We start from the raw sequence: 132383 nt of genomic DNA on the forward strand, positions 1-132383 counted from the left end.
TTTTCTATCCATGTTATTATAGTTAGATTTGTGTCATTTACACTGTAGAATCTAAAAGTAAAAAAAAAACTAAATTTCGGCAAAAAAGGACTTATATCCCTTTTAAAAAAACGCTCTTCAGTTACTAAAGGAAATTAGGAAAAATCTTTTACTGAAACAGTAAAGCTGAAGATAGGCTGACGGGATTTTTACTTTAATAGATTTCCGTATTATCTTGGTTAATATAATATAATATTTTTTTCATAATAATATAAATAAATATAAAATAAATTAATATATTATAATATTTGGTTAATATAATAAACGTAGGTTGCTGTTTTTTAAAATTGGAAGGATTATTCGCAGCAATTTATATTTTTTCAAACAGGTCAACTTTCCTCAAACTTTATAACTTCCTTCTATTTAAAGTTTTATTTAGGTGAAATATCAAGGCTTTTATAAATAATAACAATAAAAAATTAAAAAAAAAAAAAAAAAGAAAAGAAAAGAAAAGGACAATCATAAAGCTCTCTGTACACGATAATTTACCAAATACATTTTTTTTTAAGTTTCGCACGTGTTAAGAAAGTTTCGTTTGACCAAAAAGTGTATTTATTATTTTTTGATAGGAATGGAAAAGTAGTATATGTTACTTTACAGTTAAGTTTACCGGAATGAAGGAATATCTAGATGACTGCTTTTAAAAGGTTATGCGTTTCAAGAAAAGATGCTTCTGTTGTCTGAGACGAAAAAAACTTGGATGTAGTTATAGATTAATGCTTATTGCCATTCTTATCTTGTTATCATGCCTTTTACATATCTTCATAATGTACATCAATGAAGTTGATGTTCTTGTCAATAGTGACAAAATGTTATCACATATTTTCTCTAATGAAGTAAAAAAGGAAATTTTAAGCTTGAAAAAAAGCCATGATATTGAATTTATGGGTAAGTCTTATAAGTTTTTAGTTTTTATACCAGTTATAATTGTGATTGTGTGTGGAATATGCGTACGTTTATATTTAGTATAAATCCACACTTTAAGTTATAAGCATTAAAATAATAAGTATACATTACAAGTATAGTTATTATTGCCTTCATTAGATTTGTTTTTTGGAAGCTTTCTTTATTAGTACAAGCCAAGTTAAACAAAATCATCAATTTATTTGGTATCAGTCTAAATATACAATTAAAAATAAGAAAAACCAGACAACTAAAGAAGAAATTCTATTTTATTGCATGAAAATCATTCTATAAATTTTACTTTGGACTTTGTTGTTATCTTAAATCCTCTAGGTATTTTTGAGTGCATTTCTTGAAAAATTGTATTAATACCCATACTGATAAGCATTTTCTAATAAAATACAGATTCAATTGAAAAATGGTTTATAAAAATTTGAAATGTATAATATGCGGTTTAAAAGGTATATACAAGTTCCCTGATTAATGAAAATTTTATTTCTAAATACTGTTTACAGAACTGAAATGAATGTGATTTATACCTTATCCCGTTTGTAAAGAGCCTATAAGTTTTCATTTAAGTATCCTTACTTGCATATATTTGACCAAACTGCACTAAGTTATTGAATGTTTTAATATTTGTATGTACCTAAAATCTCTGATGTTTTCTAATCTTAGTTATTTCCAAGATCTCTGAGACTTGCTGAGATGTTTTAATGGTGGGTATCTTAAGGACAAACTAATAAAATATTTATCCACTTATCAGTTTTATGGTTACAATCATAGCAGCCGAAAGAAATTCCGGGCCCCGGGGAAGTTTTCTTAAGGGGCCTTCATTATGATCAATTATATACCCAGGACCAAAAGAAGTGTGCTCTGGTCATTGAAAATTAAAAATAAAAGTTAATTAAATCTTTTAAAAGTCAAAACTATTTGAATCTTTTAAAAATTGCTTTAAAAAATTATTTGTACCTACACAGAGCCCCAGGAATCTTCCTCGTCTACCCCCTCTCAACGGCCATCGTTACAATGTAGTCTCTGCCGTTACAAGTGAAAATAGACTCAAAGATTTAGCTTTATGTGAGTTCAGTCCAGAAAATCATTCCAGATGGTTGACAACTGCTAATAGAGTTTTTGCAGAAATTTTTATCTAAAAGCACTAGTTCAAAAGCAAGGATTTAGAAAACCTTAAGTTAATTATTAAGTTTATAGTTGGAGTCTATCTAGTTATGTGGTTTAAAATTAAAGCAGAACACAGGTTTACTGAAGGTCCACACATTCTTTATCAACTTAGACTTTTCAATCACTAGTCAAATGAAGTAGTAAATATTGTTACACCAACAGTTTCACATTCAGAAGGGTATGCTTTTTCTGAGTCCATGTTACTCTGCTCAAAGAATAAAGAGAAAGAATAGACAGTATAGATTTAACTGTGAAAGTTAGTGGCCTTGTCAACAAAAAGCTTCAATTTGGTGACAAATGAGAGAGCTAGAAAAACTCCAAAAATTAACCTTGGTGCATCAGCGCTTAAGCAGCTCAATGGCCGGACAAACTCCCATGACCCTGTTCTTATGTGTGCTGTGACAACCGAAGAAACAAAACTTTAGATTATACTTCAGCCTGTGAGTGTTCCAAATAGGCCTTCTAATGGGCAGTCCATTGAAGGAAAAGTTAAACAGTAGGGTGGTCCTTAATTTTCAAAGTTTGATTTTTGTACAGGGCACCCTTGAATTTTGTTTATATGCATGCATAAAAAATTCACAAAAAAAATCAGCTAAATCTGAAAACATTACCACATATATAATAGTTAAGTATCATGTGGGGTCCCGTGGCTGCATGTCACTAGTTGTTATGCTGGTGAACTCTTTCACTGCAGACTATACCGCCTGCATAATTTATCAATATGATGTTACTTATTTATTGTTAAATTATCCAGAATGCATTTCACCAGCTGTCAGTCATTTGTAATCAGACACTGACAGACACTCAATATAACAATAATATTTGATGAATCTGAATTAGTGACTACTGACTCTCTCAGGGAAACTTCCGTAACAACTGACCTAGTGGATACTGGATCAAAAGTGAGTGTTTTCTTTGTTTATTTTTGCTTAAATATTAATTTGCCAAATTATATTGATTTAACAATGAATTATTATAAAACAGACAGAATGACTGATCCGCTGTGCTAAATCCATTTTAAATTGTTAATTAATATCAATTGCCTGAGTGCCATAGTATCGAACTTGACTTTTCATTTATGCACATAATTGTGTATTTTATTTATTGGTTTAAGACCTTGTCAGAGTTTTCATATGTCATTGTTGTTTATTTATATTGCATAACATAAATTTTGTCAGTTAGTTTTCTGAGCTCTATAAGTTTTTGTTAGAAATTACATATAATTTGAATAATTAAATTGGATGGTAACAAATAAAATTTATTATTTTAAGGGAGATGGCCAATGCTTGCTGTAGGACTTCGAAACCAACTACAAGACGAGAAACTGAGTTGTGGCTGATAGGCCAAATGTCTGAAATTCTCAGCTCTACAAAGTTACCGTCAAAGAAGGAAGTCATGGCACTTTTCTTCTATTACAAAGAGGCCACCAAACAGACCGTTCATGAAGCATCACATTCAATAACTAATGACGTTCTTGAAGTGTGGGCTAAAGCCCGCATCCCGACACGGTTGAAGAAACAAGTTGTTGAAAAAGTTGAATGTCTGTTCCATGAATATGACAAACTGAAGAAAAATAAGGAAAATAAAGCAAAGTGCTCTGAAAGTCTACTGAAGAAGGAAGAAGAATGGAAGGATGGCTTAGAGAGTCTTTTTGACATTGCTCATGCGGACGCCATGAAGATGATTAGCATGCAGGAGGACAGGGAGTTCCTGTTAGCTCGGCGTGAGGCGGGATGACGTGGTAAGATGGGAAGTGTTGACAAAGCCATGGCCAAAAGAGAAAGAGGTGTTCACAGTAGAGAAGAAAGCTTCAAGAGAAGAAAAGAGAGAGAAGAACAGGACAGAGTGGCCTGAGAGGAGAAAGCTATTCTTCAGAATTCCGAAAGCAAACAGGAGTCTGGTAATGATAATGAAGCATTTGGTGAGCCATCATCAACCACAACTTCAAAGAGAACTAAACGTAAACGTGGCACACACAAAATACTGAATGACAAGTTAGCAGTATGTCTGGATATGGCAAAGGTCAGTGATAGAAATGCTGCACTAGTCTTGACTCCAGCACTGCAGCACCTCGGTCATGACCCAGCAGAGTTTAATATCAATCGATCGTCCATTCGAAGAGAAAGGATGAAATGTAGGCAGAGAATGGCAGAGAACTTGAAAGCAGAATTCAAGCCAACAGTTCCACTAACAATACACTGGGATGGGAAATTGCTGGAAGATATCAGTAGCAAAAAAATTGTGGACCGGCTCCTAATCCTCGTGTCTGGACTAGGAGTTGACCAACTTCTTTGTGTACCGAAGCTGCCATCTGGAACTGGAGAAGCTGCAGCAACAGCTGTTTATGATGTAACTGTAACGTGGGGCATAGCTGATAAAGTCAAGTGCATGTGCTTCAACACTACTTCCGTCAAAAGTGGTCCAAGAAATGGTGCTTGCATCCTACTGGAGCAGAAGTTTGACAAAGATTTGCTCTGGTTTGCTTGCCGTCATCACATTTTAGAAATAGTCTTAGAGGCAACGGTTAATCTTTCTCTTGGCCCTTCAAAGGGTCCAGACATTATGATTTTTAAAAGGTTTCAAAGCAGTTGGGAAATCATTGACCGGTCAAACTTTCAGGCATCTAGTTCGAATGACATCGTGCACAGTGCCGTTTCCAGTGTTGCAAATGAAATTATTGCATTTGCTGAAAACCAACTGCAACAGTTTCAGCCTCGTGATGATTATCGCGAACTGCTAGAGCTGACAATAATGTTTCTGGGAGGCGTTCCATCTCAAGGATGCTCATTCAAAGCTCCGGCAGGACTGCATCGAGCCAGATGGATGGCCAAGGCTATTTATTCATTGAAAATATGGATGCTGAGAAGCCAGTTCAAGATGACAAAGAAAGAAGAGAAGGGAATAGCAGACGTGTGTCTTTTCACAGTGACTCTGTATGTCAAGGCCTGGTTTAGAGCGCCGTCAGCGCCATCTTTGCCTCGTGTTGATCTTGAGCTTATCAAGGAGATCGACAAATACAAGGCACAGAATCAAGCAGTCTCTCAGATCGCAATGAAGAAAATTTTAGGACATTTGTGGTACTTGTCAGAAGAACTGATTGCATTGGCTTTCTTTGATGACGAAGTCTCCGATGACACTAAACGTCTGATGGTCAGTGCCCTGCAAGCAACGGGTGCAGAATATCCTTTGAAGAGGATAACTGTTGATCCTACGCTGGTGAGCTCCAAGAACTTGGAAGACTTTGTCACCGAGAGCAGTCGTAGATTCTTCACCATCACTGGTCTACCGTCAACTTTCCTCAACAAAGATGTGAAGCTCTGGTCTGCAGATGCTGACTATCAGTTGGCGAAGAACACTGTCAGTAGTATGAGAGTTGTGAATGACATAGCAGAACGTGGAGTTGCCTTAATGGACGAATACAACAAGCTGCACACAAACGATGAGGAGCAGAAACAGTGCCTTCTCTTAATTGTAAAGAAGTACCGCCAGCGATTTCCTGATCGAGCGAAGAATACCCTGGCAATGGACTAACTAGACGGTTTTTGTCACTTTGACAGTCTCAACACAGAAGGACAATAATAATTACAATATGTAACACTGTAACAGTTGTTTAAATGTGCTTCAATAAAGCAATGTTGTGCTCTGTGATCATATTTGTCCTAATCATTCATATTGTAGAATACTGAGCATATGAGCCTTCTGTGGGCACTTTTATAGATATAAACTCTGCGGTAGAGACCCCTAAAATGTATTTTTTTCAAATAAAATTTTCAGTACAATTATTTTTTCATAAACGTCAACCATTGAAGGGGGTGCCCTGTCAGAAAACTGAAGAAAGTTTTTTTTGTAATGAATAAGGACCACCCTATTAAACAGGTTACAGAAGTAGCAAGCAAAGTTTCTTTTCCACAAAAAAACAGTTTTATAACTTATCAAAATAGGTAATGTCCACAAACTGGTTGTCTATTTGCAAGTTTTTTAAAATAATTTCTTGAAAAAGTAATAGATCTTTGAAATTAAAGTTCCATATGTTTCAGTTGTTTTTCCAGTTAGATTTTTTGTGCCTAGTAAGTTTATAAGCAGTTGAAAATATTAACAGCAAAAAAAAAAAAAAAATTTGACAGGGATGTTTTGAGATATTGGGCCCCAAAGTTGGTTTATAGAAACTAGTTGTTTTATTAACTTTTAAGCATGTTCCTTTTATATTTGAGCATTTTAAGTACTTTTATTGAATTCAGTATCAAAAAAACATATATGTTTATTTTCATATTTTTGCCATTTTTCTTTCTTATTTTTTTAAGAAAAATGTTTTTTCAGAATGTTATAAAAACCGGGTCATTTTGGGCAACCAGGTCAATATTAAAATTGCAGTATCTTGTCAACATTTTTAGCTGAAATTTTATGTGTTAACTTTTCTTTTTAAGATGCAACAGCCAAAGAAGTTTTTAAAAAATTTGAGGAACCATGGTTCAAAATTTTCTAAATTTTGGGTGATTTGATGCGGATTTACCCAAAAACAAAACTTTTTTTTTCAATTTAGCTCATTAAATTTATTTACTCATAAAATATTAACTCATAAAATATTTATTCATAAAATATCATAAGTTAATAAAAATTTCATAGTGTTGGTGTTGTTAAATGCACAATAAAAAATATAAAAAAACAATAAACATAATAACTTTATATATTCTAATAGATTATGTATTTTTTAGTAAAACTTGAGAATTATTTTAAAAACTTTTAGAAGTTTTTTAATATGCAAACAAACATTACTTCACTTTAAGAAAAATAAGAAAGAAAAAAAAGCACGCTATTGAAGAAAGCAATCGTTATGTTTAAGCATGATTGCCCAAATCAGTTGGGCAATAGTAATTTGGTTTTATTTCTTGTCATATCCTGCATTCTATTCTAATTTTCTTAAATATTTTCTACTGAATAGACACAGTTGTTAACACTACCATGTTTCATGGTTCCAATAGTTTACACTTGTTTTAGTTATTTCCCAACTGTTCTTCTCACTTGTTGTTTACCATCTGAACCTTACAAGTTAAACTTAAACTCATCTGACTATAATAGTTATCTGCACTGTTCTACCATCCATTCTCTGTGAAACTTTGCAAACTCTGTACTTTTTAAGCTCTTTGCTGATATGAATGGACTTTTTGCTGCATGATAGATGTACTTACCTACTTCATCCGAACTTTGCTGTACGTGATTTTCTGAAAAATTAAGTTTTAATTTGTGAATTATATTTTTGACATTAGTAATTAGTTTGAGGAGTACTTTTCTCCGGTTCTCCACCCAAATACTCAGTTTCAACAGTTCCAAAACCTAGAAATGAAATGAACAATATATGATTAAATTGCAGTGCTGTTCATCAGTTTAACTTAAGCAAAAGTTCTTTTTGTTTTGAAATGTGACTGTTTTTTTATAGTCTTACATTTATACAAAAAGACAAAACAAAAAAAAAAAACAATAGAGAAATAATCATAAATTGAAAAGAAAACAAAAACAAACTCCACATTTACAAGCAAATAGTAATAAATGTCATCTAATAAATCTTTTTAAGTTAAAGTTGTTCTACAATTATTTTGAATATTTTTGTTTCCTGAAAAGGAATTTTATTTTCGAGTTCCCTTAGTTTTGAAGAATAGTGTATATTCTTGCTCATTCAATTTGCTTTGAAAATAAGATTTTGTTAGCTCAAAAAAGCATCAGTTTTATTTAGTCTGTAACAAGAATAAAAACACACAGAATAACAAACTAAAGAATGTGCATGTCACAACAACCTCCATGGTAATTATTATAGAATCCTCTACTTAAGATAGTTGTAGACAACCAACAATTTAAAAATTTTAATATTGTTTGTTGCTTTTAAACTGATTTTTTTAAATTGTGGGAATTTGTTTCTATTTCTTAGCAAGATATGTATAGCTAAAGCTATAAGATCACCTTTGTTGAGTTTCCAGTTTTCAAAGAAGGATAAAGTACTTAGCAGAAATGTTTTGCTTTTGAAAAAGCAATTTATGTATTCTTCAACTCACACATTGAGTTACAAAATAAGCAGTGCTATTTTGAGCAGCTGATTGCTTTCCAACCTTTAGATATCACTATAGCTATCTTCACATCTAAATTTTTTTATTCAAGCAGTTTATGCAGCAAAACCATTCCAACTATCTTATTAACAATTTAACTGTTGGGGATTTTATTGAAAACAAATTAATTACTATTTTTTGCTCAACTAGCTCTTAATAGCTAGAGCATTTTTAATAAATTGAATTATATAACCAGAAACAATGGACCTAATAAATTTTTGTTTTAGTTTTGTTTTAAAAGCTGAAACTTAATCAAATAAGTGTAGAAGATTTTTTTTTTTCAAAAATATTTTGCTGGAAACCTAAAAAGCTGGAAAGCTTCAGGGATCTGTCAATCTCTACAATTTTATGGTCACTAATAAAATTAGGAAATTTAAAAAAGCAAAATAAACACAGAAATTGCTGATAGATAAGAATACTGAAGCTAAAGTATTCTTATTGGAAAATGAATTAACTTTTTAATGAATCCTTTTTCAATAGGATTCTTTGATGATTAATCAATTTTTAAGAAAACAAAAACATCTTATCTAAAATTATATTTTTATTTTTTCATATTGCAAAGTAGTTTTAAATTTTTATGTAATACCTTACTGCCTTTTGAAAATATATTATTTAAATAGCCTCTATACCTTTGTTTTTTATTCTTTTACTAAATTTTTTTTAGAAAATGAGATAATGAGTTCATATCAATTTGCAGATTGGATTGGTGTATTTCTAGAAAGTGACAATTTGGTTACAGAAAATTTAGAAAATTTCCGGAGAAATAAAGATCCTACAATCATATTATCTACTAACAGATTGAATAGCTCTAAAATGACCACCTCACGTTACTTATTTCTATTAGGTCATTATGAACAACTAGGTAAAACAACTATAAATTTCCTTCAAGCTGGTTTACTTGCAACTCTTTTAAATAGAAATCTTGTAGAACCATTTGTAAGAAATTCTCGTTTTTGTGGTCTAGGAGGTGGTTGGACTGGAGTAAAACGCAAAAAAAGTCGAGAATTTCTGCCAATGGAGAATTATTTTAACATGGACTCTATTGATAATATATTTTCTGGCTTATCTCTGAATGGGATTGTCAATTTAGAACATTATTTATCGCAGTGCTCTGCCACCACAATGCTTTATTTTTTTTATGCTGGTGGAAAAGAAGAAATAAAAAGATATTTAAATTTTTCAGAGGAAGAATATGTTGAAGTTGAAACAAAGTTAAAAGAAAATGGTGGTTTGACAAACTGTTCTTTTGTAGAGGAAAAAATATCAACAAGTGCACGGATTAATGGTTTATTTGTTAGTAATGGTATTTGTGTAGATGCTGAGCTTATCAAAACTGTTGCACAATTGAAGCAAATAACATATAAGGAAAAATGTATTTCTATATTTCTGTGGCGTGGAGTAGGTTATCAAAGAGCTCACTTTAATATTTCTCTTCCACAACCACATGAGTATTACTTATCCCAGATTAAGTTCAGTAAACTTGTTATGTATGAGATAAACAGGTTTATTAATGAAAAATTCCAACATAATTCTTATATTGGTATTCACATTCGTTCTGAGAGACAATTATTGTGGTATAGTGTTGATAAATTCAAAGAGTGTTTAGATACACTTGAAAAAGTGGTAAATATTCTTGTTATCAAAAAAGGAATCAAGCACATATTTCTTTCAAGTGATATTGGATCACATGGCTCTGATCAAATATTAACATTAAACTCAACAGTTGTTGAAAAAGCTCGTTATTATTTTAATGAAAAAGTAGAGGCACTTAATGCAGTTTTATTTACATCCAACCGTTCACGTGGTTTAATATATAATGATGCTGGATTTGTAGCATTAACTGAACTGGGTATTTTGTCTCAATCACACCATTTAGTCACTTTAGGTGCTGGTACATACCAAGGTTGGGTAGTAATGGCACATAAAAATCAAAAGCAAAGCTTAAGTAGATCATGGAGCTTGACAAGAGTTTGTTCAACAGAGCTGAAAAATGTAAAAGATCGAAAAAATTTTTAGCTCTTTTGAAGCGCAATTTAAAAACAATTTTAGTTATTTATTAATTGTTAGTAAGTTATAGCATTAATATCAAGTCTCAATTAAATTAGAGCATGAACATTTTTCAATCTCTCCTTAATTTATTATAATTTAACATGGTAGTAATGATGCCTTTTTATTTATACTTGTGATATTTGAATTGGTTTAGCAAAACACGCATTATTATATTTGAAAGTAATTTATTTAATTATATTTAGAGTATAGAGTTATGAAATATGTGTACAAACTATATTTGTTTTGAAACTTTTTACATAATTTCTGAAATTTATAAATAATTTTGTAGTTCCCATTTTTAACAGTAAGAAACTTGTTATTAAAATAACTGTTAAAAGAAAAAGTTTAGGTTAATATCCTAATTTGAGTTATATTAACAAATTGAACTAAAAACTTTATATGATATAGCTTATAGAAGTTTTCTTTGCTCTTCTTCTCAATTTTGATCATTCCTGTTAGTTAACTATATGTAAATTTAAATGTTTTGAAATCAATTTAACTTATCAGTTCTTTTTTTAAGTTTTAATGCAACATTTTTTATATAAATTCCAATATTATAGTTTTATTTATTATTATTATTATTATTATTATTATTATTATTATTATTATTATTATTATTATTATTATTATTATTATTATTATTATTATTATTATTATTATTATTATTATTATTATTATTATTACTACTATTACTATTATTATTATTACTACTATTACTATTATTATTATTATTATTATTGTTACTATTATTATTACTATTATTATTATTACTATTATTAGTATTGTTATTATTACTATTATTACTATTATTATTATTATTATTATTAATATTACTATTATTATTGTTATTGTTACTATTATTACTATTATTATTATTATTATTATTATTATTATTATTATTATTATTATTATTATTATTATTATTATTATTATTATTATTATTATTATTATTATTATTATTATTATTATTATTATTAATATTACTATTATAATTGTTATTACCATTATTATTATTATTATGATTATTATTATTGTTATTATTATTATTATTATTGTTATTTTTATTATTATTATTTATATTTAAATGGAAAAAGATTATAAAATGTTCAGATTTTATTAAAAAGATGAAGTTCAGGCCTACTAAAAAGAATTTTGCTGGAAATAGCAACAAGATGGTGAAGTCTGATAAAGGAAGAACTAAAAATTCTGATTTCAAGAAATCATCAAGTAGAGAAAAGTCAAAAATATTTAAAGGAAGAAAAAAAATATTTTTAAAAAAGAAAAAGTTTGATAAAAAACCTGAAGTCAAGTCTGACTGTGAGAAAGTTCTATGTAAGTTACACATATTGTAGATTGTGAATTTGTTTTGGAGTTAAATGTATAAAATATATATTATAAATTGTTAAATTAAAGTGAATATAGTTACCTTCAATTATTGAGTATATATCTTGTAAGAAATAAAAATCTTTTAAGATTATAACTGTTCCATTTTGGTGGTATATGTAACACAGTTTTATTACTTTTAAAGTAAAAACAAGTGAAAAACGAAAGTTAGAGAAAACTGATGACGAAGTAAAGAAAAAGAAAAAAAGAATCCAGTCAGACTTTGTCTCCAATCTAATGTCTATTTATGAACAACTTAGAAGGTTATTTCTTAAAGTTATTTTTATTTTTGTGCATCTATATGTATGCATTTTCAAAGATTGGATATTGACACTCAAAATGTAAAATGTATAAATAAAACAAATTTCTAATTTTTTCAAAGTTAAAAAGTTGTTTTACAATTTGAAAGATTTTAATGGACTTATTTAATTAAAATTGATTTGCTAAATGTTTTTAAAATATTTAAAAAAATCTTTTTTTGATAACTATCTTAAAAACTATTCATTGTGGTAATAATTGGGAAGTATTTTTTAAGTGTTTTTTAATTTTTTTTATTGATAAATCAGAATCTTTTTTGATATAATGCACAGTAGAGTCCAAAAAACTGTAATAGTGAGGTGCAGCATTTTTCCCTATTCTACTATCACCCTTGATGAAAAATTTTACTTCAAACACAAAGTTTTGATTTTAAGCAAAATGAGCTTTTTTTTGCAAATTTAATCAATAATCACTTTGCTTTTTCCAAATAAGTAGATTAAAAACGTAAATAATTATTTGAGCATTTATTTATCTATAGGATGTTTTATTAGATACTTGATTTATGTTACACATATTTTCATTAGAATACTTATTCAACAGATGAAATACTGTAAAAAGTTGTTCCACTGTATCATACGTGCAATAAAGTTTCAGACAAAATAAAAAAGCAAATTATTTTTACAAAAATAAACTTTAGTTAATGAAAATTTGGGTAATAAAAAAAATAAATTTTGAATTAAAAAAAAATTATAAAAAAGTTATTTAATACCATATCTTCTCATGGCATAAATTCTTTTGATGGTGAATCTTGAAAGCTCTATGTTCTTCTTGTAGGTTTTTTTATGCATAGTAAAATATTTTTTTAAAACTGGTTGATGTTTTTGGCACTCCAGCCAATTTCATATACATTTCTTTTTAGCATTGACCAAAAATCTTCAATGGGCATGCTTCTGGTAAGTTAGCAGGATTGCCTTTTTTTGATCAAATGGTATTTTTGTTCTTTCTAAAGCCAATATTGGATTTAAGCATATCTTATTGTTGATCTTGAACATCCTAGCTTTTTGGACAATTTTGAAAGTGCCATCTTCCCTTTGATTGAATGGTTGGAATACTTTTTGTCTATTGATTGAAGTGTTGAAGTTTATAACCACTTCATTTCTTTTGCTAAATTGGTTTTTCTTGTTTAGCACCATTGGTTTATTTGCAAACAGTTGATCTATTTCATCCTTCTGCCTGAAAATATTTCCAAATAAAGCTTTTCTTTTGATCTCTATGCAATTAATAAAATTCATACACACTTTTTCAACTCAAGTTGGTTTGGCATTTTAAAAATCAATAAAAATAAGAAAAGATAAAGGAGTATATATATATTCATTTTAAAGAGGAAAGAATAAAGTTTAATAATTGATAAAGAATGTTCTTAAACTTTAAAAATAAAAAAATTATGATAATTTTAGTTTTGTCTGACATTTTATTACACATATGTTATAAATAGTGTTCAAAAATAGTTAACTGAACTTTGACTGTGCAGATCAACATAAGGAGAGCTCTTTATCTTCTTAAATATCCAGTGGTTCTTTCAAGTGGTTCTTTCAAACACACTTCTAGCAACTAAGAATCTAAGATACTATCAGTACCTGTAATCTGAGATACTATCAGTATCTGAAATCCTTACTCAATATGAAATTTAGTTTGCACAAGGATATCTACCCAGCCAGCCAACACATAAGGGTACCATAAGGGACCCACACGGGCTTTGATACAGGACCCATATGGGCAACCCGTTGCTAGCCCAGCGGGAGATGCAAATGGGTTCCACACGGGTCCCATACGGGCTTCCCGCTGGGAAAACCATACGGTTCCCGTATGCAGCCCATTTAATTAGTCCATATGGTTACGACTAGGAAAATTTGTATACAGCCCGAAAGGAGCCTGCAAATATCTGAAGTCTCATAAGCGTGATACTTTTTCATTTAACCTCTGCCTTAAAGTCAATCAGGAAGAAGTCATAAAGAACAAGAAACGTAGAAATAAACAACAAAATATAATTTAAACTAATTATTTCTTTAAAAAAAAGTCACTAATAATATTAAACAAAATTGTCCAAATTTTCTGAAGGTGTTACATAAACAGCATCGAGTTCAGTCGAGTTAACGTTAATAGCAAATTTAGCAGATCTACGACTGTTACTCCCACGATCCCGTGAGTTGGCAAACCATGTTGAAAGTTCACCTTCGATTTCCTTTTGTGTGCAATTTTTTGTGCTAGGATTTAATTTAACGGCACCTATTTTTGAAACAGAAAAGTATTATTAAAATACACACAGAATTATATATATATATATATATATATATATATATATATATATATATATATATATATATATATATATATATATATATATATAATTATTAGAAATCACTTATTAATGCTCTACAAATATAATTATATAAACTAAATTTATACTCACTACAAAGAACTAAATGAAGTGCATTTGTTTTAAAAGCCTGTTTTCCTTTTTGCCCTGTCAAATTGAAGCTGCGAGCAAGAAGGCTGTCTAGCAGCATGGGCATTGACCTCATTATAAAATTCCTTAGATTTTCTCCACCAATATCAGCAATATGTTTAGCCTAAAAAAAGTTTGATGCAAGTTATGGTGCAGAGGTATAAAAAAATAAAAAAATAAAAACATGAAAATTTGTTAAGAACTGCAATTAAATGTATCCTCTTGGGCAGAAATTACCAGTGGTGTGCCACAAGGGTCAGTAATCGGACCACTTTTGTTTGTACTATTTGTAAACGATTTGCCTGAAACTCTAAGAAAACTAACAAAGCTATATGCTGATAACACCAAAATTATAAATGAAATGCTTTCCAGTACATCAACTCTTTCTTTGCAATCAGATCTCGATTCAGCTTTTAAGTGGACTCAAGACTGGCTTGTGAAATTTAATATTTCAAAATGTACGGTCATGCGCTTTGGCCGAAATAACAAAAAATCACCCTTTTATATCGATGAACAAAAGTTAAACATAACAGAATCTGAAAGTGATCTTAGAGTAATATTCTCAAGCAATCTGAAATGGAAAAATCATGTAATAAAATGCGTAGGCAAAGCCAACCAAATGTTGGGTTGAATTAGAAAATGCTTTGTTTGCTTAGATATTAGACTGCTAAGAATACTTTATGTTTCTTTTGTGCGACCACTGTTAAAGTTTGCAGTGCAACTTTGATCACCTCTTCGAAAGGGAGAAATTGAGTTATTAGAGAGAATCCAACATCGTGCAACTCGATTAATACCATCACTTAAAAAAATCAACCATGAGTATCGTCTAAAAGCTCTCAACTTGACTACCTTGACAAAAAGGAGAGAACAAGGAGATATGATTCAATTTTATAAATTCTTCAACGGTTTTAATGATTTGGAAACAATAAAAAAAATTAGTATTCAAAAAAACTCAAACAAGAGGTCACAGCTTTAAATATGTCAAAGAAATCACTAAGCATGTCATGAAAACTTTTTATTTAATAGATCGGCCAATTTATGGAATAGCTTCCCAAGAGAATTGGTTAAAGCACAATCAGTTAACAGTTTTAAAGCAGGTCTTGATTGCTGGATGAGCAGCAATTAAGCTAATCGGCTGTCATAGTGTGTTGATACCACACTCACCGGCTCACACCAGTTACAGCATTTACTAATACAAATACTAATTATTAAAATAAACTGTATTTAAATAAAAAATTAAAAAAGAAATTTTAAAAGTAATAATTTTTACAACTATTTTCTTTACTCCTGGATTTTCCAGCTTCTGTGTTAAAATTTCTATTTCTTCCATTGACTTAGCTGGCAGTGGAATACCTTCTGGAAGATCTGGAGAGATATGATCATTCAAATCAAGTTTGCGACGGATAGATTGAATTTGTGCTGTATGCATTGCCTGAGTCTTTTTCATATCTTCCTGATTGCTAATTACAGTTGCTAATAAATTAGCAATCATCTGTAGACTTACAGACTCACCTAAATAGCAAAAGTTTGTATTAAACATAAAAACATTTAAAAAGAAAACTTCAGATTTAAAATACTGGTAATAAAATTTAAGACTATTATCAAATTATTAAAAACTACATCATATACTTTTTATTTTGTTTAATTTTACATAATCATTGTTTTACATATATATTCATATACATTTACTGCTGCCGATTATAGTAAGCAAAACGTGATAAAAAATGTTACATTTCTTTAAGTGTGTTTTAATAGAAAAAGAAAAGGGAAAAGGAAAAAAAATTTAAATAAATTGATCCCTGCCCTAACCCAACCCCTTTTCCCTAATCAGTTGATATATGTAGTGAAGCCCTCGCCTATTCCTAAATCAGTGTGACGCCATAGCGCTAACCAAAGTACGCAGTACAACTTATATATAATATATATAATATATATATATTTATATATATATATATATAAATAATAAATTTATATGTATGTATATATATATATATATATATATATATATATATATATATATATATATATATATATATATATATATATATATATATATATATATATATAGTCAAATATGGAGTCATTTATTTAAGTTAACAATTATATTATATAAATTGCCTAATACCTGCTAATAACTTATTATTATTTGTTGGACAGGTGGTGATTTGTTGAAAAGGTGATGATTTGTTTTGAACAGGGGCAGAGTCTATCAATATGCTTTTCGATTGGGAACATTTTGATGCTAAATTGTTACATCTACAAGAAAAAATTTTGAGCTCAATACCAAACCAATGGTATAACTTAAAACAAGTTAACAATAAATAAAAACATACATATTAATATGTACTAAATATATTATAACTGGTTTAACACTGGCATATGTACTGGTAATAAACTGAAAATAACAGATTTTATAACTGGATATTTTTTATTTTTAAAAATTATTTTCTATTCATTATTAGCAAATATTCCAGTTTATAACAGTTTTTTTGCAGATTTTTGAAAACCAGATTTTGAATACTGTTTGTAGTAGACTTGCTTGTTTTTGCTTTATAAACTCTTATACTTAAAGAACTTGAGAAAAAAAACAACTGAATATCTGGCATATCTGGCAAAAATATATGGTACACCTCATTACATTGAATACAGTCAATTATTAGATAATTGTATCACTACTTCTCTATTTTGAAGTCTAGTCTTGCTGCTGGTAAACCATCAGAATCAAAATTGCTCAACTCAATATCACTTCCATAACTGTAAAAGAAGTATAATAACGTTGAAGTATAATGGGGTTATATATATACATGATTTGATATTGGTTAGTAGAAATAAATAGTAAATGAAAAGAAAAAAAAGAATATTATATACTACCATAGACATATTTAACACAAGAATAAGTAAAACCTCTTACAAAACCAGTAGACTAAAATAAAATCCCAAAAAAAGTTATTACTCAGTGATAAAAACAGGATGTTACTTACAGATTCAGTAAATTCTGAGGTTCTTTGTGAATGAAAGGCGGAGCAGGTTTGTCTACTTGAGTAACACATATTGCATCATTTTTTCTTTTTTTGTGCCAAGTTTTCTTTTTGCTTTATAAAATCAACAAAATATTAGAATAGTTAACACTGCCATTTTTATGCCTTATTAAGAATAGAGTAATAATAATAGATAGAAACTAAGTAAATAACCAATTCTTTATAAAATTAGATAACACCTTGGTAAAATCTGATCATAATCTTCTTCTTCATTCTCAGAGGAACTAATCATTTTACATCTAAACAGTTTTATAAATTATAAATATATACATGCATACATGGATATTTCAAAATTTATTAAATCATTAAATTACATAATTAAAGTTACCTTCTAACACGTTTCAATGCATTTTCTTCTGACGTATCAAGGTTGGAGGTGTCCTCTGCTCTTTTTGCTTTTGAACGTGCTTCAGTAAGACTGTCTATAAATAAATTAAAAAGGAATACATAAAAAACATTATTGTTTTAAACAGAGGTATTTTTTGCACTGAAACATAAATAGAATATGATTATAAAAGAATAACATTGATTTTACCTGCAATTCCAAGTATTCTAGCATTAAATAAAGGCCAATGCACATCTGGATCCATTAAATTATTTTTAGCTTTTGCAATACCTGTCGGATTTAAATTTTTCCCATTTGGCCAATAGACTTTAACAGATATTTTATTTTTAATACTGGATGAAAGTGAATTGATTTCAACTCCACTTATCCAAGTCAGCGGCACATAATCTGTTGTATTAGTTTCATTGAATAAAACTATTGCATACATATTTACACTGTAATTGTGATACAAATACTGTATCACAAAAATAAAATTATATATATATATATATATATATATATACACATACATATATATATATATATATATATATATATATATATATATATATATATATATATATATATATATATATATATATGCATATATATATATGCAGCCTTTGATATTCAGGTCGGCATTTGGCAGTGCTGATGCAAAAGCCGACCTATCTTTGTTTTATGACCGCATACAACAGACCTGAATCCCTTAAAGTGTCTGCATGGAAAAATAAATATACATAAAAAATATATAATATTAGTTCAATAATATTATACTATAATGATGTAATAAAAAATATATAATATTAGTTTGTAATTAATTAATTGTAATTCATAGATTTTAAGCAAATTTATTATTAGCAAATTCACAAATTTGCTATATACTTACATAAAGTTTAGTTGCTACATTCTTAAAAATTTTATTGTCATAATAAATATTGTCAATAAATTTTTGTAATCAAATAACCATTACCCCTTTTGCAATAAGAAAAAAATCCAAATAAATTTTTTATTAAAGATCCTTTCTTATATGCAGCTGTATGCTTTCGGGTAACCCTTCACCACTGTGAATTGCCTCTTACAATGTTTTATCTGAGTTGAGTATTATTTTCATTACACAAAATAAGTACTTATTCAATATGGATATGAGTATATTATGCTTCTCATAAACTATTTATAATAAATCATCATAAACTATTTATAATCAATCACAAAGTATCAATTAACATAATAATTGTAAAATCAATTAATTGCAAAATTAATAATGAAAAAGTTATAACTTTAAAAGGTAAATATTTTATAATACATTATACAAAATAGTAAAGTAATTGTATTTTTTGCAGCAAGCTATTTAATATACTAGGAAAAATGTATTTGTGGAATAACTATAAAGCCGTTTTTAAATGGTAGTTTAAAATACTTAACATTTAGTTCTTTTATAAAAAATGTTGTTGTATTAAATGACACATTATCCACATAATATATGGACAAGCTTGTTGAATCAAGAGGATCAGTAAAAAATGCTTGCTTACGCTGAAACTCTTGGCAGACCACAAAAGTATTAGTCTCTGAGCAGATTACATCAGTTAATATGTTTTTGACTAAAATAACTTTATCATTAACACCAAAGCAATTGTCAGCAGTTGCAAGAGAAACTAGAAACTGTGGTCCAAAATATTGCTTGTATTGAATGTAGTGATGTAATGGCAATGGTAGTGGACCTAGCAAGTGTTTTTGTCGAAATTTAGACGGTATACTGTTGCACAATTTTGATTGTTGCAAATGACCTTCCAAAATTCGTCGCACAATTTGTGAGCAAGGTGATTTAGGTTGACGAACTAACTTTTTTAGCCTTCCCAAATAGCTTTCAAAAGGAAAACAACAAACATTTTGTAACACGCCAAATTGCCTAGCATCATCTGGTAAGTGTATCAACGAATGAATATTGTAAACACACTGATCTTTTCCAAACAATAAGCAAAAATTGTATAAAAAATACTTTAATAACTTTTCTACATAAACAAAGTAGTGGTTGTTACACAATGATGGAGTCATAAGAATGCGAATAGCTACAGAGAGACACAAAAAATTGGAATATACAGAATCAGAAAGAATACCTTTAAAAACAACAGGGCCAGTATATAACAAAAACTGTCTTAATTCTGTAGCTTTCCATTGCTTGAACTCTAAAAGAGATCGAGGCCTTCGTGAAAACTCTCTAGAAATGTAAGCTCCTAGAATAGCAAGTTTTTCAGATATAGCATCAATTGTTGATCTTGATAACTTATGTTCAGATCTTCCATAGACTAATTGATTAATATACCTACGAACTGTTCCTAAAAATACTGAGTGCATGCTGTCAATTGGAAAGCCACTAACTAAACCAATATTTATTTCTTCAATAGGTGATATATGTGTACCATCATGATGATTTTTATCTGTTTTGTTTTTAAAACTGATGTCTGATCTCAGAGGTGCGGCTGAATTGGGCATAACAACTTTGCCATACCATTCACCTGTTTGAAAGCAGCGTTCACAAGAATTATATGCATTATGCAGTTTAATGCACTTTACAAATGCTCTTGCAGGTGCATCACAAATAAAAGCCTCTAACTTTAACAAATAGTGCTTCCCAGTTGCCACACAAACAAAACCTGTTCGTTCTAATATTTTCATTTCAGCAACAAAGTCTTTTAAATAATCCTGTAATGAGTTAGGCTTGGTTTTACCAAAATATAGTGCAAGTGGAAAAGGATACCAATCTGCATCTCGAACAGAGCAAAGAATAGGCCACAAACTGGCAGTTGAGCTATTAAATATTGGCACTCCATCTATATTTATATGCAGATGTAATATATTAATTTCAGATTTAATAGGATACCTTTCCATTAAAACAGAAAGCCAGTGTTTAACCCCAAAATAGAAATATTCTCCACCTGCAATATTTTTTATTCTGATGTTTCTTTCAGTTTGCAACAAACTTCTAGCATCCTTAGGCAAATTAGGATGTGATGGGCTTAATAATGAAAGCAAATCTGAACATGCATTATGTGAAATATTAAATTTTAAAGCCCAAGTTCGCAAGTGATCTTGAAGGCAATCAGTATTGACATCGCAATCTACAACATCATCTTCATCATGACTTACTAAGCTAGGTGTTCTATTTTGGTAATTACCAAATTCACCTTTATGACTAAAATCAATAAATTTACTATCTGCATCATATAAGAATATTTCAGTTTGTGCTGAAATATCATTGCAGCTTATAAGCTTATTGTCAAGAGGCATAACTTTATTATTATTTGGATAACTGTGTTCATTTTTATGAATATCATTATCACTCCAGCTACAAATTTCAGAATAATCATCAACTTTATCACCAATTTCATTAGTACACACAGAACTGTTCAGAGAACTAGCATCAAAAAATATTTTATTAACAACAGCATTTATTTTTCGCCTTTTTGTAGAATATGAATATAAATTATTACTCATTCTGAAAATAAAGAAAAGCAGAACTATAATTATAGTTTTGTTTATTAATTTAAATTATTTTAGTTTATTAATAAACTAAAATAATTTAAATTAATAAACAAAATTTAAATCTAAAGTAATTTAGTAATACAATACTGTAATAGCACCATAATTTAAACTGTAAATTACCAATGTAAATATAATATAAAATTAGTAATATAATACTGTAACAGTTATGTAGACTATATAAAAGACTATAAATTGTAATGCGGTAGTGCTGTAGTGATAGAGCGCTTGCCTTATAAGTGTGAGGTTTGGAATTCGACTCTCACAACATCCCAGGAAGTACCGCACTCAACTAAATTTCTATGCGCAGCTGCCTTGTTTGTCTAGGTTTTTGTTTCAGATTTAAGATGGAATACACCACAATTATTAAAAAAAAAAGTAACCTTCTCAATTGCAGTGGGCCTTCGACAGGTGAATAATAGAAAAAATATAGTTAATAAAAATTTAATAAAAAAAAAAAAAATTACCAATAATTACTAAGAGCCTATAGTTCTTATATTATATTAAGTTCTTATTTATTTTGAGGGTCGAGAACCAACCTTTAATCTGCCCAAAATATAACTGTTTTAAACAGTTGTATTTTTGGCACTCTAAAAATATAACTGTTTTAAACAGCTGTATTTTTGGCACTTTAAAAATATAACTAGTTTAAACAGGTGTATTTTTCGCAGATTAAAGGTTGCTTCTTAACCCTCCTTAACCCCTTAAACTTTAGGAGAGCTTGTGTTTAATGTGTTAAAAGTGTTTAACATTTGAAACTAAAATTAAACCCAAAGCAAATACAAATTTATTGGGTGAAAAATGCAAATTGTTAGGTGATATGCTAAAAATGTAATGCATCACTTAAGGTAACAAGGTGAGTTTTCAGCTTGGGGCCTATCACAATAATCATCTTTGTCAGCAACTGTTTAAATAGGTAGTTAAAAGTGCTGTGATATATATATATATATATATATATATATATATATATATATATATATATATATATATATATATATATATTCTTTTAGAGCAAATGCAATCAAAAGTTAGAAAAAAAAATTAAAACTAACATTTGGCTAAACCAAACATTGGTTTTAAACGGTTTAATTTATAATCTGTATAAATCCTTTATACATCCAACATTAAATAAGACAATTATTATAAGCATGAATAATTTCACGAATAACTTATATCATATTAATTAAAATCAATCATTTTAATCAAAACAACGATAAAGTAAATCGCACATTACTATTCGATTAACCATTTTTATTTAGAATATAACCTTTTTAAATTCCGCCTCGATATCGTTAATTATTACTCCGTTTTTATTGCTTTCCCATATGGGTCCCAGACTGTGCCCATACAAAAAGCCCTCGTGTATCCCAGACCAGATACCCGGACGACTCCCATACGGTACCCATATGTGTTGGTTGACTGGGTAGCCCTTTAAAAGACAATAGTAAAAATCTAAATAATCAAGAGACTTAATTGGGATTCTGTTGTAGAGTCGATACAAAGTCAGCAAGGAAATTAGATTTTTTTAGATTAACTTTCCAGATGGAATCTCTGATGTTTACTCAGAATAAGGAAGCCTAAAACTGCCAGCATGTTTGTAGAAATTTTGCAATTGTCAGTGATTCTTGAAATGCTATCTTGGGTTAAAATCAACTGTATGGTGGCTTTTGGAACCAGTTTAGCTCTCCAAGATAATTATACCAAGTTTTGCACTGAGTACCAGCATGCAGCTAGTAGCCAGTACTTGTCCAAACTTTGTAATGGCATCATGCTTTGGCAATTACAGACAGAATCTAATACTTGCCAAAAATCATAGAAAGAAGCTAAATAAAAGATAGTAACAAAACAGATTTGATAAAAGTCTTAAGAGGAAAATGAAATTTTTTTCATATTAGAAATCTACAAGTATTTGAATTTTAAAAATTAAGTTAATTGTGTGATTAGTAGAAATGAATTGTTGAGTTTAAGATTTAATTATTTCAGATTATATGAAAAAAATGTTAAAGTTTTATCTTAGAAATACAAGTTCATAGAACTTTGATGTTTTACACAATGCTTTTTCCATTGTCCAAGACCAAAACAAAAGGTGTATTTATCACCAGTGAAACATGGGAGAATGGGAAAAATGCTACACTCTATCATTTTAAAATTTTGTTTTTTGGGACTCTAAATGAATTAAATATTTTTTTCTCTGAAGTGTTGTTAAATAAGTGTTGTTAAATTACTAATAATTTTTCCTCTGAATTCTTCTACCAGTAGTTTTTAATCAGTGTTTTATAAGTTGTATTTTTTAATTTTTCAATAAGTTTTGATCAATATCAACTAAAGCTACTTTTGCTCCAATAAAATTTGGGAAATCAGTGCAAATTCAGCTCATATTGATTAACTTAAAAAGAATCTTAAAAAAATAATTGATATCTAATGCCCTTTGGAGTTAATATTTGGTCATGAAAGAACCAAATAACAAACTTGCTATATGCAATAAATATGAAAAAGAGGTTTCATGGTTCCAAAAAGGTTATGAGATCTAAAGATTAGTTGAGAAAACAAAAAGATGTCAATAGGCTAAGCAAAGAAACTATCAAACAAGAGAACTAACATTATCACAGTGTTTTGTTTATTTTTAGTAAGGCCAATTAAAATCATTCAATCTGGTTACAAAATGGAAATTAAGTGCCATGATGATGCTGGAATTGATAATCATACTTAGGGAGCTGCTTTAAAGTTTGAGAGATGCTAGAAATAAACATTTCTGAGGTATTGTCCCAGCAGACATGATTTGTAAGAAATTAGTCATCTACTGTTGATTCTGAAAACTATATAAAAGTATTCTGAGTTATGGTCCTCAGATAGAATTTACTTGTGAAAACTATAATATAAGGTGTTTTATAGTGAAAATAGTGCTTTACAGTAACTTAGCACAATTTCTCAGCCATTACTTGAATTTGTCCAAGTATCAAGAATCAAGGTGCAACTAGTGAATGCTACAATAAAGTATATTTTGACACCCATTATACAAAGGAGCACTGATTAAGAAACTTAAGCTATTTGTTGAAATCTTCGAACAATTAGTGAAAGTGTTCCATCCATTAATGAATTTCAAAAGCCTAAGAAATCAGCCCCTGCTAAATTAATCAATCTTAATGATAGTGAGGATGATAACTTTGCTTTGAGTTATTTTTATCAAACGCAATAAATCAATATCTCAAGTCCAAAACCAGCAATTGAAAGAGACCCTATGACTTTTTTATTTTATTTTTTTATTTATACTTTATGAATTTTTTGACATTTCCCAGTCCAGCAATAAACCAAGATCTAGATGTTATCTTTTGGTGGAAAGGCCACTAAGACTAATTTGCATTTCTCATGAATTCAGCAAGGGGAATCTATAGAATTTCAGTGATTTTTGCTGCTTCAGAAAGTCTGTTTAGTAGTTCTGGTAAAATTATCACTGACAGATAATTAGAACCCTAAAAATGACACTGAAACACCACTTATTAATAAGTGACCATAAATGAAAAAGAAGAAGAATTGTATGTTCTGGCTTAGAGCTCAAAGTCAGAACCAGAACACTCCAATGCTGATATCATCTAGAAATCAGAATCAGAAAAGAAAATCAAGTTTAGACTTAGCTTGACTATCATCAGAGAAGAGAATTCCTGAATCATCAACTAGATCATCAAGTTCATCCAGCTCATTAAACATTTAACATATATTCTTAAAAGAGAATCTGTTAAAAACATTTTTAAAAGTGGCTGAATAATATTATAAATTATTTAAAATTCCTATTATAATTCTTAATTTTATTCATTTTCTTGTTTTTCTTAAGTTCATTAAATATCAACTAATTTGAAATAAAATAAAAGTAATGATATTTTTTTGAAATTTTCTCCTAAAACTCAGAGGAATAAAAATTCTGAAATATTTTAATAAATCTTTAAATTTTGACTTCAATGTTAATGAAGTCTGTCCTGTAAAAAACCTGTTAAATAAGTATTCCATACTTTGCTTTTTCTTTTTAAGTAGCTTTATAAAAGAAGTAGTTTTGTTGATATTTAATAAAACCACTTCTTTTATAAAACTATTTGATTTTTAAATATTGCATAAAAATCCATTGTTAGGAGCTACTAATTTTTTTCAGACTATGTATTTATATATATATTATTTATATTTATTTGTTTAGCTAATTAGAAAAATAAGTTTATATATATAAAGTGGTGTTAAAAAATATGATAATTAACTTTTTTTGTTATGATGCTTATTCAAAGAATTATTAACAAGAATCAATGACAATATTGTGCATAAATATGAACTGTTGAATTTTTTTCATTTTTAAAAGGTCACAAGTTCATATCAAAGTAAATAATTACAAAAGCTATTATCAAACAAAGTATGAAAAGAAAGCAATAGTAAGTTACAATGAACCAAAATAATTAGAACAACGAAAAACAGTAAAATTAGTAGTTAATGTAGCTCCATATCCTTTTTTTGAAAGGTACTTTTGAGTTGTTTTTCTGGATAATTACAAGCATAAGTGGGATCTCTTTTCCATATGTCTTTAAGTGCTTGTTTCATTTTCTATGTTAAAGTTACTTGGACCTTGATTACTTTTTACATCCAAACCTAAATCAGTTTCATTAGGTTATAATCTGGTAATGAGTTGAGGATGTCATTAACTCTATTTCATTTCCTTCCATCTATTCTTTGATTATGCAATCTATGTTGATAGGAACCTGGTTTTAAACAATTCAAATTCAATCAATCAACATATTTACTGATGTTAAGTTGTTTTTTTTTAATTTACTTTTGTTAAGTTTTTCCTGAATTCCACTTAACTTTATGCAGGAAAAATTTATCACAAGATGAGCGAAAGAAACTAATTGATGAAGTTTTAAGTATAGTTCAAGGAAAAGAAGGAGAGGTAATTTTTTTTCTGTTCTATCTAGTTTTGTTAATTAATTAAAGCCATATATTTCTTTGAGGAACTGTTTAACTGGAACCCTGAGTCATTGAGTCTGGAGTCTGGATGCCAGTAGAAATTCCCAAGTCAAAGATAATATTTACTTTTTCATTTTTACTTCATGAAATTTAAAGTTTCGTGGTAATTTTTTAAAAAATAATCAGGCTTTTTTAAAATTAAAGAAATTTAGTTTTAAAATTACACATTTTTTAGGTAGTCTATAAACATGATACAGTAAGAGTCTTAGAAATGTGTATTAAGTTTGGTGATGAAGTTCAAAAACAAAAGCTTTTTCAACTTTTCCAAGGTAATAATCTCTTTGTTCAAAAACTTCATTAGATAACTTTTGACTTTTGTTTATTGCAGACATTCTTTTTCTAAAAATGTAAACAAATGCAATTTTTTATTTTAGATATTTTTAAGTTTCTAGACAGTTTTCCTAACAGAAAGGCACATGAATTGTGAATTGTGATTCTTTTTTAAAGCATAGAAACTTTAATGAACCCAAATTTAGATAATACTGTTCTACTTGTCACTTCAAAGTATTCAAAATTTCTGGTGGAAAAGTTTATTGAGCATGGGTAAATTGATTTTTTAATTTTTTGATATTTTTTAACACTTAAAAGACCACGTGCCCACCAGCGGATCACTCTGCAACAACATTAATGTCCGACGTGCTCATGGGTGGGCACTAGGGATATGACTTTTTAATTTTTTTTCAAATAAAATGTTTCCTGTATCATAAATCGATGAACTTTTACTTAAAATCATGAAAAAAGGCCCAAATAGCTTTCTGCAACAAAAAAAAGGTCACCCCCAAAATAAAAATTTGATTTACCATTTTTATACATTCATTTTTGACCGATGTTTTAATCTTAAGCTTAATTCTCAGCTTAATTCTCAGTGTTGCTAATGTGAGCTCAGTGTTGATAATGTGAATAGTTCTATGAAGTAGCATTATCGTTAGGATACGGACTGGATTATCGAACTGTTATCAACATTGACTGGATTATCAAACTATAATTGGATTACTATACAGTTAAAGTATTTTATTAAACGACTTTATTAAACGGATATTTACGCTCAGCTATCCGTAAAGTCGTAACAATATTATATGATGTCTCACAAGAAAAGTCATACCACAGTAACAAAGAACAAGAAGACTTGGACTAAAAATTTGGTGAGATTTCAAGAGTCACACAGAAGAAGAGGAAGCGTGGCTGTAGAAGAACATTCACTCGATGAAAAATCCAGAATACCACTTCAATTGCAGATCGTAGGAAGATACCAGTTTCTCGGAGCATATGTTAAAGGAAGAAAAGAACGAATAGACCAAATTTCTAAGGAAATTACAAAATTGTGGGACAATAAACTGAATTTTCCACATGTGTCTGATCAAGTGATAAGAGCAAAGCTTATGAAGGTGCTGAAGGTCTATGATGAATGTGTCAAGCGTGGAAAATATGATGTTCTCAATGCATTATTTGACATCACGAAAGTGAATGGCCAGTGGTTATCCTCGGAAGATAAACGTCTATACCACCTACAAAAAGAAAGTAAAGGACAGGTGGGGTACTCAACAGGACAAGTGGCAAGTAAAGAAACCATTCACCCTTCCAAGAGAAGGAAAGTCCAGTCTGGAACAGCAATACCTTCCACATCACAAGTCCTGTCTACCACAGACAGTGGTACTGAATCTGAAAACTGCAAAAGTAAGAGTGAAGATGATGAAGACGACGACGGTGATAAAGACGATGATGAGGACACTCAGAAAAAAACTAGAAAGCACTACAAAAGTAAATTTGCTGTAAGTATGGTTACATCAAGTGGAGTTTCCACAAAGAAAGCTGCTAAAATATGCAATGTATTATCACAACAAGGTATTGATATTCCAACTCCAAGTCAATCAGCAATTTACAAGTCCACATTCAAAGAGGCAGGTAAATTAAAAAAAGAAATGATACAACAACTTAAATGCACTGCGTTTAAAAGATGGCAAAGCTGAAACTGTTGCTGAAAAAATTGCCACTTATTGATGAATACAATTTGTGGAATTCAATTAAGATGATCATTACTGATACAACAAACGTCAATACTGGGAAGAGAAATGGAGTTGTTGTGAAGTTGCAACGTATGTTTAAATTAAAGGGTGTCACAATACCACAATTTATCGGTTGTCAGCATCACGTACTAGACAGGATTCTCCGTCTGGTGATGGACGAAGAACTTGGGGGTGATACCAAATCTCCAAACATTGAATACCCATTTGTGTCTGAACTGTTGAATAAGTATGATGAACTGAAGGATAAGTTTGTGAATGGAACTGTAGAAATTCTTGATAAATCAGGGTGGAGAGACGATATGAAGTTTTTGTACCATTTAACAAGAGTGTTTAGGTTCTATGAAGAACAAAGAAACTTCCCTCTGATTCACTTTCCTAATATGAGCAATGCCAGATGGAACTCAAGAGCCATTCTCGCCATTCTGGCGTTCATTCTTATGCCTGAAGCGAGAAAGAATTTGGAGAAGGTTTGCAGGTTCATTTCATATGAGTGGGCAGAACATTGGTTTAGTAGTCAAAAGTACAATGACAATGACTTCAAGAATTTATCTAATGTATTGAAGCCTTACAAAAAGGCATTGCAGTCATTCAAAAATCACTGGAAGAAAGAGCCATCCGTCATCGACATACCACGAAGTAATCAGATAGCTGAACGTGCAATCAAGGTGATGCAAGACCTGTATGCTTCCTGCAGAAAGAAAGACAAACTGCAACTTCGATTCATTCTAAGTAATAAGCGCTAGACTCTTTATGAGACGTGAGCATCATGTGACCCCTGTACTAAACACAGTAGGCCTATAGACACAGACAGTTATGTATATTGTTGTACTAGACGCTTTGATACTGTTAATTTTGTAATACATGTATAATTATATATCACATAATGTTTTTTGTTATATCACAGTACATGTTGCATAAATAAATAAAATAACAACAGGAGTATGACTCTTACAACATCTTCAGCCTTTAATATTCATTTACTGTACAAAAGTGTACCTATTGAAAATTCGATTTTTTGGTTTTGGGGTGACCTTTTTTCAAAATATGTCAAAATGAAACATCTATTCGTTCTTTTTACATAAAAGTTCATTGAATTACGATACAGGCCTAGTAGGTTGCAAAAAAGTCATATCCCTAGTGGGCACTAATATACATAATTAACAATTAAAAAAATGCCGGTCGATATGTGAGAAATAAAATTTTGCAATGTGCTCTTCAATGTTTTAAGTCTTTTGAATTACTTAGTGCTTTTAAAATTTTTACAGTGATTGTTATAAAATAAGTACATGTTAGAAATGATATTTTGGTCAGTTGAGTTAAAATACTTAATAATATTTCTTTAATATTGTTCCTTTTTCAGATAAAGTTGTTTTTTTTAGTAGCTAAAAATATCAATGAATTAAAATACGTATATTTTTTAAAGATAGCACTCTTCCATTAATTTTAAAAGAACTTTTTTCAAAGTTGCTTTTTGGTTAATATACTGGTATAACTATAAAATAACTTAACTTCTAAAGGAATTGGGGAAAATAACAAGGGAACAAAATCTTTCTAAACCAAATATTAATCATTTTGATTAAATATCTACATGTCATGAAATTTTTTATTTACTTTTTACTCAAACTTCTGATCTAAACTTAGCATCTCTCACAAATTTAACTGTAAATGGCAGCTAAAGATCTAAAAAAAAAAAAAAAAAAAAAAACTCAAAATTTATGGTATGTAATCCTTTTTACTAATTATAAGACTTTATACTCTATACTCTAGAAGTCACCTGATCATTTTTTTTGTGCTATATCAGAATAAATTGGAGATTCATTTTCCAAAAAAGTAACCTTAGGAAGAGGGAATGGAGAAATTGATGGACCAGCATTTACTGGTCACTATTGTGCATTGTTTAGATCTTATAACTGCTGAAATCTGTTCTCATTTTTTGGCAATAACACATTCTGGATATGGAATATTATTACTCCTGTTTATTCTAAATTCTGTATTTGCAGCATTTCCATGGATGGATTTAGACAAACTTTCCTTAAATGTGGCAATCCTTTTCCTAGCCATACGCCAATTTCAAATGCTAAACTGTGAAGTTAAATACTTCATAATTTAGCATTATAGAGCCCTCTTGTGTAGAAAAACTATTAAATGAAGAGCTTTTAGGCATGATTACATATATCAAGAAATTTCAAGGTTTCTACTTGGTAAACATAGAGTAAAATGTGTATTTATGGACCATTTTTCTGTTTACTGTCTATGTAAAGCTAAATAATATGCAATATCTAAAACTATTTTTCTCTATAAATGGTTTATGTCGATAAAATTTCTATTTCTCTTTAATTCATTTTTTCAGTTAAAAGTAAAAGTATACCAAAAATGGCTAATTCTATGAAATTTTATTAAAACAATTCATGCTCCCACACACTCTTAAGACAAATTTAAGTTGAAAAAGATATATTTATGTTCCATTCTACATGGTAACATTTAAAAAGTCTTACACCCATTCCTGTTTCAAAAATTTATTGATCATTTGTCAGATACATAGGTCAGGCTATGCCTTTTTTTTTGACTTAAGGTGTAAGTTTGAAATATTTCTAATCAATTTAGCAACTTGTGCTTCCAGGTAGCTTTCTAAAATTTTATTGATAAACTTCAAAACAAAATTGGTTTATTAGTTACTAGAACTGCAACTAAAGCAAGTATATGTGACTTTTGAATGTTGCTGACACACTGGATTTGAGCATTTTAAATAGAAAAATCATTATTTGAGTTAGCAATATATTTCTGGGAGGTTGGATGAGTTTACCAAAAAATGATTTAAAAGCCAAGTGAGAAAGTAAGTTTTTGATAACATGATTATTATTCATTCGATGTTCAATGTTTGAAAGTGTCAATGCTTTTGATAGCTTAGATAGAAATATGTGTCTTGCATTATGTTTGTTAAGTCTATCATTTTCTTTGCAAATGTAAATTGCCACTAAAGCCATAACATCTTACATATTGCAAAAAAATGCATAAGTACATCATTTTGGTTGATGGTTTTGTTGAATAATAAGTGACTATTTGGTTCATACAATCAATTTTTATTTTTACTGTAATTTTATTGTAAAGTCCAATTTTATTTTTATTGTAATGTAAAATTGCTAGTGGTTTCATTTCATCACCTTTGCATTGCTTTGTAAAATGGGTAGTAAATTCACGGCTTTTTTCTTTTTTTGGCACATAACTACAAAGCAAAGCCAAGTTCTCATGAAAGCCAAAAAGAGAAACAGTACAGGAGGGGAAGGACTCTTTTTCTTTTCTTGTGGTAAAAATCTTTTGTTTGCTCGAAAGTTGCCAACATTTGAAAAAACAAGATTGATGGCATTTTTGCCTTAATTCACATTGTGCACTTCATTTGCACTTTTACACTTCAATGGATACTTTGTTTTGGCATCACACACCCACCATATTTTTATGCCATCTCGTTCTGCTGTGAAATGGGAACAGTTGTTCATCAACAGCTATATTTTCATGTGGGTTGAAGTTTTTGGCAAGATTCTTGTTTAACAAATTCCACACATTGCAGTTGAGCACAGCTTTATCAGTGCTCAACTGCAATGTGTATCAGAGTATGACTTTTTTTAAAAAATTCTTGAATACCTCAAATAAAAAAAAAACACATGATATTGTGTTTTTACACATGAACAGCTGCATTTAGTTCAATTTTATTCCATTTTCTGCCACTTTGTTCTTGTTGAGTATCCACATTCTCTTCTTCCTCATCACTGTCAGATAATTCATTTGGTTTTATTTGACGTGTTTTTCTTTATTTCTGATGAGTTGTCATTATCAGGTGTATAATCTTCATCGTCATCACTACTATATGGATCAGTTTTTTTATTTTAATCAGTATGTCTACGTTGAATATCAATCTTGAAAGTTTGTGCTAATTGTTCATGAAAATCAGTACTCATACTTCTTGTTTGCATTTGCTTATTTTAAACAAACTCTTTTTCATTAGCTATTACATATAAAAATCAACTCATAAAATAAAAAAATATTGTACCTAAACTAATACAAGCAATAAGTAAGAATATTTTTTTAACTAAATTCTCTCATGGCACCTGTCAGGCGCTAGTAAAATTATAATTCAAGTACAAAACAGATGTAAGTGTATTTTACATAAAACTATATTTACTCTCCTGTCTTCACTTCCTCTGTTGCATTTGTTATATTTTCAATATCATAAAAAGTAACTTGTTGAATTTTGCGTTAACATACATTGAGGTTGTTCAGAAATAACACATGTACGACTGTATTATATGAAGTGAAGAGAGAAGGGCTTATATGTATAATATTTTTATGTCTTGTTGCACTTCACCCCTGCACCTCTTAAATGACATGCATGTAGTTAAGGGTTAACATAAAAATTTATAAAAGATTAATTTAATTATAATTTATAAACTGTTGTGTTAATTTTTATCTTTAGTGAGTTAGGGCCAGCACCATGTGTCTATAGGGGCCAGCACCATGTGTCCAGACTAAGGTTTAAAAAAATGTGTCCAACAGAGGGTTAAACATGACCCACTCTTGTTTATATTTTACAGTGATAGTGTTTAGCTTAAATTTAAATCATAATGTCCTGCAGCTTTTACATTTTCCACATAATAGTTTATGATCTAATTTATGTACTCCAGTTTAAAGTAATTATTTTTTTCAATAAAAAGTTAAGAATCACTGGTGCTTGCTACTCAAGTACTACTACTCAACTGCTGCTTGCTACTCTTGATGAGAAACTTGTTTTTTTTTTGTTTTTTTGACATTTTATATCTTTCTTTACATGACACTATATCAAAACCATATTTATCATAGCATTAAAGCGATTTGTAGCTAAAAAAATACTGTTGATGTTTGGATTTTTATAGACCATAATTTATGTTTTTTAAGGTGATACTTGTTTTATGTCATTATTTTAAAATTTTTTGAAAGTTTTATTAAAAATGCCCAAATAACAATTTTTAGTGATTTTATAAACAGTGTTTAATGACTATATTTTGCTTTTATCTTCATGGTAGTAATAAATGCTTGTAATGCATAATCTTCAGATTTCAATCTTTAACAAGAATTTTAAATTCCATCAGTTAAGTTTTTAATCTTTTATCAAGTCAGTTAGCCTATTTAACAAATCATGATGTAATTTAGAGCAAGACATCATTAGAACAAGATGCCATTAGAACACATTATAATTAAATCATCTTTAAACTTTTTATGCATGTATTGTACCTACCGTGGTGTGACCTAACAAAGTCCTATGCTGTAAGAAAGTCCTAATGTAACAAATGATAAATTTTGTATATTATAAAATGATTATTTTGAGAAAATACTTTTTGTTATTTTAACTAAATGTTTTTGAAGAAACTTTCCATAAAAAAATTGACTGGATTGATGGAGAATTTGGCCAATCAGAGTATTTGTTCTACTGAGATGTAAATATTCAATATGAGTTAATGCCATTTTGAACATTGCTTCAAAATTGTATGGTGAAGATTTAGGTTTTTTTATTGTAAAAATTTTGTTGTTAAAAAACTCTTTTGATCAATAATGGCTCATGAACGTGGTAAGTTTGGAATTTGCATGTAAAAACGATCGATTTACAGGTAAAAACTAATATTTTTACGAAAAAGTTGATGTGACTTTCTTTTTTCCTCTTTTTTATCGTATACAAAAGAAAGTCCTAGCCTTACAAAAATAATTTAACTTTTTGTTTTAGGCCCAAAAAGATCTTATAAACCATATTCACAACAGGATATGGATGAAGCATTGGATAAAATAAAAAAGAAGACTATGACAATATATGCAGCATCTAAATTTTATAAATTACCTAAGATTACCCTTGTTCAACGAACACAAGGTCGAGCAAAGAGTCAAATAGGGCGTCCAACAATTTTTTGATGAAAATGTAGAGGTTAAAATTAAAAATTGGCTAATTGATATGGCCAATGTTGGTATGCCAGTCACAAAGAAACTTCTTCTTAAGGGTGTATTTATTTTAGCACATAAAGTGAATCTTGACCAAAAAGTAATTGGTACTTGTTGGGCACACAATTTTTTCAAGAGACATTCAATACTTTCAATGCGAAAAGCTCAGACACTTCCAAAACACAGAACACTTGTTTCCAAACGAGATATTAAAATGTGGTTTCAAAAAATAACAGAGTATATGGATAAAAATGATTTATTGTCTGTGTTTGAGGATCCTAATCGAATTTGGAACCTTGATGAGTCATCTTCTGATCTGTGTCCATCTATTAAAAATGCAATTGGACAAAAAAATAAATGATTGTATAACATGACTGAAAATAGTGATAAAGAAAGTTTCTCAGTTATGATAACAGTAAATGCAAGTAATTTATTTGCACCGCCTTTGGTTTTGTATCCATATGAACGGTGAATTCCACCAGAAATTGCAGTTGACTTTCCTAAAGATTGGGTTATGGGTAAATCATCCAAAGGTTACCAGAGGTCCCAAACATTTTACGATTATATATCTGGACCTTTCATTGAATTTTTAAGGAAAAATAGTGTCCTATTGCCAATAATTCTTTTTTTAGATGGCCACAAATCACATTTGACCTTAGATTTGGGACAATTTTGCAGAGAAAATGGTATTGTAATCATTTGTTTGCCACCTAATTGCACCCATTTTACACAATCATTGGACCGAGTTTACTTTCATGCTGCAAAAGATATTTCGACCGACATAGTCACAGAATGGAGAATGCAAAACCTTGGAGTTGCTCTACCAAAAAGGACATTTGCACCCTTGCTCCAGACTGCAATTGCAAAAACACAGGAAAATCCAACTTTAATACCAAATGGATTTAAATGCTGCAGTTTGTGTCCTTTTTTACTAGAAAATTTGGATCTTACAAAAGTCCCATTAAGTGTACAAGAAAATGAAATTCAAAGGGATCCTAAAGAATCCGCTAAAACTCCGGTTATAGCTGAACTGTTAAGTCCAATTGATAAGGCCAAAAATGATTTAGAAACTGATATGACACAAGAAAATTAAAATCTTTTAGAGCCAATCGTAATCTGTACTGGACAGGTGCAATAGAACAAGAAGCCTTATTTTATTACTGGCAGAAGAAAATGGACAAAATAGAGGGCGTTGATCCCACAACTTGAGAAAAGAACATGGTTCTAGAAACCCCATTAGAAGAAATTCCAGTAAGTAATGAGAACTTAACACAACCAGAATCAACAATTGAAGTTAATGAGACAGCTTTAGCGCCAGTTCAAGGACCTTAACAAGCAAATGACAATGTTTTCGAGTCAATATTTGTTAGTCCAGAAGAATTTCAGAGTAAAAAAGTACCAAAACAAGCAACAAAAGTTTCATCAGTCATTACATCTGACGAATATATTGCTAGTTTAAAGGAGAAAAAGAGAGCTAAAGAAGAATTAGAAAGACAGAGAATTGAGAAAAAGCAAGAAAGAAAGAGAAAAAAAAAAGCTGAAAAGGAGTTTGAGAAACAGGAAAGAAAGCGAATTCGGCTAGAAAATTTGAAAGAAAAACAAGAAAAAGCAGCTAAAAAGTCTAAAACTAAGTAAAATTATATGTAGAATAATGGAAAGGAGTTTTTAATTTTATATTCTTGTGTAGAATTAACAAATCTCTCTCAGAAAAATGTCTAGTGTATTAGTCATTTTAACATTCAAGAAATATGTAATAATAAACATTAGGACTTTCTTTTATTCCGAACAAAATTGTTGTACTTTCTTTATGTCATCACCTTGAACTATATTACAGTTTAAATTAAGACTTTTTTCAATGTATTCACGCCTAAAATAGGGTAAAACTGAAAATTTATTTATTATTCTATAATATTATCAAAAAGCAAGAATTTGAATTCATTATTTTTTAGTATTAATTTGCTCTTATAAATTAAGATATCAAAAACTTTCTTACGTCACACCACGGTATGTACTTATAAAATAAACAAGATTAAATAACTTAAAGTCACCATTTAAGAAAAAGTATTTTAGTTAAAAAATACAAAAAGTAAAAACAAAATGTCAAACCAATGTGATCATAACAAACATAAAAATAGGATTTATTCTTTTATTAAGTTGTTGAAGTGTTTAAAATATCATAAAAGAAAAGTTTAATTTTTAATTTTTAGATCAAAAGAACAAAAAAACAAAATCATTGAGTCATTTTATGGCAAAATCAATAAACTTATAAGGAATAAAGTGAGTATTTCTTTTTTCTTTATTTAAATAAAATTTGCATTCTTTTGAAAAGATTTTTCTTACAGCATGCAAGTGAAATTTTGGACAAGGTTTATGACAAGTATGCAAGTAATTCACAGAAGTCTAAAATGGTGGAAGAGTTCTATGGTCATGAATACACAATGCAAAAGGTAAAAATCTAATAGAGGTTTTCAATTATTTTTTTGTTTTGTTTAAACAGGATCAGCCTATTCCTATTATGAAGAGAACATTAGAACTCTGTTTATCTACACTTAACTGCAAAATTAACACACCACTTTTACATTCCGACTTATTTTGAAAATTGTTATGTATTTCTCGGATTTATCAATTACAAAAATGATAATGTTTATTGTTATGCCTTTTGTAGGTTTTATTCTGTTTCCCTTATTTAATTTTGAAATTATAGTTTTTATATTAAATTATAGTTTTTATATTAAATTATAGCTTTTCATAAGTAGCATGTTTTGCTGTAATGAAACATCACTTCTAAAAGGAATGTATGTATTGGTTTTAAATTGTTTTAACAGTAAAGATAACTGTCATTTGAGCAACACATCTGTTTGCAATCAGTGTTCTAGACGAAGTTTAAGTTGTGATAAATGTGTTGCAATTGTTACTTTGTCCAATGTAGGATTAACAAATCACCAACTTGGTTGAAGATTTGGAGTGTCTCGTGCAACAGTCAGTAGGGTTCTACAAAGGTTTGTAGAGACCAATGATCACTCTAGATGACTTGGCCAAGGTAGATCACAAGTTACCAATACCATGGAGGACTGATTTTTAATTGTTCGAACACTGAGAGAACTGTTCACTATTGCACGAAGTCTCCAAATATAGCTTACTGAGGTTCATGGATCTGCTGTTAGTCAAAATGCCATAAGAAGAAGACTTCATGCTTTAAATTTATAACCTCAGGCTGTAGCTACTGGTCCTAGATTGTCTGTAGACCATTGAAGAAACAGACTGGCTTTTGCAAAGGGGCATATGTATTGGGAAATACATGATTGGGGACAGGTCTTATTTACAGATGAGTGAAGGTTTTGCTTTGTAAGTTCTGATCACCGCCCAAGAGTGTACAGAAGACCTAATGAAAGATATTTTGCTTGTGACATTCAAGAAACCACTTTATATGGAGGCAGCTCATTGATGATATGGGGTGGAATATCTTTAACAGGTTGCACAGAGCTTTTTATTGTTGATGTTGGACATCTGACTTCTCAACAATACATAGCAGACGTTTTAGACTCTTGTGTACTGCAAAAGAGTTTTTGCACTGTACATTGGAGATGGATTCCTTCTAATACAGGATAATGCTAGACCACATTTGGCACATACTGTTACTGAATACTTAAATAATGTTAGTATTCAAGTTTTGGAGTGGCCAGAATGCAGTACAGATATGAAGCCAATAGAGCATCTTTGGAAGATAATGGGACACTGTGTTAGAAAACAACATCCGCCATCTAACAGCCTAGACAAGCTGTGACAAAGTCTTATCTGCAAATGGGACGATGTAAATCAAGAAACAATTAAATCTCTAATTGAAAGTATCCCATGGTGCTGTCAGGCTGTAATAACATCGCCAAACATTTTTCACTTATCAATAACTAGTGTTACCACGTCAGGTGGTAACACTAGTTATTGATAATTGAAAAATGTTTCAATTTAAGCTGTATTAGTGTATTAAATGAACCATATTTTTGGTTTTAGTTCTTTTTTTCACCATCCTCAAAGTCAATTTTATTATTATCATTGAAATAGTTGTGTATCATTGAAATAGTTGAGTTCATGTGCTCTATTCTGTTAATGTGTTCTATTCTATGTGAAAATATATGATGATATTGATGACAATTAAAATAAATCGAAATGTATAAGTGGTGCATTAATTTTGCACTTAAGTGTATTTTCCCTCCAGAGTGTTTATTTTCTGTCCATGATTAAACATAAAGTTTAAATAAAAGTGTATTTTAAAGAATATTTGAATTGCTTTTAAAGGAGTTAGCCAATCATCAGGTATGATATCTAATTTTCTTGATAAATCTGTATAGTATGAACGTTATTCACTGCACATTTAACATTAATTTTAACTACAACCTTTTAGTCACAAAGTTTATTGTTTTTTGAAATTTTTTCATGTTTTTATTCTGCAATATCTTTTCACACTTAATAAGAACTTCATTTTAGCATCTAAGAGATTTCAGAAATGTCCTAAGGAACTCATCTCAATGCTTCAGAATACATTGAGAGACAATTTTTCTTTGTTGGGATTGACAAATCTCTGTATTGTAAGATATGAAGAAAATCTCAGGAAAAAATTGCATCACCAGATGTTTAACAAAGTTGTTTGAGTATGTATTAAAAAGTTTAGGAAAATGTTCAACTCCATCTTGATAACAGTTTATTTTTTCCTTACATTTTCCAAGTATCTCTGCTCAAACCTTCTAGTTGGCTAAAACCATGTCACAATAACATTTCATGTAGCTATGTTTCCTTTTTGTTACAGCTGCATGAATTGTGATCATGACATGGTCTTAATTTCTGCATAATCAGAATATTTACATGTAGTTGGTATTTTAGGAAACAAATAAGTGTTAGATTCTTGTTATAGAGATTTTGATTGATTGCAAGGTAGGTTGTTATGAACAGCCTAGTATTTATGTACATGCTTATAATCCAGATATTTTTTTTCAGGTTGTTTCAGGGCAAAACATTACTGAAATTTTATCTGCAGATGATGATGAAAAAAAGAAAACTGCAATTTTGAAACATATGAAGGAATTGCTAACTAATCTTTGCCAAAAGTATTACTTACATTAAAATTTTGTGCATTGTTTATTTAGTAATCCAAAAAAGCTCATAGTTAAGTTGCACAGGTTAATTAAAATCACAATTAAAACCACATTAGTTTATGTTTTAATTGTTTTATGTGTAACTTTGCTTAAGAATATCTTTAAGTTAATTGAATTTTGATTGTCTCTTGACTTTTACTTTAATTGTTTAACACAACCGCAATTTTTTAACGTTTGTAGATGAAGTGATGTAGAATATTTGTTTCATCTTTTAAAAGATAATTTCATCGTTTTAAGATGACGATGTTTTCAAAATAATTTCAGACAATCCTTACGTTAATTAATCTCCTTTGGTTTAGTATTTACCTTCTTATTTTAGAGATGTAGTCACACACAGTATTGTACATAGAGCTCTCTTTCAATTCTTTAGTTATGCTAACCTTCAACAAAAAATTGTAAGACTATTTTTATATACTATATCTAATGTTGAAAAATTCAATTATGCTCCTTTTAATGAAATGCTTTTATAATTTGTTGATTCAATCTTTCAATCATTTAGGATTTAGTAGAAATTTTAAAAGAAAGTATTGTACATGTATTGCATACTAAAGATGGAGCTCGAGTTGCAATGAATTGCTTTTGGTTTGCCTCAGTCAAGGTTTATAATTTGTTTACAGTTTTGGTTTGCTTAAAATTTCTAAGTTTACTATTATCTGTTTATAAAGCATTTTAAGGTTGTTTATTTGACAGGACGGAAAATATATTTAAAAGTCTGTTTTTTTTTTTTGTTTTTTTTTTACAGGACAGAAAATATATTTTAAAGTCTTTCAAGACCTATGTTTTAAAAATTTGCAAGGTAAGACAAATTTTTATCATCTCCTAAACATAATATTCTGGTGCAATTATTGTAGTATAATTGTTAATGCAGGTTAGGTTCCTACCTACAACCTTTTGTTTTTTGAAATATTCTTATTTGCAATTTTAAGACTTTACTTTAAACATGTGTACATTGAATCCATGCACACAGAAAGCATTTATATCATGTAACTTTATCACAAGAAGTTACAAACACTGCAGACCAGAGATTAATCATGACAATAATTGAGCTGAGTGTTAATCTCAATTGGTTTAAAAGAGAAGAAAAGGGGATCACAAAGAGGTTGTGTAAATTGAATGTGCTCAATAGTGTTGAGCACGATGGACTTAACTTGGCTTACCAAATTTGCATATGCGACATTTTGTATTTATTTTACAAAAAGTTATAAAATATCTGAGCCATATAGATTAATACAGCATGATGGCCTAAATAAAAATATTAATACTACGTGACGGTTGTTAAAAATTTTGGTTGTAAAACGAAAAAGTCTTCTGTTGACCGTCACTCATTTACTTTTGGTTCAAATTTTGTGATTAGCATTTGTTGATTATAAAATCAATAGTAAAAATATTAGGCAATTTTGTTATTTGGATTGATTTGATCTCACCAATGATTTGAAATAGGAATTCCAATTCCTATATCAAATCATCGGTGAGGTTAAAGAACTTTCCAATTTACAAATTTTTTTTGTGATATAGTAATTTATTATATTTTAACATTTAGGAAGAATATGGTCACTTGGTTATACTTACGCTATTTGATACAGTGGACGATACCGTTCTTGTGAAAAAAGCTATTTTTCCAGTTAGTAAAGCTTGACAAATTCAAAAAAATGGAGGATTTTTAAAGAAAGTTTATTTTAATTTTGAAAATAAGTTTTTAATTCAGCGTAGTTTTTGCCTTATTTGTGACCAAATAAGTTTTTTTTATCCGAAACAAGTTCGTTTTTTTTTCTTCCAACATTAATTTTAACGATGTTCTTTTTTGACAAAGTGCTGCTTTTAATACTTCAACTGATAATCCTGCACATAACAGGTGCTATAGAACATTATCATTTTCAGGAAATTGTTGCCAGCCTTCAAGAATTAATAGAAGACTCATGGGGTCGAAAAGTGATTTTATATTTACTTAAACCACGTTCCAAGTCGTACTTTTCACCTGATATTTTAAAAATCCTTCAAGAAGGTGACAATAATCCATATAGGTATCTAAATAATTCCAGTTTACGATGATAGATAGAAATTCTAATTTATGATGTATTAAAATCATTATGTGGCTTAAAATCAGACACTTTAGTACGCATTTATGGATTTACATTTGCAGGTTTTAGTTTATTCAAAAAAATTTAACATTTCTAGATAATTAAAATTTAATTTTTTTAGTAAAAAAGAAGCCAAAATAAAGCAAGAAGAGTTAAGGCAAGGAATTATACCACATGTATTAGAGGTTATGTCTACTCATATTCAAAAAATCGTTACAAATAAAAGTGCTGCCATTGTTCTCCTTGCCACCCTTGAAGTTGCTACAGGTGAGATTGATTTTTGTGTCGAATTTTTTGCCGTTTTTTCAAGCTATTTTATAACTTAATTTAATAACATTTATTTTTTGATTAATCTTAACAATTTGATAACATTCATTCATAAATCTTAATTTCAACACAGATCTTCATCAAAATGAAAAGCTTTTAAATGATATTGCCGTCATGTTTGGATCCACATCTAAAAAGGACAAGGTTGCTTTTATGTTACTTTTGTATATTACTTTACATTTTTTAGAATTATTTTAAAGTTATTTTTTGTTTTTAACGAGTTTAAGGGTTGCTTTTTAAAAGGATGACGATGAACAACTGGTGTCCAATGAATGTGCGCATTTTGTACTTAAAACCATTATTAAGCAGGATCAACAAAGAATAGAAAGAGGTAACAAAAAGTAAAACAGGGTTGAGAAGAAAATGCATTAATTTAATTGTTACTGATTTTTTCAAACTTACGTTTACGTTGAGCGATTGTATACCTCTTTTAGTATTGTTATTATTATTTAGGTAGTAAAACATTGTTCTCGAACCTTCTTTGTAAAGCAGTACCTCAAGGGTACTTCGCAGATTGGGCGATTCATAACAGAGGTGCTTTCGTTCTCGTGAGGTGAATTTTTCGTCCTTTTTTAAATCAACTTCTTTAAAATTGTATAAAATATTTATGTTAAAAATGAATATCCGTTTATTGTTTTTTAAAAAAAGTACTTAATTTTCCGCCATTAGTTTGCTCGAATCTGGTATCAAATCGGTTATAACACGTGTAAAAGAGGACATGCGATTTTTAAAGCAAAATAATCAACCCCTTTCAAAAGGTTGCGAAATCTTACAAAAGTTATTGACCAAATAAACACCTGCAAAGTTTAAAAATGTCTTGTTAATAGCATGAACATCTATTGTATCTTCTCTTACATTAGAAAACTTTGAAAGCATAGCGGTATAAAGGAAAATTTTTGCTGAATAAACCAGGCCAAACGTTTAACACTAGTTTTGTTTGCTTTAAACAAGATGGGGGGAAGGGGGGGGCTTGCTGCCCTTTTGACTTCTGAGAAACTCTTAACAATATCTTGTAAATCATAGTGACACAAACGAAGATTTTTGCTCCACAAACGTTTGACACAAGTTTTGTTTAAATTAAACAAAGTGGGGGGCCAACTTCATTCAAGTATTTTAAGTGATGATAAGTTAAATTTTAACAAAGTGAAAAATTAGCATATGTAAGCCTTCCATTTTAGACCCTCACTTTCGTTAAAACGTCACTTAATTGCTAGAAGTCCGTAAAAAGAAGTTATTTCCTGCAATGTTCATTTTTAAAATGGTGTAACCTCATTATTAAAGCTGAAAGTGCAAGTACTCCAGTTTGTTACCACAAAACTTGCCTGTGTTTCAACAAAACATATACAAACAATTGCTGCAAAGACATCAAATAAATTTATTGTTTATTTTTCTTTTGACAACTTGAACAACAAATGAAATGTCTATACATTTAATAACCACACTTATGTTTTAAAAAGACATGAATAATTGATCTATTATCATACTTCATATGAAAATAAGTTCATAACAAGTCAAAATAAATTCTTGTTGATAAAACAAATTAAATAGGGTTCTTGATGATAATCAGGTTCTTTCTTTGACTGAATTAAAAACAATCGCCTTATTCTTAGAAAGTTGTGACCCAAAAATATAGAAGATAGTGGAATAAGATATTGACTATCATGAAGCTTCAAAAGAATCACAATACATACTTTCCTTAACATTAGTGTTCCTTCAATTTTTCTTATTTCCACAAATGCTGACTTAGTTGAATTTTTAATTCTAGAAAAAATATAGAGATATAAGTCCGGATCTGAATTTATCATCTAAAAACAAAAAGTATCCATTGACTTATTTTTTGACCGATTATTTGCCAGTTGATTATCAGAAGTTGCTTTCTAAATGAGTTTTCAGTTAAAATGAAAGTATTACTTAATACATGCAAAGTAGAAAAAACCTGGACTAAAACGTTTGAGCCTCTTGTTGAATTTAAGAGTTTCTATATTTGTTTTACAGATAAAAGTATTTTGGTAAAAATAAAAAGTAGTCTTAACTTGGATAAGAAATTAGAGACAATGACTAGAACTAATTCTGAAAATAAATTAATGGAAATCACTAATAACGATTTACAGGAAAAAAACTATATATAAGAAGTAGATGAAGTATTTTTTGAGATCAAATAAAGCTACATTTTGTTTCAGACTTTGTTTACTAAAATATCGTTTAAAGACAATAAAGAAGGATTAAGTTTTTTTCTAAACTAGGTTCTATATCATTTTAGAATCAGCAAAAATCTAATTCTTTTTTTTATACACCAGATGTATAAGCAATAGTCCACCAATCACAAAAAAGTTCCATAAAAGTTTGGAGGTTAATCAATGCAAAACAGAAAACATGAGTTGTTAAGAGATTTTTTTTAGAAAAACATACGACAAATGGAGATAAACAGAAAATTGTGAAGTTCCTGTTGAAAATAAGGGGACCATTTTGATACATTATACATATCGCAGTAGAGTCTGGACTGATCAAAAAGACATAAAGGATACTTAACAAAAAAAAAAAAAACTTTCTGAAAATAGATTGCTTTGAAGTAAATAGCTTGCTATTGATTAGATTGTTTTAAACCTTTAAAAGTGTTATTTTTTGGATATAACTTTTTATCTTATTTAGGTGTTTACCATTTATATCTTTAGTTTTGCATAAAAAGCATTATATATGTAATAGAGGGCCAATGAAATATGTACGCATTAGAGTGCCATTTGAAAGCTATCGTTTTCCAACTAAAAAAACGTTTTGTTTCCATTGGCACCCTAGCATATATGAATAATATTATTTTTTAAATTGAATTCTTATATAAATATAAAAACAAGTAATATTATTTTAACAAAAACAACATAAAACACCAATAGGAAACTTTTTATATTGTATGCTTGAAAGTTCTATTTTAGGAAGACGTGTACAATTTTATTTAAAAGCAAAGATATTGTTTTTTAAGAATTACGTATAAGAAATTTAAAAAACCTATGTGATGTCAAGCAATAAACCCTACTTTGAGGAATTTTTTTAAATTTATCTGTTTCCCACGTATTTTAGTGTCCACAATTAAGGTATATTAAAAAAACTCAAAAAAATAAATATTTCTTTTAGTTTTTTTGGTTCATCCTCCCAATTAGTTATTAGACTTTTTAACAGTGCTTTGTTCAATTTTTACTTTTGAATTGGTTCTTATATGCCTACCTATGCTATTTAGCCTACATTGGTCTACACATACTTTAGACCTAGATTGCAACTGTGCTGGTCTTCAAAAAAATTGTGTTTTAGCTATGCAATCAGGTGGGTTTGATAATTATCTCCGAAGGCTATTGATGTCACCCCTACTGTTTTTAAGCGTTGATTTAAATATTTTTTTAGTTGATTTTTTAAAGAAAAAAAAGTAAGTAATTTTATTTTGTTAATTTTTTAAGTAAAAAAAAAAGAATATACATTTAATTTATTAAATATCTTAAAATTAAAAACAAGTTTGCACATAATTTAAGTAGGATGTTAATGCCAGTGAGCAATAGAAAAAATTTTACACCAACTAACTGCCGATCGGATTGATAATTAATGGAATGCATGCCAGTTGTAATTTATCGTGAATAGTTCTAGCAATTATTTCTAGCTCATCTCTTTCTAGTTCTTCAAGTAAAATTAAAGATGCTTTTACTAACCGATTTTCAATAATTTTACCTCCATGGTAAGGATCTGGATCAATTGTTCGTTTTGGTGGTCCGAGAGGTAACTCCTGCTCTTTTTTATTATTCATCATATTAAACTTCTGGAGAATAGGCAACGGATCAGGTTTTATAGGTTCAGTTAGAAGGTCTTTTGATGAAGCATTGTCACTAAAGTTAGATGCTTCTTTGCTCAAAGAAGAGTTTACATGTTTTATATCCGACGTATTATCTTTTTTAATAGCACTATCAATAATATTACTTGTTGAATCAATAGTTGTGCCGTTATTTTCTTCTGCATACTTCGTCATTATACCTATCTTTTCTTGAATACTTAGATCTTTTTCATCGTTTTGAGCAATTGTTAGTGTTGTATTTTCATTTAATTTTAATTCCTCTGGAGCCATTTTTCTCTCATCCTCAGCTCTTTTGTAAGACTTTTTGTAATAATGTAAATAACGTTCCCCTTCTCGAAAAAAATCGTTTCTCATTTTTTCAATGAGAACTTGATTTAAGTTATGAGCTGATAAAAAGTTTGATCCACTCCTCCAGCCTCTCAATTCATTTACACCATCACCTATTATGTTAATCCACATTTTTGCTGACCATAGCACGCCTTTTGTTACAAGAGTTATTCCGCTTAATACTTTAGGCTCCATTTCACCAAGCCAACCGGTATATGGAGAGATTTCATGATTGTAATAGAAAATGGCATTTCCTTGTTTAGGCTTTATTACCAAGTTATTTAAACTTTTTGATGGGACTTTCTCACATTTTTTTATTAAGTCTTCTTTTAAATCCTGTAAAAACGAAAAGCTCACATTAGTATGGTGATATGTTAATATAGCAATCTTTATTTATTGTTATTAAAGCTCTTCTTTTATTTTAACAATAACCAATTTTTGTTTATATTGAATATCCTAAAATTTGAAATAAGTTTCATACATTCCAAGAGAAAGTATTGTTATCAGCCAATGGAAAGACAACTTCTCCACCGGATTCCGTATCCTTCAAGAATATTCTCATTGTCATATATCTAAATACGTAAATTAATATGCAGACATTCTATTAATTTATGCACTTTTGAGTTAACAAAAGAAGTTGTTCTAATAATAACATGAATCTTTTGTTTTTGAATTCGGAAAATAAAAAGATGAAATCTTGAGAATCACCTGCACATTCGACAATTCTTCTTTCCGTAAACACAACACGGCTGGTTATCCATATTGTTAGACGAATCGTACTGGCAATGTGAAAATGAGCCGACCTCGTTTGCTGTTATCTAGTTCATATACAGTATGGGTATGTTTAACTGTTTCCTATAGTTTTAAGCCAAATATTGTAGAAATATTTCTTCCTTACCTGCAATGGCTCACTCTCTGATATGATTTCTGTTGGAATTCCCGTCAAATGTGCAATTCTGCATTAAATGGAATTTACATCGATGATTTATAAAAGATAACTTAACAACGCATTTTCTTCTAGAAACTTAATATATTTTTTCTTTTTGATACTTTTGATTTTATTTAACTATATACCTGTCATGGAAATCTTCTAACAAGTTTTCATAAGCTAATAGCTCATCTTCATCATGCCATAACCATGTTTGACGAGTGTTATTGACCCGGCGTTGTTGCTTCTCAAATTCCCATTTAACAAAACTATGCTTAAGCTTCTGTAAACCACCATTTGAAAGTTCCCCGTAACTGATGTAATCTAAAGAAGTTTATAAGTTTGGAGTTTTTAAGTTTTTTATCTATTTTTTTAATCTTAGTTAACAAACTTTTGTTTTTCCGTCGAAAACAACGAGTTTAGTGAAACTTACCGTCCTTATCTTTATCTAATGCAGCATCTTTTATACTAGAGGAAGAAAATTAGCAAACATTTTATTTATACCTCAACTTTAAAAACATTTTATTATTGGAAATTAAATTCTTATATTTAAATCTCACCAATCTGTGACGTCATCAAAAGATAAGTGAAGGGCGTTCAGTTCAGGAATAGAGTACACCTAAATATATTTTTTAAAAGTTTTTCAGTATGCTATTGTCCCAAATGTCAATACTGAAACAATACCGCTTTCAAACAAAATTATCTAATAAATATAAGTTTATCAATTACTTCATTTGATAAAATGCTTTTCTGATCAATACCGAAAAGATCGCAAATTTTTTATCTGCTAACAAGTATTTCTCACCTTTTTTAGTTTATTGAGAAATAAATCGTTATCAAGTATAAATTCTCCTTATCGTATTCAACTAAGCAACAATATTATTGCGAATTTATTTTAGACTCACAATAACTATTAAGATGTTACCTCTTCTAATGATAGATGTCCATTAAAGTCAATATCCCATCTGTCAAAGACCACTTGAGTGATTTGGTCCGGTAAATATACATAGGCAGGGCGGGGTTCAGGCGTTTTTAACCCTTTTTCTAGAGCTAGGTCAACAATAAGTTCTGTTTCGTTCTCACTGAGAAAATTTGAAACCTCTAAAATGATTTCAACAACAAAAAACGCTTAAAGGGTTTTTATAAATTTATGTTTCTGGCATAATATTTTAACATTATCCCGAGATAAAAAAGATTTTTTTAAAAGTATTAAAAAATCCTGTTTCTTTATATGCTTTTTTTTTTGTCTTAAAGGTAATTTCTTAACAATAATACATTTCATTAACATAGTGCCCGATCCTAACGTTCGCGAGGCCCCTCCAAAATTTCTGACACCATTTTTTGCCATTACTTTTTAAGTAATTAATATTTGTAAAGCGACTGTATATAGATATTGGTTTTAAGAAATAAAAAAAGTAGAGAAGAATTTATCTTTTTTACAATTGCAATCAAAAAGCTACTGTTAACTCTTAATGATTTGTTTATCATCGATGATTTATTTAAAATTCAATTGTAGTCTTTATTGTGACGTTAAAGATCACGGAAATGGTTTTATGTTTTTTAGCTTAGAGAAGCTTCGGTCTTTGGTTGTAATAAACTACGAAAATCAAAGCTTTTGGTAATAAAGTGTCAATTGTGCAAAAGTTTTTTTATTTTGATATACTTAAATGTGCGAACATTTTTTATATTAAACGTTTTTATATATGTTAAAGTTTCTAGTTTATTTTTTTAACATTATCAAATTGCGGAATTTTTTCATCCCAGAGGCTTTTTTGAGATATAGAATTGTCAAACCCTCTCCTCCTCAATTGGGAGACAAGAAATTTTTGTTTAAGGTAAAATTAAAGTTAAAAAGCATACAAGCAGTTTAATTCTTACCAAAAACAAAGGGCTTTAAGCTTAAAATCCTAATTGACATTTTCTTGCCATTAACACTCGTTTCTTCAGAATAACCAACCTGTTAGATTTAATGTAAATTAGAAAGTAAATATTCGACTTAAAAATCTGTAAAAGTCTGTGAAACTGGAGAAAACATTTCACCTCCTTTAGTTCTCTTCTAGCTAGTGCTAAATGCACTTTCTGAAACCTTGGTCCGAAAATTTTGGCTGGCTTTTCTTTACTACTTAAATCACCAAGACTTTCTTTCTTACATGCTTCAAAATCTCCTTTAATCTTGCATTGGTATTTGTTTGATTGAGCAAACAAAGTGCTCAAAGGCAGATGATCAGAAACATGCTCGTCGGATTTCAAGGCGCTTGTATTTGTTTGATCAAATTTCAGGATCTTGCATTTAGTAAAGTCTGCCAACAGAACAAAGGCAGTTGCATAAAAGAAAAATTGACACATTAAGAAAGGCGATCGGTATAAACTCCTGTGCTTCTTTTCTCAATTTCTTTAAGTAAATATCCTTCATTAACTCATTTTCCGTTAAAAACAATCCAAATAAACAAATACATTATGAAATATTCAACACTGCAAAATGCGAGTAACTTAGTAAATTCTTTAAACATTTTACATCAATTTTGATTTTGTAACCACTTTTACTCAATCTTTTTTTAAGAATAAAGAAATTAGCGCTATAATTCTTCAAAAAAACTGGTTACGAGTGAGCTTTTATACAGAAAAACCAATGCTGAAGAATCAGTTTCTAAGGTACTCATGAGATCATTATATGAAGTAAATAAATATGATTAATGGCGTCTTTATTAAGTTTTAGGTTTTAAATATATAATATGTCAGTAAATATGTAATAGTTTGCGAATTTAATTTTAATAAAAATTTTAACGAATTAATTATTTACACTTTGATTAGCACATTTTCTACTAATGTTTGTTAGATGAAATTTTTACGAATCATTAAATAAAATAAAATATTGGTCATCAACCTATCAAATTGATGATTGAGAATCACAAAAAAACTGCAATCAAAACTTTCACGTAGAATTAATTGCTTTTCAAATTAAATCATCCCGAAATATATGCGCATACTCAAAGAGATTTTGATAAACATGAGTTACGTGCGGCTTTTAGAGTTTTGCATTGTGATCAGCAAGTATTTGTGCGATTTTCCGATGTTGCCTACGCATTTAATTGCAAAATTGAAATGAAAAGATATCTTTATATCTTAATTTTAAGTTTTACAGCTATTGAAACATATTGCAAAGATGAGATAAGTTTAAATCATAGAAGACAAATAATCGAAAAATATTTGTCTGAGAATGAAGATGTTACACCGAAGAAAAATTCAGAAAACCTTAATACAGAAAAAGTAGACGAGCAGCTAAAAAATGAAAAAAAAGAATCAGAAGAATTAAACAAAGACATTTTAAAATTTAAAAGAATAAAGTTACCAGATGTGAAGGCAAAAGTTGGAAAAGAAAGAATTGTGGAATTGCCAGGGAATGTAGAGGCTACAATGAGAGTAATAAGCAATAGTCCCTTAATTATTGGTATGTGTCTATAATGTTAATTGTTCAACAAGTTATACAAATCCTTTAATTAAATTAACAAGGCATTTTGAATCAGTTTTTTAAAAAATTCTCTTTTTTGTTATCAGTTTAAAAATTCCATCTGTAATTAGCACCTATTCTTATTACTCAGGCCAGCTATAAAAAAATATTTTTCAGGATTTTGCCTCATACTTATGTTTCTGATTGTGCTTAATCTGAAAATAGGAATAAAAAAGCCATATGACTGCTTTTTCATTTTTAATAATTTTTATAAAAGAACTTTAGGAAAGTAATTAAGCTTTCATTTACCAGCCATTTAAATCTAAAAAAACAGCCTTAAATAAACTTCTTTTCGCAATATTGTCGAATAACTTTAAAATTTCATTTAGTTTTTTGATGTCAGATCATAACTTCTGTTTCCAATTTTCAGAAGTCGAAGTCTGCGTTTTTACATTTTCCGATTTAGACGAAACGTCAAACATTTAATTAACAAAATCCGTGTTTAAATCCAGTAAAAAGCGTGTTAAAATCAAGTTTAGTTTTGCAGGACAGTTCTGCAGCTTTAAGTTTGTCACCAAGACTTTTACTCCCAATAAATTCACTACTTTCTTTTAAGCATAGACCTATATGAGATTGACGTGCAACCTATTGTTTTACATCAAAGAGGCCGCAGAAATCAGCGAGCCATGCGAGTTTTTGACAAATTCTAAATTTTCACGCGTCAACAAAAAAATCTATTAAAATGGCTGCCAACAGTTTTAAAATAGAAACTCTAATCACGTGGTATTAGTTTAAACTTTTATAGCATTTGTTTAATAAGACTGTTCAGGATAAAGTAACTACTTCACGCGTTGACAAATTACTAAACAAATTACACCAAAGTAAAGGAAATTAGTTGTCGGCACGAACAGATTTTCATCATTTTTCCAAGATAAACATCTGTAAATATGGGAACTTTCATCGTGTAAACAAAGTTCTTTCAATAATAAAATAGATCTGTAAGGATAACTTTAAAATGACTAAAAAAAAATATAGCGAAATATAAAAAAGCTTAAATAAAATTTTTTGTCAAGGTCTGGTTCCATTCAACTCCTTGGTCCTTCATTCACCAGGCTTTTTTTGAGTATTTTTTCCGATATGACGCCATTTTTTACCTCGACTACTCTATAAGTTCCATAATATATATTCCATTATGCATTATTTTTTTAGTAAGTGTATTTTCTAATGGGCTTTTTTATAATTCATTTGATAAAGCAAAACCTTTTAAAAAGTTATTCAAATTTACAATTATCTTGCAAAATGCGGCCAGATATCTCATTTTTTCGTTTTTCATATTTCATATATTAATTCATCTGTCATAAAAGGGACATAATAATTATTTTTTTCTTTTATTGTATTTACATTCATTTTATAAGTTATCTACCCTTAACTGTTTATATTTCTGTTGTTAAACATAAAAATAGAAAATTCTATAATATTCATAAACTAGAAGTGTAATGCAATATAGTTGATGGAGTAGTTCCCTGGACATGAAACCAATATGCTCACGGTAGCTACAAAACTAGTTGATATTTTGTATTATTTATTATATCTCTAGTTATACGTGTACTAAAGTAGTTAAGTAAATGATCTCAATTTCTATATTATCATCACCGTTATTTCTTAAAATATTAAGAATATCTAGTAAGGGTCTGCGTCTCGTTATTTTTTTTATCGAGACAAGACGAGACGATCCTAAAAGCTTTGTCCCGATTAGCGATAAAAATCGAGACAATTTTCAATTTTCACTCGAAATCCGGGACGATACCGAGACGAGACGAGATGTCCCGGACAAAATAGGAGCTTCACAATTTCCCGGAATTTACATCTTTTTAACAAGACATAACAAGACATAATGAGACATATTAGTTAATCCTTAATGTGAAATTTAAATAACGAATTTCTGGCGCAATCACCATTATTTATTTCAGCTGCTATTATTGATATTGTTATACCATCTACATAAACACAGCTTTATAAAAGTTAATGGTAGCTACTGAAATCAGGGGGAAAAAAATATTTTTGGGATAGTATTTAAATCTTTCCACTAAAATATATTGGAAGAAGGAGATAAATGTGTCCAAGGGCTAAGTTTCTGATCATTTAATATTGTTTACCGCTGAGGTCAGTATTCACTTCTAATGCAAGAGTTTGTTTTACACTTATATTTAAGGGAAAGGTTATCCAAAGTGTCTAACTTTTTTGATCTATAAAACATTTGACTTTTTTTAAAAAGTGTAATTCTTGCAGAGACTAACAATAGAGCATGATGTTCAATACCTAGTTCGTTTATTTCTCTTTTTCTTTGCTCTCCAAGGACCACCCATTGTTTATGGGGTTTTCCAGAACCAAAATGGCTATTTTTATTGGTCATAAGATTTTCTTGAAGCCATTGGTATTCTTTTTCTATAAAAGAATCATAATTTCTACCACAATGTTTTAGTTTTTTTCTTCACTTTTAAAATAAATCTATCTAAAGTAGCATTAATTTATGTTCTATTTGCTAATTTCTTCAGTTTCATTTGATTTCGTTTAGTAAATCCTTCCAAATTCGTAATTTATCCACTCCTAATTCACGTATATTCGGGATAAGATCTAATCTTTTTGTTGTTATTGTTTTTAAAATCATTAACATATATCAGAAACATTTTTGAGTACTTCATGTCATTTTTCACTTCACACTATTTAACATTTTATGTTATAACTTCTTTGACAATTATCACATTACGTTCGCTGTAATGTTTAAGTAAATAATGTTACTTGTATATTACAGGAAATACTGAAGCTGTTAAGTAATGCTATTTCAAATAACTAGCACTTCTTGAATAGTAAATCATTATTCAAATTAAAACTTTTTAACAAATTTCTAAGTAGCATATGATGACAAAAGTATGTTTCTTGAAACTATATTTGATATGTTGAAACAAGTTACACAAGTAAAAAACTTAAATTCAAGAAATACAATGTCAATGAGTCCATAAAAACCTTATTTTCCGCCATTTTCATTTATTTTGATATTATAAACCCATTGTTAAAAAAAGGGTGATAGACAAGGTTTTTATGGGTTCATTGACATTTTTATTTCTTCAAAAAATATATAAACTTATAAGATTATCTTTAAAGTAAATATAGACTTTAATTTAGTAAAAGTTCTCCATTTTTACTAAATAAAAGTTTCTCATTTTTTTAAATTTCTTTGAAAATAATATAAAAATTTTTAACTTCTTTTAACCAAAAAATGTAAAATTTATTTAATTTATTTAAAATCTTTTTTTACTTTTTAAATAAATGATCATTCTGATTTAATATTATTTAAAAAAGGGCACTGTATTTACCAAAAAATTGTGAGGGGTTTGGTGCCATTTTTGTTGTTGTTTTGAGTCACTGTGCGTCATTTCTGGCTGGCAAAACAAACTTGGTTGGCAAAAAATTTTCTTCACTTCGAAAGCGCGATTTAGATATCTAGTTAATATAATTGATCTGTCTCATAGCGTTTCGTAATTATCCGGGACACAGTTTTTATATTCCGAGAAAAAATTTATGTCCCGATTTCTAACTTTATTCCGCGATAATCATTTCCTTTGTCTCGTTATTTTTTTCCAGGAAATTTCTCGTCTCGTTACGCTTTTCCCGGTTCATTTTGAGAAAACGATTCCGAGACGTAGACCCTTAATATCTAGCTATGTAAAATTAAGCTTAAAACCTGATTCTATTGCTGCTATCTTGAATAACTAAAAGAAAGTTGATGTGACTGGTTAGACGATACCTTAAATTTTCGACGAATCCGACAGACTTTGATATAATTTAATTTCTATTGTTCAAAACAAAAGATTTGTAGCAATGCGCAACGAGCATGGTTCGCAAAAAAAAAAACAAAAGGTTGCAAGTCTATCTCTTATAGGTCCATGTTTAAAGCAATGATATATTATATATACTAGATGTCTAACTTCGATCCGAAATGTGAGGCCGTGGGAGCCATTTCTAATTCGGGCAAAAACGTGTATTTTTAACTTTTATTTCGCACGTCGGATATAGTTTTTGCCCTTATTACAAATGGCGGATTCAATTTGAAAACAAAAAAAGCGGCTTCACTTTTTGTCCAATAAAATCCCGCAAGTTAGACATCTAGTATATATAATATATCATTGGTTTAAAGTAACAGCGTTAATCCATTACGCTTTTTTTTAGCCTATGTAGTTCAATTCGAACATTCATAAACAACAGTCTATGAATGTTTACATTGAACTACATAGGCTCTATCTCTTGCAGGCGGCATAAAATATAATTTAAAGCAAAATTTTAACTGTTTGCTAATTAAACAAATAAAACTGAAACAAGCTATAAAAAATAAGGGTTTGTGTCTCAAAACAAACACTATCGCTTTACTATTTTTCAACGAAACAAGACCATAAGAAACAAGACCATACGAGAAAAGGCATAGTCTCGTAAGGTGTCGTAAACGAGTCTAAGATAATAAAACTATGCTTTAATTGAGAATTTAACGAGACAAGTCTCGTAATGTTTTAGTTTGAGAGTCTTTTTTGTTAAAGGAACAAATATATATATATATATATATATATATATATATATATATATATATATATATATATATATATATAATAATAATAATTTAAACTTGTTCTATTTTTCACACCAGTTGTAAATTATTCCAAAATCCTTTTTAATAAAATCAATATAATTGATAGTAGTTCGGTGGAAATGATATTTAACGTTTGATGTGATAACATCTTCCATAGCCGGTGAAACTTTTTAAACTTTTTTAATCTTAATTTTGTTTATTTTAATCTTCTTCATTTATTTGTTTTAATCTTTCTAGTTTTATTTTAAAGTGAAACTACGCACTCGTCAGATAAAGTTTGACTCCATTTGACTAATTTTTACTTTGTTAAAAAATTGAAAATGTAAACTAATTTACCATTAATTTAATAACTTCTCCAATGTAAGCCTCTTTTGTCCCCAAAAATGTAATGATGATGTATAATTTAGTTACATTAAACCTGAAAAAAAGTTTTATTTAGTTTTATCCTAAAAGTCATGAAATAGAGTTAGTAAATTATCGCCTAATCTCGTTTTTAAATTAGGAGGAAAATTATCTGTAAATTTTTTTTTCTCGTATCGTATCGTCTTTTAAAAAAATATTTTTTAGCTCGTTATGTCTTGGTTTAAACGAGATCAAAAAATAACCGTTTTAAGTATATTGAAGACGTAGATGCTTATTACAAATAGATTTCAGCCAAAAACCTGATTTCTTTTTAAAACAGCAAAAATTTTTGTGATAAAAAATTAAGCAACATCGCTCTTCAAAAGGCAACGCTAATTAAGGTCTTTTACGTCACATCATTATTTCATTTTCTTTTTTGCGTAGAGATTGAAAACTTTATTGACGAAGACGATTGTGAATTGCTGATTGATTTAGCAAAAACCAAGTCTTTGAAAGAAGTTAATCAGAAGTTCAATAGTATCGAATTAAAGAATGCAGAGGAAACATTTAAAGAGTGGGATTATAATCAGGATGGTTTTATTGAACCTGATGAGGTGAGACAAAAATGTTTGTACAAGTGTATATGTGTGTGTATGTGTGCGCGCGCGTGCGTGTAAGGATTTCTCTCTGTATCTTTGTCTAATAATATCTATGAGCTTTACATAAAAAAGATATTAGAAAGGATATTTTGATTATAGGATTTAATCAAAATTAAGCAATTTATTGAAATACAGACTCTAAAAAGTTCATACAAAAAAATGTAAAAGTTGAAAATTGTTTTTATTTGGCAAAGTAAATGCATTATCTTAAATTAGTACACAATAACTTTTGATAGCTATACAACTCTTGCCATCTGTTAAATTTATCTTGTTTAAGTATCTTTTTTAAAAAAAATGTTAAAAAAATCTTTCTTTTTTTAAGTTATTTATTTTAATAAAAATAAAGTTAGCAAACTTTTATTTCTTTAATTTTTGTCATGTTATCCAAACCTTGTTTTCACCAGTTTGTGGACATTACCTATTTTGATAAGTTATAAAACTGTTTTTTTGTGGAAAAGAAACTTTGCTTGCTACTTCTGTAACCTGTTTAACTTTTCCTTCAATGGACTGCCCATTAGAAGGCCTATTTGGAACACTCACAGGCTGAAGTATAATCTAAAGTTTTGTTTCTTCGGTTGTCACAGCACACATAAGAACAGGGTCATGGGAGTTTGTCCGGCCATTGAGCTGCTTAAGCGCTGATGCACCAAGGTTAATTTTTGGAGTTTTTCTAGCTCTCTCATTTGTCACCAAATTGAAGCTTTTTGTTGACAAGGCCACTAACTTTCACAGTTAAATCTATACTGTCTATTCTTTCTCTTTATTCTTTGAGCAGAGTAAGATGGACTCAGAAAAAGCATACCCTTCTGAATGTGAAACTGTTGGTGTAACAATATTTACTACTTCATTTGACTAGTGATTGAAAAGTCTAAGTTGATAAAGAATGTGTGGACCTTCAGTAAACCTGTGTTCTTTATCTCCAGCCAATACATTTCACTATGTTGTTTTAACATTAGTATAATTGCTGCCTATCCTTTTAGAGTTTTATTAATGCTTTTCTTTTTTTGAATTCAAATAAATTCTGAGCAAATATTTCAGCATGCTTCATATGTTTTTGAATTTTTTCTGGTGTGAAGTGGAAAAGTTACCTATTATTTTGTTCTTAACATACTGTATAGTATTCCTCTTTTATTGAAGCAGGGCATTTTTTGGAACCTTTAGATATTAACAAAACTTTTGTATTTTTAACTCTGCCATTAAAAAAAAAAAAAAAGAAATTTTCCTGCATTAATCTCATTGAACTCTTTCAAAAAAGAAAACAAAATTTTTTCTTGAGCTCTCTAAACTTTATTGTGGTCAGTAACTAAATAGCATCTTATATAAATATCCCTGTATCAATCCATGCTGCAGTTACAATTGCAGCTGTTTCCCACAATCCTGTACCATACTGCATGCCTCCTAAGGCTATATTAGTAACACCTTCATAAATCCTTTATCCTTTTATCTGATCCTGAAATTCATTTTGTTGACAGGTTAGATTATGTTTGATTTCAGCATTTAATGTTAATTTTTTTACTACTTATAACTGATTCTTTTACTCTGGAATTGAATTAATTAATAATAGTAGAATTGAAATAGTTTTGTGACATCATAATTGTAATCTGAAAAGTAATTTCTCTCTTGACAAGTAAAAATTTGGCAATTATTAGAATATCAAACAATTTGTCAAACAACAAATCTGTCTTTATCTTTTAAGCATAATTTTACCCTGAAAATCAAAAAGGAGAACATTCCATTTGCCCAATGATGTTGTAATAATATGATGCTCTATATGTGTTGTGAGATGCACAAACAAAAAATTGGTATTATTCCACTTATCAACTTTGAGAACATATTATCCATTAAGTATTTTATTGGATAGTATCTTTTGTTTCAGGTATTTGTTTCTTGTAAAAACAGACCATATTTGAGAAGATCTCTTGGTACAGGTAACTCTGACACATTAAGATCTTTTCCAGAGAATATATAATCAGAAGGCTTTGATCCTCTTTTCTTTCTTGTTCTTAATGATATTAAAACTGCCATGATTAAATAGGAAGTTTTATAATATGAAAACATTTATGTCATTTTTGCTTTATTGAAGAAATATTTTTTTACAATTATGCGTAATACTGCGACTCAGTTGAGTTTTTCCTAGTTCAAGATTATCAAATTCAAAGAGTGGGCGTAAATAAAAGTATGCAGTTACAAATTGCATGCGTGCAACAGGATTTGGTGCATGGTTGAAGCTAATTAAGAAACACTAAGCATAAATATGCAACTTTTTAACTCACTTCCCTATAGTTTAACATACACTTTTTTTTTCTTTTCACTTTTAAGTTAGAAATATATTTATAGTTTGCATATAGTTTTTTTTTTTTTTTTTTAATCATTTAGTATGACATTCCCTCGTAATCACTCCCCTAATGTTTTGGCTTGCCTTTCTAACCTTTGTCAACATTTTCTTTTGTTAAAATAGTTTAGTTAATTGCACTAACGGGTGACAACTAAAAAGCGAGACTGGATTTAAAGACACATATCTCTTTAAAGAAGTAGGATAAAACAAAAAGGAAAAATGTTCTAGAAAATATTTTTATTCTAGTTTTTATATATATAATCAGTTGTTCTCAATTAAACCATTTCTTCTGACTTTATCAACTAGGCCTGGTATAGACTGAGGTAGGCTCCATATGAGCTCAATATCAATTTTATTAAGGCAGTAATTGATTCTAGAACGTAATTTTTTAAGATTTTCTGCATGCCAATTATTCTTGTAGACAAGGCCTTTCAAAATACTCCAAAAATTTTCGATAGGACGACATTCTGGCAAGTCTGCAGGGTTATCCGCTTTCTCAACATAATGCACGTTTTCCTTGTTTAGGTACATGATTACTGTTTTTGCATAGTGAGATGATGCTAAATCTGGCCAGAATACATATGCACCATCTGAATGATACTTATTGATGAATGGAATAAGTCTCTTCTTAATACATTTGTTTAAATAGATTTTTTGATTTACAGCCAGTCCACTTGGTACAAAATAAGGCCGAGAAATTCCATTTTCAGAATAAGCAATCCATAGAAGTAATTTTTTTTGAAACTTTTGTTTTGTTTGGTATTTAACTGTAGATGGAGTAGATTTTACATCACTAGTATAAAATATATCATTTCCATTGATACTGGAGTGATTTAACGTGAAATAAGACTCATCATCAATGATTGGTTTACGATTTTTGAATTTCTGACATAATCGACTGCACTTAGTTCTAGCTGCTGCTTTTTGCTGGTCAGAGCGTTTAGGAATCATCATTTTTTTTCTTGACTTAATATTTGTTCTTTTTTTTAATGTTTTACTAATGTGTTGCTGAGTACAGTTGAACTTTTTAGCTGCCTGTCGTTGAGAAACTCCGTCTTTATGGTCAAACATGAGTTTGAGCCTTTCAATGTTTGTCCTGGTCATTTTTTTAGCTTTTACTCCACTTCCTTGAACTCTTTGGTACCCAGATTCACTTTCAGCACGTTTAATTACCTTGTAGATAGTACTTTTAGGTATATTCTCAACTTTAAAGTGGTCATAAGTGAACTTTTTACCAGCATTTTTGTAATTTGAATAAAATTCATACACACGTTTTCTAATCTCTTCTTGTTTTGAATTTATTTTTTTATTCATTTTTCTATAAAAACTAAAAATACATAAAATATTTAAAAACTAGAATAAAAATACCTTCTAAAACAGTTTTCCTATTTTTAAAATCTTATTCCTTTGAGAAGATATGTGTCTTTAAATCCAGTCTCGTTTTTTAGTTGTCACCCGTTACTAGACATTTTTTTACTTTTTACTTTATAAAAACGAAAATAATGTTCTTTGAATGGCCCTGAAGACCAAATGAAAAGCCAAATTTGTTAGGGTCGAACCATTTTTTGGTAAACTAGAGGTACTGGTTTTCCCATTTTTGTAATAAAACTAAGCGATGTTGTTAAGGTATATGAGTGTGTAATTGACAAAAAACAAACTAAAAAGGATTATAAGTCAGCCAGCAGAAGTCAGCTGTAATTCTCTCATTTGCGCGCCCATGGTAGCAATGCTCAATAGTTGAAATTGTTTGGTGGAAATGTTCTCCATTCTTGTCTGTTATGTTTCTCTCAAAATGCTTGGGGAAAAAGTCCAAATGGCTATGCAAAAAGTGAATCTTTGGGGACATGTGCACATTCATTTCTTTGAAGGCTGATAACAGTTCTGATATGATGTCTTTATAGCTGTCTGACCGGTGCTTGTCTGAATAAATGAGTGCAAAGAAGAAACTTTCAGATACTTACCCAGAAAGTTCTCCACACAGTCTTTCAAAGCCTTTCATGCTCTGAGCTCAATTGGGGACAAGGAATCAGTAAACTGTTGGCTTTTCAAAAGTTTTCGAGTGTCTGGTCCAACGAATACTCCTTCCTTAACTTTTGCAAGTGACAGTTTTGGAAAGGTCTCCTTTATGATTTTCATTGGTTCGCTGTCAGAGTGTAATGCCTTAACAAAGTTCTTAAACAGGCCAAGCTTTATTTACAATGGAGGTGTAAAAACTTTGTCAGACTGAACAAGTGGCTCATTGCGAAAATTGTGAACACCAAGGGTCGCATTGCCTCGTGCTGGCCACTCATTCTTGATGTAATGCTCAAGGTTAGCGTGGCTATCCCACAAACAAATAAAGCATGTGTATTTAACGTAACCTCCTTCCATACCTGTCAGCAGACCTACAACTTTCAGATCCGATCAAACTCTCCACTGAAATGTGTTATAACGAACAAGCTGGAAAGTAGATTTCATAGTTTCATAAGATTCTTTTGCTGTAATTGAGTAAGCAATCAGGATGGCTGGATACGAGTTCTCATTATGCAAAAGGACCGCCTTTACACTTCTTGTGCTGCCATTGATGAACAACCACCAGTCATTCTCCACTTGTGTATAGATACCCATCTTCATCAACAAACCAGGAATATCACAGCAAAATTCAAAGTTATTATCTTCACTTCTCTTAAAAAATGGCACGTAAGCTACGTCTCTTGTCTTATAAACAGACGTTCTTGTTTCCTTTGCAAGGACACCGAATTCTCTTAGCATTGAACCAGCAAAACACGGATTCTGTTTGGACAGGCCAAGTCTCCTAACAAACAAGTCCAGCTCTCTCTGGCTGATAGACTTCGGCTCGTCGTTAGGCAGCCAATCATCATCATCTTCATCACAAGTAATAATAATGTTAAGTGATAATACATGATAATTTTTTTAATATCAAGTCAAATAAATGTATTTGTCCTATGCATTCATTTAGAATAATAGCATCATAGAAATTATAACCATCGACTACTCTTAGTATAAAGTATATTAAAAAATGGAGAAATAAAAATTTCCATTTTACAAAAAAATTTTTCGACCTAGACTATCAAAACTATACTTTTTCTTTCATCATTTATTAAGAACTAAATGTTTTTGTTACAGTTTGTCTTGTATAAAAATTCATGTCTGGTAGTGTTATTAATGATACACATATTAAATATAAAGTGTATAGTAAACAGTTTATCATTCCTCAATTCAAAAACTAATGTCTTTTTATTTAAAGCAAGCAAAAGTAGGTCTATATTAGGAAATTATCTATTTGACCTATTTATCAATAGGTTAAATAAATCTTAGGTAAAGTTAAATGTTTTTTTCAACCAAACACTTTTTAGAAACATGCAGTTATCAGCAAAACCCAAGGTGATAATGCTCTAGAACAAATACTCACTCTGGCTTATTAGTTTAAACAGAAAATAAAAAACGTAATTCTTATATTTAGGTTACATTACTTCCAGGATTTGCCGATATAACCTTTACAGCTCAGGATGCTGATGATATGTTCTTTGTTTTAAAGATGGACCCAAATGGAGATGGTAAATATATATATATGTGTGTGTGTGTATATATATATATATATATATATATATATATATATATATATATATATATATATATATACACACATATATTTGACTTTTTTATGACCTCATATTCTTAGATCATAGATCATTTAACACTTGTTCAAAACTCATGAAAAAGACATTAATTTAATTTCCTTGTTGAAGAATTTCACACACAAACCAAAATTGAGTTTTTAATTCTAATTTTTGTAAATGAAGACTGCTTGTGTAGTTTTTAAGCATTTAACAATTTATTGTTACAGTGTAACCCACTAAATTACAAATAGCTATAAGATTATATGCTTAAATATCAATTCTATAAGAACAAAAAACTACTGCATAATACAAAAAAGAAAGTATTTAGTCCATTTAAAGCATAGTATACAGTTCCTATGTTTTGTTAGACAAAAATCTAAACTGAAGGTTCTTTTTAACAAACATTGAAATGTTCTTGAAGACACTTGATTGCCCTTCTGTGCACTGATTTGTTTTGGGTATTTCCAGTCTTGATGGTTCCTGACTCCAAAATTTTTTCACAGAGTTTAACAATTTCTTGTGAGCCTGCAAACTGCTACATATCTTCTGATGATCATCTGAATTGTGCATTTGGTCAGTAAACCAATAGTCTGACCATGCATAAGCAGGGCGCGACAAATTGACGAACGTGCGAATGTCTGCTAAAAAAAAGACTGAAAAACGAACGTCACGTTCTTTTACTTTTCCTTACACAAACATCGGCGTTCGCTTAAATTTTTCAAAACGAACGCATTACTAATTAAGCGATTGATAATTAAGCAATTGAATATATAAAGTTATTATGTTTATTATAATTTTAATTTTTTTATTGTGCATTTAGCAACACCAATAATATGATATTTTTATTAACTTATAATTAAATACTTAAAGTACTATTATTTTTAAAGTTTTAAAAAAAATATCAAAACAATTAAGCGTCTTTTCGATGTTAAAGAAAGATGGTACAGAGAAGCATAGCATTAAACACAAAGGAGAAGAAAAGAGAGAAACTAAGCATACAAAAAAAAATGCAATGACTTGGATTGTGCTATGACTTTGGGAAAATTTGATATATGGCCAAAAGTATCCAAATTTGTTGGGTTTGCCAAAAGTATCCAAATATTAGCAATGAAACCAATTCAGTAACAACGGGATGTATAATCAAGAAGAAATGAACAGATTTTTTCGGATATCGTATTTTGTTGTTAAAGAGGATCCTTGCATTTAAAAAATTTCCTCAGCTGTGCGAGCTACAAAAGCTAAATGAAATTAAGTTGGGCAAGAACTACTTAAGTAACAAAGCTTGCAAAAACTTCGTTTTGTCAATTTTGTCTGACTTAAAATGCACCTTAAGTTTAGATGTATCAAATGCTCGTTTTATTGCAATTTTCTGATAAGAGTATTAGTGAACAAGAAACAGTTTTTTAAGGTTTAATAAAAAGCAATAATTTGCGCGCACTTGCGTGAAAAATTGTTTTGAAAATATGACACTTGATTAAACTCAATAACCATCTTTGATATATCCAAAAACTTATTAACTAGAATAAAAATTTATTTGAATATAAAAACTCACTTATTTGACATGTATCTCTTAAATTAGTGAAATGTGGTTCTTCTTGGTTCTTTTGAAAAAAAAAATCAAAATTTTAATAGAGGACCTAAGTATGCCAGATTGTTAAGGTGTGTAAACATCAAACCCATCTTGAGATAACTGTTGACAATTGTTACTGCTTTTCTGGCTGACAACTTTGAAGATGTTTCTAATTTGATTGCAGTTTTGGTTTTGTTGTACTTTTTGATTTATTTATGAACTGTTCTTCAGAATCTTGAGACTGTTGATATTCTTTCTCTGATTTAGAAGTTGATGTCGCTGCTGTTGCTCCAAGGACATTTTTCTTTTTTTTGATGGATGGATAGTTTTTGAACTCTCATCCTTCCCATTTGTATACCCAACCTGTCTTTTGCTTATCTGAAAATTATACAACCTTTTGTCATTGCTACAGAGCCCTTCTCCATCTTTTTTGTAATGTCAAAAACTTCAATGAATTATATTTTCCTTGTTTTACACATTTATCATAGGTCTTCAGATCTTGAGTTTTGTGTGTATGATCTGAGTTGATAAATTTAATTTCTTTTACCATAAGCTTGCTACTTCTTTCTCAATTTGCTTTATGCATTTGCATCTACCTTTGTTGGATTCTCCCAGAAACAGATAGCGACCAAAAACTTAGACTTGAGTGTTGAGAGTGGTATCCTGCTGTTATTTTCCAATGATACTTCTTCAAGTAGAAAAGCTCTTCTTTTTCTAGGTAACTCATTAAATCGTATGAAGTTCTTCAGCAAAATCATCTTATTTCTTTTAGTAGCGAAAGCACTTTTCTTATATGACATTATCAATTAAAATGATACTTAGATATATTTCTGAAATACATTGATTATTATTAGTGTTGCTCTATCAGACAGCTTATATACTATAGATCTTGCTAATTTCCATAAAAAGACTCCAGAAAGTTCTAGAAAGTTCCAGAGATTTCTAAAGGCATCCAGAGCATTCCAGAAAGTTTCCTAAAGTTCCAGGAGGTTCAAGAAAGTTCTAGAGGATGCAGAAGGCCATACTTATACTGCTTGCAAATATTATTTACATACTTTTTTAGAAATCTAGTGTTGCGTGTGACCTTTTCAAACACAAAAGCAAAATGATACATATGTACATATATGTATGTGTATATATATATATATATATATATATATATATATATATATATATATATATATATATATATATATATATATATACACATATTAGAGGTGTGCAAAACTCAAAGTTTCGAGTTTGAGTTCAAATTTATTCAATAATCAAATCAAATCGAATGTGCTTAGTTAATTGAATATAATTCGAATTTCGAACCTAAAGTTCGATAATTAAAAAATTGCTGTAAAATGGTATTAAAACGCTTCAAAAAATCGCTGTAAAATTATGTTAAAACGCTTCAAAATGGAGGGCGAGAGTAAGGAGTGTTATTTTGAATTATTTTGATAGACATAAAATTAACGATACTATTTTTGGTTTTTGTAAAATTGGAAAATCCAGTCAAAAAATATCTTGTCTTACTTCATCTACAACTGGCTCATTTACTCACCTGAGAAGTTATCATAAGAAGGAATCAGCAGAGTGTGATAAAAAGGCACAAGAAGCAAAACGAATGAAAAAAAGAAGAAAATAAAGCTGGCAAACAACTGTCAGTGTCATATATCTGTGGGCTAAGAAAAAAGCATGGACTTCTGATCACAAAAAAGCTAAAGAAATAACTTGAGCTAAAGAAATAACTCGAGCTAAAGAAATAACACGAGCCAAAACTTTATGGACTTACCTTGCTTTGCTCATACGCTTCAATTATCAATTAATGATGCAGTATCCGAAATTGAAGGCATGATTAGTATGATAGCGAAATGTAAAAAAATTGTCTCTCACTACCATCACAGTATTCAATTATCTCAATTGCTGTATGCACAACAAAGGCAATTAAAAAGAGATGAACGTGGGCTCATAATGAGTGTATCAACATGTTGGAATTCCGACTATTACATGGTTCAACGCCTTATGGAAGAGAAAGCGCCTTTATCAGTCGAAATCACATTAACTGGCAAGGTGGAGAATCTCACTACAAACGAATGGAAACTCGCCAAGGGTTATGTAAAGATTTTAAATCCTTTTGAACAGGCTAGCAGAGAATTGTATGGTGAAAGATACCCAACGTTATCAATGAAAATACCAGCTCTGCATGGATTACACCAGAAATTGCAAGATTTCATCAGTTATATTGCAAATAGAGGCTCTGGAATTTTACTGGCGCGGAGACTTGTGGCATCTTTAGAAAGAAGGTTTTCTTCTTTTGACGAGGTAACATAAATAATTATTTGTATACTGAGACTCATTATATAAGTATTTATTTCAGTGTTTTATCAATCTTTTTTCGACATTCACTGTCAATATCAATCACACACTAATTTTTAATTACCTATTTCCACATAAAGCTTTCTTTAACTTCAATTGCATTAAGAACCATGGTCATGCTTATCTAATATGTTAATATCTAATTATCTATACTCATTAAGTTATTTGATTATATTGATATATTATTAAGTTATTATACAGTTTTTGTAATATTTTATTAGGTTCAGCCAGATGCAGTTATCACACTGGTAGATCCCAGGTACAAGTCACTGCAAGCAACCTGAGAAGCTGTCAGCCAACTTATCAAAGCTTCGTGAATTACTCAATGAACTTCCAGCAGTAACAGGTTCAGGACCAAAACCAGTTCAGTCTCAGCACTCAATAACGGAGTCTACACTAGAAACACAATCAATAGGCTTGTGGGAATCCCTCGATAACATGATGGCAGCAACTGCAACCAACAACAATGTTGCTGATACTGATGTGTCAAGTATGAGTGCGCTTGATGATGATGTGAAGACATACTTGAAAGATATGGCAATTGGGCTCAATGGTTGTCCACTGACATGGTGGAGGCAAAATTAAAGTCGATTTTCTTGTCTTGCTAAGCTTGCTCAATCACTTCTTGCAATCTCAGCGACCAGTGTCAATTCAGAGTGTCTGAAACATCGTTTCCATTAAACAATGAAACATCTGGGCACATTGTTTCCATTAAACACTGCAGTCTTCTATCAGAGCATGTAGAAGAACTTTCCTTTCTTCATAAAAATTTGTAGACCTTTAGCATTAAGATAAGTAAGGCTTGTTGATGATGACATTTTAAAATAATATGAATGTACACTTTCACTAGTTTGTTTAATAATCTCGAACTCAACCTAATTTTTTGTAATCTCGATTGAAGATAAAAAACCTAATCTCGCTCAGCTCTAATACATGTATATATACATATATTTATGTATTTACGTATATATATATATACATACACAATTAACCGCAAAGTTAACACACCACTTTTAAATTCTGACTTATTTTGAAAAATACTATGTACTTAACTGACTTCTCAACAATACATAGCAGACGTTTTTAGACTCTTGTGTACTGCAAAAGAGTTTTTGCACAGTACATTGGAGATGGATTCCTTCTAATGCAGGATAATGCTAGACCACATTCAGCACATATTGTTACTGAATACTTAAATAATGCTAATATTCAAGTTCTGGAGTGGCCAGAATGCAGTACAGATATGAAGCCAATAGAGCATCTTTGGAACATAATGGGACACTGTGTTAGAAGCCAATATCCGCCATCTAACAGCCTAGACAAGCTGTGACAAAGTCTTATCTGCAAATGGGACGATGTAAATCAAGAAACAATTAAATCTCTAGTTGAAAGTATCCCATGGTGCTGTCAGGCTCTAACAATATCAAGAGTTGGTAACACTAGTTATTGATAAGTGAAAAATATTTCAGTTTAAGCTGTATTAGTGTGCATCACAATAACAATCATTTTACTTTATTTTGTTAAAGGAACCATATTTTTGGTTTTAGTTCTTTTTTTCACCATCATCAAACTCAATTTTATTATTATAATTGAAATAGTTGTGTTCATGTGTTCTATTCTTAATATGTTTGTCAAAATATATGATGATATTGATAACAATTAAAACAAATGGAAATGCATAAGTGGTGAATTAATTTTGCAGTTAAGTCTATATATATATATATATATATATATATATTTATATATATATATATATATATATATATATATATATATATATTTACACGCACACATATGCACATATGCACACACATAAATAATTTTGTTATGTTATTTTATTATGTTTTCTTCTTGATAACTAGGTTTTCTAGCTTTTACTCAAAACATGGCTGCCTCTCTGATAACTAATTTGTGATGTTTTCAGAGGGGGGCTATGTTTTGGCCATACATACTTACATACACACACTTGTCAATTAACTGGGAGATTTTATTTTATATTGTATATTATTTAGTATTTTTGTACATCATATAGCATTTTAGTAGATAGTAATTTATTTCATTATTTAGTTATTTATTATATTTTGTAGTACTTTAAAAGTATAAATATTATTTGTTGTTAAAATAGGTTGTTTTTATAATCACATGCAAAATTTCTTTTATAGTTTTTTTCCATTTCATATAGTTATGGGTTTAACTTACAGATTAATAATTTTTTGTAATAATAATGATTGTTGTCTAAAAGTGTGCTACAAATAATTTTTTTGTTTTTGCTATAAAAACTATTTTTGACATTTTTATGGCAAAAATGAATATATTTTTTAAATATTAGCCTAATCCAATATTTTACACCCAGATATACTTCAATCCATTTTGTACATAACTGATACTAATTATAGCTGGTTAAGTCAAGATTATGAAAATTAAAGTCTTAAATTTTGAATGCAGTTTAAATAACTGTATCTTCTTTTTTTGTTAAATTAGTTATAGATAATAGGGTTATAGATGTTAGTATGTATGATGCTCTTTTCTTTATTTGTAAACAGGAAGAGTTGATCTAAATGAAATGAAAAAAACTGATCTTACAAATGCAAAGAATTACTTTGATAGCATTAAAAATGAAAAATACCGACAACGTAATGTGACTACTAGAAGTTCATGGATTTGGCATGACCAGGATGAACTTCTTAAGCATTCAAATGAAGGATATTTTGAAAAATACCATGAAAGGTTATTTGATTCGGAATGGATTTTCTTTTTCTTTTTTTTTTTTTTTCTATTCTTTTTTTGTTTTTATTTTTATATGAAAATTTTTGCAATAACTTTTATATGTAGTATGTGATAAAGTAAAGCCAATAAAAACATGGTTACAAAAGAAATAGTTATTAGTTTTAGTTAATAGCTTACATATCCTTTTCATTTAATCTAAAATACTTTTTGTCTAAGTTGTTTTGCTTAATATAAGTTGATATTTAACAAAGTCCATGTTTATAAGTTAAATTACTACTTGTCAAAGTACCAGTTTGACTCTTTGAGCAAGTAATCAGTTATCGTAATCAGGGTTTTTTACTCATTAGAAGCCAAGATATATATCCAGTAACAAATCTTTGCCAAAAAATTATAGTATGAACTCAGGTTCTCAATATTATTATAATAATGAAAAAGAAATAATCGTAACAGGAATCTTAATTAGTAATCAGCATCATTTTAAATTCCTTTAAATTTCAAATAGTTATCAATAAATAATTTAGTTAAATATTTTTTTTACTGAAAAGTCTGTAAAAATTTATATTATTAATTAGCTGATACAGTATCTTTGGAACAATAAATTTTGAATTATATATTTGTTAAAAAAAAAAGAAATACTTTTTAATACAATACTAATTTTCCTCTATAGAATTTCAATGGTAACTGGGCTTCCTTCAATTATTATTGAAGAAAGTGAACCAATTCAAGTTAGATTCTTTGGTGAAGGTCAATTTTACACATTACGTCATGATAGTGAACCAGTTTCAAAAGATATTCCTTGTTGTTTATATGGAGATATCAATAAACTTTGTCGCTTATGCAGGTAAAAATATTTTTCTTTTTGTATATAAATTTCTGGCTATTTTTCATTTTTTTAAATAGACTTAAAACAAATTGTCAGAAATTTAATGCTGTACATTTTAGAAATTGAACTTTGTAAAAATTTGGTTAAATTTTTACAAAGTTTTTAGAAATTGAACTTTGTAAAAATTTGGTCCAGCATTAATATATACTGTGATAATAGTCAACCTGTTGTATAAGTTTTTTAATGTTGTATAAGTTTTGTAATGAACACCTGTTGTATAAGTTTTTTAATGTTTTATAACTGATTTATATTTAACACCTATTTTTGTAAAGTATACAACTTTACAAAAATAGGTGTTAAATATAATATGTTAGATATAATATGTTAGATATAAATGAAAAAAAATTATTCAAACACTAGTATTCTCAAACAATACTGAAAAGAATAGCAAGAAGCTGTTTCTCCACCAAAATGTAGATGATCATAGAGATTTTCCATATAGCTGATTTTATTTTGAATGATCAATCTTCATATTAAACAACTCTCTGCAGTTGCTAGAAATGAAAAAAATATTTTTTTACTTTTTATTCCAATTTAATCTATATTCCAATTTTGAAAAAATAAACATTTCAGTTGATGAGAAAGATTTCTTATAAATGTTTTGTTTATATATTATCTTTACTATCAAATCCTTTTAGATTATCCTTAAGAATACTTTTGTAATCAAAAAAGATCTCCATTTATTTATAAGGTACTTAATTGTCATAAGTAATATAAAAGTTCCTTCCCAAATGACATTATCCTCTGTGCCATCAAGTAAGTTAGATTTGGACCATGTTTTATTATAATAATTTTATAATTTTTTTAAAAATAGTTTTCAAATGTTATGAAAACTGGGTCAATACTAATAGATGATTGCAAGCTGATAAGCAGTTGTACTAGGTCTTACCAAGATTGTTGAATTGCTCAATGTTTGCTTAAATAAACCATTCATAGACAAGCTGCAACAAAAATGGACATCCTTTTCAATAACAATTTCTTTATTAGGAAAAAGAAGTATGGGATATTTCATATATGAATATTTCTTTTTTCCAATAATTTTTTTTTTCCAAAAATAACCTCCCATATCTTTTTTCCTCAAAGTAGAAGATTCTGTTAAAATGTTTCACAACTCAAGTGATTTTCATTAAGCTATGTCTGAAAAAAAAAAAAAAAAAAAAATTATGTAAGAATTTGATGAACCAACTATAAAAAACAACAACTACTTTTAAAGACTTTAAAAACTTTATGTGTTGTACAAAGAAAGCTATTCAGATATTCAAATAAGCCATTCAAAATTTGCTTCATTTAGACCAAAGTATTACTTTTTACCAGGGGCTAGTAGTACACATTCTAATTGTGTTTGTCTTTATCACCTAAATGTAAAATTACTACTCATGTAGTTTAAGGCCAGTCTCCGTAAATTTCAGGTTTGTTTCGTTTATCTGAAGGTGATGTAAATTTGTGCCGTTCAGATCCTGCGAGATTTTTCTAAACGTTTATAATAAAGCGGTGACTAAAAAAAAGTCCGACAAGAAAGTTTTCTAATTTTTTAAGTATATATTATGAGTTCATAACATGTTATGAATTAGTATATAATACAATGATTTATAACAAACCACATTATCTATTATTCAAATCTTGAATAATTTTTATTTGCAATAGATTTTTTAAATTGGATGTAAATTGTGTTAGTGTATTTTACAAAATTAGTGTTCAATGTTCAGAACAGAACATAGAAAATAGAAAGTGCTCAATGTTCTTAAAGAACAAGAAAATATAAAGACTTCTTGACGATTCTGAAAAAAGAGAAACTGGCAGCGTGTATACATATATATATATATATATATATATATATATATATATATATATATATATATATATATATATATATATATATATATATATATATATATATATATATATATATAATATTTAAACAATACCTAGATAATCTAGATAATATCTAAACAAACAAAAATCAATAAGTCAATTAACTGGATGATTATTGTTAAAACAAAATGAGTAAAAAGTTATGATAAATTAAATAATAATAATCAATACAAATCAAATCCTATTTAGCAAAAATTAATTACTAGAATTTAAACTATTACTCCAATAATATCACAAAGGATGTTTTCAAAACCAATCGCAAAGGTTTTTCCAATTCATTTTGATGTATATAAACATTCGACAATTGCCATAATCTTTAAACTTATTTACCTGCTTTTAATAAAAATTACTTGTTAATTCAACTAATGTCCATGCTTGTATATATATATATATATATATATATATATATATATATATATATATATATATATATATATATATGTATTTATATGTATATATAATGACCACACGCTCTATTTTGTTTATTACGATTAACTTCCACCGACAGAAACCATTCTGTTTATGCGGTCATCAAAAAGCCTTTAAAAAAAAATTGCTAAGTATTACCGAATTCTCAACACTTTATTGTACATTGTTGAAAGAAATAATTAAACGTCGGATTTTCTACCCTACCTTCTGAATCAAAGTATGAAAAAACAATAATTCAATATCGATGTCTTTTAGCTTGTAGATAACTAGAAAAGTTGTGCTAAACAACTTAAACCCTTATTTTTTGAAACATTCATCTTTAAGTTTAAGGACAATATGCGTCATCCACCATATTTTTGTCAATAATATTTTTTTCAACTTAGCCCAACTTTTGCTAAGTATTATTCAGCTTAGACAACACATTTTCAAAAACAGTTTTTTAAAAAAAGAAGTTATAGAAGGTAGGACGAACTACCATAAAAATTTGGACTGGCCTTAAATCACCTGAGTAGTGGATGCATTAAATATTAGTGAAACTTAGGATTTACTTTTTAAGGATTTACTTTCAAAAACTGTTTTCTCAATAGAAATTAAAGAATACATGTATGTAGTATGATGATTATCCCAGTAAAGAACATGTCACAATGTATTTGTATGAGATTTTTTTGAGAATATGAACATGACTTTGAGATAAACTACAAGTGATGGCAAACTATAAATTGTGCAACACTATTTAATTTGACAGCAGATGTTCTGATTTTCATGGAACTTTTAATATCTTGTTTTTTTCTATTGTCCACTCCCAATCGACTAAAACAAGATTTAGATCCATCTTTATCGTTATTAGCGACTTTCCTGAAAATCATGCTTTCATAGTCAAAGACTAAATATAGAGCTATCTTTGGAACACCCGACAATGTTCTTTTCATGCATTAGTGATATACTATAAAGATATGGAAGGTACCCATGTTAAAGCTGAAGTTTTCCTATCTGCGTAAAATATATTTATCTACAGATCATTATGCTTTACAGTCTATGTCAGCTAGATAACAAATTTGGTCTTAAAGCTAAATGTAACTTTTTTGCCATGCCACAGAGTTATTATGTAATAGGATTAGTAGTACTGTAAAAAGGTTGACAGTGCAAAGAAGTTTTAAATGACCATATTGAATCCAAATACTTAAAGTCATGTTTGAATTTTGTATTGAAAATCAAAGGTGTTAACTTTATTTACATAAAAGGATTGGACTAACAATTGCAATGTGAAGAACAATAAAAAAAGTATAATGGTTTAACAACTACCTGTTACTTGTAGCTTTTATCAGTTTATAGATCTTGAGGATAACAGGGTTGGAGCAAAGAGGTGTAATACAGACTTTTTAATTTGTGGATTAGATGCTGACTGCATATAATTCACAAATTAAAAAGCACAAAGATGTACTTCAATTTGATACTGTCACTTAAAAGTTATATAGAAAAACCATTAAGGATAATTAATGGACAAGCATCATAACTGAAATCAACCAGGAAATTTCACCACCCAAAGGGTCCATCTGTGTAATTTAACTGGCTTAAAATAGATGACTACTCTTTTATTGCTAATACAAACATATTGAAACAATTATCCACAAGCTCTCTTTAGGTCCAATAGAAACTATATGTTTGAAAAAGCTGAAATTAAAGAAGTTCAAGCAAAAGGAAAACAACATTGTGAACTATTACAACTACAGTCAAATTAACTTTTATCTCCAAAGCCTTTAAAAATCTTGTATGTTCATTAACCAACATACTGCATATTTTTCACTAACTTCTTGTATTAAAACTGGTTTGTTTTTGTTGCATTTTATTGATTTCTTGAAAAAGGTAAATACATTTGACACTATAGTTCAAAATATATATCTTTTCTGTCATCATTTTTTTTTTTTGACAAGTTTAAAAACCTAAAAATTTTAAAAAACAAAAATATTTTGATAGGGATATTTTAAGATATCAGGAAGTTTGGTTAAATAAAGTAGTTGTTTAATTAATTTTTAAACATTTTCCTTTAACATTTCAGCATTCTATGTGTGATTTTTAAATTCTGCATCAAAAAAAATTTTTTGAATACATAATTTTATATTTTTTCCATTGTTATTTCTCAAATTGTTAAAGAAAAATTTTTTAGAAAATATCATCAAAACCTGGTCATTTTGGAAAGTGTCATGGGAACTGCTAAACATTTTCTCATATATAAAAATCAAGTGTAAAAATATGAAACAAAAATGAAGATACATGGTTCAATAGACTGGGTGATTTGATGTGGAATTACTCCCTTCTAATTTTGTTATGATTTTTGTTGAAATTTAAACATTTTTTCTTCCTTTTTTTTTTTTTTTTTGTTGGAACATTCTAATGTTTTTTTGTTTTGCTTTAAAGTACTAAGCTGTTACGTTTTATAAATCTTGATTACCAAAAACCAGTAAAATGTTTAATGTCTTTTCTTTTTCTTTTAATCAAATAGTGTATTTTCCTAAGTTCTTCATTCAAGTCTTTAATTTTTTTTCAAGTAATGGCCACTCCCATGGTTTTTCATGTATTAAGTTGTTTTGGTTTCAGTATTAGTTCAAGTTTCTCCCTTTGTTTTCTCCAATCACAAACTAGCTTTTCATTCCCTTCCACCTGCTAAATTATTATATTCCTCTGGATACTTAACTGTAATGTGTTTAAATTTATTACTAAGGATGATTTCATTTTTGAGAACATTTAATTAAAATGATGATAAAGTTCTAATAAAATGAACAATTAGAAATGTGTATGAATGTATTATCAATTTCTAGCTTGCAATTTTGTGATTTATTTTCTATGAACTTAAAAAGAAAAAGTCAAAGAATGCTCATTTGAAAAGACATTTATACTGTATATATCTTTTTATTAGTTATGAGTGATTTTAGGATAAAATCAGTCTCATCCTCAGGTCTACTCTTGCCACCAAAGAGGTGCTTTTTGAAGAAAATCAAATGGAAACCAGTAATAAATTATGATTCTTGTAAAGAAAAGATTGCTTTATAAAAATTATTTTGGTACCAACTTTATTTGAAGCTCTCTTGAATATGGCAAATTAATTATTTTACTAATGAAATATCAGTGTACTTAAACTATGTAAGGAATTTAACCACGAGTATTAGACATAGGTATTCACTTTTAATTCTGATTTCAGTATGTTAAATTTAAATATAAAACTGAATATATAAGTGAACTTGAAGTGTAAGTTGACTTGGTGTATAAATGAAGTCGCTTTTTTTCTTACCGTATATATGGCAAAAGGTTCATAATGATAAAACTTATGTTAGAATAGAAAAAGTGAAAAAATTCAATAACTTAGGGTTGTGCATATGCCAGCTCTAATTACATACATTAAAACTTAAAGTATTAAGTTTTAATGCATGTAATGATAGCTGTTTATTTGTAATTATCATAAATTTAAGTTTTTAATCTTCAAGTAATTGAATTAGATCCAAATGTCTTTAAGTTTAAAATAGGATTTTCTAGTGTTTATCAAGTAGAGCCAAAGTATTTTTAACACTTAAATTTTAATGATGTAGAGTTTTGCTTGGTACTAGGGTATTGTTAATCTTTTTTGCTAGGTACTATGATATTACTATTATTTTTAATGCTGCATAATGTTGCTAGTTACTATGGTATTATTAATCTTTCTTAATTCTCAAATTAATAAACTTATTTATAATATTTTAGGAATTCTTAATACCTCCATCAGTGAATTGTATTTTTAGATACATTTCATTTACTATCTTCTTAAACGATGTTTTTGAGGGAGGAGAACTAGTCTTTCCATTGGCTAACCATAAATATCAGGTATATTTATGAAAGTTACGATCCTGTAATCCTGCAGTTTATCTCTGCTTATGTTGCTCTCTCTTTTTCATACACGTTTATGTATGTATGTGTTTGTGTGTGTATATGTATATATTTTGTAGAAATTATGATTATATTTTCAGTATGAGTGCTCAACACAATGTATTACAAATAGAGCAAATATATCCACATTATAGTACCATTTAAGTAATTAGTTTATTTAACATAGTTTAATGTTTTACACAATAATTTTCTTTTTATGATATCATTAGCAGAGTGAGAAATACAACTACACAGTTTTAAGAGATGAATTGTGCAAGTTAGTAGACCTCTTCATATTATACACTATTGCCATAGAGTAGGAGCTTAATACCACAGGATTATGATGCTAAAAACGATTTCTATCTGCATTAGTAATATATATTCAAGCAAAGAAAATTTTGATAGAGCTGCACTATTTTATAGTAATGCTCTCAATTCTTGCGAGTTTAAAGACAATGTTGCTTTCATTCAAAATATTCCAAAAATGTAATGTTAGGTCTCAAAAATGAAACGTCTCATTTAACCCTCTTTACTCACTCAATGTTTAAACAAATGTAGCAAACATATTTTTGAGTTTAATTGCTAAATGCTTCCCTAAACTTCATAAATTTCATAAACTTTTTAACCAGAACGACTTAAAGGTTAGTTATAGCTGTCTTCCGAGCATCAAAAACTTATTACTGCTCATAATAAAAGTATACTATCTAATACTACTGACTTTAATAATCACTTATACAATTGCCGACAAACCACTTTATGCCCACTAAATGGAAAGTGCCTTAGAAAAAAAACCTTATAAACATAAAAACTCATCAACAAGAAAAGGGACATTATTACATTAGACTTACTGAGATAACTTTCAAAGATAGATAGTGCAAGCATAAAAATTCTTCTCTGTATGAAAGTAAGGCTAACTCCACTGAATTTTTGAAGTTCTTATGAGATTGCAAAAATAAGGGTTTAGCACATTTCCTCACGCGGAATATTCTTGATCAACCAGAACCATGTAAACCTGTTGGTAAATCTTGTAGTTTGTGCTTGACAGAAAAATACATTATTATGTCACTGCATAATAATGTATTTTTTTGTCTCATGGTTCTGGTTGATCAAGAATATTCCTCACGCGGAATATTCTTGATCAACCAGAACCATGTAAACCTGTTGGTAAATCTTGTAGTTTGTGCTTGACAGAAAGATACATTATTATGTCATTGCATATATTAGCATGTTGCTTATTAGCAGGTTAAAAAAGGAGTTTTTTGACCTGCTAATAAGCAACATGCTAATATATGCAGCCTCATCACAGCTCTCAGCTTTTATGTAAAATGCATTTGCAATGTATATATAATTTAAATTTACCCTAATGCTATTACATATCTTTAAGGTTGCCTTAAGAACATTTGTACTAGATTGTCCTTAAGATGACCCCTTTATGTCAGGAACATTGCTCTTATGTAAATTTATCACAAAAGTAATCTGAAATTTTCTGTAAAACCAAAGTTGGTCCAAAACTTCAAATAGTTTTTTAACTTGTTACTTCTGATTTCTTAAAACTACATCAATGTGCAATAAATAGTAAGTAATAATAAGTAATCTCTTCATATACTTTTTAATGTTAAATTCTAACTATTCTAAATCTTTTTCTTATGACCAACTTGCAAATCTATTTCTAACTACCAATCTGCAATATAGATCTGCCAATCTACATATCTATTTAAGTTGCTTCTGGAATTTCTGCAGGTTCAACTCTTGAACAGCTCAATAGTTGATTACACTAGTAAAAAAATTCAATAGCATCAATGCATCAAATAGTTTTAAAGCATCCAATAGTTGATTACACTAGTAAAAAATTTTTATTTTTGTTTTTTTCTTTTGTTAAAGTATGCTTTTCTACCCTGTTTTGCCAAAATCAAATAGAAAATAGGTGTTGTTTCACAAAAACTTAGCTTCTATGACTAGGACAAGGATATTTTGAAATTTGTGTATTTTCAAGAAAGTTCTAATTCGTAATGAAGAAAGTTCTAATTCTTCTAGAATACTACTGTACTGCTAGAATTGTCCAAATGATCCAAGAATTTTCCAGAACATTCTAGAACTTTCAAAAAACCTTTAAAACATTCAATATATGTATGTATGTATGTATGTATGTATGTATGTATGTATGTATGTATGTATGTATGTATGTATGTATGTATGTATGTATGTATGTATGTATGTATGTGTGTATGTATGTGTATGTGTGTATGTTTGTGTGTGTGTATGTGTGTATGTTTGTGTGTGTGTGTGTGTGTACTATATATATATATATATATATATATATATATATATATATATATATATATATATATATATATATATATATATATATATATATATATATTAGGGGTGTTCAAAAAAAAAAAATTTCAAAAACGCGAATACACAACAAGCTAAATTTGGGGCAAATGTAAAAAAAATACGATTACAAAAAAAAAAAGTCAAAAATATTGAGATTTACCTTGTGCTCAAGCGTCAAAACCCCCCTAAAAATGCCCCAAATAGTACCCTCGTAGCAAGGCTTTGAGCACAAGGTAAATCTTAATATTTTTAATTTTTTTTTTTTTTAATGTGCTCATAATAATCTATACTTTTTTTTAAAATTGATGTGTATCCGTGATTTTTCTTAAAAGTTCTTTAAATTTAAAACGATTTTATGCAAAAAAAACGAAAATATGCGCATTTAACAAAAAAGAATGCGCAATAATTCGTACTTATTTTATTTGTTTATATTCACATTGTTTGGTTTTTTAATCATTAATGTTTCTTTTGTTATTTGATTTGTGTACTTTGTTTGCATTTTTCTTTTGTTCTCACTTAATAAACAATTATATTACCTGTCTAAAACTTGTAAAAAGAAAAAACTGACAATTGTAAATTAACGTTAATGTATATTGCGAAATTCTGCAGTAAACATTATAGTTTCATCTCATATTTTGAAATTAGTGAACGTCATTTCTTTTAAAATAGTTTTAAAAATTATAATGGACAATTTAATAGAAAACAAAGGAGAGTCACAAAAAATGAAAGTTTCAAGTGCAAATAAAAGTAAGAAACTATTAAAAAGTGGCAATGAAAAGCGAAATATAAAAATGAAAAGAAACAAACATTTTATTATTGAGAAAGTGAAACCAGCAATACCAAGTAACGAATTTGTTTTGAGCTTTTTTTAATTTTAAATATCTAGTTTAGGATATAAGACTATAGTTAATAATGTGAAATCTTATGACTATAAGATTTCACGTTGTACAAGAGCAAACTCAACCTGAATATTTTTGTTATTAACTTTAGTTGATCAACTGCCAACTGGATTAGATATTTTACAACACATAGCTTTTAATAAGTCGACGCTTTCTAAAACCTCAAAAAAGTCAATGATAATTGCATGCTCGGTAAAAAAAGACAGAAAATACGAGAGATGTGTTGAACTGCATTGTAGGTGTATTCTAAGCAAAATCAAGGGTCCCTGGCTTAAAGCTGGATTCCCTCTTCAATCAGATAATAACTTGATACAAAAGCTGAATAAGTTGAACAAAAAATATTTGAATTTGAAAAAAAACATGCACAGGAGGTCGCCTTTAGAATTAAAAAAGCAACAAGACTTTAGAAAAGAGCTGGGAAAAATCTTTTGGGCAGGAATAGCTGACTTACAAAACTGGATAAAGAAGGACAAGAATAGATCAGACCTAGATAGGAAAGAGGACCTAGATTTTTTATACGATCAAGAACACAACAGAAAGTTATTTCTAGGGCCTGAAGACAAAAAATATAGCGAGAAGGTATTATATATTATAATATAAATCCATATTATAAACCTTTTTTCTGAATTTAAAAACTCTTCTATCATTGCTCACTCTTCTCCAATTTTTCATTGGTTTTTATTTTGGGTACATTAATTTTTATTTTATAATGTATGCTGTTTAGATTTCGGAGAATACAAGAAAGAGAAATCCATCTATAAAAAATGCTGCTAAATCAGTAGAAGTAAGTTCAGAGTTAGAATTTGGTACGGACACCAGCGAAGATTCATCTTTTGATTCCGATTTTGAACCAGGATATCGGCGTTCTATAGAGTCAAGTAGTCTTATAAAAGCTGAGATCCCAAAAGATATTATTTCTGGTAATGTTGCTCTTATTGCCACAATTACTGATATTTCTCCAAACGTTTTGACAAAAGTTACTGCTGCAATCCTTGATAGTTCTGGGGTTGATCTTACAAATGTAAATTGCAGCAGGTCAACAGCATCTAGAAAGATGAAACAAACAGCTCATGAAATGGCAGTTATTGCTAAAGAAGATGTCGAACTTAGCATCCGAGCTTCTCCCTACCCATGCATTATACATTTTGACGGAAAGACACTTTTTGAAATTAATAATGGAAAAAAATTAAAGCATGATAGACTTGCGGTTCTGGCAACTATTGATAATGACTCCCATCTTCTCGGAGTTACGCCATTACCCTCTTCATCTGGAGAAGATCAGTACAATGGTGTAATGAAAGTCTTAAAAGAGTACAATCTCGAATCAAAGATTGGATTACTTTGTTTTGATACCACATCAAGCAATACAGGAATACATAAAGGATCTTTAATAAGAATATCTACTGAGTTAAATAAGTATCTAATTCTTTTAGCTTGCAGACATCATGTTTCTGAGTTGAGAATCACACACTTTTGTGAGGCTATAACAAATGAAAAAACTACGGCCCCCGATAACCCTTTGTTTAAACATTTCAAAAACTTGTTTGAGCAGCCTAATTTTGAGTACAACCCATCTATGTTAGTAAAATTTGGTTGGGAAGAAATTAAAGGAACCGTTGTTGAAAAAGCTGCTACAGAATCTCTTGAGTATTGTAGATCTTACTTATTGAGAAATAATATTGTACGGGAAGATAGAAAAGAACTTGCAGAGCTAGTGGTCAGCTATCTTTCTCCTTCTATCATTAAAATTCGAAAAACTGGAGCGGTTCATCATGCAAGATTTCTTGGGAAATCTATATATTATTTAAAAATGCAAATTCTTTCAACTCAAATTGATTTTATTCAAAAAAATAGAGAACATATTAAGGTAATAACTGAATTTATAGCTTGTTTTTATGCAAAGTGGTACCTGCAATCAAATGATACAATCAAAGCTCCTTTTATGGATGTAACTGCTATTCATCAAATGCATCAGTATAAAGCAGTATGTGCAGAACCATTTGCTGTTGATGCTGTGTTGAATTCTTTATTTAAACATACATGGTATCTTGACTCAACTCTGATTCCTTTAGCCTTGCTGGATGATGGTGTTGCACTCGAAGAAAAGAAAAAAATTGCTGCTGCAATATTATCATTTCCAAAACCTAAGTCATGTTACTTTAAAACTGAAAATAAGCAAAAAAAAGATATAGAAAAATTGTTGAAAATTGAACTTAACATTCATCAGCAAATTCCTAGCTTAGCTTCTTTGGTTGATGAGTTCTCTTGGTTAATGTTTGATATGATCGGAATAAAAGATCAACGAGTTGATGATTGGCTGACCTTGCCACCTCAGTATTGGCACACGCAATCAACATATAAATTATTTTTAAATTTTGCAAAAAGTATTGTTTGTGTAAACGACCACGCTGAAAGGGCAATTGGAATGATGCAACAATTTGTTCACCGCTACAGAGACGAGGAAGAAAAACAAAATAGGCTTATTGCTGTGGACAAAACTCGCTCAATTTTTAAGGCATCAGGCAGTGAATCTTTATTAACCAAGAAACAAAATAACAAAGTTATAAGCAAGAAAAGAATCGCAAAGGGATTACTTAGCTTACGCTCCAAAATTCAGAAGATAGCTTGAACTTTTGTATTTATATTAAAAAAATATTTTTTAAAGATACAAGTTGCACGTAATTTAAGTTTGTATCATTCAATCAACCTATAAAAAAAACGTTTTTCTAAAAAGCTTAATACAAATAAAATGAAAACCAAACACTGTGAATATAAACAAATAAAATAAGTACGAATTATTGCGCATTCTTTTTTGTTAAATGCGCATATTTTCGTTTTTTTGCATAAAATCGTTTTAAATTTAAAGAACTTTTAAGAAAAATCACGAATACACATCAATTTTAAAAAAAAGTATAGATTATTATGAGCACATTAAAAAAAAAAAAAATTAAAAATATTAAGATTTACCTTGTGCTCAAAGCCTTGCTACGAGGGTACTATTTGGGGCATTTTTAGGGGGGTTTTGACGCTTGAGCACAAGGTAAATCTCAATATTTTTGACTTTTTTTTTTTGTAATCGTATTTTTTTTACATTTGCCCCAAATTTAGCTTGTTGTGTATTCGCGTTTTTGAAACTTTTTTTTTTTGAACACCCCTAATATATATATATATATATATATATATATATATATATATATATATATATATATATATATATATATATATATGTATGTATGTATATGTAATTTAACTTCTATTCCTTTTTTTTCTCTGTCCTGTTTTTGCTAATATATATGTGCATCTTCATATTTCTCCCTAATATTGTTTCTTTTAATATATCATGATTTTTAGAATATCACAAACAACTCAGGAGAATGGCGTGGTTATTATCTGTATGCAAAAACAACAGGAAATCGTTTCTTTTTCACTGTCAATATGAATTTTATAAAAGAAGGTGCCAATTGGATTTTCCAAGGAAATGGAAAAGATGAAAGTGGAGGGTTTACTTTTAATAACTCCATTATTATAGGTAGGTGCAGTCGTCCTGGTCTTCCCATTTGTAATTTTAGATTTTCTAATTTTAGTTTTTGATTTCATATCTCTGATCGGAATAAAGTCCATAATTACTACTGATACATATTTTTAAATTAATCGATATTTAATGTTTTTATGAATATTTTAATTGTTAGGAGAGACAATAAAATTTGAAAAATCATATAATGATGGGAATAATGTAGTTATCAAGTGCCATGGAAAGGTCATAGAAGGTACTAAAGTTTCTGGAAACTGGTGGGTACCTGGAGAAAAACGACTATATGGAACTTTTTTTATGTGGAATAAAAACTATGAGGTTAGTTTAAATTTAAAAAGATTTAATTGTTGTGTAAAACCCATAAGAAAGTGGCTACCAAACTTAAATATTTATGATAAAGCAAAATCAAAATTTTTAAGAATTTTTTCTTAGATTTTTTCTGCACGTGCAATAGACGAAGTAAATAAAAAAGAAAACTGTCCAAATTCATCAGTAGTTATTCAGCCTAAAAAAGGAAAAGCAGTATTCTGGTACAACCATAATGTAGATAAAAAAAGTGGCATGATAGGAGATATTAATCAAGAATCTATGTCAGCTCATTGTGAAGTACTAAAAGGTAATTAAAATTGAAAATATGTTGTGCATGGTATATTAATTTGTTTTTTTAACTGCTTTTTTTTTCAGTGTTTTGCCGATATTTTAGAAAGTTGATAAGTTTAAGTTAGTTTGAATTAACTTCTAGGTGAGAAATGGACAGCTTCATCTTGGATTAATGTTATTGGAGATGGAGAGCTCTACCAACGCGCATGGCGGCGCGGAAATAACATGTTGCTAGATAAGAAGCAAAGGTCAATACTATTATCATCAATGGGAACTTTTGAAGACAAACAAACTCACGAACCTTACGAAAACGAATTTCTTCAAGATATGACTGAACGAGTAAATAGGACAGATTCTACTGGGTATAATGCTGGATATAAATTTTATGAACATAAACCTGCTTCTAATTCTCTGCAAGCATTACAGCTATTATTCAATGATATGGACTATAAACAGTTAGCATTAATTGCTAAGACTGTTCATACAAAGCTAGGTCTTACTTGTATTAATCTTGACTCTAAACTCTCTCTATAGTATCAGCTATTTTTTTAAAAAAGGAATATTTTGCAACATTTTCTATTTTTCATTTTTTGTATAATGATTTTTGAAAGTTATAACTATGCAACTTTCATTAAAAATTGATTTCTGAAATCTTATGGTAAATGTTTTTAAAGTTTGGAGTTCTTTTAAGCTAAATTGTTTAGAGAAGCCTATTAAGAGGAATTTTGTTTCTTTAACTTTTAGTCCGCTATTTATATCAAGATTTTTTTCCTGATAGTGTTATTATTCTCGGTTATCGTTCGTCAGTGTTATCAGGTTATTGTTATTCATTTACAGTGTTATTATTCCCAACAAAATATGTAAAATCTGAATACTCTCTAAAAAAACTTATAAGTGAAATAAGTCTCGGGTGAATATACATTGAACTAAGTGAAGTTGTATACACAGTATGCGAAAAAATTATTCATACGCTATCATAAAAGATGTTGTAGTAATAAAACAAAAACCAAATTGATTTAAATAATTTTAATTCAAATAAAATTTTTTTTTATTGTAACAACTATAAATAATATTAACTATAAATAATATTAACTATAATATTTGCAAATGTAAATCTAATTTTTTAAAAAAAAGAAAATTATTTAAAAATTGAGATATTAGAAAACGTCAAAAGTATTCATTCCTCTCAAAGTTTTATTAAGTATATTCGAGTTTTTTGTTTTTTTCAATTGGATTGATATCTGGATTTTGCGCAGGCCAATCCAACAACTCTATTTCATTTTCTTCGAAATATCCTTTAGCAATCTTACTGGTATGTTTCGGATCATTGTCTTGTTGGAAGGCAAATTGATCAAATGTTTTTGAAATTCATTTTGTAGTGTGGTTTGGAATTTATAAAATGGATGTGTGGTATTTTTTAAGTAGCGGTGAAGTATTTTGTAAGGTCCTTCAAATAAGTGGTTTACACTTTCCAAACATTTTTAAAAAAGAATTTGCGTTTTTAAATGACTTTTTCATTTATATTGAAAAGACAGAGGATTTTTTTTTTAAGGATACTGTATTTAAAATTTCACTTTTTATGTTTTATACTAAATATAACTAAATATAATCACTTAGCAACATAATTGACAACACAGAATTATTCTTTATTATCTTGTTTACACATTTATTTTTTCATAGCAATAAAAAATAAACGTTAAACCTTTTTTTGCATAACTTTTATATTGAACTAATTATTCTAAAAGCATTCAGTGGCCTAACATCAAAAAAAAAAAAGAAAAAAAAAAAAAAAAAAACTATTTTAAGATAAATAAATTGCAAAATATTTATTTGTATCAAATATGATACATCATACAATAGTGGAACTTTATGAAGAAATTATAGACAAATATTTGTTGTTAAACAGAGTGTTTATCTTGGAATATGAGCTTGATAGTTATATACACTCAATAAAGATATCACTATAAATAAAAAAATTTAATGATGGAAAGCTTTAAAACAGTTGCGGTCCTTATTAATACACAGCGCAGTTTCACACTTTTCACAATATTAATATGTCAAGGCGGAGCACTTGTCATATTTGCAACAAGCCCGGTTTTCATTCAATATTGGCCAATGCCCAACTTGATCAAACCGAATCGCTTCATGGGGAATGGCGATTTTTGGACCGACACGAGGCCTAATGTCAGCAAGTGATGGACGACCGGCTTTTCGTTTAAGTGACAGCTTGTACATAAACAACAAATCTGCTACCGCCAAATTGAATCTGACAAGTGGCGTTGACGGATTACGCTTCTGCCACAGAGTCCAGGCATTGCTTATGGGCATATCAAGCAAGTGGAAAAAGATCCGATGATACCAAATTTTTCGACCGAATCTTGTTCCTGTATATATTAGCCAAGTAGGGAATCAAGCAAGTCAACTCCGCCCATGTGCTTGTTGTAGATAGTGACAATTCCCGGACAGGAAATGTTGGTATGGTACATAGTTTTTCTTGAAAATCTTTTAATCTCGATTGAAGGTTCACTTCCAATGAAATTGGACAGGAAGGTTACAACTTTGTTATCAAACAAGGAAACTACCGATACATCAACTCCGTCAACCTTGGCAACATGTTCGGTAAATGTTCCGCTACTCCTTTGCTTCATTTCCTTACCTGACAAGACTGGGCAACTTCCAACACGGTTCCTACGTGCAGTTCCAACCATTTGAATTCCCCTCTTGAACATATAAAAATTCAAACCGATACTGCTGAACTAATTGTCAACATAGAACTTATGATTGACGTATCTGGCAAGATTCGTGCAAGGCGCATGACAACGTTACTACTTACCCCAAGGTCTGGATCATTCTCAAGGCAAATGTTATTACCTCCTCCACTGTAAACTTCAAAATTATAGCTGAAGCCAGAGACTCCACTCAGAACAAAAACTTTAAATCCCCGTTTGTGCGGTTTTTTAGGGTTGTATTATTTGATTGAATGTCTCCCTTTGAACGGAACAATCTGCTCATCAACCGCCAAACTTTCTTCAATTGGAATACTGTTCAGCTGTTCATTAATTTTTTTTATAAGAGGGCGGATCTTGAAAAGTCTTCTTTGTCAGCAGCGCTGTTATCAGCAAAATGAATAATGCTTTTCAGTTTTTCAAAGCGGTTGACGGGCATTATATTAGCTACATGAGACATTCCAATAGAAGACGACCAATAATCTCTTGTGCTAGGAGTTTGACAATGGACATGTACAAAACGCATGTAACAAAACTATGTCTTCCTCTTTTACAGCAACTAGTTTTTCAGGATTGGTTGCACTCTGTAGACACCAGAAGACTTTCTCCCATAGAAAGAAGTTGGATTGATTGCTGAAGATAGGAAGATAAAATACAATGGTTTTATAATAAAAGAAATAAAAATAAAGCAAAAATAAAATGTTACAAATAATTTCCCTTAGATGCATAATGTATCATTTCTAATACAGTTAAAAAAAGAGTTATGGAGATATGACAGATCATAAAAATAAGTAAACAAATACACAAGAGGGCTACCAATATGTATAAGGAACTTACAGAATTTAAAAAATTCACAAAAGAAAAAATACACATTTTAAAAAATTTAAAACAAAACTAAAGATTATCAACCGAAAAAAAAAAATGACACAAAGAATAATGATATTAAACACAGAAATACAAAGATAAATAAACAATGACAAAAAAAAAAAAAAAAAAAAACCGAAACAAAGAGCTGACTTCAAAAAAAAAACCTAAACAAGACCCAAATAAATAAAAGAATTCTTCTCAAAATCGATAAGAAACGATGAAAAGATATTGAAGAACCACACAATGATAATAAATGAAGTAAAATAAAACTATAACAAAAAAACTTAAAGAAAACACTCCAAACATGAGCAAGAGATCAAAGAAGAATCGAAAAAAATACAAAGATGTTAGCCATATCTGAACAAAATATCGACATTTTAAGTAAAAACTAATCAAAACACAGGGTTTTGTCGCCGATTCCGGTACTTGCCAACCTCTTTGTTGGTTGTCTCTGTCATTTTTTAGCTCAGCCTGATAGGATACAGCAAAAAATGAGCGAGGAATTCAAGAGGAGATGGTGAAAGTCTCGAATTTGGCCATATTTGGCCCAAATTTTGACGTTTTGTACGGAAAACGACCAAAAAACGGGGCTTTATCGCCGATTACGGTACTTGCAAGCCTTTCTGATGGTTGTCTTTGTCATTTTTGTGCTCAGACTCATAGGTTACAACAGAAAATGTCCAAAGGCTAAAAGAAATCTAGGTGAAAAGCTCCAATTTCACGAAATAATCACAGAATTGACATTAAATGCATATTGTAAGGATTTCTGTGCATTTGTCGCCAATTTCGGAACATATAGCTGAATTCCTTGATAGCCTTGACAACTTTTTTGCTCAGCCTGATAAGATGCACCAAAAAATGAGCGAGGAATCCAAGAGGAGTTGGTGAAAGCCTCGAGTTTGGCCACATTTGACCGAAATTATGACGTTTTGTATGGAAATCGACGAAAAAACGGGGTTTTCTCGCCAATTACGGTACTTACCAGCCTCTCTGTTGATTGTCTTTGTCATTTTCGTGCTAAGACTGATAGGTTACAACAGAAAATGTCCAAAGGCTCCGAGAAATCTCGGTGAAAGGCTCCAATTTGACGAAATAATCACAGAATTGACATTACAAGCAAATTCTAAGCATTTCTGTGCATTTGTCGCAAAATTCGGTACTTACCACTGAATTGGTTGATGCCCTTGGTCATTTTTTGGCTCAGCCTGACAGAATACAACAAAATATGGCCAAGGCATCCAAGAGGAGTCGGTGAAAGCCTCGAATTTGGCCACATTTGGCCCAAATTTCGACGTTTTGTAAGGAAATTGAGCCAAAAACGGGGTTTTGTCGTTAAATCCGGTACTTGCAAGCCTCTCTGTTGATTGTCTTTGTCATTTTCGTGCTCAGCCTGACAGGATTCAACAAAATAAGGTCAAAGGATCCAAGAGGAGTTGGTGAAAGCCTCGAATTTGGCCACATTTGGCCCAAATTTCGACTTTTTGAATAGAAATTGAACCAAAAACGGGGTTTTGTCGCCAAATGCGGTACTTACCAGCCTCTCTGTTGATTGTCTTTGTCATTTTCGTGCTCAGCCTGATAGGTTACAACAGAAAATGTCCAAAGGCTCCGAGAAAACTCGGTGAAAGGCTCCAATTTGACGAAATAATCACAGAATTGACATTACAAGCAAATTCTAAGCATTTCTGTGCATTTGTCGCAAAATTCGGTACTTACCACTGAATTGGTTGATGCCCTTGGGCATTTTTTTGCTCAGCCTGACAGAATACAACAAAAAACGGCCAAGGGATCCAAGAGGAGTCGGTGAAAGCCTCGAATTTGGCCACATTTGGCCCAAATTTCGAATTGTTGTATGGAAATTGAGCCAAAAACGCGGTTTTGTCGTTAAATCCGGTACTTGCAAGCCTCTCTGTTGATTGTCTGTGTCATTTTCGTGCTCTGTCTGACAGGATACAACAAAATAAGGCCAAGGGATCCAAGAGGAGTTGGTGAAAACCTCGAATTTGGCCACATTTTGTCCAAATTTCGACTTTTTGTATGGAAATTTAGCCTAAAACGGGGATTTGTCGCCAAATCCGGTACTTGCCAACCTCTCTGTTGATTGTCTTTCTCATTTTCGTGCTCAGCCTGATAGGTTACAACAGGAAATGTCCAAAGGCTCCGAGAAATCTCGGTGAAAGGCTCCAATTTGACGAAATAATCACAGAATTGACATTACAAGCAAATTCTAAGCATTTCTGTGCATTTGTCGCAAAATTCGGTACTTACCACTGAATTGGTTGATGCCCTTGGGCATTTTTTTGCTCAGCCTGACAGAATACAACAAAATATGGCCAAGGAATCCAAGAGGAGTCGGTGAAAGCCTCGAATTTGGCCACATTTGGCCCAAATTTCGACGTTTTGTATGGAAATTGAGCCAAAAACGGGGTTTTGTCGCCAAATCCGGTACTTGCAAGCCTCTCTGTTGATTTTCTTTGTCATTTTCGTGCTCAGCCTGACAGGATACAACAAAATAAGGCCAAGGGATCCAAGAGGAGTCGGTGAAAGCCTTGTATTTGGCCACATTTGGCCCAAATTTCGACTTTTTGTATGGAAATTGAGCCAAAAACAGGGTTTTGTCGCCAAATCCGGTACTTACCAGCCTCTCTGTTGATTCTCTTTGTCATTTTCGTGCTCAATCTGATAGGTTACAACAGAAAATGTCCAAAGGCTCCGAGAAATCTCGGTGAAAGGCTCCAATTTGACGAAATAATCACAGAATTGACATTACAAGCAAATTCTAAGCATTTCTGTGCATTTGTCGCAAAATTCGGTACTTACCACTGAATTGGTTGATGCCCTTGGGCATTTTTTTGCTCAGCCTGACAGAATACAACAAAATATGGTTAAGGGATCCAAGAGGAGTCGGTGAAAGCCTCGAATTTGGCCACATTTTGCCAAAATTTCGACGTTTTGTATGGAAATTGAGCCAAAAACGGGGTTTTGTCGTTAAATCCGGTACTTGCAAGCCTCTCTGTTGATTGTCTTTGTCATTTTCGTGCTCAGCCTGACAGGATACAACAAAATATGGCCAAGGGATCCAAGAGGAGTCGGTGAAAGCCTCGAATTTGGCCACATTTGGCCCAAACTTCGACGTTTTGTATGGAAATTGAGCCAAAAACGGGGTTTTGTCGTTAAATCCGGTACTTGCAAGCCTCTCTGTTGATTGTCTTTGTCATTTTCGTGCTCAGCCTGACAGGATACAAAAAAATAAGGCCAAGGGATCCAAGAGGAGTCGGTGAAAGCCTCGAATTTTGCCACATTTGGCCCAAATTTCGACTTTTTGAATGGAAATTGAGCCAAAAACGGGGTTTTGTCGCCAAATCCGGTACTTGCCAGCCTCTCTGTTGATTGTCTTTGTCATTTTCGTGCTCAGCCTGATAGGTTACAACAGAAAATGTCCAAAGGCTCCGAGAAGTCTCGGTGAAAGGCTCCAATTTGACGAAATAATCACAGAATTGACATTACAAGCAAATTCTAAGCATTTCTGTGCATTTGTCGCAAAATTCGGTTTTTACCACTGAATTGATTGATGCCCTTGAGCATTTTTTTGCTCAGCCTGACAGAATACAACAAAATATGGCCAAGGGATCCAAGAGGAGTCGGTGAAAGCTTCGAATTTGTCCACATTTGGCCCAAATTTCGACGTTTTGTATGGAAATTGAGCCAAAAACGGGGTTTTGTCGCCAAATCCGGTACTTGCAAGCCTCTCTGTTGATTGTCTTTGTCATTTTCGTGCTCAGCTTGACAGGATACAACAAAATAAGGCCAAGGGATGCAAGAGGAGTCGGTGAAAGCCTCGAATTTGGCCACATTTGGCCCAAATTTCGACTTTTTGTATGGAAATTGAGCCAAAAACGGGGTTTTGTCGCCAAATCCGGTACTTACCAGCCTCTCTGTTGATTGTCTTTGTCATTTTCGTGCTCAATATGATAGGTTACAACAGAAAATGTCCAAAGGCTCCGAGAAATCTCGGTGAAAGGCTCCAATTAGACGAAATAATCACAGAATTGACATAACAAGCTAATTCTAAGCATTTCTGTGCATTTGTCGCAAAATTCGGTACTTACCACTGAATTGGTTGATGCCCTTGGGCATTTTTTTGCTCAGCCTGACAGAATACAACAAAATATGGCCAAGGGATCCAAGAGGAGTTGGTGAAAGCCTCGAATTTGGCCACATTTATCCCAAATTTCGACGTTTTGTATGGAAATTGAGCCAAAAACGGGGTTTTGTCGTTAAATCCGGTACTTGCAAACCTCTCTGTTGATTGTCTTTGTCATTTTCGTGCTCAGCCTGACAGGATACAACAAAATAAGGCCAAGGGATCCAAGAGGAGTTGGTGAAAGCCTCGAATTTGGCCACATTTGGCCCAAATTTCGACTTTTTGTATGGAAATTGAGCCAAAAACGGGGTTTTGTCGCCATATCCGGTACTTACCAGCTTCTCTGTTGATTGTCTTTGTCATTTTCGTGCTCAGCCTGATAGGATACAACAGAAAATGTCCAAAGGCTCCGAGAAGTCTTGGTGAAAGGCTCCAATTTGACGAAATAATCACAGAATTGACATTGCAAGCAAATTCTAAGCATTTCTGTGCATTTGTCGCAAAATTCGGTACTTACCACTGAATTGGTTGATGCCCTTGAGCAATTTTTTGCTCAGCTTGACGGGATACAACGAAATAAGGCCAAGGGATCCAAGAAGAGTCGGTGAAAGCCTCGAATTTGGCTACATTTGGCCAAAATTTCGACGTTTTGTATGGAAATTGATCCAAAAACGGGGTTTTGTCGCCAAATCCGGTACTTGCAAGCCTCTCTGTTGATTGTCTTTGTCATTTTCGTGCTCAACCTGACAGGATACAACAAATAAGGCCAAGGGATCCAAGAGGAGTCGGTGAAAGCCTCGTATTTGGTCACATTTGGCCCAAATTTCGACTTTTTGTATGGAAATTGAGTCAAAAACAGGGTTTTGTCGCCAAATCCGGTACTTACCAGCCTCTCTGTTGATTCTCTTTGTCATTTTCGTGCTCAATCTGATAGGTTACAACAGAAAATGTCCAAAGGCTCCGAGAAATCTCGGTGAAAGGCTCCAAATTGACGAAATAATCACAGAATTGACATTACAAGCAAATTCTAAGCATTTCTGTGCATTTGTCGCAAAATTCGGTACTTACCACTGAATTGGTTAATGCCCTTGGGCATTTTTTTGCTCAGCCTGACAGAATACAACAAAATAAGGCCAAGGGATCCAAGAGGAGTCGGTGAAAGCCTCGAATTTGGCCACATTTGGCCCAAATTTTTTTTGGCCACATTTGGCCCAAATTTTTTTTTTTTTTTTTTTTTTTTTTTTTTGCGGCATCGTAAGAGCAAGACGTGTTTTTGAAAAAATTTTCAATATGGAAGTTACAATGAAAAATATTGAAAAACTAATATCCAACAAACTGGAAGAACAAAAAAAAGGTATTCTTAGTGAAACTATCAACCTTTTAAAAAAACAGGAAAAGATATTTAGCGATATCATAAGTGCAAATCTAAAAATATTAACAGATCGGCTTGACAAACTTGAAAACGAGTTTAATAAAAGCAAATCGAAGGTTAAAATAATTGAAAAAGACATCAACGATATAAAGGAAAGCATCAACTTTCAGGAAGAAAATTTCTTAAAAAAATTATCGGAAACAAACAGTCTGATGGCTAGCGAAATTAACAATTTAAAAAAAAAAAATATTGACCTTGAAAATTGTTCACGCCGTAATAAACTAAGGATTGATGGCTTATCTGAGCTGCCCATGGAATCTTGGAATGACTGTACAAAGAAAGTTAAAGATCTATTTAGAAATAAACTGGAAATCTCTGAAGACGTAATAATTGAAAGAGCTCACCGCATGGGAAAAATAAATGAAGATAACTCTCCAAGAACTATAATAATTAAACTACTAGACTTCCAAAATAAAAATAAAATCTTAACGCTATCAAAAAAACTCAAAGGAACCGGAATATTCATTAATGAAGACAACGCGAACGAAACGATGGAAATAAGAAAAAAGCTATGGGAAGATGTTGAAAGATTCCGAAAGGAAGGTAAATTTGCTATAATCAAATATGATAAAATATTCGTCAGAGATTTTCGTAAATAACTTTAATTTTAAAAAAGTACTTAATCGAGATATGTGAAATAGTTCTGTACATTTTTTATTATGCTAGCACGTTTTGATTTATCGCACTTTACGCTATGACTGACGCAAACATAAACAAAACAATAGATTTTGAAACGCTGCGTTTCAATGCCTTCGAAACTGCTAATAATATTTTACTAAACGATTTTTACGACTCTGATGCGCAAATTTTTCACAGAAATAATTTTGATTCGAAATATTTTGAAACTGAAACTTTTAAAATTGAACTCGAAACTTTAAAAAATAATTTTACTGCAATACACATAAATATAAGAAGTATAAATAAAAATTTTGATAAACTAAAACACTTTCTAATAGATTGCAATTACTCATTTAGTATGATTTGCATAACCGAAACGTGGTGTTCTGATGAATTACTTCAAACGAACACAAATTTTCAAATTCCAAATTATAAACTAATATCTTTTGAAAGAAAAACAAATAAAAGGGGAGGAGGGATCGCAACGTATATCCGAAATAATCAAGTGTTTAAAGTAAGACAAGACCTCTCTATCTCTGATACTGATAGTGAAGTCTTTACTATTGAGATAACGGGTAATAAATCAAAAAGTATTATAATTTCCACTTGCTATAGACCTCCAGAAGGTGATATAAATAAATTTACAAATTTTTTTAATGAAATCTTTCTCAAAATAAATGATAAGGGAAAAAATATTTTCTTTATAGGGGATTTAAATATTAACAGTTTAAACTACAAAGAAAACGCTGATACTAAACTCTTTTTTGATAATCTGTTTCAATTGTGTATCCTCCCAATCATCAACAAACCTACCCGAGTAACCCCAACCTCCGTTTCTGCTATAGACAATATATTAACAAATACATTTCTAGAAACCTCTTTAAAAGCAGGAATTATCAAAACCGATATATCAGATTATTTTCCTATTTATTTTTCATTATCTCAAGATCTAAAAACCTTTAACAATACCAAAACCAAAATTTATAAAAGAAAAATCAATCAAATCTCTATCAAAAATTTTAAAGACTCGCTATCTATAGTAAATTGGGATGGAGTATATCAAGAATGTAACCTTGGACACACAAACTCCGCATACAATTTGTTTATTAATATTTTTCTAGACCACTACAATAAACATTTCCCTGTTGAAGAGAAAGAAATAAAGTTAAAACATTTAAACTGCCCATGGATAACTAACGGGATTAGAAAATCATCAAAAACAAAACAAAAATTATATATCAAGTTTTTAAAAAACAGAAATGAAACTAACTTAACTACATACAAGGAATACAAAAATCTGTTTGAAAAAATTAGAAAGAGTTCTAAAAAAATATATTATTCAAAACAACTACAAAAAAGCAAAGGTGATATTAAAAAAACCTGGAACATATTGAAAGAAATAATAGGTAAAAACCATACAAAATCAAATGATTTACCTGATAAAATTATCGTTAATGAAACTGAATATATCGACAAAAATTCTATCGCTGAAAACTTTAATAGCTTTTTTGCAAACATAGGCCCTAACATGGCTTCAAATATTCAATGCCCTGATATCTCCTTCGAAACCTATATCACAAACCAACATCTCTGTTTAAATATTTTCTCTGGACTAAACCATGAAGAACTAGAAATTGCAAAAAACTCACTTAAGACGTATAAGGCTCCTAGGATAGACGACATTTGTAGCTATATAGTTGTAAATGTGTTTTCAGTGATAAAACAACCAATATATGAAATATTTAAATCTTCAATTATTACAGGATCTGTACCGAATAAATTAAAAATAGCTAAGGTAATACCAATATTAAAAACCGGAGATTCATTTACACTAAATAACTACAGACCAATCTCAGTTCTACCTGTATTTTCAAAACTTTTGGAGAGAGTAATATACAATAAACTGTATAAATATCTAACAAATAACAAAATCCTAAATGAAAAACAGTTTGGCTTCCAAAAGCAACATTCAACCGAACACGCAATTCTAGATCTTATTAGTAATATAAATAACTCCTTTGAAAACAAAAAATACGTCCTTGGAGTCTTTGTTGATTTATCTAAGGCGTTTGACACAGTAGATCACGCTATTTTAATTAGGAAAATGGAAAAATATGGGATAAAAGGTGTTGCACTAAACTGGTTCAAAAACTTTTTACTAGACAGAAAACAATGCGTTATTGCTCATAAAAAAAAAGCTTCAAAATTACTCAAAATAAAATACGGTGTCCCCCAAGGTTCCATTCTTGCACCTCTCTTGTTTTTAATATACATAAACGATCTTCCTAAAGCCTCGAGTAAATTGGATGTCATAATGTTCGCAGACGACACTAATTTATTTTATGCATCCTCATCTATTACAGAACTTTATGAAACTACAAATACTGAACTTGAAAAAATAAACAGTTGGTTAAAATCTAACAAATTATCGCTAAACACAGAAAAAACCAAATACATTCTTTTTCATCCTAACTTTATAAAAATACCTTCCGATTTACCTTCGTTAAATATAGATAATAAAGAAATAGAGAGAACCCGAGCAACTAAATTTCTAGGGATACTTATTGATGAGAACATCTCTTGGAAATCACATATAGATATTTTAAATACTAAAATATCAAAAAACATTGGTATCCTTTACAAAGCAAGTTCTATACTGTCTCCTGATAATTTAAAGTTCTTATACTTCTCGTTCATACAAAGCTACTACATATACGCTAATGTTGCATGGGCGAGTACACATAGATCCAAACTAACCACACTATATCGAAAACAAAAACATGCTGCAAGAATAGTTTTTAATAAGGATAGACTCTCGCATGCTGAGCCACTATTAAAAAATTTGAAAGCATTAAATGTATATCAAATCAATATATTCCAAAATTTGTTATTTATGCTCAAATATAAACTTGGACTTGTTCCTTCTCACTTTTCAAAGAATTTCTTTCAAAATAGCAACAATAGATACCATACCAGAGGAACGGGAAACTTCAAAGTACCTTTCCAAAAAACTACTCTCTCGCGCTTTTCTATTTCGTACCGTGGTCCTTGTCTATATAACAAATTAGTATCCAAAAATACCCAACTGGAAAAATCGAATAACTTAAATACTCTGAAAACATTATTAAAAGATCTTATTTTAAACACTAACAACTTTATGAACTTTTATTAAGCCTAAAACATTCAAAACTATATATAAAACTAACTTTGTTCCGAAACCAATATCAACTCTAATAACTCTAAAAACTGTAAATAACTCAAAAACAAACAACAACAACAACAGTAATAAATTATATTATTTATCAACACTAATAAATAAATAAATTTTTATTTATCAACACTATATATTAAAAAACGACTTTATATTACCTATTTAGCAAATCGTGTACCTACTTATATTTATGTGTATTGTAATAAAATTAAAAAATTAAAAAAAAAAAAAAAAAAAAAAAATTTTTTTTTTTTTTTTTTTCTTTTTTTTTTTTTTTTTTTTGTTTTGTCTGCATTCTTTGTTTTTTGCATTTTTACTTTCATTCTGTCGAAACTGATGATATGATTTTTTAAATATAAATTTATTTTAAATTGAAGTATCCAAAAATATTAATAACGCAAAGCGGTTTCTTGATGACAAGACCATCGGTCTTCTGCAAGTTTCCCGCGTTCTTTGAAGTAATCTAACACTTTACAGTTTTATTTCATATAATATTTGTTATAACGTAATCTTGTGATTTTTTTTTTTTTTTTTTTTTTTTTTTTTTTTTTTTTTTAACTATACTTAAACTATAAAGATTGTATTATATATTACGAGTTTATAAAGATTAAAGAACAAAAAAATAAAAAAAAATAAAAAATAAAAAAATTTCGACTTTTTGTATGGAAATTGAGCAAAAAACGGGGTTTTGTCGCCAAATCCGGTACTTACCAGCCTCTCTGTTGATTGTCTTTGTCATTTTCGTGCTCAGCCTGATAGGTTACAACAGAAAACGTACAAAGGCTCCGAGAAATCTCGGTGAAAGGCTCCAATTTGACGAAATAATCACAGAATAAGACATTACAAGCAAATTCTAAGCATTTCTGTGCATTTGTCGCAAAATTCGGTACTTACCACTGAATTGGTTGATGCCCTAGGGCATTTTTTTGCTCAGCCTGACAGAATACAACAAAATACGGCCAAGGGATCCAAGAGGAGTCGGTGAAAGCCTCGAATTTGGCCACATTTGGCCCAAACATCGACGTTTTGTATGGAAACTGAGCCAAAAACGGGGTTTTGTCGTTAAATCCGGTACTTGCAAGCCTCTCTGTTGATTGTATTTGTCATTTTCGTGCTCAGCCTGACAGGATACAACAAAATATGGCCAAGGGATCCAAGAGGAGTCGGTGAAAGCCTCGAATTTGGCCACATTTGGCCCAAATTTCGACTTTTTGTATGAAAATTTAGCCAAAAACGGGGTTTTGTCGCCAAATCCGGTACTTACCAGCCTCTCTGTTGATTATCTTTGTCATTTTCGTGCTCAGCTTGATAGGTTACAACAGAAAATGTCCAAAGGCTCCGAGAAATCTCGGTGAAAGGCTCCAATTTGACGAAATAATCACAGAATTGACATTACAAGCAAATTCTAAGCATTTCTGTGCATTTGTCGCAAAATTCGGTACTTACCACTGAATTGGTTGATGCCCTTGGGCATTTTTTTGCTCAGCCTGACAGAATACAACAAAATATGGCCAAGGGATCCAAGAGGAGTCGGTGAAAGCCTCGAATTTGGCCACATTTGGCCCAAACTTCGACGTTTTGTATGGAAATTGAGCCAAAAACGGGGTTTTGTCGTTAAATCCGGTACTTGCAAGCCTCTCTGTTGATTGTCTTTGTCATTTTCGTGCTCAGCCTGACAGGATACAACAAAATAAGGCCAAGGGATCCAAGAGGAGTCGGTGAAAGCCTCGAATTTGGCCACATTTGGCCCAAATTTCGACTTTTTGTATGGAAATTGAGCCAAAAACGGGGTTTTGTCGTTAAATCCGGTACTTGCAAGCCTCTCTGTTGATTGTCTTTGTCATTTTCGTGCTCAGCCTGACAGGATACAACAAAAAAAGGCCAAGGGATCCAAGAGGAGTCGGTGAAAGCTTCGAATTTGGCCACATTTGGCCCAAATTTCGACTTTTTGTACGGAAATTGAGCCAAAAACGGGGTTTTGTCGCCAAATCCGGTACTTACCAGCCTCTCTGTTGATTATCTTTGTCATTTTCGTGCTCAGCTTGATAGGTTACAACAGAAAATGTCCAAAGGCTCCGAGAAATCTCGGTGAAAGGCTCCAATTTGACGAAATAATCACAGAATTGACATTACAAGCAAATTCTAAGCATTTCTGTGCATTTGTCGCAAAATTCGGTACTTACCACTGAATTGGTTGATGCCCTTGGGCATTTTTTTGCTCAGCCTGACAGAATACAACAAAATATGGCCAAGGGATCCAAGAGGAGTCGGTGAAAGCCTCGAATTTGGCCACATTTGGCCCAAACTTCGACGTTTTGTATGGAAATTGAGCCAAAAACGGGGTTTTGTCGTTAAATCCGGTACTTGCAAGCCTCTCTGTTGATTGTCTTTGTCATTTTCGTGCTCAGCCTGACAGGATACAACAAAATAAGGCCAAGGGATCCAAGAGGAGTCGGTGAAAGCCTCGAATTTGGCCACATTTGGCCCAAATTTCGACTTTTTGTATGGAAATTGAGCCAAAAACGGGGTTTTGTCGTTAAATCCGGTACTTGCAAGCCTCTCTGTTGATTGTCTTTGTCATTTTCGTGCTCAGCCTGACAGGATACAACAAAAAAAGGCCAAGGGATCCAAGAGGAGTCGGTGAAAGCTTCGAATTTGGCCACATTTGGCCCAAATTTCGACTTTTTGTACGGAAATTGAGCCAAAAACGGGGTTTTGTCGCCAAATCCGGTACTTACCAGCCTCTCTGTTGATTGTCTTAGTCATTTTCGCGCTCAGCCTGGTAGGTTACAACAGAAAATGTCCAAAGGCTCCGAGAAATCTCGGTGAAAGGCTCCAATTTGACGAAATAATCATAAAATTGACATTACAAGCAAATTCTAAGCATTTCTGTGCATTTGTCGCAAAATTCGGTACTTACAACTGAATTGGTTAATGCCCTTGAGCATTTTTTTGCTCAGCCTGACAAGATACAACAAAATAAGGCCAATGGATCCAAGAGGAGTCGGTGAAAGCCTCGAATTTGGCCACATTTGGCCCAAATTTCGACTTTTTGTATGGAAATTGAGCCAAAAACGGGGTTTTGTCGCCAAATCCAGTACTTACCAGCCTCTCTGTTGATTGTCTTTGTCATTTTCGTGCTCAGCCTGATAGGTTACAACAGAAAATGTCCAAAGGCTCCGAGAAATCTCGGTGAAAGGCTCCAAATTGATGAAATAATCACAAAATAAGACATTACAAGCAAAATCTAATCATTTCTGTGCATTTGTCGCAAAATTCGGTACTTACCACTGAATTGGTTGATGCCCTTGGTCATTTTTTTGCTCAGCCTGACAGAGTACAACAAAATATGGCCAAGGGATCCAAGAGGAGTCGGTGAAAGCCTCGAATTTGGCCACATTTGGCCCAAACTTCGACGTTTTGTATGGAAATTGAGCCAAAAACGGGGTTTTGTCGTTAAATCCGGTACTTACCAGCCTCTCTGTTGATTGTCTTTGTCATTTTCGTGCTCAGCCTGACAGGATACAACAAAATAAGGCCAAGGGATCAAAGAGGAGTCGGTGAAAGCCTCGGATTTGGCCACATTTGGCCCAAATTTCGACTTTTTGGATGGAAAATGAGCCAAAAACGGGATTTTGTCCCAAATCCGGTACTTACCAGCCTCTCTGTTGATTGTCTTTGTCATTTTCGTGCTCAGCCTGATAGGTTTCAACAGAAAATGTCCAAAGGCTCCGAGAAATCTCGGTGAAAGGCTCCAATTTGACGAAATAATCACAGAATTGACATTACCAGCAAATTCTAAGCATTTTTGTGCATTTGTCGCAAAATTCGGTACTTACCACTGAATTGGTTGATGCCCTTGAGCATTTTTTTGCTCAGCCTGACAGAATACAACAAAATATGGCCAAGGGATCCAAGAGGAGTCGGTGAAAGCCTCGAATTTGGCCACTTTTCGCCAAAACTTCGACGTTTTGTATGGAAATTGAGCCGTAAACGGGGTTTTGTCGTTAAATCCGGTACTTACCAGCCTCTCTGTTGATTGTCTTTGTCATTTTCGTACTCAGCCTGACAGGATACAACAAAATAAGGCCAAGGGATCCAAGAGGAGTCGATGAAAGCCTCGAATTTGGCCACATTTCGCCCAAACTTCGACGTTTTGAATGGAAATTGAGCCTAAAACGGGGATTTTTTGTTAAATTTGGTATTTGCAAGCCTCTCTGTTGATTGTCTTTGTCATTTTCGTGCTCAGCTTGACAGGATACAACAAAATAAGGCGAAGGGTTCCAAGAGGAGTCAATGAAAGCCTTGAATATGGCCACATTTGGCCCAAATTTCGACTTTTTGTATGGATATTGAGCGAAAAACGGGGTTTTGTCGCCAAATCCGGTACTTGCCAGCCTCTCTGTTGATTGTCTTTGTCATTTTCGTGCTCAGCCTGACAGGATACAACAAAACAAGGCCCAGGGATCCAAGAGGAGTTGGTGAAAGCCTCGGATTTGGCCACATTTGGCCCAAATTTCGACTTTTTGTATGGAAATTGAGCCAAAAACGGGGTTTTGTCGCCAAATCCGGTACTTGCCAGCCTCTCTGTTGATTGTCTTTGTCATTTTCGTGCTCAACCTGACAGGATACAACGAAATAAGGCCAAGGGATCAAAGAGGAGTTGGTGAGAGTTTCGAGTTAGGCCACATTTGGCCCAAATTTCGACTTTTTGTATGGAAATTGAGCCAAAAAAGGGGTTTTGTCGCCAAATCCGGTACTTGCCAGCCTCTCTGTTGATTGTCTTTGTCATTTTCGTGCTCAGCCTGATAGGTTACAACAGAAAATGTCCAAGGGCTCCGGGAAATCTCGGTGAAAGGCTCCAATTTAACGAAATAATCACAGAATTGACATTACAAGCAAATTCTAAGCATTTCTGTGCATTTGTCGCAAAATTCGGTACTTACCACTGAATTGGTTGATGCCCTTGAGCATTATTTTGTTCAGCCTGAAAGGATACAACGAAATAAGGCCAAGGGATCCAAGAGGAGTCGGTGAAAGCCTCGAATTTGGCCACATTTGGCCCAAACTTCGACTTTTTGGATGGAAAATGAGCCAAAAACGGGATTTTGTCCCAAATCCGGTACTTACCAGCCTCTCTGTTGATTGTCTTTGTCATTTTCGTGCTCAGCCTGATAGGTTACAACAGAAAATGTCCAAAGGCTCCGAGAAATCTCGGTGAAAGGCTCCAATTTGACGAAATAATCACAGAATTGACATTACCAGCAAATTCTAAGCATTTCTGTGCATTTGTCGCAAAATTCGGTACTTACTACTGAATTTGTTGATGCCCTTGGGAATTTTTTTGCTCAGCCTGACAGGATACAACAATATATGGCCAAGGGATCCAAGAGGAGTCGGTGAAAGCCTCGAATTTGGCCACATTTGGCCCATATTTCGACTATTTGTATGGAAATTGAGCCAAAAACGGGGTTTTCTCGCCATATCCGGTACTTACCAGCCTCTCTGTTGATTGTCTTTGTCATTTTCGTGCTCAGCCTGATAGGTTACAACAGAAAATGTCCAAAGGCTCCGAGAAATCTTGGTGAAAGGCTCCAATTTGACGAAATAATCACAGAATTGACATTACAAGCAAATTCTAAGCATTTCTGTGCATTTGTCGCAAAATTCGGTACTTACCACTGAATTGATTGATGCCCTTGGTCATTTTTTTGCTCAGCCTGACAAAATACAAAAAAATGTGGCCAAGGGATCCAGGAGGAGTCGGTAAAAGCCTCGAATTTGGCGACATTTGGCCCAAATTTCGACTATTTGTATGGAATTTGAGCCAAAAACGGGGTTTTGTCGTTAAATCCGGTATTTGCAAGCCTCTTTGTTGATTGTCTTTGTCATTTTCTTGCTCAGCCTGACAGGATACAACAAAATAAGGCCAAGGGATCCAAGAAGAGTCGGTGAAAGTCTCGAATTTGGCCACATTTGGCCCAAATTTCGACTTTTTGTATGGAAATTGAGCCAAAAATGGGGTTTTGTCGTTAAATCCGGTACTTACCAGCCTCTCTGCTGATTGTCTTTGTAATTTTCGTGCTCAGCCTGACAGGATACAACAAAATAAGGCCAAGGGATCCAAGAGGAGTTGGTGAAAGCCTCGAGTTTGGCCACATTTGGACCAAATTTCGACTTTTTGTATGGAAATTGAGCCAAAAGCGGGGTTTTGTCGCCAAATCCGGTACTTACCAGCCTCTCTGTTGATTGTCTTTGTCATTTTCGTGCTCAGCCTGATAGGTTACAACAGAAAATGTCCAAAGGCTCCGAGAAATCTCGGTGAAAGGCTCCAATTTGACGAAATAATCATAGAATTGACATTACAAGCAAATTCTAATCATTTTTGTGCATTTGTCGCAAAATTCGGTACTTACCACTTAATTGGTTGATGCCCTTGAGCATTTTTTTGCTCAGCCTGACAGGATACAACAAAATATGGCCAAGGGTTCCAAGAGGAGTTGGTGACAGCTTCGAATTTGGCCACATTTGGTTCAAATATCGACTTTTTGTATGGAAATTGAGCCAAAAACGGGGTTTTTTCGCCAAATCCGGTACTTGCCAGCCTCTCTGTTGATTGTCTTTGTCATTTTCGTGCTCAGCCTGACAGGATACAACAAAATAAGGCCAAGGGATCCAAGAGGAGTCGGTGAAAGCCTCGAATTTGGCCACATTTGGCCCAAATTTCGACTTTTTGTATGGAAATTGAGCCAAAAACGGGGTTTTGTCGCCATATCCGGTACTTGCCAGCCTCTCTGTTGATTGTCTTTGTCATTTTCGTGCTCAGCCTGACAGGATACAACAAAATAAGGCCAAGGGATCCAAGAGGAGTCGGTGAAAGCTTCGAATTTTGCCACATTTGGCCCAAATTTTAACTTTTTGTACGGAAATTGAGCCAAAAACGGGGTTTTGTCGCCATATCCGGTACTTACCAGCCTCTCTGTTGATTGTCTTAGTCATTTTCGCGCTCAGCCTGATAGGTTACAACAGCAACTGTCCAAAGGCTCCGAGAAATCTCGGTGAAAGGCTCCAATTTGACGAAATAATCATAGAATTGACATTACAAGCAAATTCTAAGCATTTCTGTGCATTTGTCGCAAAATTCGGTACTTACAACTAAATTGGTTAATGCCCTTGAGCATTTTTTTGCTCAGCCTGACAGGATACAACAAAATAAGGCCAATGGATCCAAGAGGAGTCGGTGAAAGCCTCGAATTTGGCCACATTTGGCCCAAATTTCGACTTTTTGTATGGAAATTGAGCCAAAAACGGGGTTTTGTCGCCAAATCCGGTACTTACCAGCCTCTCTGTTGATTGTCTTTGTCATTTTCGTGCTCAGCCTGTTAGGTTACAACAGAAAATGTCCAAAGGCACCGAGAAATCTTGGTGAAAGGCTCCAAATTGACGAAATAATCACAAAATAATACATTACAAGCAAAATCTAAGCATTTCTGTGCATTTGTCGCAAAATTCGGTACTTACCACTGAATTAGTTGATGCCCTTGGTCATTTTTTTGCTCAGCCTGACAGAGTACAACAAAATATGGCCAAGGGATCCAAGAGGAGTCGGTGAAAGTCTCGAATTTGGCCACATTTGGCCCAAACTTCGACGTTTTGTATGGAAATTGAGCCAAAAACGGGGTTTTGTCGTTAAATCCGGTACTTACCAGCCTCTCTGTTGATTGTCTTTGTCATTTTCGTGCTCAGCCTGACAGGATACAACAAAATAAGGCTAAGGGATCCAAGAGGAGTCGGTGAAATCTTCGGATTTGGCCACATTTGGCCCAAATTTCGACTTTTTGGATGGAAAATGAGCCAAAAACGGGATTTTGTCCCAAATCCGGTACTTACCAGCCTCTCTGTTGATTGTCTTTGTCATTTTCGTGCTCAGCCTGATAGGTTACAACAGCAACTGTCCAAAGGCTCCGAGAAATCTCGGTGAAAGGCTCCAATTTGACGAAATAATCATAGAATTGACATTACCAGCAAATTCTAAGCATTTCTGTGCATTTGTCGCAAAATTCGGTACTTACCACTGAATTGGTTGATGCCCTTGAGCATTTTTTTGCTCAGCCTGACAGAATACAACAAAATATGGCCAAGGGATCCAAGAGGAGTCGGTGAAAGCCTCGAATTTGGCCACATTTCGCCCAAACTTCGACGTTTTGTATGGAAATTGAGCCGTAAACGGTGTTTTGTCGTTAAATCCGGTACTTACCAGCCTCTCTGTTGATTGTCTTTGTCATTTTCGTGCTCAGCCTGACAGGATACAACAAAATAAGGCCAAGGGATCCAAGAGGAGTCGGTGAAAGCTTCGAATTTGGTCACATTTTGCCCAAATTTCGACTTTTTGTATGCACTGTTACGGAAAAAGGTGTTCATGTAAAAGAAAAAAGGTGTTCATGCGTGATACTATATGAACACCTATTAGGTGTTGCCGTTAAAAGGTGTTGATGTAAAAAAAGGTGTTCTTGTTGCATTAACACCTAATAGGCGTTGCTGTTAAAAGGTGTCGATGCAAATAAAGGTGCTCATGTTTAATAGGTGTTCACGCAATTACAACGCGTTTATGACGCACATATTTAATTATTTAAAAGTAAACATCTTCTTAACCTTTCTGTTTACTCATAATTAGCATGTTTTAACAAAAAATTTTCCAATTTAGTTTTATGAAAAAAAAGTTCCATGAGCGCTAATAATATATGTTTTATAAAACAACCTATCATTTTATATTATATACACATTAAGACTATAAATATGCAAGCATATTTTATAACAAATAAAAATTATCAGTAAAAAAGAAATTCATATATTTGAAATAAAATTTTAATACAAGTTTTTTAAGTTGTTTTTTTTAACTTTTAAAATATACTTGACTTCACCAGTTTTTGCAACTAAACGGTTGTCATGCTGACTAACAGAACTTGCATTAAAATGGTATAATAGATATCTGCTCTCCAGACATTTGATGAATGATTATCTAAAAACGAGCAAAAATTTTTATAATTTAACATTGAAAAAATATAATAATAATAATTACTAAAACATATTCCTACTGCATTTCATTTTTAGTTCATTTCATAAAAGAAAAACTACATAATGTTACCTTTTCATTTACTTTACTTTTTCCATCTGCAGATGATGAGAAAGAATTCTCAATAGAGAGTTCTTTCTCTTAAATATTTTCAGTCGGAAGTTCAATCTTTTGTTCAACCCATTGTTGTTTTCTATTTATTGTACCCCTGAATAAACTAAACAAAAATTGTATGAGAACAAATAAGATCTCCATAAAACAATTAATATACAAAATAAAAAAATCACACAAATACATTTATATACAATGTATAATAATATCTAAAACTGCATTTATCAAATAGGTTCCTGAAAGGTTTTTGAAAACTTTTTCATATCATCATTTTAAATCAAAGATCCTTTAAATAGGCAAAAGTTTATACAAACAAAGTTTATTTTTTTATAATTTCTTTATTAGTTTTATTTTTCCTTAACTATATGGTGCCTTACAAGCAGTAGTATTATTTGTATGATGTATTAACTGATTTTAAGACTGACAAGTTGTAAAACAGCTGATTATACTCAGTTGAATTAGAACTAAGAATCGAAGCCTTATAATCAATTAAATATAATCAGCTATTTATTTTATAAATAATTTACAAACACAAAATATGTGAATGTGACAAAAAAAATTAAACTTAGAACAATTTATATAATAAAAAATGTTAAAAAAACATAAAACTATTAACATAAAATGTTAAAGATAAAACCAAAAATATATTTAAAGCATTTTAACAAAGTCATTATAAAAGTAACAAAATAGATTTTACAATTCTGATGTTACTCATTTTTCTAATTTGCATAATTATTTCTAATATTTCAAAAACCGCCTCTTGTTTTTTGCAATGTATTAAATTAAACGCTACACTCAAAGAAGTGCCGACAAGAAGAACTTCGATTAAGTTTGCACAGGGAATAGAAAATTTATCAACTGTAACTGCAAAATCTCCATTTTCATAGTGAAGACGAATCATATTCTATAAATAAATAAATAAATCAAATAGATCAAAATAAGTTATTTTTGATGTTAATCAAAAAAAAAAAGAAGACAAAACAATTTTCACTAGTATAGTTTCATAAAAGATATATGCATTTAAAAACAACTTATACTTTATATTAACTTGTTTATTAATTACGCAAATAATACACTAAAAACAATAAATAATACAATAAATTATGCAATAATAATTATGCAATAAAACAGTTATAGAATGGAGTTTCAAGGCATAACAATAACTTTAAACTAAATAATCATTATTATTAATTTTACATTAAATGATTTAAGAAATTTTGAAAAAATTAAAATTGCTGTTGTGTAGATTCATCATCATGTAGTACATCAAAGCTTGTGTTTTGGAGTTAGAGTTGAGAGAGGGTTGTAACAATAACTAAAAAATGTAGCTCCATAGGCCTTGTAAAGGGAATTCAAAAAAACTTTAACTTTAAAGTTAAACTTACCTTATCAGTAAATTCTACAAGTTTTTGATAACATCTAGCCACAATAAATTGAAATCCAATTGTATGTGAATCGGAAGAAGACATTGTAGGATTTACCATCTTTACCAGATTAAGAACAGATGAATATCTCTTTAAAAATGGGGCCCATTTCATACAAATATTTCTTAGCGAATCTTTCATCAAAACTTGAACCTCTTCAAAGTCTAGTCCATTATCCTTGTACGGTGAGCTCTCATTTAACTGATACACTTGGAGCATTCTCTTGCTTTCATTATATACCTAAAAAAATATAATTTTTCACAGTTACCACTAATAAAATGAGGATACCAATAAGGATTTTAAGGAGATTTAAGGTGAAATTTCCCCAATTTTTAAGAAGATTTAACCCTGAACAGGAAAGTTTTCATTAAAAGATAAGAACAACTAAGGAGAAAGTCATTACTTTTTACACATTATCTTTGTTTTCAAATAGATAGAAAAACGTCAAAAACAAATTAGGTAAAGAAATTCTTACATTTTTAGCTGATAAAAAGTAGGACTTAAATAATTCTAACTCTGTCAAAAATCCAACAGTTTCTCTTGCATTATTACGTTGCATGAAAGTTGTTTCCATTACAACCTCTTGTTCAAGTGAGGTTTGAACATTGTTTGAAATTGTAACAAGCTAAAGTGTTTTATTAAAATATGTAATAAACATTTATACAATCAAAAATATGATAATTTATAAAACAGATATAAAGCTAATATGTGGTACCCAATTTTTTGTGACAATCTAGGAATTGCAATTTAAAAAGGTTGGAGCAAATAGATAATTGTAAACTTACATATGCCTCATTTACAATGTCTGATACTTCATTAATATTGGTTATAAGTCTTAATGGTTCATTGATATCACTGTCACTTACTGCTCTAAAATAGATTAGGACACAATAGAAATATATAATATGATCATAAAATAAAAAAAAACTATTAAATTGAACAAGCATTGATCATCCATATCACATTTTAAAAATCCGGAAAACTGACTGCGTAAAATATCTGGAAAAATCCGGAATATATTTTCCATTATTTTCTTCTTAATCTTGCTTTGAAAGTAAACAAAGAAAATCAGGAGAAATTAATGAAAACTGACTAACTTTTCATCTTTTTATAGATATTTAGTTTAATACATAATAATCAAGTATATTTATATAAAAAAAACCTCTTCATTGCCTTTGACACAGTAGCTTTTGCATATTTCTTTCGCTTTTCAATGACAGAAGCACAATTCATTTTTCTTCTATAATTTTTGAACCTGTCAATAATTCTTTGGTGGAAGCATTTCTAGTAGTAAAAAAAATAAATTAACGTTTTTCTTTTCTAGTCAATTTAATCGTGTATTGCTTTGTGTAGTTTCCATTATTACTTAAAATGATATTAAAATATAAAAAACTTTATTATTTATAATTCAATTTATAATTTATAATTTTATTAAAATTTTATTCATAATAAATTAAAAATCACATGTTAAGTTTTTTAGATTTAATCAATTTATTTAAAAGTCATAACACAACTGTAATAAAATGTTTTTATAATAGTTATAATAAAACTTTACATTTTTTCAGCAAGGATAAAATATTTTTAAACAACAAAATATTATAATTTAATTTATTGAATTCAACCACTACACCACAGATTAACTCACTGAATATTGAACAGCTTTGAACTCTGGATACTTTTCTTGAATAACCATCACCAGCTCATTTAATTGATTTCCATTTATATATCTATGATATTGAAACAAACTAATTTAGTTTAAGAACTTAGAGTTAAAATATTTAGATAAAAAATCTATATAATACAACTAAAAACACACGGATTTTGTTGATCAACATATTCCAATACTTTATGAAAAATGATCCCAACCCAGTGGTTCATAAATTGACCATCTGCTACAATTGATTTGGCATCAAGTATCCCACATGTAAGCCTTGCTTCCACAATTGCATCTGTTGGGATTTCAAATTTCAAACCTGGCCATTGTTTTAAAGAAATACTTTCATTTCCCACAACTTCTTCTGATGATTTATTTAATGCTAAACTTGACACTTGACGTTCCAAAAAAACTAGTTTCAAATTATTATTTTTAACTAAAAAATCGAGGGTTTCTCCATCATCTATTTCTGCACCAGAACCATCATACAATTGTAGCAAATTACTGGACGAACATGGGAACTTATTGCCACATTTTGACAGCAAATCAGAATATGATGTGTATAGAATAACTTTAATTGTGTCACCTTTTTGTACATTAATTGATTGCATCTGCAAATATCGATGATAATATATAACGCAAAAAGTAAATTATTTTGTTATTGTATATAATTAACTAATTAGTATTAAATTAGTATATAATTAATACTATCATTAATATTAATTATCATTAATATAAGATATAAACATCATGACCTACCTGCTGGCTTTATAAGAGGGTAATAGGGAGGACGCAGAAGTTTGCCAGGGCCCTGGGTTTTTTCAAGGGCCCAAAGAAAAAAAGTGACATTACATAGTTACTAGTTTTGTTTAATTTTGAATAAAATAAATTATAAACATAAAAGGCAGAAATAACAACTCATGAAAAATATTCATATGATAAATAATCGGACAATAAACTCTTTTTCTTTTATTTCAACAGATTTAGATGCACTTGATTTAAGAGAAAAAATGTCAAGTAAAGAAAATGAGTTTTTATGATGCTCTACAACATATGAGTTAACCAAAGGAAAAAATGATATTGCTATTTCTTGGCACATTGCATACCAAACATTGTTAATAGACATCAAATAATTTATTTTAACAGCTTTTTCTTCGCTTAGAATCAAATAAGAAGATACTGTCAACTGTTTTCCCTGGACTGTTAATTTTTCTGTATAAAAAATTGTGTTCAAATATGGTTTAAACGGTTCAAGAAGTACTTCTTGAGCATGACGAAGAGATATCTTTGCATATGAGATAGATCCTGAAAAATAAAATATTTGTATAATATTGCATGAAAATAAACAAATATGTGATTATTCAATTACTATGATTGCAGCTTACCTGGAACAATATCATTAGTCCTTTCAAGTAGACGTCTACAAGTTTCATGCATTTGAAACCTTTTTGAAAATGAATATATAGGGTTTTTGAATTGATGACTAACTCTGACTAGCTTTTTAAAAATCTGATGCCGTTGTTCAAAACGCATGCACCAGAAAGTTTTCATTGTTCCCATGTAGCTTGAAAGGTCAGGATAGTGAGTGATGAAATGAAGCTTTGCTGCTACTCTTGTGCCATTATATAATGTTTTGATATAGTTAATAAGTTGTGGAATAAGAAAATACAACGATTCAATATGTTCATTACAACGGCTATTTAAAATCAATAAAATTTCACAATGGATAATCATCATATCCCAATAAGGTGCATCTTCATCATAGAAATTATCAAAAAGAAACAATGGCAAACACAATGAAATGGTTAGCATTTCACTAGCAGTAAGTGCCAGCTTTGATGTCATATAAGTTGACGTCAATATTAAATTCACTGGCAATTTTACATCTCTTAGCAATAAATTCATACCAATCAATGTTAGTTTTCGCTTGGCCATGTAGTGATTCAAAAATGTTGAAACTACAACATGGCTTATTCCTTCTAAAAAATCATGCATGAAATCACTTGGGAAAAATGCAGGTAAAAATACATACGGTAAGTGTAAAAACGGAGATAACTCCAAACATCCATGTTGTTGTTTTGTACTATCAACAATATAAGATTCGTGAGTTCTTTGAAATACATTTGTGTTTTCCTGTCTAACACAAAAGTAACAATGTCTACATATGTATCCACTATGAAAATGTGATTGCAAACCAAGAAGCGGATGAGCTGTTAAATTGTCAGCAGCCATAAAACATGCAATAACATGATATTCTTCATCATTTACAAAAAATGTATTAAATAATAAGTTGAACAAGTCATCAATAATTGGCTTAAAAAACTCATTGAGTGTAATTTTTTTAACCACTTTAAAATTGCACAATGAAGCTAAATGATAGTTGCTCATTTTAGATCCATTATTGTTTTGGTTTAAAATAGAAAAATAAATGGCTGATATTTTATGTATACCCCTACTGGTACCTATTGGGTTACATACCTCTAACTCATCAGAATACAAACCAATGTATACTGTTTTGGCTGGATCTGAAAATGGCAGGATAGAACTTTGAAAGTAGTTTGATTTTGAAAAAGATAAAGAGTCCGGGTGCAAAATTATTTGACCCTTAAGAATACTTTTTAGGTTTTCTCCTAGTGGCACATGATAAAAAAAATCCTCACCAACAGTAACTTTCACTGCTTTTACATGACCCAATTCACCTAAATAACTATCAAACTTATCTGGACTCGTGCAATGTGATAAACACAAATCAATACTGTTGTCTCTTTGAAGTTTACACAAGAAAGATTGGGCATATGGGTTGTGAATTGATATGCCAGCCTGTTGCAAAAAACTTTTAAATGAGCTACATACGTCACCCAATATAGCTTTAACTGAATCACCGTGTAGCAAAAGTAACTTTTTTGATGTATTTTCAGAAAGCAAATGATAATTCATAGTTATCATAAAAAACTTTTTTATCTCATCAAACATGTCAAATATATCAGTGGACTGGTCTGCATTTTTGTCACATAACTTTGTCTCAATACAAACTGGCAAATCCAATTGAATAGGTGATTCAATCTGATTCTGTAAAATATTATGTTGTCGTTCATCTTGATGCCTTCTATAAACATGATTTTTAGCAACTACATAGTTTTTAAATTCAGCAGAACAAAAATGGCACGGTATTCTAAAAAAAATTACAAAAATTAAAATGTTATAACTAATGTTTGACAATTGAATGTATAAAAGTTTGTAACTTATATATATATATATATATAAATATATATATATATATATATATATATATATATATATATATATATATATATATATATATATATATATATATATATATATATATGTATATAGCTTTCAATTAGATAATAACTTTTTAATTTTTACATGTATGTGCATGTGTGTATATTTTTTATGTAAATGATGAAAAGTTAAAGTACTTTTGTCCATAATGGATTCGATGATAGTGAGATAGCAAATTGCCAACGGATTTGCATCTAAATGAACACTTGACACAAGGAAAAGCCATTGCAAATATTTTTCGCGCCAAATGACAAATATTTTATTCCAAAATAAGCTTTTTCTTCGTTCGCCCTAAGAATTTACTTTTAAAGCTTTATGTTTAAAAAGGTGTCGACGTCGACACCTTTTTACGTGGACACCTTTTTTTTTAACGCTAACACCTACTTTCTAAACAGTTTGTAATTTTTTGTCTTCAACACCTATTACGTTAACATATACACCAATATAGGTGTTCGCGTTCATATTATCAACACCTTTTTACACTAACACCTTTTTTTTCAGACACGGACACCTTTTTCCGTAACAGTGTGGAAATTGAGCCAAAAATGGGGTTTTGTCGTTAAATCCGGTACTTACCAGCCTCTCTGTTGATTGTCTTTGTCATTTTCGTGCTCAGCCTGACAGGATACAACAAAATAAGGCCAAGGGATCCAAGAGGAGTCGGTGAAAGCCTCGAGTTTGGCCACATTTTGCCCAAATTTCGACTTTTTGTATGGAAATTGAGCCAAAAACGGGGTTTTGTCGCCAAATCCGGTACTTACCAGCCTCTCTGTTGATTGTCTTTGTCATTTTCGTGCTCAGCCTGATAGGTTACAACAGATAATGTCCAAAGGCTCCGAGAAATCTCGGTGAAAGGCTCCAATTTGACGAAATAATCACAGAATTGACATTACAAGCTTATTCTAAGCATTTCTGTGCATTTGTCGCAAAATTTGGTACTTACCACTGAATTGGATGATGCCCTTGAGCATTTTTTTGCTCAGCCTGACAGGATACAACGAAATAAGGCCAAGGGATCCAAGAGGAGTTGGTGAAAGCCTCGAGTTTGGCCACATTTGGCCCAAATTTCGACTTTTTGTATGGAAATTGAGCCAAAAACGGGGTTTTATCGCCAAATCCGGTACTTACCAGCCTATCTGTTGATTGTCTTTGTCATTTTCGTGCTCAGCCTGATAGGTTACAACAGATAATGTCCAAAGGCTCCGAGAAATCTCGGTGAAAGGCTCCAATTTGACGAAATAATCACATAATTGACTTTACAAGCAAATTCTAAGCATTTCTGTGCATTTGTCGCAAAATTCGGTACTTACCACTGAATTGGTTGAAGCCCTTGGGCATTTTTTTGCTCAGCCTGACAGAATACAACAAAATATGGCCAAGGGATCCAAGAGGAGTCGGTGAAAGCATCGAATTTGGTCACATTTGGCCCAAATTTCGACGTTTTGTATGGAAATTGAGCCAAAAACGGGGTTTTGTCGTTAAATCCGGTACTTGCAAGCTTCTCTGTTGATTGTCTTTGTCATTTTCGTGCTCAGCCTGACAGGATACAACAAAATAAGGCCAAGGGATCCAAGAGGAGTCGGTGAATGCCACGAATTTTGCCACATTTGGCCCAAATTTCGACTTTTTGTATGGAAATTGAGCCAAAAACGGGGTTTTGTCGCCAAATCCGGTACTTACCAGCCTCTCTGTTGATTGTCTTTGTCATTTTCGTGCTCAGCCTGACAGGATACAACAAAATAAGGCCAAGGGATCCAAGAGGAGTCGGTGAAAGCCTCGAATTTGGCCACATTTGGCCCAAACTTCGACGTTTTGTATGAAAATTGAGCCAAAAACGTGGTTTTGTCGCCAAATCCGGTACTTACCAGCCTCTCTGTTGATTGTCTTTGTCATTTTCGAGCTCAGCCTGATAGGTTAGAACAGAAAATGTCCAAAGGCTCCGAGAAATCTCGGTGAAAGGCTCCAATTTGACGAAATAATCACAGAATTGACATTACCAGCAAATTCTAAGCATTTCTGTGTATTTGTCGCAAAATTCGGTACTTACCACTGAATTGGTTGATGCCCTTGAGCATTTTTTTGCTCAGCCTGACAAAATACAAAAAAATGTGGCCAAGGGATCCAAGAGGAGTCGGTGAAAGCCTCGAATTTGGCCACATTTGGCCCAAACTTCGACGTTTTGTACGGAAATTGAGCCAAAAACGGGGTTCTGTCGTTAAATCCGGTACTTACCAGCCTCTCTGTTGATTGTCTTTGTCATTTTCGTGCTCAGCTTGACACGATACAACAAAATAAGGCCAAGGGATCCAAGAGGAGTCGGTGAAAGCCTTGGATTTGGCCACATTTGGCCCAAATTTCGACTTTTTGTATGGAAAATGAGCCAAAAACGGGATTTTGTCCCAAATCCGGTACTTACCAGCCTCTCTGTTGATTGTCTTTGTCATTTCCGTGCTCAGCCTGATAGGTTACAACAGAAAATGTCCAAAGGCTCCGAGAAATCCCGGTGAAAGGCTCCAATTTGACGAAATAATCTCAGAATTGACATTACCAGCAAATTCTAAGCATTTCTGTGCATTTGTCGCAAAATTCGGTACTTACCACTGAATTGGTTGATGCCCTTGAGCATTTTTTTGCTCAGCCTGACAGAATACAACAAAATATGGCCAAGGGATCCAAGAGGAGTCGGTGAAAGCCTCGAATTTGGTCACATTTGGCCCAAATTTCGACGTTTTGTATGGAAATTGATCCAAAAACGGGGTTTTGTCGTTAAATCCGGTACTTGCAAGCCTCTCTGTTGATTGTCTTTGTCATTTTCGTGCTCAGCCTGACAGGATACAACAAAATAAGGCCAAGGGATCCAAGAGGAGTGGGTGAAAGCCTCGAATTTGGCCAGATTTGGCCCAAATTTCGACTTTTTGTATGGAAATTGAGCCAAAAACGGGGTTTTGTCGCCAAATCCGGTACTTGCAAGCCTCTCTGTTGATTGTCTTTGTCATTTTCGTGCTCAGCCTGACAGGATACAACAAAATAAGGCCAAGGGATCAAAGAGGAGTCGGTGAAAGCCTCGAATTTGGCCACATTTGGCCCAAATTTCGACTTTTTGTATGGAAATTGAGCCAAAAACGGGGTTTTGTCGCCAAATCCGGTACTTACCAGCCTCTCTGTTGATTGTCTATGTCATTTTCGTGCTCAGCCTGATAGGTTACAACAGAAAATGTCCAAAGGCTCCGAGAAATCTCGGTGAAAGGCTCCAATTTGACGAAATAATCTCAGAATTGACATTACAAGCAAATTCTAAGCATTTCTGTGCATTTGTCGCAAAATTCGGTACTTACCACTGAATTGGTTGATGCCCTTGAGCATTTTTTTGCTCAGCCTGACAAGATACAACAAAATAAGGCCAAGGGATCCAGGAGGAGTTGGTGAAAGCCTCGAGTTTGGCCACGTTTGGCCCAAATTTCGACTTTTTGTATGGAAATTGAGCCAAAAACGGGGTTTTGTCGCCAAATCCGTTACTTACCAGCCTCTCTGTTGATTGTCTTTGTCATTTTCGTGCTCAGCCTGACAGGATACAACAAAATAAGGCCAAGGGATCCAAGTGGAGTCGGTGAAACCTCGAATTTGGCCACATTTGGCCCAAATTTCGACTTTTTTTATGGAAATTGTGTCAAAAGCCGGGTTTTGTCGCCAAATCCGGTACTTACCAGCCTCTCTGTTGATTGTCTTTGTCATTTTCGTGCTCAGCCTGAAAGGATACAACAAAATAAGGCCAAGGGATCCATGTGGAGTCGGTGAAACCTCGAATTTGGCCACATTTGGCCCAAATTTCGACTTTTTGTATGGAAATTGAGCCAAAAACGGGGTTTTGTCGCCAAATCCGGTACTTACCAGCCTCTCTGTTGATTGTCTTTGTCATTTTCGTGCTCAGCCTGATAGGTTTCAACAGAAAATGTCCAAAGGCTCCGAGAAATCTCGGTGAAAGGCTCCAATTTGACGAAATAATCACAGAATTGACATTACAAGCTAATTCTAAGCATTTCTTTTCATTTGTCGCAAAATTCGGTACTTACCACTGAATTGGTTGATGCCCTTGAGCATTTTTTTACTCAGCCTGACAGAATACAACAAAATATGGCCAAGGGATCCAAGAGGAGTCGGTGAAAGCCTCGAATTTGGCCACATTTGGCCCAAACTTCGACGTTTTGTATGGAAATTGAGCCAAAAACGGGGTTTTGTCGTTAAATCCGGTACTTACCAGCCTCTCTGTTGATTGTCTTTGTCATTTTCGTGCTCAGCCTGACACGATACAACAAAATAAGGCCAAGGGATCCAAGAGGAGTCCGTGAAAGCCTCGAATTTGGCCACATTTGGCCCAAATTTCGACTTTTTGTATGGAAATATAGCCAAAAACGGGGTTTTGTCGCCAAATCCGGTACTTGCCAGCCTCTCTGCTGATTGTCTTTGTCATTTTCGTGCTCAGCCTGACAGGATACAACAAAATAAGGCCAAGGGATCCAAGAGGAGTTGGTGAAAGCCTCGAATTTGGCCACATTTGGCCCAAATTTCGACTTTTTGTATGGAAATTGAGCCAAAAACGGGGTTTTGTCGCCAAATCCGGTACTTACCAGCCTCTCTGTTGATTGTCTATGTCATTTTCGTGCTCAGCCTGATAGGTTACAACAGAAAATGTCCAAAGGCTCCGAGAAATCTCGGTGAAAGGCTCCAATTTGACGAAATAATCTCAGAATTGACATTACAAGCAAATTCTAAGCATTTCTGTGCATTTGTCGCAAAATTCGGTACTTACCACTGAATTGGTTGATGCCCTTGAGCATTTTTTTGCTCAGCCTGACAAGATACAACAAAATAAGGCCAAGGGATCCAGGAGGAGTTGGTGAAAGCCTCGAGTTTGGCCACGTTTGTCCCAAATTTCGACTTTTTGTATGGAATTTGAGCCAAAAACGGGGTTTTGTCGCCAAATCCGTTACTTACCAGCCTCTCTGTTGATTGTCTTTGTCATTTTCGTGCTCAGCCTGACAGGATACAACAAAATAAGGCCAAGGGATCCAAGTGGAGTCGGTGAAACCTCGAATTTGGCCACATTTGGCCCAAACTTCGACTTTTTTTATGGAAATTGTGTCAAAAGCCGGGTTTTGTCGCCAAATCCGGTACTTACCAGCCTCTCTGTTGATTGTCTTTGTCATTTTCGTGCTCAGCCTGACAGGATACAACAAAATAAGGCCAAGGGATCCATGTGGAGTCGGTGAAACCTCGAATTTGGCCACATTTGGCCCAAATTTCGACTTTTTTTATGGAAATTGAGCCAAAAACGGGGTTTTGTCGCCAAATCCGGTACTTACCAGCCTCTCTGTTGATTGTCTTTGTCATTTTCGTGCTCAGCCTGATAGGTTACAACAGAAAATGTCCAAATTCTCCGAGAAATCTCGGTGAAAGGCTCCAATTTGACGAAATAATCACAGAATTGACATTACAAGCAAATTCTAAGCATTTCTGTGCATTTGTCGCAAAATTCGGTACTTACCACTGAATTGGTTGATGCCCTTGGGCATTTTTTTGCTCAGCCTGACAGGATACAACAATATATGGCCAAGGGATCCAAGAGGAGTCGGTGAAAGCCTCGAATTTGGCCACATTTGGCCCATATTTCGACTTTTTGTATGGAAATTGAGCCAAAAACGGGGTTTTGTCGCCAAATCCGGTACTTACCAGCCTCTCTGTTGGTATTCTATATAGCTTTTGTTTTATTTTTTATATATTTTAGTCGTGTAATTGAATTTTACGGTTGTTTTATATTTGCTTTCATTTTTGATCGGCAGGAAGTGGTTTTTTTGATGTATTTAAATGGTAGTTTTTTTTTTTCAGACGTTTATTGCGGTTTAAAATTAGTTGTATGTTCTTTTTACTCTTTTTTTTTTTTGGTTTTTGATCTCTGAAATTGAAGTTGTTTATTTTTTTGTGTAAAGATATATTCTTGTAATCTTATTTTTGCATATTTTCAGTCCCTTTTCGGAACGCTTTAATTTTTCGGCTTTCTTCAAGCTATTTTTTTTTTATTTATCAACTTAATATTTTTGAAATAAAATCATAAAATATTCTTTCTTTAATTGTCTTTCAATGATATCAAACTAATAGTTCTTTAAACAGAGGAATTTTGTATAAGAACTGTTCTTAATAAATTTTTTAAGATTTTCTTTATTAATGTTTTAAGAATTTATTGCAAAGCTGTTATCTATATAGATAATAATAGTAAAACACTTTCTTTTCATGTCATATATATATTTGTAAAATACAAATAATTTACACCCATGATACATATTAATGTCATAAAGAGAAAAGCATTATTATAACTATTCATTATTTTCTAGATAAATAGAAAATAATGAATAGTTATAATAATGAAATATATTTATACTTATATCAGTTAGATTATAGAGTTTCTTAAACAAAACTCTTATATTGAAATGCAAAAGCACTTATGTCAAACGTTTAAAAGAAATATTAGTTCTAAACACGTATTTAAAACATTTAAAAGAAATATAAGTTCTATCCTACAAATAGATTGGCTGAAAAATATAAGTTCAAATGGTTAAAATGTAAGGAGTGTCTACTAATTCAAACCACATTCATATTAAACTCTTCAAGGTAATGCGTTCAAATACAGTTCATAACATCTTTTTGAAGTCATGAATTCTGTAGCTTAACTAATGATCAAACTTGCAATAACGAATCTTTTGATCACGGAAATTTTTACAGCGCCTGCAAAAATACATGAGCATTTTTAACAAGTAAGAACAATTAAACAAATAAAAAAACAAAACAACAACAACTATATTTAAAGATAATAAATACAACATTGAATAACAAAAAAAGCATTCTAAAACCCAATAAAAACAACATATAACAACAACACTAATACAAAGAGTTTAAAAAAATAAACAAAAGTATTAAACAATAAAAGTAATAATCGATTACAAAAATGATAGGGGATAAAATGAATTTAATAAAACAACCTCATTAACTTAAGTTTAACAAGTAAACAACAACAATAACTAAAAATATTGCAAAATTTAACAGAAATCTTAACTAACATTAACAACAACAACAACAACTAAGACCTTGCCCGAAAAACATAAGGAAAAAAAAAAAAAAAAAAAAAATCTCTTGTATACATGGGCGTCCGCAAGGCACACTAAACTTAAAAAATAACAACCACAAAAAAACCGGGGAGGGAAATGGTAAAAGGTCAAAACCTGCAGAAGGCATCCTTATTTGTTACTTTTAAAAAATCTCTTTTATTAAATACATAACACAACATTACCGAATCATTTTCATAAAATAAAGACAAACACCGTGAGAAAATTGATAAACCATAAACAGCATAAGTTTTACAAAGAAATACCAGCACGTCTATGAGAGAATTTGCCGCCTAGGTCAATCAAGCTAGCTAAAGCAACTCTGTAAAACAGCCAAACAAAAACTCAAAAAAGCAAAACAAAAACTTACTCACTTTATTCCTGATATTTCTAGATTTTGAAATTTGAATCACAGAAGCCCTTTTTATGTCTATTTTCAAAGCCTGCTTATGTAGGTCTATTTCCCATAATTAGCTCATTAGGGTAGACCTCTTGTGGGAGGATAGGCATTTGTGGCAGAGGCGAACTTCTATGCCCATTGTTTGCCTTGACCAATAATACACCAGAAAACGGCCCACGTGAATCACCAATTTCATTCTATGGATGGTGGATCTGCACAAACCTTGGAATTTTCGACATTCACGTGACCAAAGGGGAGGGGATTTTATCTTAAAAAAATATATCTCTCTCTCTCTCAACCCATCTCGCTCCCCCTCACCCCTCTTACTAGAGGCCTGTTCGTAGTGCAGTCGGAATTTTTTGTGCAGGCCTAGTTTTTTACGGTTGTAGAGAATTACTCGCTAAGACTATTTTTAAAGAGAAAATGTAATGTTGTTTATGATATATTGTGAATTATTGTTACATGATGTAAAACAAACAAACTTATATAATTTAGAAGTGGAATTCATTTAAAGCAAATAGTATATATTTTTTAATTAAATTTTTATATCGTGCCAAAAAAATGTTGTGTGTATTCTTGTCACAATAATTATCAAAATGAATAAATATATATATATATATATATATATATATATATATATATATATATATATATATATATATATATATATATATATATATATCGAGTGAAGCTAGTAAAGTATCTGTGCATCAATTTCCAAGTGATAATGTTGAGCGTGAAAAATGGATAAAAGCCACTCCAATCTCTAGTTTAGTTGTTACCAATAATACTATTATCTGTGAGTTACACTGACCTCCATATATTGAAACAGTTATAGTACGTGGAGGAAAACGTCAATCAATAAATGTTCCATCTGTTTGCTATACTATCCTTATCTCAGATTCCAACTGCTGGTCCAACTCAAAGAACTCTTGTAATATCTTTAATTGGCATTAGAAATACATTAAATGATGAGTTTATAAAAATCTTAGCTTTGAAACATTTCATAATGGAGTTAAGCGTAATGTTTCTATTTTAACAATCAATCTAATGATAACTGTTGACACCTGGTCTAAGTTTGATAAGATACTTGAATTTTAAGTTCCTTGAAAATAGACAATAAAAAAGAGGTGAATATGGGACAAAAAAATAATTGGAGACGAAATTTATACATCCAACATAGTTATGTGCTCATTTTGCATATTTTTCATCATCAAGAGATATAAGGCTGGAAGGATACATTTATTTTCATTCTATAGGCACGAGATCCATGACATTCTGATATTTTTTATTGTCATCATTATTGTTATATCTTAAAGTTTTTTTTATTTTTATTATTTATCACTTACTAATGTAATATTTTTATCAAGCTTTTAATTTTTCTTTTTTGTTAATTTTACTTATTCTTCTGTAATACTTTTATCATCTGTTTCAGTTTTTAAAGTTTCTTTTCTTTTTTTTTTTTTTCTTCACATATACATTTACTATGCTTTTTTTGTTGTTGCAGGGCTTTTGTTGTTGTTGGTGTTAGTTAAGGTTTCTATTTTACTTTGCAATATTTTAAATTATTGTTGTTGTTTATTATCTTTGCTATACTTTTCAGTTAATGTGGTTATATAATTAAATTTCTTTTATCACTTATTAATTTTGTAATTTACTATTACTTTAATTGTTTATTGCTTTTGTTAAACTTTTAAAACTCTTTGTATTAGTGTTGTTGTTATTATTGTATTTTAGAATGCTTTTTTTGTTATTCAATGTTGTAATTGTTAGTTATCTTTAAATATAGTTATTGTTGGTGTTGTTTTGTTTTTTGTTTTGTTTCAATTGTGGTGGATTAAAAATTCCAACAAAATTCTTGCCAATGAACATTTTCAAGTTATTTTGTTAACATTTTTAAATTGAGCTTACTTTTTTTTTTCTTTTTTTTTTCTATTTTTTTTTGTTTATGTTTGGTTATTTTTTATCATAATTATGACTATCATAGTAAAATCTATTTTATTATTGTTTAACATTATTAAATAAAAATATATATTTTAAAAAATAATATGCTATCATTTGTTAGTTTGATTTAGTATTTTAATTTATTCATAATTTGTTATGAAAAATTTTTATGATCATTATGAGCAAATGAAGTATCAGATGGTGTTCATTTTATGATGCATTATGTGGTCATTTTTTCTTAAAAAAAAAATTTACCATGCAAATAAAATTCATGGTATGACAAAATTGCTCGTAATTATTATCAAATAATTATGTGCACTTTTGTCATCTTATCAAGCAATTCATGTGTTTTCGTCTGAAAGAGATGTAAATAAGTGATTTCTGTTAAAAAAAAAAGAAAATAAAGTAAACATTATTCTCTTAAAAAAAATTTATTCATCTTTAAAATAATTGCATTTAGCATTTTAAGGTATCATTGAGCAAAAAAGAAAATGCGTGTGTTTTGTGGTGCAGCAAAAAAATATCTAGCATCAAACTTTACATCGCCTTCACAAATATACATAGACTTAAGAAATGGACATACACTGTTTAAATTCATTAACAATGGCGAATTAGAAAAAACAACTATCAAACAACTCAATAAGCTTTATGGCTTTATGATTTGTAGAAGTCATATTAAACTTCTTGTTAAAGAACCCAGAAATGGTTGAGCAATTTTTAAGAGCTAAATGTTTTGTTGACTTTTGCAATAAACTTTTCTTGTGTCAAATAACAGTATTGCCGGCAACACATTCATTTCAGTTAACCTGAAATTCAAATAACACTATTTCATCTTTCTCAGTTAACTCATCTCCTAAACATACAAGTGTTTTATCATTATCTGGTTCAAGACCATCATTATCCAGGTTAAGAGTTGACCAGTTTTCTCCTAGAACAAAAGTCCTAAAACGGCAGTTAAATATTTTGGTGAGCATTATTGCTACAAAAATGTGAAAGCATAGAGAGGATGTAAAGTTGTTAAATGAAAATCTTAAGCTAAGGGCAAGATTTAAACATCTCAATGAGACTTGCTCGCAAAGACAAGATAATTAAAAGTTTGAGGAATAAATAAAAACTCCAACATTTAAACTAAGTTGTGTATGCTTATTAATATTTTACACAGTATGCTTATTAATATTTTTTTTATTCTTAGTATTGTTAATGTTTTTGTATTTCTTTTTTATATATGTTGTATATTTTTGATATTGTTTTTTGTTATCGTTATTATCATTGTTATTTTTGTTATCTTTTTGTTTTATTACTATTTTTATTACTTTTTTTTTTTTTTTGTTATTCTTTTATTCTTATTCTTATTTTTGTAAATTTTCTTATTCTTACTTTTATTCTTGTTGTTGTTATTATTCTGTTTTTCTATTTTAATTATTCTTCTCATTATTTATTGTTATAATTTTTTTTCTTTTAATTCATTTTATTATTTACTTTTATTTTGTCACTTAAATTATTCCTATTATTATAATTATTTTTCTTATCATTTTTGTTAATATTCATGTTTCTATAGTTAATGTTGTAATTTTTCTTCTTCTTGTTAATCGTATTGTTTATTGTAATGCTGTTCCTTTTATTATCATTGTTATCATCATTATAATTGTTTATGTTATCTTTCTTCTTATTTTTATTAATATTGGTTGTTATAATAATATTTCGTTTAATTTAATTTTTATTAAATATGTTCTTATTATTCTTTTTATTTGTCTTGTTTATTATATTCCTATTATTGTTAATGTACTTATTGTTGTTATTGTTACTCTTTTTTTTATATATTTTTTAATTGTTACTTTTCTTTTTATGGTTATTGTAATTATTATTGTTATGGTTGTTATTATATATATTATCATTATTTTTCGTTATAATTATTCATGTTATTTTTGTTTTTCTTATTTTCATTATTACTGTTCCTATTTATATTTTTATCATTATTTTTGTTTTTATCATTATTTTTGTTTTTATCATTATTTTTGTTTTATCATTATTTTTGTTTTATCATTATTTTTGTTTTATCATTATTTTTTTTTTATCATTATTTTTGTTTTATCATTATGTTTGTTTTTATCATTATGTTTGTTTTGTTTTATCATTATATTTCTCTTACTTACATTTTTCTTCTTATCATTACTGTTACTATGCTTATTATTATTATTTTTACTGTTTTTTTATTAGTATTTTTATATTTGTTTGTTGTTGTTTTATTATTATCATTACTTTTACAATTTTTGTTATCTTTGTTACTCCTTTTATTTTTGTTATTATTTTTATTTTTTTTTTATATTTCGTATATTTTTATTGTTACTTTTATTACTGTTTTTATTATTATTTTTAATGTTATTTTTATTAATAATCTTTTTTTTTTTTTTTTAATGTTATTATTAAACAGTAAGCAGTAACAGCTACAAAATATACCAGTAATGGAATATTTTGTGGCTGTTACTGTGTGATTTTCTTTAATCTACCCTTGGTTACAGGAATTATTTGATATTGTTATTTTTTGTCATTAATTCATTTTTTTCTAAATGAATATTGATGTAAAAGAATAGTTTCATTTCTATTAACTGCTATTCCTTGGTATATAGAAAGTTAAAACAATCTATAAAATTTAGTATTATGATTAACATAATACAAAAGTCATAATTGTTCTGTACATAATTTAAAGTAATATGTTTTTATGATGAACTGCAGTGGTAGTTCTGGTGAATGATACTGGAAACAGTTAGCTGCAGTGTTTAGCAATGTTTGTGGCAAAAAGTACTATTGAAAAACTGGTTGCGTTAAAGTTGTGGTAATAAAACATTTGTAAAAAAAGAATGCTATTGATCACATAACCTGTTGCTGTTGAATACAAGTTTGTATTTCTAGTGGTCCTATTGTTTTGGTGACAGCTAGTCCATCATCTGATTCCTATTTTCAGGTGATTTTTGTTGACTTTTTTTTCTTTTTCATAGCCCGTTACAATAAGTCTGTTTCACTATGGTTTACTATGCAAGTAGTTTACTCATAAAAAGTTTGCTTTTATCATAAATTGGGTTTTAACTATTTTTACATCAAAGTTTTAATTTCTTATTTTTCAGGTAGTTCATCAATTAAGTAATGATTATAATCAAGTACTGAATGTGCTAATTTTCCCATGGCTTACTATAACTTTTGAACTCAAAAGAAATTATAGTTTACGCAAATTACTTTCTGTTGAGTCAATTTCGAATATCATGTCTTGCTTTTCATTTTGTTTTTCAGCCCATACTTTATTGAAAACAATTGAAGTTGTTGTGATAAAACCTATTAATCCTATTCTCTTTGCAACAGTAATACAGGTACTCTGTAAAATTATTTTCTTCCATTTAAAATTAGTTACTTCTTTAAAGAAATTAAATTGGGCTGATTATTACTTCAAAATATATAGTTAAGTTAATGTTGTGCTTATTTACAGCTAATTCTTCAATATTGCATATTTACACTTCTACTTGAGTAGTGCAAATGTATGAGTATTTTTTTATCAGTACATTTTCTTTGTTTCTTAACTTTGAATTCTAGTGCATACTAAAAATTTATTTCTATGCAATTCTTTTATTCCTACTTTGTACACTTACTTACTACAGGAATGGCAGTAAAATTTACAGTATTTCCCAGAAATAGCAATAAAATGAGTAAAACTCGCTTTTCTCAGCCATTTTGAGTGGAGTATCTTAAAGTATGTGACTGACTCCTCTTTTTCCATTTTATTAATGTAGTGAAACTACATTTTTTTTATGAATGAAACAGAATCTTTAGACATCCTTTAGCTTTTGCAGATAAAGCGTGTCTGAAATTTTGCTTTCCCTGAAACCATGTTTTTGTTAATGAGTTTTAGTGCTAGTGTTTATCAATATTGCAAAAATGAAAGAATTTTTATGAAGTTGTATTTTAAAAAAAGAAAGTTAAATCAAGATGCTTTTAATAAAAATACAGAGAAGAAAGTCCACTACAACATGAAGATTGCAAGCATCAAAAAATGGACAAATTTATATTTATTCAAATAATTAAAAAATTGTGCCAAATGAAGCTTTTTATTCAAATTAGTGAATATACAATGCTGCTCAAAAATTTAGCACACATTAGATTTAAGTTTCATTTTTCTTCTTTTAATTGAATTTTTAAGCAGTAAACTTCTTATGCCTTTTCTATTTTTTTTAATTACAGTTAATTAAAACAAACCTTATATAGAAAAAAAAAAAGAAAAAAAATTACTTTATTTTAACCATCTATTTTAAACTTAAAAAGAGACCGTTACTTAAAGCGGTGTAAAAAAAGCCGCGCATAAGTTTAGCACACTTGCACTCCTATTGTCTTTTAACTGCCGCTTTTTACTTTTTGGCGTCAAATTTTTAATAAAAAGTAAATTTAACTTTCCTTTTTTACATAATAATTAAACAAAAGTTTCTAAGATATTCATAGTATGTATTACCTCATTTGAAATAAACTTGGTATTTTTCGCTTAAATTTTGTCCACAATTTCACCAATGAAATGGGAAAAAAATCAATCAGCTCTGAAATAAAACAGAGTATTGAAGGACTACATCTTGGTGGTTTCAACAGTTCTGAAATGGCTCGAACTCTTAAGTCTGTATCTCGTTCATGTGTACTCAGAACAATTCAGGAACTTGAAAAATCTGGTACTACTGCACACAAAAACCGATCTGGACGACCAAGAATATCTCCGATGATAATAGTTTCCATAGAGTTGCAAGAAAAAACCCTAAATACTCAGCCAAAGAGATTGCACAAGAAGTGAACTTGGCTCTAAAAAATTATTTCTCAAGACAAACTGTAAATTTTATTTAGGATCAATTATTTGCTAATTAATTGATAATTTTTTTTCGCAGCGAATTTATCAATTAATTAGCAAATAATTGAGTGGTTTTTTAATCAAAAAATTCATCACAACATCATCAGGCAGCTTTTAATTCATTAAAAATCAACTTAAAATATTGTGAATATCAAATTAATTTCAATTGCGTGCAAATGGTTCGAAAATCAGTTTCTAGTGACATCAAATGGCAAGTTATTGGTATGGCGCGGACAAAAAATCACACAAACGTTCAAATAGGCAAAATACTTAACATTTCTGAATTTTGCGTTAGAGAAACCATCAAAACCTGGGAACTTACCAAGGATGTCTCCAACATGCTGTGTACTGGGAGACCATCCAAACTCAGCAACCGTGACAAAAATGGTATATTCAGAATGAGCAGAGAAAACCCCACACTCAGCTACAAAAAGCTAGTACAAATCTTCAATGAGTCAAAAAATAATCCAAAAGTTAGCAGAGAGCTTGTGAGACGAACATTGTCGGACAAAGGTATTGGAACATACATAGCTGCTAAAAAACCTATTCTTTCAATCACGGATAAACGTAAACGACAAGTGTGGTCCAAAGAAAGGCTGGACTAGTCTGTAGAACAGTGGGCAAAAGTTATTTGGAGTGATGAAGCTAATTTTCAAGTTGTAAACCGCAAGGGAAGAATCTATGTCAAAAGATTTGCAACTGAGAAATATTCAGACAGGTTTTTGCAACATCGTCAACAAGGTGGTGGAGGTTCGGTTGGCATCTGGGGATGTTTTTCTCACAAAGGTACAGGCTTCTGTGAGGTGTATGAAGGCCGAATTAATCAATACACCTACAAGAACACATTGGAAACGTGTTTAGTTCCATCAATCAGACACTTGTATGGCAGAAGCAAGCAATTCATCTTTCAACAAGACAGGGCTTCAGCTCATACAGCACACTCAATCAAAGAATATTTTTTGAAAAAAAAGTTCAATGTGATGCCCTGGTACCCTAGATCACCAGATCTCAATCGAAAATATTTGGTCTTGGATCGACAATCAACTGACATACCATGAAATTCAATCAGCTCAGCATTTAAAGCAACTTTTGAATGAGTACTGGCTGAAGGTACCTCGCGTGATGTGCATGAAATTAGTTGAATCAATCCATAAACGAGTTTATCTTTGCTATAAAAACAAAGGAGGACACTTCAAATATTGATTTTGTTTTTTTTTTAATTTTTTGTTCCAATGTTGCAATTCGTTTAAACTTTTGTGCTTCTTATTTTTCCTATAAGATTTTTTGTAATAGCTTTTTTCTAACTAAATATTAAAATTTTTATAACATGTTCATATTCATTTTAAAGCTAATTACTTTTTCTTTAATAAATAAAAAAAATTAAGTCGATATCATTTTACAGTTTTTCTTTATTAAACAAAAACCAAACATACTTGATAAAAATTCTGCAATCGTTTAAACTTTCGTGAATAGCTGTATTGAAATGCTTGAAAATCATTTAATCCCAACTAGAGACATCTCTTTTAGCAATGAGTCAGAGTGGCAGTTTCAACAAGACAATGCTCCTTGTCACAAGGCAAAAACAGCGAGCTAGATCACCTGACCTTAATCCAATCGAAAATGTAGGGACTGTACTGGACCGCAAGCTCACTAAAGCTCCCATAACATCAGCTGAACATCTTAAGGAAAGTTTGAAAGAGTCGTTCTACAGCTTATCAACTGATTATTACCGAAAACTTTTTAACTCGATTAAAAGAAGATGTGAACTATGCATGAAGAAAAAAGGTGGACATATCCCTAATTGATCTTGCTATTAAAGCAAACTTAAATCCAGCTGTGCTAAACTTATGAACAGCCTTTTTCGAACTTTTTTTTGTATACTAACTTTGATTAAAGATTTTTAATCATAGACATTTGTGTTTTTTTTTTTTTGTTTCTCTTAATGTAATTAAAAAAGCCAAACAAATATGTTTTGGTTTTTTAAAAAACCTTGAATTTCTTGTTTTTTACTTTTATTTCATTTTTAAAGAGAAAAACGTTAAATCTAATGAGTGCTAACCTTTTGAGCAGTATTGTACTTTAAACATTGATTACTTTTAAAATGCTTTTTTATTTTATTTTATCTTTTCTAAATGATTTAATTGAATTGTTTTTAAAAGTAAATTTAAAGAATTAGTTATTATATTAGCAGTTATTATTTCTTGCTAAAATTAACAACTGTTTTTCTCCCAATGTTTAATATTGGAGAACAAAATAATTCTAACCTGAAAAAAATCAGTCAAAAAGAAAGCAAAAGAAACGAAATAAATATTAAAGATAGCCAAAAAAAATTGCTAAAGACTTCATTTACCACCACTTGTACATGTAAAATAATTCTTCAGCTTATAATGTTAATGCCTCTTTGTTTTTTGCTTTTATTTCTCAATATTTGAAGTAGTTAAGATAAACTTAAGATCTAAGCTGTAAACAAACAGTTGCACAGAAAAATGTTCTACTAAAGCTAATGTATAATTGAATTGGCTTTTTAAAATTATTTAGTTTTACATGCTTCTTCATAGCTTAACATAACTGATAAGGTCCTTTGTTGTTTGGTTCTTAAGTATTTTCTGTTTGTTCCTAGGTATTTGGCTTAACATTTGTGTCCTTTTACAGTAATTTACTCGCATTCCCAAGAGCTAGAGATGTGACGCGCTTTTTTAGTTCTTGTTTTGTTTTTTTTGTGATTTATTCAAAAATTCATCATTTAAGCTACTAAATTTAAGTTTAATGGCAATATTATTAAACCCATTTTCATTTCAAACTTATATAGTAGCTAAGGCTGAATTTGACTAAAATTTTTTTTCTTTTGGTATGTTTAAAGGTAATTGTTTTTAAAGGTAATTGTTAATGTTTATGTTAACACAGTTGTAGCAGTCCTGTGTAAAAAATTATTAGTTAATTTTACCTTCCTCTATTTAATTTTTATTGACTTTATTGTTATATATTGACACAATAAACACTTTTTATCTATATTTATTATACTTAACTAAATTTACCTAATTTTATTTAATATTTGATATATATATATTAGGGTTGGCCAAAATCTAAAAAATTTGAAAATTACATGTGGCTGCATAAAAAGTTGTTCCTTACCATATAAAAATTATTATCGTAAAAAAAAAAGTTTTCTAGGATGTTTCTAAGTACTGTCGCATTTTATTTAAAGAATTGTGTTTTTACGCAAAAATATCGCTATAAAAAATTAGGTGATGTGGGATTGAGAAACATTTAGCATCTATTCCAAATGTTTAAAATGCTTTAATTATCACACAATATATTTTAACATTAAAAAACGAATTATTTATTCTATATAATGAAGGTACTATCTGGTGCAGTGATGCATGGTATAACGGAAATTATTATTTGAATTGAACAAAGTTAGAGAATAACTCTTTCTTATTTAAGTTACCTACAAGCTTTCTATGATTTTCAACAACTTCTATTATTTCGTTTCGTAGTTCCTCATCCTAAAATTAGCCAAACATTCTGTATAAAACATCTGAATAAAATTTTAAATACTTTTTTAAAATTTCTTTGTCTCACCTTTGTGAGTATCTGAAGATAATCTGAACATAACTTGATTCCTCGCTCTGCAACATCGTTTGTAACCTTGACTGTTATAATAAAATGTTTCATCTTTAAAAAGTTTCCATCTTCCTCCCATTCTGAAGGAGGAAGTTTGAGCCATTTACCGTTATCGTTTAAGTTATGAAAGAGCAACCAAGATCTTTTCCCAATATATGACAATATCTCTGAGTTCTTGTGAATAGATGGAAGATTAGGTTTTCCAGAGTTGATAGCAAGTGGCTTTCCCACATTTATCATTTTTAACGCAATATTAGCCTTTTCTTTAGCAGAAACCTTATTAGAAAAGAGACTGAAGACTGACACCTCCTCAGTTAGATACCATGAGTGCCTGTTAAGAACTTCTTGAGCTTTCTGAGCTGCATTAGAGAAGCCTGAGATCTGCCCCAGAGCGCCTAGATCATTGTATAAATGAATATCGTTAATTGGTGCATCAGAGCCTTTTGTTGCTTCTAACCAAGCTTTTACATATAAAACTGAGCTGAAAGTCAAAAAGATTTTTAACTTTGCTTCATCAGAATTGAGTAAATCTTCTTTAAAGATGAACATCTTTGGTGCATATAACAAGTGTGACATTCATCTGGCATGATGATTTGCTCCACAGGTTTTCCAGATTTTAGGTTCTGGTCCGCCTAAAAGATAAAGTGCTAACTCTGCAGCTTCCTTATAATCACCTCGGCGATGCTTACATTTTACTTGTTTCTCTAAGAACACACGAGTTTCGTCTGCTTTCATTTTAAGGAAAGAATTTTCAAGATCTAGAAACCTGTTTAGTTTTTTTAGTGGAGCCTTCTCTGCGCAAATCCATTCTTGATGAAAATCTTTGAAATCTATATTATAATTAGCTTTTTTTTCTTTTTTAAATAAGGAGTTCCAAAATGCTCCCAAGATCAATTCTAAAATTTGATGGCGACAAGCCAGCCAAAGAAGAGTTTTCATTGATTTACAATCCTCTAAAAGAGTTACAGCTCTGTTTTTAACTCCTGTATTACATGCAGTCGTATCAAAAACCTGGGCAACAATGTTAGCTTTGAGATCCCATTTATCTAAGTCTTCCAAGATTCCTTTGCAAATAGAAAGTCCTGTATTAGACTGTATAGGTTTTATTGATAATATTTTTCCTTCAACGCAGGAAAAACCACTGACCAAAACAGTTAAGTACTCAAACCTTTGCCTTGAGATTTGTTTTAAAAGTTTTCCATCCCAATGAAGTGTCAAATAATCTGATTTAATCTTATTTTGAAACTCTGTTATTATTTTCCTTGTCATTACTTGCCTATTTAGCTTTCTTGATCTTCTTATAGTTTTTATTGAAAGGCTAACATCGTCAGGTTTAATACCACCTGTATAAAATTTAAAAAATATAAATTTTTTTTTTTAATTTGTATACAATAATCTTGTTTGTTTATTAATAAAAAACGAACCTAAAACTAGAATTGCAGAAGTATTCATCATCAGCTGAGGATTTGATAACTTAGTTCTATCTGCAGTTGCTGTTATCATTGGGTGAGAAATGAAGTTTTTTGGCAAAACCAGTGTGATATTATCTGATCCGGTATCTTTTTTTTCTCCTTACTGCTTTTTAGAAATATTAAACTCAGGATCACTTTTAGGAGAGTTTGGAGATGCAGAACTCATAGAATGACTAGATTTAGTGACATGAGAATATTCATCTGAGTCACTACTATAACCAACCAACTTAACAGTTTCTTCATCATCTATTTTTCTTCTTTTTTCTTTTTCAGTTGCCACCTGTTTCTTTTCGATTCTTTCTTTTTCTCTCCTAACATTAGAATGTAGCAAATTATCTATTACACCAATTCCTCCAGTTTTTATTCCATTTTTAAGAGCTGTAAACCAGGCAATATCTTCATCTGCATCCTTAGCTGATCTGGTTTTTCTAATGTCATCTTTTCAACTAGGAGAACTAATATCAAAAATGCCATCTAATAATTGAATAAAGTTTTGTTCAAGTAAACTCTTCTTATTAGAAATCCTATTTTTAGATTTTGCAAGCAACCTCCATTTGTCATGTAGCCTTAAAATATTGTCAATACTGTACTAAAAGAGCTTGACTAATTTAGTAGTAAGCAATGCAGCTAACTTAGATTTCGAAATGTTGCTTTGAGTGTGCAATGCCTCCCTATCTTTAGTAAACTCTTCATAAGAGCTATCAATAACTTGCAAGTGATACCTTGAAATGGATGATACAAATAATTTAAAACTTTAAATAAACTTTCAAAACCATTAAGTGATAACTTCAGTCTTAATACAGTATTAAGCCTAACCTGAAAAATTTATAAACATTTCTGGTAGTGGGCAAAGAGCTTGTTTTTAAATCTTCTAACGGATATCCAACCAACCATATTTTATTAGTTGACTTCAATACTTTCAAGTATTTCTTTTTTACCGACTTTTTTAATTTGGTTGGTTCAATGTCATTTTTCTTTGGTTTAATTAGTGACATTTTCTTTATTAAATATTTACTTTGAATTACATAAACTGGAATTGAAAACAAGATAAGTATATAGTATTAACCACTTAATTATCTTAATTATATAGACAATAACCTGGCCGATAATAATAAATAGTCAGTATGTATGTAAGTAAGCATCTAGGCCTGCAATTTGCAAAAAAATAAATATAAGATAAACTTAATGACTTTTAATTGAAAATACACATATTTTTGAACACAATTCTTACAGGTATCTATTTATTGTATGAAAACCACTAAATAAAGTTAT

The 132383-nt window shown here is 30.6% G+C and overlaps 11 protein-coding genes and 3 pseudogenes across 19 annotated transcripts in view; 8 read left to right on the forward strand and 6 right to left on the reverse strand.

The window, feature by feature from the left end:
- Positions 1-546: 546 nt before the first annotated feature.
- Positions 547-10500, forward strand: LOC145192591 (uncharacterized). The gene is made up of 2 exons (XM_080069883.2): positions 547-927; positions 8881-10500. Exons 1-2 carry the CDS (start codon positions 690-692, stop codon positions 10230-10232), a joined length of 1590 nt encoding a protein of 529 aa, XP_079926009.2. The 5' UTR covers positions 547-689; the 3' UTR covers positions 10233-10500.
- An 856-nt stretch (positions 10501-11356) lies between these two features.
- Positions 11357-42769, forward strand: LOC145192629 (pumilio homolog 3-like). Of its 2 annotated transcripts, XM_090093752.1 has the most exons (19): positions 11357-11597; positions 11794-11911; positions 12826-12859; positions 26161-26236; positions 26489-26582; positions 26790-26856; positions 36503-36572; positions 36638-36742; positions 39285-39394; positions 39762-39837; positions 39942-40040; positions 40185-40238; positions 40983-41063; positions 41321-41463; positions 41642-41787; positions 41921-41991; positions 42091-42178; positions 42301-42400; positions 42517-42769. In XM_090093752.1, the coding sequence occupies exons 2-19, from the start codon at positions 11896-11898 to the stop codon at positions 42638-42640; spliced, it is 1554 nt and encodes a 517-aa protein (XP_089949878.1). In that variant the 5' UTR covers positions 11357-11597; positions 11794-11895; the 3' UTR covers positions 42641-42769. The 2 variants fall into 2 exon arrangements, with proteins under 2 accessions (XP_089949878.1, XP_089949875.1); XM_090093749.1 differs by lacking the exon at positions 12826-12859 and having other exon boundaries at positions 11363-11597.
- Positions 13952-18268, reverse strand: LOC149894581 (uncharacterized). The gene is made up of 9 exons (XM_090093764.1): positions 17986-18268; positions 17779-17872; positions 17630-17689; positions 17394-17504; positions 17089-17166; positions 16538-16668; positions 15683-15924; positions 14377-14536; positions 13952-14192 (listed from the first exon to the last, which is right to left on the reverse strand). Exons 1-9 carry the CDS (start codon positions 18221-18223, stop codon positions 13996-13998), a joined length of 1311 nt encoding a protein of 436 aa, XP_089949890.1. The 5' UTR covers positions 18224-18268; the 3' UTR covers positions 13952-13995.
- LOC145195357 (uncharacterized) lies at positions 19054-21307 on the reverse strand. 2 transcript variants are annotated; one of them, XM_090098285.1, is made up of 2 exons: positions 20099-21307; positions 19808-19961 (listed from the first exon to the last, which is right to left on the reverse strand). In XM_090098285.1, exons 1-2 carry the CDS (start codon positions 21268-21270, stop codon positions 19895-19897), a joined length of 1239 nt encoding a protein of 412 aa, XP_089954411.1. In that variant the 5' UTR covers positions 21271-21307; the 3' UTR covers positions 19808-19894. The 2 variants fall into 2 exon arrangements, with proteins under 2 accessions (XP_089954405.1, XP_089954411.1); XM_090098279.1 differs by having other exon boundaries at positions 19054-21307.
- Positions 34810-36447, forward strand: LOC149894582 (uncharacterized; annotated as a pseudogene).
- A 2498-nt stretch (positions 42770-45267) lies between the features above and the next one.
- On the reverse strand, positions 45268-49435 carry LOC149894583 (transmembrane prolyl 4-hydroxylase-like). Its single transcript, XM_090071056.1, has 10 exons — positions 48972-49435; positions 48810-48888; positions 47857-48032; positions 47492-47550; positions 47365-47399; positions 47078-47255; positions 46902-46959; positions 46712-46821; positions 46485-46575; positions 45268-46339 (listed from the first exon to the last, which is right to left on the reverse strand). The coding sequence occupies exons 1-10, from the start codon at positions 49275-49277 to the stop codon at positions 45407-45409; spliced, it is 2025 nt and encodes a 674-aa protein (XP_089927182.1). The 5' UTR covers positions 49278-49435; the 3' UTR covers positions 45268-45406.
- Positions 49436-49765: 330 nt separating this feature from the next.
- LOC145195560 (transmembrane prolyl 4-hydroxylase-like) lies at positions 49766-84063 on the forward strand. Of its 5 annotated transcripts, XM_090093790.1 has the most exons (10): positions 49766-50379; positions 55805-55974; positions 61818-61911; positions 68452-68635; positions 69303-69476; positions 75590-75671; positions 82301-82478; positions 82639-82799; positions 82914-83097; positions 83224-84063. In XM_090093790.1, the coding sequence occupies exons 1-10, from the start codon at positions 50034-50036 to the stop codon at positions 83613-83615; spliced, it is 1965 nt and encodes a 654-aa protein (XP_089949916.1). In that variant the 5' UTR covers positions 49766-50033; the 3' UTR covers positions 83616-84063. The 5 variants fall into 5 exon arrangements, with proteins under 5 accessions (XP_089949916.1, XP_089949925.1, XP_089949945.1 ...); XM_090093799.1 differs by lacking the exons at positions 49766-50379; positions 55805-55974 and adding an exon at positions 56045-56180; XM_090093819.1 differs by lacking the exons at positions 49766-50379; positions 55805-55974 and adding an exon at positions 56176-56212.
- Positions 78611-81889, forward strand: LOC149894584 (uncharacterized). Its single transcript, XM_090093784.1, has 3 exons — positions 78611-78893; positions 79041-79528; positions 79674-81889. The coding sequence occupies exons 1-3, from the start codon at positions 78734-78736 to the stop codon at positions 81576-81578; spliced, it is 2553 nt and encodes an 850-aa protein (XP_089949910.1). The 5' UTR covers positions 78611-78733; the 3' UTR covers positions 81579-81889.
- Positions 84064-92108: 8045 nt separating the features above from the next.
- Positions 92109-92849, forward strand: LOC149894585 (uncharacterized). Its single transcript, XM_090075020.1, has one exon. The coding sequence runs from the start codon at positions 92109-92111 to the stop codon at positions 92847-92849; it is 741 nt and encodes a 246-aa protein (XP_089931146.1).
- On the forward strand, positions 92806-94875 carry LOC149894586 (uncharacterized; annotated as a pseudogene).
- An 11035-nt stretch (positions 94876-105910) lies between these two features.
- LOC149894587 (uncharacterized) lies at positions 105911-109168 on the reverse strand. 2 transcript variants are annotated; one of them, XM_090095161.1, is made up of 7 exons: positions 108504-109168; positions 108333-108414; positions 107850-107971; positions 107473-107557; positions 107163-107312; positions 106649-106927; positions 105911-106167 (listed from the first exon to the last, which is right to left on the reverse strand). In XM_090095161.1, the coding sequence occupies exons 1-7, from the start codon at positions 108950-108952 to the stop codon at positions 105934-105936; spliced, it is 1401 nt and encodes a 466-aa protein (XP_089951287.1). In that variant the 5' UTR covers positions 108953-109168; the 3' UTR covers positions 105911-105933. The 2 variants fall into 2 exon arrangements, with proteins under 2 accessions (XP_089951287.1, XP_089951294.1); XM_090095168.1 differs by having other exon boundaries at positions 108533-108952.
- Positions 109169-109192: 24 nt separating this feature from the next.
- LOC149894588 (uncharacterized) lies at positions 109193-112147 on the reverse strand. Its single transcript, XM_090095150.1, has 3 exons — positions 111782-112147; positions 109727-111513; positions 109193-109646 (listed from the first exon to the last, which is right to left on the reverse strand). The coding sequence occupies exons 1-3, from the start codon at positions 111868-111870 to the stop codon at positions 109273-109275; spliced, it is 2250 nt and encodes a 749-aa protein (XP_089951276.1). The 5' UTR covers positions 111871-112147; the 3' UTR covers positions 109193-109272.
- An 11778-nt stretch (positions 112148-123925) lies between these two features.
- Positions 123926-132383, forward strand: part of LOC149894589 (uncharacterized) — a 12510-nt gene continuing 4052 nt past the window's right edge. Inside the window, exons 1-3 of the mRNA XM_090078687.1 lie at positions 123926-123975; positions 124053-124104; positions 124265-124504. Of these exons, the coding sequence (XP_089934813.1) occupies positions 123926-123975; positions 124053-124104; positions 124265-124504 (342 nt within the window). The remainder of the gene's footprint in view (positions 123976-124052; positions 124105-124264; positions 124505-132383) is intronic.
- On the reverse strand, positions 130182-132106 carry LOC149894590 (uncharacterized; annotated as a pseudogene). The gene is made up of 3 exons (XR_016452939.1): positions 131928-132106; positions 131064-131833; positions 130182-130982 (listed from the first exon to the last, which is right to left on the reverse strand). The product of XR_016452939.1 is annotated as an uncharacterized LOC149894590 (transcript).

Source organism: Hydra viridissima, unplaced genomic scaffold, assembly GCF_058129835.1.
Source record: "Hydra viridissima isolate aposymbiotic clone 2 unplaced genomic scaffold, HvirCarnegie_v1 scaffold_1, whole genome shotgun sequence".
In the NCBI taxonomy this organism is placed as follows: domain Eukaryota; kingdom Metazoa; phylum Cnidaria; class Hydrozoa; order Anthoathecata; family Hydridae; genus Hydra; species Hydra viridissima.

Coding starts and splice junctions, on each gene's coding strand:
- LOC145192629 (XM_090093749.1), top strand. CDS start 11,390: ATGAAGTTCAGGCCTACTAAAAAGAATTTTGCTGGAAATAGCAACAAG. Junction 36,573..36,637: donor ATAAACTTATAAGGAATAAA/GTGAGTATTTCT, acceptor TTTTTCTTACAG/CATGCAAGTGAAATTTTGGA. Junction 36,743..39,284: donor ATGAATACACAATGCAAAAG/GTAAAAATCTAA, acceptor ATTTTTTTTCAG/GTTGTTTCAGGGCAAAACAT.
- LOC145195357 (XM_090098279.1), bottom strand. CDS start 21,270: ATGAGTAATAATTTATATTCATATTCTACAAAAAGGCGAAAAATAAAT.
- LOC149894588 (XM_090095150.1), bottom strand. CDS start 111,870: ATGGCTTTTCCTTGTGTCAAGTGTTCATTTAGATGCAAATCCGTTGGC. Junction 111,514..111,781: donor CGAATCCATTATGGACAAAA/GTACTTTAACTT, acceptor AATTTTTTTTAG/AATACCGTGCCATTTTTGTT. Junction 109,647..109,726: donor GACTAATGATATTGTTCCAG/GTAAGCTGCAAT, acceptor TTTATTTTTCAG/GATCTATCTCATATGCAAAG.
- LOC145195560 (XM_090093790.1), top strand. CDS start 50,034: ATGAAAAGATATCTTTATATCTTAATTTTAAGTTTTACAGCTATTGAA. Junction 50,380..55,804: donor CAATAGTCCCTTAATTATTG/GTATGTGTCTAT, acceptor TTTTTTGCGTAG/AGATTGAAAACTTTATTGAC. Junction 82,800..82,913: donor TGTGGAATAAAAACTATGAG/GTTAGTTTAAAT, acceptor ATTTTTTCTTAG/ATTTTTTCTGCACGTGCAAT.
- LOC149894584 (XM_090093784.1), top strand. CDS start 78,734: ATGGACAATTTAATAGAAAACAAAGGAGAGTCACAAAAAATGAAAGTT. Junction 78,894..79,040: donor AGTGAAACCAGCAATACCAA/GTAACGAATTTG, acceptor TATTAACTTTAG/TTGATCAACTGCCAACTGGA. Junction 79,529..79,673: donor ACAAAAAATATAGCGAGAAG/GTATTATATATT, acceptor TATGCTGTTTAG/ATTTCGGAGAATACAAGAAA.
- LOC149894583 (XM_090071056.1), bottom strand. CDS start 49,277: ATGTGTCAATTTTTCTTTTATGCAACTGCCTTTGTTCTGTTGGCAGAC. Junction 48,889..48,971: donor CTAGAAGAGAACTAAAGGAG/GTGAAATGTTTT, acceptor TAAATCTAACAG/GTTGGTTATTCTGAAGAAAC. Junction 47,256..47,364: donor ATTAGATAAAGATAAGGACG/GTAAGTTTCACT, acceptor AAACTTCTTTAG/ATTACATCAGTTACGGGGAA.
- LOC145192591 (XM_080069883.2), top strand. CDS start 690: ATGCGTTTCAAGAAAAGATGCTTCTGTTGTCTGAGACGAAAAAAACTT. Junction 928..8,880: donor CCATGATATTGAATTTATGG/GTAAGTCTTATA, acceptor AATTTTTTTTAG/AAAATGAGATAATGAGTTCA.
- LOC149894581 (XM_090093764.1), bottom strand. CDS start 18,223: ATGTATGCAATAGTTTTATTCAATGAAACTAATACAACAGATTATGTG. Junction 17,873..17,985: donor TAGAATACTTGGAATTGCAG/GTAAAATCAATG, acceptor ATTTATTTATAG/ACAGTCTTACTGAAGCACGT. Junction 15,925..16,537: donor TAATAATAAGTTATTAGCAG/GTATTAGGCAAT, acceptor TTTGCTATTTAG/GTGAGTCTGTAAGTCTACAG.
- LOC149894587 (XM_090095161.1), bottom strand. CDS start 108,952: ATGCAATCAATTAATGTACAAAAAGGTGACACAATTAAAGTTATTCTA. Junction 108,415..108,503: donor TATGTTGATCAACAAAATCC/GTGTGTTTTTAG, acceptor TCAATATCATAG/ATATATAAATGGAAATCAAT. Junction 107,313..107,472: donor ACATTGTAAATGAGGCATAT/GTAAGTTTACAA, acceptor AAAACACTTTAG/CTTGTTACAATTTCAAACAA.
- LOC149894585 (XM_090075020.1), top strand. CDS start 92,109: ATGGAAGTTACAATGAAAAATATTGAAAAACTAATATCCAACAAACTG.